The sequence below is a fragment of the Hyperoodon ampullatus genome, assembly GCF_949752795.1.
Source record: "Hyperoodon ampullatus genome assembly, chromosome: 5".
Taxonomy (NCBI): Eukaryota; Metazoa; Chordata; class Mammalia; order Artiodactyla; family Ziphiidae; genus Hyperoodon; species Hyperoodon ampullatus.
Window position 1 is genome coordinate 143,126,353 of NC_136918.1, and position 115,239 is coordinate 143,241,591.

Here is a 115,239-nt window from a genome sequence, read left to right on the forward strand (position 1 = left end):
GTGCATCACAGCTCCCTGAAAAGTGGCGTAGCCCACACGCTCTCTGCCCAGGAAAAGGGGGAGAATGCCCAGTTCAGCTCGCTGCTGTAGGAACCCCCAGGAGACCAAGTTCACCTCTCAGAGCCAGGGGGTACGTGTGACACAAAGGGGCAGCGTGGGTATGGCCCTCGTGTCCCAGATCCCATTCTTGGCTTTCTCTTGATTGCATCCTTGAAATTATTAGTAAACCTTGATTCTAGAGGCTCTCTGGTTCAGGGGAGTCTGGTCTGATCTGTGGGTCTGCTCAATTGGACGAGTTACTACACATTTCTTGGCTTACCAAAGTGGGATGACGGTAAGGGTAAGATAACATTTGTAATGGAGTTTGTTTCGAAAACCTAAAGAAAAGCCTTTTAATCCTCCCCACACGCACCTCCCTTTGCCCCGACCACTCCTGATTCTGAGCCCCAAATTCCTCCCGAGAGCCTGAGGTGGGTGGATGGCTCTGTGAGAAGTTAGTGAAACACTAGGTGTGGTAGAGGGCACAGATTGCCCACTGTCCTTTAACAGATGAAGGGCCCAGCCTGGAGGACTCACCCTGAGGACATTTACTTTGACTGAGAGCTTGTCCCTGCCTGTGGTCGCTGGGATGTAGACCCACCCCTCTAAGGTACAAGGAAGCTACAGGCCTTGGTAAAGTCTTGGAAGATACAGAAAACTCAACCAGCAGAAGTTTAACCCATAAGGATATTTGGGTTTACTTAACATGAAGTCTGGAGGTGGGTGATGCTGGGTCAAATCAGCAGCTGAGGGATATCAAGGCTCTAGTCCTCTGGCTTTTCCGCATTATCATAGAATGACTGCCTGAAGCACCGCATCACACCCTCACACCACACAGCATCCAAAGGCAGGCTGCAAGGGCCATCCAGGATGGCTAGAGGGAGCTCTCCTCTTACCAAGCAGTAAAAGCCTTTCCCCAGAGCCTTCAAGTAGATGCCTGCTTCTGCCTCATGGGCCAGAGTGGAGTCCTACCTCTAACTGAAAGAGAGGTTGGGAAAGTGAGTACTTTTTCCATTCTTTATAGAGCGGAAGTCAGGGAAGAAAGAAGGGAAGGAATGGATGTCGGGAACTGGGAAACGGGCCTGTTTTGTCATGGGGGAAAGCCCTCCTCTCTGGCACTGGGGAACGTGGGGAGAAGGCACAAGGGACACGACAAGCTGGACTCCAGAAAAAACTCCAGCCGAGACCCCCAGACAGGCCAGTGGCCACCCAAAGGGCATGACGTAGACCCAAGGACTCCCTTGCTCCACAGCCGTGGGGGCTTGGTCCCCTCTGTCCACCCAGCTCTGAGGAGAGGGACAGGAAAGTGGGAGAGGGATGGGGGTTCAGAGAAACTGGCAACTACTACCTGCAGAAGCTGCACAAGGTACCGTCACACGCTGCACTTCCAAAGGGGCCGGAGTAAACCCAGGTAGTTTATTTTTACCTCTCACTAACAGGTGAAGATTGTGAGAAAGATCAGACACGCTTCAGGTTAAAAAAAGAGAAGCCAAAATTTCTCTGCACATTCTCCCATGAAGGTCACGGCACACGCATGACACATATACTATTGCACACACACGTATGCTGCCCTGTGCGTGTGCTGGGGTCCCCATCCTGGTGTTTCCGCGTGTGCAGTGTATCTCCTGGCCCCCGGGGCCTCTGTACTTACTCGTCCTGGTGGCCAAGGGTTGCGGGTGGGGGATGGATGTGCTGGAAAATTGGGAAAAAAACTGGTCACGCAGAGGGCGGTACCTCCTTCTGGGGACCAGGTGGCTGGGGAGGGCGGGAGAGCGGGGTTCCTGGGACCCCAGAGACAAGCTCTGGGAGGAGGTGTCCAGGAGCATGCCTGGCTGAGCTGAGCTCCCTGGAGCAGGGCTGACTGCCCCGGGGGCACTTGAGGCCGCTCAGCCCAGCACTGCCCACCAGGGTGAGGCATCTGCCCAGGTCCAGGCAGGTCTGACCGGCTCCCTTCCATCTTGCCTGTGTCGGTGATAAGGGGGCACCGTGGCCTACATATCTCCCACCCCACCCCCATTTTGTTCTATTTTCCAGTTTGGAGCTCAAGAGTGGGGGGCCAGGCGGGTGGGTGTTTCCTCAAGACGTCAACCCGTGCCGTCCTCTGCAATTTTTTTTATTATTAACACTTGCAGACACTTTGTGATGGATTTGATCTCCTAAGTCAGTTTCCATCTGGGGAAAGTGAAGAAATTGCCAGGCAATTTTTATTATTACCACCATGAATACGTAAAGAATGTGAGTAAAGTTTGGTGCCTGTTTTCATGATTTGACAAGGATGTGGCTCCGAGTTGCTTCTGAGACTTTGCAACCCAATGGCCTTCTGCACTGACGCCGATGGCTGATATCCATCGAGAGAGCCTAACACAATTACAAGTCACGCTCTCCTCTGGCCCAAGATAGCCTGAGTTAATGTGTAATCCACGATGAGAACCCAGAGGTGCAAATATCACGTTCCTCTCTCAAAGGGAAAATCCTTTCTATTTTTTAAAAGAAGTACCAGCACAGAGTAACATTTATCTCTTTTAATTTTTAGGCTAATTTGGGGTACGAGGAATCAGAGCAGTCAATCCAGGCAGTGAGTTCAGGCTCAGAGGACCCCGAAACATCTGGCCAGAGATGGAGTTAAGACCCCGGCGCCGGGCTGATGCCATCCCCACCGGAAAAGCGTCTAAAATGGACACTCCTCTGCAAAGGGGAAGTGTGGGAAAGAAGAGACGTGTTAGCAAGAACAAGTATTTTCTTTCACTTTTAAATAATTACAGAGAATTTGCTTAAAAGCGTGACCGGGAACATTCTTTAGAAAACAAACATTGTCTTTATATTTTGTCATTTTTTCCACTCCCCACCCCCAAGCAAGCGATGAAGCGTGTTACCAAGGACAATGCTTCACAGATCTGTGGTTAGAGATGTGAAGAAAAGCCAGGAAAAAAATAGGGTGCCTCACCCAATGGGTCTTTCACCCCTGTGTTTCCATCCCCCAGCCCTGGATTCAGACTGATTTAGGCAAAACCACTTCTTTCTAGTCACCCCTTGGCCATGACTCTGGGTAAAAACACAGCTGGCAATTCGGAGCAGGGTCCCGTGGTCCCATGTGGTTTTTTTTTCTCACTAATTCTGGATCTTCAGACCCCACGATGTTGTCATGGCCTTACCTTCTGGAGGTTCATGAACTGCCACAGGATGGAAGCACCAGGGGACTCCAAAAATGTGGTCATCAAAGCAGCAGCCTTTATTTTTGCACTCCGTACGTGTGATACGGGGGGGACCACAATTTGCCCTTTGATGGGGTTCCATCTGACACGTCTCTGAAAGTATATGGGCCAAGAGGTGAAGGTATGTGGCAGGCTGAACCCCTCCCTGTTATTACCCACACTCCAGCTCGCTTCCTTTCCCCAATTAAATCAGCAGCCAGCGGAGCAGTTGATGTAGACCCAGGGCTCCCCATACAAGAGGAGACCCTGCCCTCATTTCCTGATGCGAAAACACTGAAACTCTGGGAAGATGCAAGGTGCCTGGGATTTGTAAACTTTGCACCTACCTAGATAATCTACTCATTTGCTCATTAATTTCAACAATTATTAAACTTTATTCACTCAATCAATAAATATCTGTGGAGCACCGCGTGTGGGTGCTAGAAACAGGAGCCGGCGCAGCAGAAATAGACAGGGATCTATTTATCCCCTCAGGGATCAAGTTCATGCCAGGCCCTGTGCTGGGTGATAGGGACCCAGAAATTAAAAATAGAGACGTTGTTGTTAAGAAGCTAACAGTCTGACAGAGGCGGAAGCTGAGCAAAGGTACAAAACGGCACAGTGCAACCAGCCGTGGGCAGGCCCAAGAGGGGAGAGTGACAACAGGCTGAACAAAGCAAGGAGGGCTTCCTGTCGGAGGAGGCTGACCAGGTGAGGACGAGGCAATGGGTGCTCCAAGCAGAGGGAGTAGCTCATTCAAAGGTGGTGGAGAGAGAGAGCAAAGTGTGTTCGAGGTGAGATGGAGAGTCGGGGTGGGGTAGTCTGGGGGAGCCAGGCTGAGGGCTGGAGTGGATGACTTCAGCCCAAGAGCAAAGGGAGCCACTCGGAAGCTTTAAGCAGAGGAGTGACGACATTGACCCAAAGTGGAGAACACTTGCGGGCGGCTAACGGCTCCAACGTGTTCTGGATGCAAGGTCGGTAGGGTCTGAACTCAGGGCCACAGTGTAGGGCTCTGAGAAGGCATACTGCTCGGACCGGGTGGTGGGCGGGTTGAGGCAGGTAGCAGAAGAGGAATCCGGAACCCCTACCCGGTCTTGGGGGGGAGGGGGATGCTTCGAAGGTTAGGGGCTGTGCTCTGCACGTGGGCTCGGCATGCTCGTGGATGAACGCCACCAGCTGGGCTCCAGAGAGAGGCCTGGCCATGTAGCCGCTCCATCCACTCCCGGACCAGACTCTGTTCCCGGGTGAAGGGGATGAGCAGCCAGGCCTTGGGAGTGTGGGTGGTAAAGAGCCTGGGAGGGAAGGAGCCGGAACGGAACAAGGAGGACCGAGATTCAGGGCAGATGTGGTCACGAGCTGGCCTTGACCTGGAGCATCTCGCTCTCAGAAAAAGGCAGTCCAACCAAAGACAGATAGATGCCTGGCCTCTCCTAGACTGAGAGGCAGGATGCTCGCATTCGGTCCCTTGTGAAGTCCAGCTGAGCATCCTAAAGCGGAGCCCGTCACTCGAGCTGGTCTTTGTGGGTTTTTGTATTGACATCTGAGGATCGCCTCCAGCTTTCTTTGAAGAAAAGGTTCTGTGGCTTTGCAAAAAGACGTGCGTCCATCTCCCACTGGCAGTGCAGACTACTGGGGACATCAAACCCCCCCAGTGTCTGGCCTCCCCGCCGTAGAGAGAAGGTGGTCATTGCCCACTCCACCGGGCAGGGTGGTGAGGAAGGTCAAGACAGGCTGTGTGTGCAGAGCTTGGACCACAGTTCTTTTGTCCTTTCTCTCCCTGCAGGATGTGAGGCAGCAGCCAGGGGGAGGGGCAGCGGGCTGCTTTGCTGGGTCACCTGACCCCCTCCCAGCTGCCCTCCTAAACGGGAACTGAAGATTTCCAAGGGTTCTGTCCTCAACAGGAGTCCATCTTGCCCACTGTTTTCTGTTGCATAACAGGACTAAATGGAAATGATTTCCAGCCAGGGCTACACTTGTAATTGGATGGAGTTTTCTAGTTTTCTGTTGTCACAGGATCTCTGACCCTGTGAGAACCATAGAGAAAGGTTGAGCCTTGGGCCACAGGGCAGGGGCCAGTGGGTGGCCAGCAGCTGGTGTGGAGAGTGGGGACCAGGGCTAGGCTGCCCAGCTTCCTGGAAGCGGACAGTGCAGTGGGCAGAGCTGGGGACTGGGGTGCCAGGGAAGATGCAGACGGACCGGGGTGCGGCCGGGTGCAGACCACCCTCCTGCATCCCCACAGGAGGTCATACCTCCTTTCAGGTCCGAGCCCCGTCCCTCCTCCTTGCCTTAGGCTGTGGGGCCTTCCTCCCCCTATCCCCTCCTCACGTGCCTGGTCCTCTGTTCCTGACATGCGAGGTCCTTGGAACGTGTCCAGAGATACATGGGAACCATCCTTTGACCTCCCTTCAAACCTCTATCAGAATCCTCATTTTGAAACCTTTGGAAAATCCTTCTCCAGCCCTCTCCCTTTAAAAGTGTATCTACCAATAATAAACAACGTTTATTCAGCACTTTGTAGCTTTTCCCAAACATCACCACACTTAATTTTGTTGACAACCCTCTAAAGCTGAAGGTTGACCCTGTTCTGCAGATAAAGGATTTGAGACACAAACCCGTCCAAAGGAAGCAATAGTGTCCTCCCTCCTTAATTCTCTCTTTGGTGACACCCATGGACTAGGCACTGATGGGACACAGGCACCAATGGGACAGGTGGTCTGGGTTCCATGGAACAGGGGGCCCAGGAGAGCCCACAGAACCTGCCAGCGGGGTTCCCAGGGGACGCCCGTCCTCAGAAGAGGGTCTTAGAGGTCTGTGTGGACCTTGAGTGGGTCCAGCCCCAGGGGGTTGGCTTGGGCATTTGGAAGAGCTATTCTTATTCCCAACATCAAAGATAGCTCTTTGAAATGTGACACTTAAGAGACCCAGAATATTCTAGCATCAGTACTGAAGAGAGATGCCGACCGAGGCCGGTACTTTCTCACCGCAGTCCCCAAAGCTTTCACGGGCCCCTCCACCCTGCTGCTATCTTCGCCTGTTCTGCTTTCCAGAATCTTTCCAGGGTCTAGAACAGCCCCTGGCACAAAACGGCACTTGGCTCAAAAGTACATTGTAAAACCATGACTCCCAGAGATGGACCCCTGCCCCGCGTGCCCACCACAGAGCAGGAACGGGGGTGTCTTACCGGCCTCGCCCTGAGCCAGGCTGCTGAGGGCCAGAGCAAAGACCATGACCAGGACGCAGGTCACCTTGGGCTCCATGGCGGCTATGATCTTCCTCCTCTGTCCAAAGGAGACCACCGTCAAGGATGAGTGTGCCTCCTGGCCCTCGATCTTATACCACAGGCTCTGTTTGCTTTTTAAAGAGGGTCAGATAACGTTTGCCTAAGGAGGGCCCCTACACCCTACAGTCCAAGTAATCTCCACTGATTAAAAGGTGTTTCCTAAACACAGCCAAGCCAAACTGACAAGTTTGTTGATAGAGAAAAATGCTATATTGCACGGTTATCTTTGTTGAGGGAGTTGAGATTCAGAAAGTCCCTCTCTTATCCTGTGGCAGTCTCCTCGGTCACGACCTGGTCCAGTGCCTGAGCTTTTCGGAGACCCTCCTGCTAAGTCAACAGTACACTCACTGGAGAGTGAGTCATAGGCGAGATGCCCATGCCAGGCACAGTGTATCAACAATGGCTCACTGGTCCCCCATGGCTATTCAGGGACGGACAGGCAGACAGGGGCAAGTGAAGCCCACTGGCCCAGCCTGGTCCTTTCCAACTGGGCATGCAACTATTTCCAATGGCTTTAAGGATCCATGTGCCTGGGCAAAATGACCTGGAAATACCAGGAACTGGACTTCAAACTTCTTCTTTTCTTCTCTCGTCTGTCTTGTCAGACTTTTCCATGGCAAATTGGTACATGAGCAAAGCACCCTTAGGTCCTTCAGCACCCTGGCCCTGTCCAGAGAGCCATGCCCTTCCTGTTGGCATGGACACTGAAAACTCACAAATGTTCAACATCCCACTTAAAGGAACTGTGAGAGCATTTTTACTTATTTACCTAAATTAATTAATTAAATTTTTTTTTTGGCTTTGCTTTTTCCTTTCCCAGTGGAGTCCTTTTCACAGTGAGGGTGTGTGTACGAGAGCTGACGTGACACTGATGAAGTAGCGGTCTCTCCCTCTAGCAGGGGCCCTGCATCTGGCGGGGGCGGGGGGCCTCCCTCTCTCAGGTCCTTGCAGTGCAGCCTCCCTGACCCTGTACCTAAAGGGCCACCTCCAACCGCAGTGTCCCAGGTCCCTCCCCTGCTCTGCAGCTCTCACTACCTTCTAAGGGACACAGTGATTTGCTTATGCTCTGTGCTTGTTATTTATTGACACCCTCGCCCCCCCAAGTAGAACGGAAGGTCCACAATGCAGGGAGATTCATCTATTTTGTGCGTTCAGGTGGGCCCGGCACCTACGACAGTGCCTTATTCAACAAATATCTGTTGAAGAATGAATGAATGAACAAATGAATGAATGTAAGAGAAATTCTTTTCTTCAGTGAAAGATTAGGTTCGGAGGAAAATGAGTCTGGCCTTGGAGAGAGAATAACTTCTCTTGGGTGACCTGGTAAGTGTGTCCTGGCAGCCCCTCTGGGAGGGGAGCAGGGTGAGAACTGGGGCCCCCACACGCTCAGTCAGGCTCACCCCCAGCCCAGCACCCTGGCTCCAGCTGCCAATCCCGAGCCGGGGTCTCCAGGAGAGGCCCGACGTGCAGGATTCATGGTGGTTTGCTACATCTTTCCCTGTGTGTGTCTGACTTTGCCCTCCCGAGTGGGTTGGGGGGGTGGACGGGGGCCCACGTCACTCTCCAGGCCGCCTCTCAGACCTGCAGAGGTGATCCCAAGACTCCTGGCCAACAACACTAACAGAAGATCACACGATGGTCTTGTTTTTAAACAATGACCATTTGGTGAAGAAGACAATGCACTGAGTTGAGTATTGGTCCACTAACGAGCTGGGTCACCTTGTACAAATATTGTAAGTCCTCTTGGGTTTCACTTTTCGTGATGGAAAATAATGTGTCCGGATCCTGAGGCAGCTGGAGCCTGATCTACTTTGCAGTCCTCTCGTGCTGCGGTTCCAAGTGGACGCCCCTGGTTTTGCATGCCCAGCAGACCTTCCTGGTTTGGGGCTAAAGTTTTCCATCTCCAGGCCTCCTCCCCACGCCCACTCCCGCTGCGTGTAGCTTGACGTGGCCTGTCCCCCGTCGACCTCCATCTCACAGTCACCCTGGTCCTGCTCGGGGGGGTGTGTCTGAGTGGGGTGGGCTGGGGTCCTCTGCCTGCCCATCCTGATCAGCTCTCTGAGCCCCTGGAGGTGGTGCTGCATCAGCTATGTCTCCAGCCCTCACATCCCCTGGCTTTTGGCCACTGTGGTGGCACCAGCAGGACATGGGAACTTGGGAGAAAGTGAACTCAGTGGGCGGAGGTTGCCTCCTGGTCCCTCCTGGCAGGGTCACCCTGGATAGGCTGTACCTCCATGTCCACCCATAGCCCCGTGGGCAGCCCTCTCCACACAGCAGTCTTCTCTGGCTCACCAAAGCTGACCCCTCTCTTCACTCCTCAGGCTGAGGGGTTCACTAGCCCCAAAGAGAGGTCAACACGCTCTCCATCTAACTTTCCTTGAATTACCCAGATTTGGAGTGACAGGCCTGCTTCCTGCAGGGCCTCTGATTGACGCAGAAATTGCTACCAGCAGTGACCCTGTTAACCGACACCGGAAATGAGACCCAAGGTTGGCTCCCAGGGCATGTCTCCTGGTTGGAGAGGTGGAAAAAGGTCCCAAACCTACCAGAGGTGATGTGGAGTGAAGTGTGAGGTAAGGTACCTGGGAGCATCTCATTTCCATGGTAACAGTCACGTGATAAAGATGGGGGTCAGTTGGCTTCTTCTGAGAGCTACACAACATTCAAGAAGGAAAGAAGGAATGGAGGAGTGAGAGCGTCCCTCTGGGAATGGGACAATGGAGAGGCTTTCCCAGCTAAGCCCCCACTGTTGCGAGGCAGTGAGGGCTGGGCTCAGGCTGGGCCAGGGTCCTGGATTTGCAGCATCAGTTAGATGTCCATCATGTCCCACTTCCTTACACCAAGGTCTTGGCCTTGGAGAGCAAAGAGTTAAACTCTGAGACATGTGGTTAGGAAGTTTGGGCAGAAAGGTGAGGCCGAAAATTTGGGATCCTGAGCAAATACCCTGACCCTTCTCCCCCAGCAGAGATGACCCCTACACCCCCATCTGAGGCCAAGCATCTCTCCTCTCCATAAATGCTTCCATTGACCATTGACCACCCAAGGGCTCACACGGGACGTGGACACAGGATGGTACCATCTCCACATCCTGCATCGCTTCCAGGTGCATGAGGGTGAAACCCCTCATGGCCCAGACACAAGCACTGGCCTGCCAGGGTGGACAGCCTGTGCCCAGGAGAGTTGCAGAGCTGCATTGGCAGGATTCTGGGGAGGACTGAGGGTAGATTTGGGGGTGTCAGACCACAGAGGATGAGGTGCCATGCTCAGAGGACTGACATCATCACACTCCCCAGGATTCGGGGCAGATGTGCTGGCCAAGCGCACAGGAGGCTATGACCGTCCTGTGAGTGGGTAACCAAGCCCTGGGCTCGAAGGTGGCCAAGAGTTCATGCAGTGGAAATGTTGGAGACCCACCTTCCACCTCCAAAACATGGCAACCTCACTACTCAAGGTGGCCCTGGGTTAGCAGCATCCCACCCCTGGGATCTCGGCAGACACGCTCCCTCCCAGGCTTCATGAAGTCAAATCTGCATTCTAGAAAGTTCCCGGGTACTTCACAGGTACGTTAGCTGAGGGAAGGTCAGTGATGCTGCAGGTGAGGGGGTCCCGGCTCAGGGAGGCTTCAGTGTTGGATGGACCTATGATATGCACCCTTCTCGGCCACCCTAGGGTCCAACATCCCTTGACTCCACCCTCAACCATCCTCCCCAGGCTCCTGCCAATGCAGTCCTGCAACTCTTTTGGGTTCTCCCATCACTCAGATGCTCAAAAATGCCCTGGTGAGGGGCCACCAGGATCTTTCACAATCCCCTCTGGGCTTCTTGAGTCTTTGTAGCCCAGAGTTGATGTGGGACCCAGAGTCCCTCACCAAGAATGGAGGCTAGGTCCCCTTGAGGAAGAGCCTTGCAGCAAAGCCACAGATACAAGTGATGAGCCTTCCCCCAAGCCTTCCCCAGAGTGATCTGAGCCATTCACTAGTACTCGTTTGCTAGGGTTTAATTGAGTCCCCCAAAAGATATTGCAGTCGTAACCCCCAGTATCTGTAAATGTGACCTTATTTGGAAATAGGATCTTTGCAGATAATCAAGTTGAGATGAGGTCATTAGGGTGGGCCCTAATCCATTCTGACTGTGCCCTTATAAAAAGAGGATATTTAGACACAGACATACACAGAAGGAATATGATGTAAAGACACACAGAGAGAACACCATCTATAGCCAAGGGAATGCCTGAGGCTGTTAGAAGCTAGGAGAGAGTCATCCTCAGAAGGAACCAACCCTGATGACACCTTGATCTCAGACTTCTAGTCTCTAGAACTGAGAGACAATAAATTTCTATTGTAAATTCAGCTTGTGGTACTTTATGATACAGTCCCAGAAACTAATACAACCAGGGTGACTACTACTGGAGAAAGAAAAATATCTAGGCTTTCTGAAGGTCATTAAATATTAACTCTGAACTGACACTAATCCTTAGAGCCCCAAATCTCCTCTGGTTCACCAAAGATGGAGCCTGTGGATTTCAGGTGCTGGTTGAAGTCTTGGTCCAAGACTTGGTCTCATTATGGGTCCAGTAAGGTGACACACACATCCCTTGGGGACCTCCTAAGGCCCAGATTAGATACACTCAGTAGCTACATTGCTCCTCTGATTTTTGGAGAGGCATATTATAGCAGAAGTCTCTCTCACCAAGACAGGGAAGAAAAACCACTATCACCATCCATCCAGGAAGGAATTACAGAAATCCATGTCACTATCAAGGATGTGAAAGATTCAGGAGTGGTCACTGCACATGCCCTTTGAGCTCACATGTTTGGCCAGCGCTCAAGCCAGGTGAGTTACAGAGAATGACTACAGAGCACACGTTCTCTGTAAGGGGCCAGGTAGTAAATATTTTAGGCTTGGTGGAACACATTTGGCCTCTATTACATGTTCTTCTTTGTTTTATTTTTGTAACCCTTAAAACATGTCGAAACCATTCTTAGTTTAAAGGTTGTATTAAAACAGGCCACATGCAGGATTTGGCCCACAGACTGACATTTGTCACATCCTTAATATAGAGTATCATAAATTTAACCAAGTGGTGATGACAATTGTTGCTGAGGCTCTGGATGAAATATCATTACTGGAGCAAATTCCCTGGCACCTGATATACAGCTACTGACCTAGAAAATGTTTGGTTTTCCCCCATTCCTTCAGAAAAAATCATCAGAAGTACTTTGCCTTTGCATGGCAAGGGCAGCAATATACCTCTACTGTGTGAGTTATATTGGGTTACACCAAGTCCCCTGCTCTCTGATATAACACATTCAGAGGGACCTTAAACATTATGCTAAACATCCCGCTGGCCCATTACACTGATGACAGGATGCTATGTTGATTGCATTTGGAAAACAGGAAGTAAGATGCCTTAGCAAAACACAGATGTGTCAGAGATTGGAACTGCAAAAGTTCAGGGACCTGGCCTATGAGTGAGGTGTTAGGAGACCCAGTACACTGGAAATATCCTCTTGAAAGAGAAAGATAATTTTCTGCAGCTTGTACCACTCACCCCCAAAATACTCATGGGATTTTGAGATAATATACACAACATTTGGACATATTGTTCTGGCTTATTTACCAAGCCACCAGTAAGTTTGCAATTTTGAGTAGAGTTAAGAGTCGTAGACTGCTCGGCAGCAGCTGGTCCAGGCTGTAATACAAGGTGCCCTGCCACTGAGCCCAGAAGTTTCTATGGCTTGTGAAATATTCATGGCAGACACAAATAGTGTACAGCACCTTTGGGAAGTCCTAATAAGTGAAACAGCACAGATCTGTCTTAGTTCTCTGTTGCCATGTGCCAAATGACCCCAAGACTTAGTGGGTTAAAGCAACAAACATTTACCGCCTTACAGTTTCTGAACTTTAGTTGTGCCATCACAGCTTTCCTGGGGCCTCTGGCTCAGGCTCTCTCACTGGCTGCAGTAGGTGTCGTGCAGGAATGAATGCAGAGCTCATGAATGCAAAAACATCAATTTTCTTTTCCCTGTCCGTATACAACTGGCCCATGTAAAAAGTGGCGATGGTGACATATAGGATCAATCCCATGAGTTTCTGCTCACTGTGGCTGATCTGAGTTATACCACTGAATTCCCATCAGAGGCTGGCACGTGAGCCTGGATACAGCATCATCACACAGCAGCAGCGGCCGGCAAGCTGGCAGCAAGTTAATTAGATAGGATTCCTTCCATTACAGACGGTCAGGGGCACATAGTTTGGGTCTGGACATGCCTTCCCTCTGAGCCTGCAGCCCCTGGCAGCACCAACCACTTGTGAATTTACAGCAAGTGTAATCCAGTGCACAGAGTACATCACAACACATTTTAGGTCAAAGAAATAGAACAATGTCCCAGCTATTCGCTGGTCTTTCCACATGCCCACCACCCAGGAGCAGCTAGCTTCATAGAATGATGGACTTATCTGCTTGGCAGCCAACAGTATATGCCTCAAACAGCAGCAAAATATGGGACCATTTCAAGCCAAGTGTGCCTGTCCAGAAACCAAGCAATAGAAGTAGGAGTGGCTTTTCTGATGACTAAAGGATGTAAGAAATTTTGCTTCCCATCCCCATGGCCATGGCCTGAGTGGGTTGGAGCGCTGTTGCCCAAGAGAGGCTGGATTCCACTTAGAAACACATTCTTGGTTCCACTGAACTGGCAGTGGAGATAGTACCCTTGACCTATTCAGGCCCCTGAACCAGCTGGCAGAGAATTATCAACTAGAAGGATTGGTCCTAATTCCTGAAGGAAACTGTAACTGCTGCACCGTGGGAACCAGGAGGACAATGCTTGTAGCCCAAGGGGGTCACTGGTAGTGCTTTCTCACTCAGGGGTCCTGGTCGATGGAAAACCAAAGCAACCCAGTAAATATAAGACCACTTAAGAACTCCTACAGATGTCCTACAGATGTCAAGATATCCTACAGATGTCAGATATCCTACAGATGTCAGTTATGCTACAGATGTCAAGATTCGGGTCACCCTACCAGGGAGAAAACCACATCCAGCTGGAATGACTGCAGATGATAACAGGACATGAAATGGGAAGGAAGCAATGACAACCTACTTTGACCTCTTGACCAACAACCAAAGCAGGTACTGTTGCAGCTATGTTTAATGTAAATTAAAGAAAATGACAATAAATACTTAACAAACTTCTGGAAGGTTTAGGGATTTCTGACCCTTGTAAAAATGAGAGAAACCATCTAAATGTATATAAATACGTAGGTAGAGAGCAAATTTGACTGTGTAAAATATTTTGAACTCTGGATATAAAAAAATTTTAACTGTGCAAAGTTTATAGTATATACAATGGACAAAAGTTTAAAAACTTTAAGATGTAAAGATCTCACACAAAATGATTTCTAAAACCCTGGAACTCCAATAATTAAAGAAGCAAAGAACATGAACACAAAGTTCTTAGAAAACAATATGCAAGTGCTTAAAAATTACAGGAAAAGTGAGAAAAATGATTAGCAATCAAAGAAATAACTTAAAACAATAACAATATTCAAACCAATCAAATCGTCAGATCTTGATTTTTTTTATCAGAAGATTCAGTGCTGCTGAATGAAGCTCAGGTGAAATGAACACCTACACCCATAGTAAGTGGAAATCGGCATCACCTCTGTGGAAATCAACATGGTATTTTGTACCAAGACTCTGAGAAAGAGCACGCTCTCTGACCAAGTAAATCTACTTTGGAGATGTCCTAAAGAAAGAATCCCAAACACAGAAAAATCACTTTTTTCCCCAAGAAAAATCATTTTGCATGAAGATGTTCATCAAAGGAAATCTTAGTAATAGTGAAAAATTATAAGCAACCCAAATGACCAGTAGTAGAGAAATCACTAACACATGTTGGTTACAGCTACATGGTGAAACATGCAACCATCACTAGTGTATTTCTATGGAATTTGTAATCACGTGGAGAATTTTCATCCTGTAGTGTTAACTCAGAAAGAACAAGACAACAAAGCTTTACAAACAACTCAGTAGAAAAAAGGAGAAAAAAGAAGATACACCAATGGGTGTCACTGTGAAAGGGTGAGTTCCATCCCTTCTCTTGGATTCTGCTTTCCTGGTCATTGAAATGTTTTTTTTGGTTTTGTTTTTTTTTTTATCTATGTATTTTATTTATTTTTGGCTGCGTTGGGTCTTCGTTGCTGCGTGCAGGCTTTTCTCTAGTTGTGGCGAGTAGGGGTTACTCTTCATTGCGGTGCAGGGGCTTCCCATTGAGGTGCGCGGGCTTCCCACTGCGGTGTCTTCTCTTGTTGCAGAACACGGGTTCTAGGTGCATGGGGTTCAGTAGTTGTGGCACGTAGGCTCAGTAGTTGTGGCCCAGTTGTGGGCTTAGTTGCTCTGCAGCATGTGGGATCCTCCCGGACCAGGGATTGAACCTGCGTCCCCTGCATTGGCAGGTGGATTCTTAATCACTGTGCCACCAGGGAAGTCCCTGAAATGTTTCTATAAGGCACATAATAAACTTTTATAATTGAAAAATACTGTATTTTTAAAAATGAAGTGTAATGGCTTTGCTCTCCCCAAAAAAGAGAAAAAGAGGGGTTTCCCTGCCACCTCCCCTCCATGGGTGAGTCATTGAGTCAGTCCTGGAGCAGGTATTTGACCTTGGAGGGGTTCCCCACTGGCCACACCCCACTGACCTGCTTCCCCCAAGACCTGCTTGCTCACACCTTCCCTAAACCTTCCCTAAAGTTAAACACAGATCTGGAGTTGGTGTGAGCTGCCCATAATCTCATAGATTTCAGCAATCCTGCTGAGCAAAGCCACACATTCCTGCCCACTGAGTCCTCGATCCACACAGAGGCCGTGCCAGTGAGGTGCAGGTTCGCCCAGGCCTCTCCACACTTTCCTCCCTGCTGAGCCCAGCAATAGCCTTCACCACCCTTCTCTGTTCAGAGAGGCAATGTCAAAGCCCAGCAATCCCTTTCACTAACCAAGGCTCCAAAAACCCACCAAGTCCTAACCATGGCCTCCAAGGAATTTAAAACTAGGAGTGAGAGACAAGGAGCCTGATACCTGATTCCTCCGCCCCAAGCCATGCCCGCCAGCCTCCCTGACTCTGCCAAGCTGCAGCTAAACATCCTACAGTCAGCTCGGCACCAGCCAGGGTTGTTCTGCCCAGCAAGTGAGCCTGGAATTCAACTGCTGATTCCTTGACTAGGTTCCACGAGCCTGGGGTAAGTGCGGACACTGTACATCCTCCCATTGATCTGCACCTCAGTCCCCAAGGTGAGGACTGGACCAGTCCCCTCCCAGTGACTCTGACTGTGTTACTTCCTCCCGCCTGCTGTCCCTGGCTGGAGTCTCATCTCCTCGGGCCTTGGTGCTGCACCTCTCCTGACCATGAGACCAAATTTCAATCCATGTCTACCCCAGACAGAGGTGTGCGGGTACATTTGTTATTTCAGGCATGAAGACCTTCCATCTGGCCGGGACTGGTGGTGAACCGTCTCCACTCCAGCAGAGGAAAGAATAAGAAGAATTACATGTAAACTACCCTTAAGTGGGGCTGCCCAAGGATGGCAGTTACTAGCCCCTGCTTTGCTCTGAGGCTGTTTCTGTGATACTGTTTCATAAGCCCCAGATTATCCTGTGGTTTAGTGATCAGTCATGATTGACCAGTAGGGAGAGTTTCATTTACTGGACAAAGGGCCTGGATTTGATCATCTCAGAAGAGCTTGACTAAACTTTATTTCAATTTTATACCTTTTGTTCATGTCTTCCCTCTACTTTTTCTAAATAGAGTTCCCGAGGACTGAGCCCTAGAATTCAGGCGAATCTGACTGCACGTCCACTGGTTGGAGTATGATGTATAAAGGATTATGATTCTTGGGCCAAGTCTTATCCCACTGGTTGTGTCCTAAACTGGTTCTCTTGTCCCTGCTGTGCAGCACCTTCTGCAAGACAGAGGTTCTGACAGCAGGTGTGGCACTGGTCAGAGGGGTGTGGAATAGGCCACCACCCAGATTTAGTTATTAGCATTCCAGCTTCGATGCAAACTTCACCCTGATGGAGATGAAACCACTTTTACCATTCAAGTTGCTACAAAAGTTTATGCAAAAACAAATGACAGAAAGAGTCCCCTGTACCACGGATCCTGTTTTCTCTTCCTAACAGCCCTAACATGTAGCCAAGGCTGGTTATGAAGGAGGACTCGGGGGCCTGGGGGTGAGGATAAGAGAATATCCTGAGCCCTGTGGTTCTTCAGTGGTGGGTGGGACCTGGACCAGGTGCCCTGACCCCACCCCTCACCCACCGCATTCCAGGATGGTCCTGCCTAGCTTCTTGGTGAAAACCAGAGGCATCTCACCAAAGCAGCCTGATGGCTCACATGCCGCGCATTACCCAAGATGTTACCACATAAAATATGAGCCAGCTTGTGCCATTCAGCATCTTCTTTACGGTGTCACCAGCAATGTGAAAATGAGTGGCTTTGGTTCTGAGCCCCACGTCAGGCTTCCCAACCTGGAGGTCCGGCAACGGGAGGAAGAATTCCCAGAGAATCAGACTTTGAAGCCTAACGGGATTTGATTGCAGGACTTCTACAGGACTGGGGGAAACAGAGACTCCACTCTTGGAGGGCACACACAAAGTAGTGTGCGCGTTAGGATCAAGGGGAAGGAGCAGTGACCCCAGGGGAGACTGAACCAGACCTATCTGCTAGTGTTGGAGGATCTCCTGCAGAGGCGGGGGTGGCTGTGGCTCACTGTGGGGACAAGGACACTGGCAGCAGAAGTTCTGGGAAGTACTCCTTGGTGTGAGCCCTTCCAGAGTCTGTCATTAGCCCTACCAAAGAGCCCAGGTGGGCTCCAGGGTTGTGTTGCCTCAGGCCAAACAACCAACAGGGAGGGAACCCAGCCCCATCCACCAACAGTCAAGCAGACTAAAGTTTTACTGAGTTCTGCTCACCAGAGCAACAGCCAGCTCTACCCACCACCAGTACCTCCCATCAGGAAACTTACACAAGCCTCTTAGATAGCCTCATCCACCAGAGGGCAGACAGCAGAAGCAAGAAGAACTACAATCCTGCAGCCTGTGGAACTAAAACCACGTTCACAGGAAGATAGATGAGATGAAAGGGCACAGAGTTATGTACCAGATGAAGGAACAAGATAAAACCCCAGAAAAACAACTAAATGAAGTGGAGATAGTCAACCTTCCAGAAAAAGAATTCAGAATAATGATAGTGAAGATGATCCAGTACCTCGGAAAAAGAATGGAGGCAAAGGTCGAGAAGATGCAATAATTGTTTAACAAAGACCTAGAAGAATTAAAGAACAAACAAACAGAGATGAACAGTACAATAACTGAAAGGAAAACTACACTAGAAGGAATCAATAGCAGAATAACTGAGGCAGAGAACGGATAAGTGACCTGGAAGACAGAATGGTGGAATTCACTGCTGTGGAACAGAATAAAGAAAAAAGAATGAAAAGAAATGCAGACAGCCTAAGATACCTCTGGGACAACATTAAAGGCAACAACATTCGCATTATAGGGGTCCCAGAAGGAGAAGAGAGAGAGAAAGGACTAGAGAAAATATTTGAAGAGATTATAGTCAAAAACTTCCCTAACATGGGAAAAGAAATAGCCACCCAAGTCCAGGAAGCGCAGCGAGTCCCATACAGGATAAACCCAAGGACAAACACGCCGAGACACATAGTAATCAAATTAGCAAAAATTAAAGAAAAAGAAAAATTATTGAAAGCATCAAGGGAAAAACGACAAATAACATACAAGGGAACTCCCATAAGATTAACAGCTGATTTCTCAGCAGAAATTCTACAAGCCAGAAGGGAGTGGCATGATATACTTAAAGTGATGAAAGGGAAGACCCTACAACCAAGATTACTCTATCCAGCAAGGATCTCATTCAGATTCGATGGAGAAATCAAAAGCTTTACAGACAAGCAAAAGCTAAGAGAATTCAGCACCACCAGACCAGGTCTACAACAAATGGTAAAGGAACTTCTCTAAGTGGGAAACACAAGAGAAGAAAAGGACTTACAAAAACAAACCCAAAACAATTAAGAAAATGGTCATAGGAACATACATATCAATAATTACCTTAAACATGAATGGATTAAATGCTCCAACCAAGAGACAAAGGCTTGCTGAATGGATGCAAAAACAAGACCCATATATATGCTGTCTACAAGAGACCCACTTCAGACCTAGGGACACATACAGACTAAAAGTGAGGGGATAGAAAAAGATATTACATGCAAATGGAAATCAAAGGAAAGCTGGAGTAACAATACTCATATCAGATAAAATAGACTTTAAAATAAAGAATGTTACAAGAGACAACGAAGGACACTACATAATGATCAAGGGATCAATCCAAGAAGAAGATATAACAATTATAAATATTTATGCACCTAACATAGGAGCACCTCAATACATAAGACAACTGCTAACAGCTATAAAACAGGAAAGTGACAGTAACAAAATAATAGTAGGGGACTTTAAAACCTCATTTACACCAATGGACAGATCAGCCAAACAGAAAATTAATAAGGAAACACGAGCTTTAAAAGACACGATAGACCGGATAGATTTAATTGATATTTATAAGACATTCCATCCAAAAGCATCAGATTACACTTTCTTCTCAAGTGCACACGGAACATTCTCCAGGATAGATCACATCTTGGGTCACAAATCAAGCCTCAGTAAATTTAAGAAAATTAAAATCATATCAAGCATCTTTTCTGACCACAACGCTATGAGATTAGAAATCAATTACAGGGAAAAAACGTAAAAAACACAAACACATGGAGGCTAAACAATACATTACTAAATAACCAAGAGATCACTGAAGAAACCAAAGAGGAAATCAAAAAATAACTAGAGGCAAATGATAATGAAAACAAGACAATCCAAAACCTATGGGGTGTGGCAAAAGCAGTTCTAAGAGGGAAGTTTATAGTTATACAAGCCTACAAGAAAACTGTCAAATAAACAATCTAACCTTACACCTAAAGTAACTAGAGAAAGAAGAACAAACAAAACCCAAAGTTAGCAGAAGGAAAGAAATCATAAAGATCAGATCAGAAATAAATGAAATAGAAACAAAGAAACAATAGCAAAGATCAATAAAACTAAAAGCTGGTTCTTTGAGAAGGTAAACAACATTGACAAACCACTAGCCAGATTCATCAAGAAAAAGAGGGAGAGGACTCAAATCAATAAAATTAGAAATGGAAAAGGAGAAGTTACAACAGACACCACAGAAATACAAAGCATCCTAAGAGACGACAACAAGCAACTCTATGCCAAAAAAATGGACAATCTGGAAGAAATGGACAAATTCTTAGAAAGGTATAAGCTCCCGAGACTGAACCAGGAAGAAACAGAATATATAAACAGACCAATCCCAAGTAATGAATTTGAAACTGTGATTAAAAATCTTGCAACAAACAAGTGCAGACCAGATGGCTTCACAGGTGAATTCTATCAAACATTTAGAGAAGAGCTAACAGTCATCGTTCTTAAACTCTCCCAAAACCAGACAAAGATGTCACAAAGAAAGAAAACTACAGGCTAATATCACTGATGAACATAGATGCAAAAATCCTCAACAAAATACTAGCAAACAGAATCCAAAGCACAGTAAAAGGATCATACAGCATGATCAAGTGGGGTTTATCCCAGGAATGCAAGGATTTTTCAATATACGCAAATCAATCAATGTGAAGATAAACCATATTAACAAACTGAAGGAGAAAAACCATATGATCATCTCAATAGATGCAGAAAAAGCTTTCAACAAAATTCAACATGCATTTATTATAAAAGCCCTCCAGAAAATAGGCATAGAGGGAACTTACCTCAACATAATAGAGGCCATATATGACAAACCCACAGCCAACATCGTTCTCAATGATGAAAAACTGAAACCATTTCCACTAAGATCAGGAACAAGACAAGGCTGCCCACTCTCACCACTCTTATTCAACATAGTTTTGGAAGTTTTAGCCACAGCAATCAGAGAAGAAAAGGAAATAAAAGGAATCCAAATCAGAAAAGAAGAAGTAAAGCTGTCACTGTTTGCAGATGACATGATACTATACATAGAGAATCCTAAAGATGCTACCAGAAAACTACTGGAGCTAATCAATGAATTTGGTAAAGTAGGAGGATACAAAATTAATGCACAGAAATCTCTTGCATTCCTATACACTAATGATGAAAAATCTGAAAGAGAAATGAAGGAAACACTCTCATTTACCATTGCAACAAAAAGAAGAAAATACCTAGGAATAAAGCTACTTAAGGAGACAAAAGACCTGTACGCAGAGAACTATAAGACACTGATGAAAGAAATGAAAGATGATACAAACAGATGGAGAGATATACCGTGTTCTTGGATTGGAAGAATCAACACTATGAAAATGACTATACTATCCAAAGCAATCTACAGATTCAGTGCAATCCCTATCAAACTAGTAGTGGCATTTTTCACATAGCTAGAACAAAAAATTTCACAATTTGTATGGAAACACAAAAGACCCCGAATAGCCAAAGCAATCTTGAGAAATAAAAGTGGAGCTGGAGGAATCAGGCTCCCTGACTTCACAGTATACTACAAAGCTACAGTAATCAAGACAGTATGGTACTGGCACAAAAACAGAAATATAGACCAACAGAACAGGATAGAAAGCCCAGAGATAAACCCACGCACATACGGCCACCTTAGTTTTGATAAAGCAGGCAAGAATGTACAGTGGAGAAAAGAAAACCTCTTCAAGAAGTGGTGCTGGGAAAACTGGACAGCTACATGTAAAAGAATGAAATTAAAACACTCCCTAACACCATACACAAAAATAAACTCAAAATGGATTAAAGCCCTAAATGTAAGGCCAGACACTATCAAACTCTTAGAGGAAAACATAGGCAGAACACTCTATGACATAAATCACAGCAAGATCCTTTTTGACCCACCTCCTAGAGAAATGGAAATAAAAACAAAAATAAACAAATGGGACCTAATGAAACTTAAAAGTTTGTGCACAGCAAAGGAAACCATAAACAAGATGAAAAGCAACCCTCAGAATGGGAGAAAATATTTTCAAAAGAAACAACTGACAAAGGATTATCTCCAAAATTTACAAGCAGCTCATGCAGCTCAATATCAAAAAACAAACAACCCAATCTAAAAATGGGCAGAAGACCTAAAGAGACATTTCTCCAATGAAGATATACAGTTTGCCAACAAACACATGAAAGGACGCTCAACATCACTAATCATTAGAGAAATGCAAATCAAAACTACAATGAGGTATCACCTCACACCAGTCAGAATGGCCATTATCAAAAAATCTACAAACAGTAAATGCTGGAGAGGGTGTGGAGAAAAGAGAACCCTCTTGCACTGTTGGTGGGAATGTAAATTGATACAGCCGCTATGGAGAACAGTATGGAGGTTCCTTAAGAAACTAAAAATAGAAATACCATACGACCCAGCAATCCCACTACTGGACATATATCCTGAGAAAACTATAATTCAAAAAGAATCATGCACTAAAATGTTCACTGCAGCTCTATTTACAATAGCCAGGACACGGAAGCAACCTAAGTGTCTATCGACAGAGGAATGGATAAAGAAGAGGTGGCACATGTATACAATGGAATATTACTCAGCCATAAAAAGAAATGAAATTGAGTTATTTGTAGTGAGGTGGATGGACCTAGAGTCTGTAATACAGAGTGAAATAAGTCATAAAGAGAAAAACAAATATGATATGCTCACACATATATATGGAATGTAAAAAAAAAAAGTGGTTCTGAAGAACCTAGGGGCAGGACAGGAATAAAGACACAGGCATAGAGAATGGACTTGAGGAGACGGGGAGGGGGAAGGGTAAGCTGGGACGAAGTGAGAGAGTGGCATGGACATATATACGCGACCAAATGTAGAATAGATAGCTAGTGGGAAGCAGCCGCATAGCACAGGGAGATCAGCTCGGTGCTTTGTGTCCACCTAGAGGGGTGGGATGGGGAGGGTGGGAGGGAGGGAGACGCAAGAGGGAGGGGATATGGGGATCTATGTATATGTATAGTTGATTCACTTTGTTATACAGCAGAAACTAACACACCATTGTAAAGCAATTATACTCCAATAAAGATGTTAAAAAACATATATATTAGCCCGATAAGAATGTTTCTGAAATCATAGTTCTTTGGGCTCCATGAACCAAGCATAACTTTAAGCAATCATTTTCATGGTTCCTTTTCTCAGCAGCCCTCTGTGTGGTTGGTGATGGACAGTGGTTAAACGGAAACCCCAGCCCCCCGCCCCTCCCGGGCGTGACTGCACCCAGAAGATAACATCCCCCCGCACAGAGGCCCATGGAGGCACTCTGGCCTCAGCCTCAGGGAAGCTGGAGACTGCAGGGGTGTCCTCACTTTTTTGCAGCTGAAGGCCTGACTCCTGCTCTGGTTGAAATGGGTACAGACTCTGGAATCTCGCCCTGGGCCCTGCCGCCCATCTGGCATCCATCCTGCCCTGTGGCCAGCACTGAGTCATGGTGGGCACCCCAGGGATGGGGACAGGAACAAGCTCTGGCTCTGGCCTGGCAGCAGGCAGCCCTCTCACAAGCCAGGAGGAAGGTGAGCTGTGGCCCCAGCGTCACAGGCCCAGCAGACAGCTATCCGTCCGGGACCTGGGAGGGAATCTGGAATTTTCCAGTGACCAGGTGGAAGGGGTGGGAGTGGGTGCCCTCCCCAGAGCCCCCCTAGTAGCCAGGCCTGGGAAGCTCCTAGGTTTCCCTAGAAGTTCTCTGAGGGCGGGTGTGATAAACAAGCAGCTGTCTGGACCCAGGGACAGTCCCCCACTCCATCCCTTCCCTTTCCTTGCCTTGTCCTCTGGGGTCTGCAGGAAATTACATTTTAATACTGTGTTGGGAACCAGTGATATTATACACATTTTAATGTACCAACCTGGGGGCCTCCTGCCTGGGGCCAGGCCCCCCAACCCGAGGCCTGAGGAGAGAATACAGGGAATCGTGCAGATGTGGCAGCTTCATCCCCACACCAGCCAATCATGGAGAAAAGGAATGTCGGCAAGAGGCCAAGGCACATGTGGGTTAGACAGCAGACCCCAGCTTTTCCTGCAAACCTCCCTCGCCGCTCTGACCCCAACAAAGAAATGAGGGCCGGTGGAAGCTTCTAGTTTGCACCTAAGATGAAAAGGAAAGAAAGGGGAAAACAGTAAAAAAAAAAAACAACAACACCCTGATATAAAAATTATGTCTTAAGAGTCCATTTCCCCGACTCTGAAAACACGATATCAATGCTTAGTGGATGGATTTTAAAGAGCATCACTGTTGTTTTCTTTTCATTCTTAAAATAAATTCTCCCTTTTGTCATTTCTTGCCCCTTAGTGATATCACTTTGACCATTTTTCTGTGAACTAGACTCTGAGTCATAATTTTTTACAGAATTTTGATCACTCTATGGCAGACCAGAATACAGTGTAGACATGTAGCAGGATTTGGTTTTCACACATCAGGCAGTTATTTTGTACTTTTAAGGGGAGAAATATGGATTTTTTAAAAATACATCACAATTTTATGTTATAAATGTTATCATTAGGTTGATTTTCACCTACTTCCATACATAATATGTGCTGGTTTATGAAACAGTGGCATTCAGGTATAGTCCATGGAGGTGGTGCATTTATTTCACAGTCATCATTCGGTCACTCCACTCGTGTCCATGAGCAGCTTCTGGGTCCTGGGCTGGATGTTGGGATGTGCAGGTGAATAAAGCACAGCCCATCCTCGAGAGCCTCAGCCTACATGAGAGACAGGTTCAGAAACAAATGAGTTTGTTGCCATATAAGTGTGCTACCATCTCTGTGTACACACACACACACACACACATACACACACACACACACACACACACCCCCCAAGTGCTACAGGAGCCCAACGAATGACCCTTCTCTACAGGTCCATGAACTTTGGGGAATATACAGACCATTTAGGAACCCAGAAGAGGCACGTGAACCAGAAGGCAGCCAATCTCCAGAAGTTGCTCCAAGCAGGTGGGACAGGCCACAGTTCTCGGTGCGGAGCTGGGCCAGACACAGAGGACGTTGTGTCGCAAGTCGCTGAGACGCAACAAGCCAGCCAGGCCTTTTCATGCTGTGGGGAAAACGTGGCCCAGCGAGTAAATAGTCTAAATTAATTGATTGGAAGCCAGTGTTGTTCACGATTCTGCAGCAGAAACTGGATTCTTCTTGGTTACCACTGGCACGTCCCTTTGCCTCCCTGGTGCTGGTGGCCAGGCCATCGGAAAATGTACCTACCGTTAGGTCAGGGCTTGGCTCCCGCACAAGTATCCCAGCCCCACTGTTGCTGTTGGGAAATTCTCACAGAGAAGCCTTTGGACATTGAGACCCGTACAGCTGCGCCCACACCTGGAACGTCTTCCACCAGCAGTGGCTGGGCTGTGGGACAGGGTGACAGGGCAGGGGATCCACAGCCATACCTTCCTGGCATCTTCCTGAATAGCCCAGGTGGTCTCTCCAGGTGAGAATTGGAGGAGATAGACTGCAGCAGATTCTTCAGCTCCCGGCCAGAGCCCTCTTATTAGAAGAGGGAGGCAACTGACAGATTTTGTGACCAATTACAGTATTCAAGTTGTTGACCAATTTTTATTTTTTTAATAAATTTATTTATTTATTTTTGGCTGTGTTGGGTCTTCATTGCTGCACGCGGGCTTTCTCTAGTTGCGGCGAGCGGGGGCTACTCTTTGTTGCGGTGCGCGGGCTTCTCATTGCGGTGGCTTCTCTTGTGGAGCACGGGCTCTAGGCGCATGGGTTTCAGTACTTGTGGTGCACGGGCTTAGTTGCTCCGCAGCATGTGGGATCTTCCCGGACCAGGGATCGAACTTGTGTCCCCTGCATTGGCAGGCAGATTCTTAACCACTGCGCCACCAGGGAAACCCCGGACCAATTTTTAATACTTTGTTTCCAAGCTTTCTATAATATTGTTAGGTCTTCTGCAATTCTTACAAACATATTTAAATACAGCCATATCAAATACTAAAGTACCAGAAAGAGAGGGAGAGAGAAAGAGACAGAGAGAGAGAGAGAGAGGGAGGGAGAGGAGCTATTTCCCAGCCACTGTCCTGGACGTCTGGGCACGGGGGGGCTCCCTTATTTACTACCTCAGGACACGGATGCTTCTTCTTCAGGTCTGAGCCATCAGGGGAGGCAGCCCACCTCATCTATGGTGTGTTCCTCTGGCTGTGGCTGGGCTGCAGGTTAGGGATGCTCCAGCCATGGCCTTCTCTCCCGGCTCCTGCCCTGGCCTGGCTGCCAGGTGTGAGGTAGGTGTCAAGTTGTTGTACCCACAGGAGAAAAGAAACAAGATGGCAAACCGCTTTACTCAAGAACCTTAAGCCAGCAAACGTCTCCATGGGAACCAAACATTTCTAGAGGACAAAGTCGATCAGGACTTTGAATCACTACTACATCTCAAATGGGTTCAAACTGGTGGCACAAAGTGCCTTTGGACTCAAATGTGAAAGAATGTAGCTTTGCAATTAGTTAATTGCTTTAATTCCTGCTGGTATGATGTGCCCCACTGGCCCGATGTGTGGTCTTGGGAAAATCTCGACACTTTCACAAGTCGGTTTCCTCATCTGCGACTGGAACTAGTGGTAATCCCTGTGTCATAGGGGTGCTGTAATGATGAAGCAAGTAAGCACAGGGAACGGGTTTAGAACAGGGTCAGGACCCAGCACACACCAAGTAACCCCCACAATTAGCATTACCCAGGACCCTTTGAAAGATGTAAGACAGCAAGTCTTTCCCAAGAAGATAGCAGAAGGAAGCCACAACAGGCTAAAGTGCATTTCTGGTGACGCCAGAGTCAAGTTTTCAAAACTGAGATCATCGCATATGAAATCTTTCAATTTTTCACAGCTTGGATCTTCAATACCTGAGATACCACTACTTTTTTTTTTAATTGAAGTATTATTTTATGTATAATGGAGTAAATTTAGTGAAGTTGTATGGGTTTATTTAAACTAACATGATTATGTGCCATGATACCATTATAGACTGAAATCTGAAGAACTTGATGATTTCTCATTCTTTTTACCTATAGAACATTATTTTGTTACTGAAGTATAGCAGACGTACAATATTATGTGAGTTTCAGGTGTACAACAGAGTGATTCGACATTTAAATATATTATGAAACGATCACTGGGATAGGTCTAGTTACCATCTGTCCCCATACAAACTTATTACCGTATTATTGACTATATTTGTGCTGTACATTACATCCCCATGCCTTATTTAGTTTACAACTGGAACTTTGGACCCGTTAATCTCCTTCACCCATTTCACCCAACCCCCACCCCCCTCCCCTCTGGCAACCACCCACGTGTTCTCTGTATCTATGAGTCTGTTTCTGTTTTGTTATGTTTGCTCATTTGTTTTGTTTTTTAGATTCCACGTGTAAGTGAAATATTTCTTTCATTTTTTGTGTTTGTCTTTCTCTGTCTGACTTATTTTACTTAGCATAATACCCTCAGGGTCCATCCATGTTGTCACAAATGGCAAGATTTCATTCTTTTTTATGGCTGAATAATATTCCATTGTATATATACACAACATCTTCTTTATCCATTCATCTGTTGATGGACGCATAAGTTGCTTCCATATCTTGGCTATTGTAAACAAAGCTGCAATGAACACAGGAGTGCATATTTTTTTTCCTGTTAGTGTTTTTGTTTTCTTTGGGTAAATACCCAGAAGCAGAATTGCTGGATCAAATGGTAGTTCTATTTTTAATTTTTTGAGGAACCTCCCTACTGTTTCCCATAGTGGCTACACCAATTTACATTCCCATCAACAGTGCACAAGGGTTCCCTTTTCTCCACAACCTCACCAACATTTATTATTTGTGTTTTTTTTCATAACAGCTATTCTGACAGGTGTGAGCTAATACCTCATGATGGTTTTGATTTGCATTTTCCTGGTGATTATTGATGTTGAACATCTTTTCATGTGTCTGTCTACCATCTCTATGTCTTCTTTGGAAAAAATGTCGATTCAGGTCCTCTGCCCACTTTTACAATTGGATTGTTTAGTTTTGGGCTATTGAGTTGTATGAGTTCTTTATATATTTTGGATATTAACCCCTTATTGGATATATCATTTGCAAATATCTTCTCCAATTCGGTAGGCAGACTTTTCGTTTTGTTGATGGTTTTGTTCACTGTGCAAAATGTTTTTTCGGATGATACAGTCCTATTTGTTTATTTTTGTTTTTCTTGCCCTTGCCTGAGGAGACAGACCCCAAAAATAATACTAATACCAACGTCAAAGAGTTTACTGCCTGTGTTTTCTTCAACAAATTTTGTGGTCTCAGGTCTTACATTTAAGTCTTTAATCCATGTTGAGTTTATTTTTGTTCATGGTGTAACAAAGTAGGCCAGTTTCATTCTTTTGCATGTAGCTGAAGAGATTGTCTTTTCCTCCATTGTATATTCTTGCCTCCTTTGGTGTAGATTAATTGCCTATATAAGTGTGGGTTTATTTCTGGGCTCTCTATCCTGTTCCATTCATCTGTGTGTCTGTTTTTGTGCCAGTACCATACTGTTTTGATGACTGAAATTTTGTAGGATAGTTTGATATCAGGAGGGTGATACCTCCGGCTTTGTTCCTCTTTCTCAAGATGCTTTGGTGAGCTACCACTGCTTTCAAAGAGAGCTGGGCAGAAACACTTAAAATAAAAATGGTCTTGTCACTTTCTGTCATGTACAGAGATCTGTGCAGTGACTACGATACAGTGAGGTGCATCCAAATAAAGTTTGTCCTTAGCTCTCCCTCCCTATCTTCCCCATCCCCTTCTCACACATGGAGGCTCCCTGGAGCCGGCCCTTCCCGGATACCTGGACCCATCTCTGATCTCTTTGAAACTCACCCATCTTTCCCATTGTCACCTCAGGCAAAGCAACGTATTCATATTCTGATGAAGTCATTTGTGATAAAGCACCACTGGACAGTGATTAGTTACCAAGTAACCTTCCTCTGTTATGTGTGTGTTATGCAGACAGCAGAAGGTGTGTGGATACCAGGAGGGGTCTCTAATCCTGCAGCTGCGTGGTACATTAATGGGCCCATACAGAGAGGTAGGGAAGCCTCTGACCTCTTAATGACTTGAGACTGTCTGCCTCAGTACCGTTGTGAGGTTTAGGTGGTCTTGACTTAGTACTTTCTTTTCTTACTCTGCTTCTGAGTGCTGTGATGTAATAGCAGGTAATTCTGATCTGCCAAAAAACCTGTTCTAACGGAAAATACAAAACCCATGATGGATATAGAAGAGATCAAATTAATTGAGCCTCTTGAATTAAGCTTACACGAGCAGTCAGGATTCATTCAGACAAGCTCGGAGTGATGAATGCGCTAAGAAAGGATACATCCTCTGGAAGCAAGGGACAATGATACATCAAGCACCAAAGGCTACAAAAAATACTAGAACTAAGCCTCAAACTATAATCTTAAGTTCCCATATGTCAAAGGAGACCCTGGTAGAAAATTGGTTAGGTTCTGGTGCCCGGATAGAAAGGTGCAGACAGCTGCATCTACACTGGCCGCGCTCCTGCAGGTCCAGGCTGCCGTGTCTTTGTTGAGGGGCTAAGGCGTGGATCGCTTTGCAGGGGAGGAAAATGTAGCACTTCAGAGGCATTCCTGCTTCTGTTCTTAGTGAAGATCAGAAAGGAGGTCCAGGGTCATTTGAGTCCAATGCCCCTCTGGCTTGTTAGAGGTGATAGAAGAAAATCGCTCTAGATGTAGAGGAACGAAAAGATGCTCCTTCTTTTGGCTCTGCTGTTAGAATCCATGGAAGGACAGGGATGTCTCCATCTTGGCAGGAACTCAAGGTGGTAACCTGCCCCTTTCTCTTCAAGTTTTCAGGTCCCTCTAGAAATGAAAACATAGGTATTATCTTTGTCAGCGCTTCAAGCCATCTCTCCAGTATTAAGATGGAGTGAGCACCTGATTGCACCCTGAGTGGAGCGTCAGCAGTTCACGATTGATGGGGACAAAGTTGGCCTCTGCTCCATGAGGACCCCAGGTAAGTGTGAAACAGCCCCCCTTCCCTGTGCCACACCTGCAACCTGCCACACCCCCGCCGCCTCCGTCATCAGCCTGAGACTTCTCCATCGTTTCCAGCTCTTAGTGTCAGTGTTCCTGTGTCTCTCTTTGCGTTGCAGCAATTTTGTTTTAAGCGTCCAGCAGAGAGAGAAAACTACTGGATGAAAATGAAGGTGATGCAGCAAGCTTTAGCATCAGCTAAAAAACGGGGTGATTCCCCTCGAGATGTGAGAGCTATTGGAAGGCCCTCACATCAAGGTTCAAAAGAAACAACTAAAAATGCAGGCCTGCTGGAAAACTCTCATGGGACGGAAGCCTCTTCTGGGTCATCCCAGAGATGTTTGAAGAGAGGCATGACTCACACAGGCCTTCAGGTGCCAGAGGCTGCCATGGCTGAGATGCTCTCCCAGGCCTCAGGGGAGCCATCCACCTATATCCAGAAGAACCTGTTTCTCGAGCTCTGGGAGGAGGAGGAGCCCTTTCTAAAGTCCTCCCACGTCCTCAGAGTGTGCCCTGGAGACCCCTGCCTCAGAATTGCCAGGGCGTCCGATCGGACCCTCTGGACCCTCCACGCCAGCGAGCAGCCAGGCGGAGAGCTCTGCACTCCCGCTTGCAGATCCATCGCTGGGCTTTGCGGGGTGGGGGCTGGGCTCAGGGAGCTGGTTACACTCACGTTCTGCCCTCATTAGCCTCGGCAGGGGGCTCATGTGGGTCCCCTCACCTCTAATATGGGAATAGTCCTAGGGCCCAACAGCCAGGGCGGTGCTGGTGGAAATGGGCTGAGATGTCAGGACCCCTCTGTCAGAACCTCCCAGACTGATTTTGGGACCTGGTCCTCCCCACCAGCTCAGGACTGGGCCGGGCTTCTTCAACCTACCCCTGCAACAAGCCTGGTCACATGGACCCTCTGACCCTGGGAGCCGTGTCGTGGAGCTGCGCCTCCGAGGCTCCCTGGGCGAATGCGGGGGGTCCTCACCTCCCTATGCCCACGTGATACCCCCACCCCCCCGGCCCACATGACCCTCACCCCTCTCAATCCTGCTCACGGGCTGTCTGCAGCCACTGCAGCAAGGAGGCTGCTCTTTCAAACGTCTGTTTTCTGAGGGGGTGAGGGATTTGGGCTGAATTTGGGGCTGAAGAGCCTTGCACAGCCCTCAGCGCTGGGCCAGGCGGTCAGCTGACAGCAAAATGAGCCCCAGCAGAAGTCTCCGGCAGGCCTATCTCCTAGCCTCGCCCTGCAGTGGGCTGGCACTATGTACCTGCAGAGGACACACAGCTATACGACAGCAGGGCTGGAATTCCAGCCAGGCCCAGTCCTGGGGCCTCAGCCCTGCTCGTAGCTCCTGATTTAAGGCAAATATTCAAGGAGGAAGAAGTGGAAATTAACACCAGGTCACTTGAGGAGTTTGGTTCTTCTTAGCCAAATGCTTTAAATTAAAAGGAGCATTTTAAAGGTCTTGATCTACCAGAACTGAAAGCAGATTACTGGTCACTGGAGGCCGGGGGACAGGGAACAGGGAGCCACTGCTTAATGAAGTCTTATTTCCAGGAAAGGAAAATATTCTGAAACTAGGTAGAGACGGCAGCAGCCCAACATCATGAATGGGCTAAATGCCCCCAGATTTTCACTTTGGAATGGTCAGTTTCAGTCTGTGTAAACTTTGCCTCAAAAAAAAAAAAAAAAAAAAAACCAACAAAAACAACAACAACAAAATACACCAAAAAAAAAAAAAAAATACAAAGTTCTTTGAAATTGGTCCAAGGCCTGACGTGGGACTCAGAGCCGGTGATCTGGTCCGCAAACATCGGCTGCGCGCCCGTGGGGTGGAAGGCCGGGCTGTCCAGGCTCTTGCTCCCTAGGTGGGTGTCTCCCCCTGTCTTCCATGCCATTGCGCTGGGGCCTGGAGTAGGCTGGGGCATTCCTTGTCCCTGGGCGTCCCATTCTTCCTCCCACCATCAGCAGGGCACCCCCTGCCCACCCTGGTCCTGCCAAGCCAGCCTCACTGACCCGTCTCCCTCCTCCAGCACCACCCCCGACAGGGAGGCCCCCCCAGGGCACAGAACCGCCCAGACCCCTCCTGACTGGGGACTCTCCATCCCACCCTGGCTCCTGGCAAGGTCCTAACTCCGCAGTGGGCATCGGGGGCCTCCAGTCCAGACCATCCCCCACCTGTGTCCACACCCACACGTGCCCACCTGACTGGTTGCCATCCCCCAGGGCTCTTCCTCGGCTGCACCTCCTCCTCTCCCCAGTTGGTGGAAGCATGTTTCCTTCACGTCCCAGCAACACTCGCCCTGTGTGTGCCCACCCGCCATGCCCACCCCGCCAGGGCCTTGTCTGTGGGATTAGCCATGCTCAGTCTAACACCCAGGAGCACAAAGTCACTGCTTGACAAATCGATAACTAATTGGTCACTTCCTGGCTCCGGACAGCAGGACTGGGGTCCCACGGAAGGGATGCTAGAGGTGGAATGACTGACGGGGACCAGCACGAGATTCCAGGGCAGGGGCAGTGCCGCACCCACCTCCATCTGCTCGTGGATCCAGTCCAGGAAGGAGGTGATGCGGGTGTAGACTCCGGGCTTGTTCACCTCGGCACAGCCAATGCCAAAGCTCGTGGCTCCCACCAGCTTCCACACCCTCCTCTCTTGACACACCAGGGGCCCCCCGCTGTCTCCCTAGATGACAAGGAAAGAGCAAAGGGCACACAACAGGTGTGTCCCTTGTCCTGGTGGCAGGATCCCCCCCTTCACTCTATCACAAAATACAGCACGAAGATGGCTCTGCATTCACCCCCCCCCCAGCCCTTCTGGCACTGACTTGCACCCCTAAGAGTGAAGTCCTCATCCTTTGGGGACGGTCCCCCTCCAGCCGTCTCCCTGCCAGATCTCGGCACCCTGAACCCACGAAGGTCAAGGCAGCTGCGGGAGAAGAGGGGTGCCCTCAGAGGGAGGGTCTGCCTGGCCAGGGGCTTTGGCTGGACCGGGCAGCGTTGGGGTCTCGCCCACTGTAGCTTTGCAGACTGGATGCACTGGGTCCCACCTGCCCTCTGCCCCTTAGGTCCCTCCCTCCCACTGCCCGGCACGCAGGCAGCGGGGAGCGTGGGGTAAACACTGACATCCGGGGCAAACGTCTTCCCACGCCCTGTAAATTTGCTTTTCAGTCAGTCACAGGCACATGCTGGTGGCGGCCTCTCCCGCAGGCTGGGTCGCCACAGCAGAGCCTCGCTTTGCTCGCAGCGTGGCCCCCAGGGGTCACCAGGGGCCCCTACCTGGCAGCTGTCCACACCGCCTTTCAGGTAGCCAGCACAGAGCATGGAGGGGGAGATGATGCCGCCGTACACGTCCCTGTGGTTGCAGATCTTGTTGGAGATCAGAGGCACGGCCGCATGGTTGAGGACCGGGGAGGCATCGCCTGGGTCAGAGCAGGGGGCGGTCCGTGTGGTGCGGGGGGCCCCCACCGGGAACTCAGGGGGCCTGCATGTGGGCGGGGAAGGCTGGAGGTGGATAGCCTTAGAGCTCTACCCCCTGGGGTGTGGGCTGGGGGACCCCGCTGCTTCATGTTAGAGCCACTCACTTCCCTAAGGTCACCAATGTGGGAGGAGGGGGGCAACTGTAGCCAACAGGGACACCCCCACCCCACCAGAGCCTGTCCTGGCCCAAGCACTTGACCTACACCAGTCTGTTTAGTTTCCAAAATAACCCAGGTGACAGCAGGGCAACTGAGGCACGTGAAGGTCCCACTCACAGCTTTGGGGTGGAACCTGGGGCTGCTCAGCAGAAACTTGTACTCCCAAAGGCATCCCCATCCCAACCCCTGGAACCAGGGACCGTGTCACCTTCTAAAAGGGACTTTGCAGATGTGATAAGACCTTGAGATGGGGACACGATGCCGGGCTCCCTGGGTGGACCTTAAGTGCAATCACAAGGGTCCTTCAAAGGGTCAGAGAAGGAGATGTGATGATAGGAGAAGCAGAGGTCAGAGGGGAGAGAGATTGGAAGATGCTGTGCTGCTGGCTTGAAGGTGGAGGTGAGGGCGGAAGCAAGAGACGCAGGGGCCCTAGAGGCTGGAACACGTGGGGACGGATGCTCCCCCAGAGACTCCGGGAGGATGGCAGCCCTCCTGACACACTGATTTCTGACTTCCGACCCCCGTAACTGTAAGGTAATACACGTGCATTGCTTTAGGCCACTACATTTGGGGTCATTTGTTACAGCAGCAACAAGAAACTAACACATCTGCTGTGGGTCAGCCTCGCCACCCACCCGAACGGATCGACACCCTCTAACTTCACCTGCTTGTAAACTGTGACCTTCATGTATTACAGGCTCACCACAGGGCACACCCGCCTCCCAGTCCTCTCATGTCTCAGTGGCTGGGGGTCTGCGCTACACCCCGACCGGGACATGTGGGCGGGGACATTACACTGGGAGCCTGGGGAGCAGGCTCACAGCCCTGCCGGTTCTAAGCACCCTGGACTCAGAACCTTGATTTCAGAACACTGACCTCCATCCTCTGTGGCCCCCCAGCCTGACGTCCAGCACATTTTCCCATCAGGAAAGTGCTCTTCGGAGTTGGGTAGACAGACGGGCTGGATCATCTCTGTTTGGAAAGGAAACAAGAGCTTTCAAGCCCGTGGCAGCTTGTGGTCTGAGAAAACCGTCTTCTCAGTGCCTACCGCTCTGGCAGCTCAAGCCGGCTCCCAGGGAAAGGCCAGGTCCCTGGTCGTTTGGAAGCTATTTGCTCAGCGTAGAGACCCCTCTCCCACCAGAGCCCTGAAACTTTAAAACAACCCTAGACCGTGGCAACATGAGGGAGTCTAGACCAGGGGTCAGCAAATTTTCTATAAAAGGCCAAATCGTTTATATTTTAGGCTTGGCAGGCCACGTGGTCTCTGTTTCAACCCTCACCTCTGCCACAGTAGCATGAAAACAGCCACAGGCAGTGGTGAACCAATGGGCCGTGGGCCAATAAAACTTTATTTACAAAAGTAGGCAAAGGTCAGATTCAGCCCATGGGCCATAGTCTGCCTGCTCTTGTTCTAGACCATGGGCACGCTGCTTTACGGACCGACACTGCGTGAATATTCCCATCCCTCCTGACATATCTGAGGCGATGAGCCTGCCTGTCCACGTGGGCTGTGTCACGGAAGCCCTTCACCAAGGACTGTCACGGGGCCTTCACGTGACTGCATTCTGAGACACGCTAAGCTTTTGGGGTAGGACAATCATGGAAAGGTAGAGAAGCGATAAGGGCACTCATTTTAATTTTTGTCAAGTGCAAGTGCTGGCACCTCTTTTTATAACCAAGGGTCATTAATCATAATTAAACAAACACCACCTTTACAATTTCTCTTTGTTTCTCTAGAAATATTTGCTTCCGAGAGTGATGCGTAGAGAATTCTGTGTGCTGTGTGATAAACACACTGTTGATTCTGCCAGGTCCAACCTACTGCTGGTCCTGAGCCAGGATTCTGCTCCAACAAGGGGCCTTGTTGATTATACTCTGCTGCTCTCTGAGCTGCTCTAATCCTTGGGAGGCAGAAGGGGGGTTTTACTTATTGAGGAGTAGGCTCATATGCTTTGTTGCATCTGCAACATCTTGGAAAGTTCTGTCCTGTGTGGCTTTTCTGGTGTTTTTGAAACCTCTGGGAGTCAGGACTTGACATTTCTGTGGAGAAACAGAGCCTCTGAACTCAGCAGCTGGTTGGGAGAGAACGTTTCTGAGTATTTCCAGGAGCTGGAGATTCCCAGTGTCTTCTAACTTGTAAAGAAAGGGCTGCAGGGAAGACGCCACCACAACCAGCTGGCTGGCCTGGGAGGCCCTCTCATTCTCAGCCAAGATTGAGACACCAGGCAGGTGGGTGGGGACCTCACCACAATAAACACGAAACAAGAAAAAGCTCTTTGTTCCCATGGGCCTGAGACCCCCTTCTACCACTCACAGGCACCAGGTGGTCTGGCCTGGGGAAGTCCCTTTAATCTCCAGGTGGTACCAGTAGAAAGAATGTAGCACAAGTGAGGGCCCCAGTGGCCCCAGCCAAACCAAGTTGACCAAAGTAGAACCACAAAGGCTCTGAAATCAAATAATCTTCAGAACCACAGCCCACAAAAGCAGGCCAGGACCTGCATAGTGAACCTGAACAGGGTGACCGTCTGCTAAAATTGAAGATGTATGTCTCCTAACACGATGGCCCATATGTCCAGAATATGACTGAAAATTTCTTATCATACCAAGAACCAGGAAAATCACAACTTTAATGCAAAGAGACGGTCGACTGAGGCCAACACGGAAATGAATCACATATTGGGATTATCTGGCAGAGATTGTAAGGCAGCCTTCATCAACATGCTTCAACAAGCCATTCAGATTCTCCTGAAACAAAGGATAGCAACAAAATGACAGAGACCCAGACGTACCGTTGAAAGTGACAGGCCCGGCCAGCTTCATGAGGGCGATGTCATTGCCCAGCCTCTTTGGCTTGTACTTGCTGTGGTAGATGATTTTTTCCACCAGATGGGAGGGGGCTGGACTGTCCAGAAGGGAAACGAGGCCCACCTGGATGGTCCATGACTTGGGGAGGTAGAGACTAAAATGAGAAAGCCCCAAGCACGTTAACCCACGGACCCCTCAGGTGTCCCGAGAGCCAGTGCCAAGGGGATGCCAGCAGACATCTCCCCCACCAAGCCCTGCAGAAGCACAGACCCACCCTATGCATTTCCTAGACAGGCCTTGCTCTTCGCACCTCTGGGCATTTGAGAAGTGAGCTGAACTTTGCTCCCTGTGAGAGTCCATCAGGGTCTGTTCTCCATCAGAAACCGAAATAGAGGGAGGTGGAAATAATGGGGACAATTGCCCCTGTGTTTGGAAGTATTTTCTGTGGTTTTCTTCCAAGCCACCCCCCTTGAGAGGGACTCAAGGTGGGGGGGTGGCTCTGGGGAGACCCCTGCCTACCCTGCACCATCCGTCTCCCTCTCGGCCACAGCATGGTCCACTGTGATGAGCTAGGGGGAGGCCTAGGGCCTTTACATTGCTGGGTTCCCTCCTGCGAGAGCTTCCTTCCTCTTCTTTCTCTCTTTTCTGTAAGAGCTGCAGGCCAGAGGTCCTTAAAATGAGCCCGGGGTCACCAGTCTCACCCAGCTGATGGAGCTGGATCCACAGTGAAGAAGGAAGGTGTCCCGCCCCGTGGACATTACTTTGTGACCATCTGGTCTGTCTTCCTGCTTTCTGGACCTGCCCTGCTGTCGACCACCCAAATCAGCCCTGTCCCAACATGGCCCGGACTGGGATGGGGGTCTGCGGAAGATGAGGACCCCCCACAGGGAGGTCAGGAGAACTCACTCATAAACACAGTGGGCAGCAGTGACGACCCACACGGGGGTGATGACGGACCCTCCGCACAAGTGGTAGCCCTGGAACTGCAGGCTGGCCTGCCAGGGCCACTGCGCCAGCAAGGACACGTTGCCACCCACGATGCGCGGGCTGGGGCCCGTCCTCAGACCGCAGACTGCAGGGGGAGAGGGAGGGGCAGGGGCGGGAGCGCAGGGTGAGGGACGTGGCGGGGGCAGGTCACCTGCGGCGTGGGACAAGCAGGGTGCTGTAGGGGTGCAGTGGGAAAAGCCCGTCAGGACACAGCGCCAGGTACGGCGCCCCCTTGCCAGGAACACAGGGTGCCTGCCCAGGCTGGGGGCGGGCACTAAGCAGCCCGTGCACACTTTTCTGGCAGGAGGGGTGGGGAAGAGAAGGTGACAGAGAGTCAGGCGATTGGAGCCACCACGGAAGGACAGGACATCGTGCGCCTTGGTCCTGTCTGCTGCTGAGAAGTCGCCCAGGGCTCTCTTCACCAACCTGGCAGATGGGGGTCACAGAGTTCCCACCTGGCCCCTGGGAGGAAGGGACGGCCAGCAGAGCGGGGAGGGGGGACAGGAGCCTGTGAGCCAGGGCTTCCTTCCGTTTCTCTTCGTTTCTGTGACTCTCACCTGAGCACTTCAAGGTAACCACGTGACCCGAGGTGCATCCCTCCCTAATGTGGAAAAAGAGCACGCTTAATGATAAATACCCGAGGCCTGTGAACTGAACACTTTTTTTTTTTTTACTTAAATCTTGGGGTAAAAGAAAAATAAACTTTACTCCCCTGCTCTTGAATACAGATTATAATTTTCGTCTATAAAAAAAAACCCCACGAGAGTGAGGTCACACAATTCATTATAAAACACGTGACTACAGTGAGGCATGGTGTGTGTGACTGGGTGTTGAGTATTTCTAGGCTTTGTATAGCTAATGATAAGAAATGCATAATGAGCTATAGTATATAAATACACACTGGTGTCATTTGCATGTCAGTTTTACCCCGATGTTCTTCACTGGCCCCTACTGGACACAGTGTCCATCGGATGGCGTGGCAGCCTCTCCTGCCACAAAGTCCTTGCAGCCTGGGACACATGCATGTCAGAGAGACCTCCCCCCCCACCTCTAGGGCTGAGATGTGATTGCCCGGGAAATGACACACACTCTCCCTTGCGTGGGTGGGTGCTCCTGTTACAATCCACCCTGGGATCCCTTTGTAGATTTCCTGCCTTTAGAGCCCCAGTCCTGTCACATGATCATGCAAGAAAAAGCTAGTGTCACCAGACTGAGGTTTTAGGACCCAAGAGATGAGCTGTCCCTGCAGATTGCATGTGGGTTCAGGAGCGATTGTCAATTACACAATAGGCTGACAGGCAGTTGTTTCCTGGAGCAGAGAACACACTCCTCTTGGGGTTTGGTCCAAGGAGTCAGGAAGAGCATATGGAACGTGGGTTCAGAAAGCCTGACGCACCTCCGTGCACCAGACAGGTGACCCCTGTAAGCTTCAGGGACCTGACTGTCATTTAAGGATACCTCGTTTTACCTTCCTTATGACTTCTTTGGGGAAACATGTAGTACAAATGGTGAACATTAAAGTACTTTGTAAAGAAAGAAGGATACGTTTCTTTCTTAATTTCTTTCTTTCTAATATTTTTTCTCCTCCCTCCCTCCTTTTCTGTCCCCAAACACATCAGCAGCGCCCACTGTGCGCACGGTGCAATGCTGCATTTACGACACGTGCACCACGGGACCCCTTTACCACCCTTCCTCCCTCTCTCTGTTGGGCTCTATCTGCCTGGTTTGGGATTAAGTTCTTGCACCCCAGCCTGGTGCGTCCACCCATCTGACCAAAGCGGCCAAATCCACACCTTGCACTTGGAGAACACAACCTCATGCACAAGTCCAGCGGATGACTGGACATAAGTGGACACAGCACCACCTGGCCGCTTACCTCACGTACACCGACTGGTGTAAAGTGGTCACTTTGTCATCTGGCAAGAGGTGATTCATGGAAACGAAGTCCTCTCGGAACTGCTCCTCGAGTGAATCCACCCTGATGGTGTCCGAACTCACATAGCTGCAAGCACAAGGGAAACGCAGACCCGATGTGTGGAATTCACTCTGCAGCCAATCTACCCGGGCTCAAGTCACAATGATACAGCTATCATACTGGGAGGGGAGTCGTTTTACACCCCCAGACCATCAATGGCTTCCTTCTGCCAACTTAGCAAGGTATTCCGGACCTGGAATAGTCTGGGGCGACCCTCTCCCCACAGCCCATCCACCCACCGCGGGCTCCAGCCACATGGGAGGGAGGACCACTTCCTGACGTAGCTGGGTGGACCCTCCCTGATGCATTCAGCTGAACTGACCTTTGCTTGGCCTGAAGCGAGCCTCAGAGGGAACAGAACACAGAATTGGGTGGAGTGTTTTCAGGTGAGCACCAAAGTGGGGATGCTGAGCGCCCCAGGTATGATAGGCTGGGGGTCGGGGGAGATAAAAAACTTTCCCAGGCTGCCCAGAGCTGGCAGGGCTCCCGTTACAGAGAGAAGAGCACGTAGACGGAGAGATTCGGGGGCACCAGGACAAGCCAGTGTTTAAAGGGTCAGGAGACAGGTCTGGAGAATGATGGAAAAGAGGGCGCAATATTTTTCACATCGGGCCTTCAAAGAGTTACGAGATGGGAGGTCGTGGGATGAACAAAAGACAGAGTCGCCGGCTTGCTTCACTCGCGAACTCACCAGCTTATCAAGCATGATTTCATCAGGTGATTGTAAACGCTGGGGGGCAGCGTGGGCAGCGTACGTGGTATACAGAGTCCAGCCAGGTTGGAGTTTTGAGAAAAATGTAATCCAGGCGGCAGCAATGACCCTCCCAGCCTCCCCAGGTATTGCTCAACCTGCCGATACGTCAGGCACCAGATGAAAGAGCCAGATGTTACCGAGATGGAGATCCTGATACAGGTGGACTGGGCTACCAGGGGGGCGGTGGGGGTGATGCAAAGGGACCCCAAAGGCTGCAACTGGGAGCCCCATAAATTGTCAAAGTCTCAGTGGTAACAACAACCATGACCACAGACTTATAGGGCGTCCCTGTGGTCCAGGCTGGCTTCGAAGCCCCAAGATCACTTGAACCTCACAGCGACCCTTTAAAGCTGGTACTATTCTTTGCCTTATTTTTGAGGCCTCCATCATGTGACGGGGCTGCTTGTGTGCTGGGATTTGGACCCAGGCAATCTGAGTTGCCAGTCTATCTTTTTTTCTTTATCCCAGACCTCTGACACAGGATGCTGTAGAGCAGAAGCGATCAAAGGAGGGCTTTCAAGAGAGCACCAGGAAGAATAAACAAGAAAGGATGCAGAAGTAAACCTTAGAACTGAAGAAACAGGGAAGAACAGAGCAAGTTCAGAGGGAAGAAAATGGACAATGTTGAGGGGACCAACTGGAAAATTGCATCCTCCAGACTTGCCCTGAGAGGGAGCAAGGAAGGGCCCTCTCAGCAGACGGCTGGGGTGCAGAGATGCCTGAGCACTGCCGGGAAGGGTTGCGGGGAGGAGAGAGGGGCTGCTGGGTCCTTCTGCAGGACAGAGGGGAGGCCAAGGATTCAGGGCAGGGAGGTGGTCCAGGAGGGAGAAGCAGTGGAGGCAGACGGGAAGAAGAAAGGATGCCCCCTAGTGACTCCAAGGAACTACCTCCTATGGAGCAGAAATGCCCAAGGGAAGCTTTCAGCCGTGAGCCGTGGTGGTGGGGTTTGTGTGTGTGTCTGTGTAATTGGTGTGTGTGTGATGCGATGTGTGTGCATGGTGTGTGTGGCATGTGTGTGATTGTGGTGTGTGATGTGGTCTGTGTGTGTGTGGTGTGTAAACTTCCTCCTCGCCTATGAGGGGTCAAGTCTACATAATTCCTGAAGGCAATTGTGTGAGTGCTTTTGCTGTTGTCGTTGGGCTTGAAGTGCAACTGATTTCTGAATCCAGGTTGTCACGGGTGAGAAGGAGGCACATCTCAGGGATACAGGGTGGAGGGCGGGTTTCACTGGCTTTGGAGAAAAGAGTTGAGAATATGATGCATCAGATTTGCAAGTCAGGGCTCCCTGCTCAGAGTGTGGAGGTTTGAATGCCCGTTTCCTTGGGCACAAACAGGGATGCCCACTTCCTGAGGAGAGCGTGGGTACCCAGAGCCTGCTGGTTTTGAACTCCAAGAGTCTAGGACAAAGAGGAGCAAGAGTGAAGAGTCCTGGGCACCCGAGGAAGACGGCAGCCACCAGGGGCCTGAAGGAGGGACCAGGGGAGGGACGGGGCCCACTCAGGGCCAAAATGTGTCGCCCCAGTGCAAAAAGTCCCATAGGCAACACAGAACGTTGAAACGTGGAGATTCCACTACAATAGTTCCTTCTTCTACCTGTTTCTTCCACCTGCTGCTAATCAACTGTTTTGAATAACTGGACATTCCCTAAATTGCTGACTTTTCAAACTTGGCTCTCTGGGGCCCCTTGGGAAGTGTGACCAAGCTGGGTGGCGTCGGGAAGCTGCCCAAAAGCTGTGGCCTGAGGAACTGGGGGCTCAGTCCTCAGCTCTGAAGCTCTTTATTGAACGTTTGCATCTAGGGTCCTGGCCTGAGACGCCCCCAAACACGCTAGGTCCCATGTGACCTTGAGCAAGTCACTTAGCGTGTTGGGACCTTGGTTAGCGCACCTGTGATGTCAGGCATCGCGGGGTCGCCATGGGGATGTCCAGGTGCCTTGTGTGTGCCCAGCTAAACGGCAGCTGTCTGCCCTCATCGGGATCACTGCTCGTGTCCTGCCCACTGCTGGACACTCTCTGAATTACCTTGGAAACCCCAGCTGGGCACAGGCGACAGTAGCGTGGTGACTCTTCCAGTCCTCAGAGCACACGGTCCTCCAGGTGGCAGCCGTGAACACCTGGAGCGCGGCGTTCTGACCGCTCACGCGGACTGGCCAATGCACAGGAAGACAGGTCGTTAGTGGCCTGAGGGGCCCTGAGACCCAGCAGAGTCTCTCTGCAGCCAGCCTAGACCCTCCCGTGCTGAGTCTGACCTGCCCCTGGTCAGTGCCCCACCCACGCAGGGCGGCCACAGTTCTTATCGTCCGGACCCCTGAGCTCTCTTGGAGTTCTCTGCTTGCTTACAGAGTCTCCCCAACCCAATTTTAGCTCCATGTAAGGACCCTCCCTTAATACCCAGCCCAGGGTCTCCTGGGGTGAATGCCAGTTGGATCCCATGACTTAACAAAGGCATTGCCTTCGACCCATTTCTCAGACAGGGAAAGTCAGGGTCGGGTTGTACTGACGTCCTCCTGCTTCTGCAGTGAAAAGACATGACCTTACCACATCGGTACTCATCTTCCCCGTCTTTGCAGTCTGACACTCCGTCGCATCTAGCCGTCAGCTCAATACACTTAAAAGACGACCGACACCTGTACTTCCCGGAGCAGTCGAAGTGGACTGGGGAAAGGAGGGAGGGGGCCGAGGAAGGGCTGCTTCAGTGCACAGCACTGACAACCGTGCACCTGCCACGCGGCCTTGAGCTTGCCCAAGTGGCATGAAAGCTGCGTTGAAACGGCACCACTCCCAGCAGCCTGTTTCCCTCAGCCCAGTTTCTGTTCCAGATTCCAGCGGGTGGGGCAGCTGCACCCCACCGTGTCTCCCTAAGTGACCTCAAGCCACAACTCAAGATGCATTTAGACTCCGGTGGCTCAAGGTCCAGAGAGAAAGTGCATGGCTGTGGCTGACTGGCTAAGCCGGCTGAGCAAGGAGCCCTGAGTGAGGACCCCTGGCCCCCAATCTACCTCCTGTCTTCTCTGACCCTGGGCGAGAAGTGAGGGAACTGTGGACCCCAAAGCCGAGCACGTGGAGAGTTAAACCGATCTGAGATCCGCCTATTTGAAGAGTAAATGCGAAATTGTTCCCTATCAGAGACCATGCAAATGACTCTCTTTCTCAAAAGCCACTTGCACCTTATTTGAAACCCAGCTTGGCCTGGCATGAATGGCCTCCTTGTCTCCTCCACCGGCTCCCACCCCCTCCTGCCTGTGGGTTCAGTTTCATCAGCTGCCTTTGGCCACTTTTAACTGGGCAGGCTCCTTGGTGACAAAACCTCCAGCACAGCCAAAGGCCCCCGCTGGGGCCCAGCTCGGCTTCACAATCCTTCAGGCAAATAAAGCTCAAATCAGCGAACCCAGAGGGTGTTTGCCTTAGTAATTAGGGCTGTGTGGCGGGCCCAGGCTGGTGTGAGGGGGGAGCCCGTGAAAGTCTAAACGCCTGAACAGGTACTTGAGAACCTACTAAATAATGGATCATACTCACTGCCCAGACCAATGGCCAGCGCTAATATCAATGCAATTATCCCGATGACAATGATGGGAAAGAACTTCAGTGGCAGCAGAGACAGGATCTGGGCAGCCACCGCGTCGGCATCTAGAAACCAAAAAGCGGGGAGAGCAAAAGGCCACGCAACAGCGAATCTGAATGAAATAAAACAAAATTTAGCTATTCATCCCCCCTGCCCTCAGTGCAGAGAATGTTCCAGTCCAAAGAGAGTTGACTTAGAGAAATGGCCGCCTACCCGGGGGGCACATTCTCTAAAAGTTGAGCCCCAAGCTCCCCAACTCCAGCCCAACTCCATCCGTCCTCGGTTAGGGGATGGTGTGATGGGTTGAATTGTGTCCCCCAAGAGACATGTGTATGTTCAAACCCTCAGAACTCAGAATATCATCTTATTTGGAAATAGTGTCTTTACAGAGGTGATCAAGTTAAATCAAGGTCATTAATGTGGGCCTTAATCTAAAATGACTGGTGTCCTTATAAAAAGGGGAAATTCAGACACAGAGACAGACACACACAGAGGGAAGATGATGTGAAGAGACGCAGGCAGAAGGCCATGTGAAGATGAAGGCAGAGATTGGGGTGATTCATCTATAAGCCAAGGAACCCATGATTTATCAGCAAACCCCAACATCTAAGGTGAGGCAAGGAAGGATTCCCCTGCAGGTGGCAGAGGGAGCAAGTCCTTGCCCTCACCTTGGTTTCAGACTTCTAGCCTCCAGAGAAAATAGATTTCTGCTGTTTTAGGCCACCGAGTTTGTGATGTTTTGGTGGCCCTAGCAAACTAATACGGAGGGGAGGTAGAACCCCAACTCCCAAGGATGTTTTCCTACAGAGGAAGGCAACATGTAAAACCCAAACAGGGTGCTTTCAGGAGAGAGAGAGCTGGGATCTCTGAGAGGGTCACCAGATGGTGTGCAGGTCATTCTCTACCAGTCCTGGGCATAGACACCGAAGGCCTTTATTCCAGACCATCTCTTGGAGGATGCTGGCAGAGCAAACAGCCTTAGAAGACAGAGATAGTGTCCTTCTCCAGAGCAAGGGACAGGTTATTATTTACTGTCTGGCTTAATAAATACCACCTCTTCCTTTGGGAGAAAGCTTGTGCAGGTCTGTTTGAAGCCCATGATAAAAGATGTGGATTCCCTCAGCTCAGGGTTCCTCAGCTGTGATGCAGACCCACTGCGTGTACAGCGTGCACCTGGGCCGCTCCACATTGCTGCTGAGGGACTTGGTGGGCAAGCGTGACCTACTCAAACAGGATGCTTGTGCCACCTGTGCTGTGCGTACACGTGTCTGACGGAAGGGCTGTGTCTTCTGCCAGCATCCGTGGGACTGGGGCAGGCTGACTTGTTAGCTTGCAAGTAGGGTAAAGCCCCAGACCCTTCCCAGTTCTTGCCTATAGAACAAGGCTGATTTGGTAGAAAAGAAGGTGTGAAGAGCTTAAGAAACCCAAAAGTGCAAGCCTCTCTGGACAACAGGAGGATTTCCACTGCAACGTTTACTCTCAGGAGAACAGGCCATTTCATGCAAATTATCTCATCAATCCTGAAAATACATCTATGCTGACGTTGTCCTCTCTTATAATTAGGAAGGTTAGAATGTAGGAAGGGAAGGAAGCTTTCCAGGCCTCACATGACGACACAGGACAGAGACTGCCTTGGCCTCTCTTCTCCTGCTCTTGGAGATGTTGGGCCGAGAGTCTCCCATGGAAGAGCCAAAAAGAGGCTCCCTGTCTGTCTTTGGAAACCCACAACTTCATCCTCTGGCTATAAAGACTGCAATTATAAAATGGTCAGTACCCTTCCCGGTTGCCCCAAACAGAAGTGAATTAGAAAACAAAAATGGAAAAAAGAAAGTGATGAAATGGGAGGAAAAGGAGAAAAGAGTAAAGAAGGGAACAGCAGGAGCAGAAAGGGAAGAATGGGGGGATAGGAGATGCACATCAGACTCTGTGCCGTGAGTGTGGAGCGGGGCAGAGGGACCACCCGCACGGTCCTTGTTTAGCCTTGGATGGAGGAGCGGGCGGCTTGTTCCAGGCTGTACTCTCAGCACCTAGAACAGCACTAGCCATTCCACAGCTCAATAAATGTTAGTAGATTGAAGGAATGGATGGATGGATGGATGGATGGATGGATGGATGGATACATGGATGGATGGATGGATGGATGGATGGATGGATGGATGGATAGATGGATGGATAGATGGATAGATGGATGGATGGATGATGGATGGATGGATGGATAGGTGGGTGGATGGATGGATGGATGGATGGATGGATGGATAGATGGATGGATGGATGGATAGATGGATGGATGGATGGATAGATAGATGGATAGATGAATGGATGGATGATGGATGGATGGATGGATAGGTGGATGGATGGATGGATGGATGGATGGATGGATGGATGGATGGATGGATAGATGGATGGATAGATGGATAGATGGATGGATGGATGGATGGATGGTTTCAGGATAGTGAACGTGGTTTTATCTCAAGGCCAGAGACCAGTTCCTTTCAGGATGACCAATTTAGAGTCAGCCAAGCAGACCCCTCCCCTCCACCTCCCCCGCCTCCGGAAGCCTGCCCCAATCAGTCACTCTCCCTACTGGAGATGCCGGCTCTCCGGTCACTTTAAAACTCAGCAGGAACCCCAGAAGGACTTCTCATCATTCTTGCTGTTCTGTATCTAAGAGTGAGGTTTAGGAAGTGAGCCCCCGTTGTAGATCCAAAGATTGTCCTTCAGTTAGCACCTTTGTATCAGCTCACATTTGCCACTGTACGGCTCCTCGGCCGCGTGCCCTGTGGTCCCACTGTGGTCCCCCTCCTCCTTGCCCTGTCTTTGAGGACATGCTTGGAATAAAAAGCAGAAGGTATAGCATCTCTTCAAAGAAGGAATGCAAATGATAAACAAGCACACACAAAAAACACCTTCAACCCCTCTGGAAACGAAAAAAACACCACAAAGTAGACATAATTACATATCACCTTTGCAATGTATTATTATTATTACTACTACTACTATTCCCACTGCAGTCCAAAGTGAAAGGAAATGGATCTCCACTTAACAGTCAATAAGAGTATAAATTGTGTAAACTTTTGGACAGTCAAATTGGAAATATGTACCAAAAAGCTAAAAAATGGATAGAATTTTTGACCTATTAATTCCACTTCTAGGAATTTATCCTAAAAAGTCATCATAGATGTACACAAATCTCTATGTAAAGGACACTTAAAAGAGTGACCTTGATAATATTGATGCACGGACATATGGAAACAGCTTAAGTGACCAACAAAAGGGAGTTGGTGAAATAACAAATGGTATAGAAATATCTAAAATGATAAAGGAGAGGTGTCAGCAACGTTTTTCTGTGAAGGACTCGATCGTAAATGTTTTAAACTTTATGGGCCATAAGGGGTCCCTGTCACGACTTCTCAACTCTGCAGCTATGGCCTGAAAGCAGCCAGACAAAGTGTGAATAAATGGATATGTCTGTGTTCCAATAAAACTTTATTTATAAAAACAGACAGTGGGCCAGATTTGGCCCAGGGACCATAGTTTGCCAACCCTTAAAGGCTATTTAATTATTTAATGTCATGGAAAGATGAACATAATATTCTTAAGTTAAAAAAAAAAGCTTCAAAATCATACAAAGAGTAGGCAGACCTCGTTTTATCACGCTTTGCTGATATTGCAGTTTTCATAAATTGAAGGTTTGTAGCAACACTGTGTAGTCAGATAAAGGCTAGCATTTTTTAGCAATGAAGTTAATTGTTTAAGTTAAAACGTAATTTTTAAATTAGGGTATGTACATTGTTTGGGGGCATAAAGTTATTGCACACTGAATAGACTATGCTATCGAATAAACTTGACTTTTATATGTATGGGGAAACTAAAAAATTAGTGTGACTCATTTTATTGCAATATTTGCTTATTGCAGTGGTCTGGAACCAAACCCAAAATAGCTCTGGGGTCTACCTTCATATTTCACTTCCAAAGAGAAATACAGATATGTTGATAGGAAAAAGGCAAGAAATAAATTATAAAGTGCTAATATGTTTATCTCTGAGTAAGAGTAAAATTGTGGGTCATCTTAAAAAAACTTTGATTAACTGTATTTTCTAAATTTCTATCATAAAAAAATGCATTGATTTATTTAAAAAGAAAAGTTTAAAAAAGTTTTTATTCCTTCCCATGACTAGGAATGAATCATGAAGAAATGATCAAAACTTAGCAGAAAAGAATATGTACAGTGCTATTCATGTTATGATTTATATTATAAAATATTAGAAACAATTATATGTCAAATGATGACAAAAATGGCTATGTAAATTACACACCTACCTGATCCTATAAAAACAGGCATTTAGAAAACCAAAAAGCACATGGAAAAATGCCTGTCTGCATCTGCACTGCCTGTGAGTGTATACTTATGGACAAGGACAGGGAGAGAATAAAGAAGATGTAAAAACTAGCTAAGTTTGGGTGGTTAAGTAACTGCAGGATGTTTTTTCTTCATTTCCACTGATGCTAATTTTTGAAAAGCGTTTGTAAATTGTGTATCTTTTCCCTTAATTGAAACCTCTTCTCCCACCTCCCATCAGTCCACATCAGTTGTCCAGGTGGTTTAAAAGGAATCGATAGTGCGGCCCCATGCCATGCTTTCTGGAACCCTAGCCAGGGGCCCCAGAGGTCCCTCTGCCCAGCCCCTGGGCTCAGTCTTCCTGACTGCAGCCGGGACCAGGGAGCCACAGCTTCCTGTGACAAGTCCTGATAGGGTCTTTGCCAAAAAGATCCTATCCAGGCAGGAAGGAGTCTGCCATTTCTCCAAGCATTTGTGACCCATTTCCAAAACCGACTTTCCTTCCTTCAGTTGCTAGGAGCAACTCCGTCACCTGCTGTTGAATTTTAATCTAGGTATCTGATACCGTTAGGGCAACCAGCTTATTTTAAGTTTTCTGGAAGGGCTGGTGACCACTGATTGTCAGGAATTCCTGGAGGCCTCAGAGATTTCCTGGCCAGGATCTGACCCCTAACTCCCAGGGGCAGTTGGAGCCTCGATTTCTGAAAACCTCCATCCAGAGAACACCAACACCTATCTCCAGGGAGTTGGCAAGAGGCTGAACAAAGTGACGGCCCCCCGAATGCCCCTTCTCTCCAGGATTCTGCAAACACGAGGAAGCGGCCTGTGGGTGTGAGGGCTCCTGGGGAGCTACTTCTCCAGGGGAACACTCAGCCACATCGATCATCTATATGGGGGAGGGGAGGCAGGGCAGAAATGATACCTGGTGCCACCTACCTGGTGCAACAGGACTTATTTTCAAATCGTCAAGGCCGAAAAGCGATCTGAAGGAGAAGGGGGCTTCGGCAGCAGGTGGGTCATTTTCCCCCATGGTGACTATTTCAGGACCTCGGAGACCAGGCTCTACCTCCACCTCCTTCGCAGGAAAGAATAGAGAGCGTTTGCATCCCTATTTATAGTTTTAGCATCAAACGAATCTTTGTCGTGTGAAATCTTTGAAATCTGACAATCCACATAAAGAGCATTCAGTGCCAATAAATCAAAACTATTTGTCCAGGGAGAACGCTTTTTTTTTGTTTCTGAGCCACAGCAGGTAACAGAGAAACGTCTAGAGTGAGCGAAACTACGAATGTAATTCTGCCAAACGTATGACTTTCCCATCATTTGTTCAACCAATCTTCAAATCAATTGAATAGCATGTCTCTAGAGATATGCCCTTTTACCATTTAGAAGTTAGTTACCATTATTTTTCAGAAGGTAACTTACTTTCAAACACTTTCTTTCTCTCTTTTGTCCCACTTAAACTCGACCCTTTTGCCTGTGCAGGTGATACACCTACCATACTATAAGAAGTCTGGATACTCACATAATGTCCGTGCCCCCAAAATGCAGATAGCACCAAGGAAGGGACGCTCACCCGCAGTATTTGGAGCTTCCCGTAAACACAACCTTTTCCTGGCTCGCACAGCCTTGACCTAATTAAGGATGAAAGTATCCTCGCCCTCTGGGTGCCCAATGACCCCCTTACCTCACAAAGGGAGGAGTGGCTGGCGACTGCGGGCTCGCCCAAAAGCTACACGAGAGATCTGTTTCCTCCAAGAGAATTCCACCTATCGCGATGCCGGACAGGTCAGAAGCCTTTGGAAGTCATTTCCAATAACTCAAAACAGGGGCAGAGGCAGGAAGGAAACAGTCCAAATGTTCCCAACTAAAGTCCAGCTCGCTCTCCGAGGAATCAGGCATGAGCACCCCAGGAAGTTGCTTCTGCAAAGTGCTAAAAGCTAGACTTTCCAAAAGTCATATAAACATGGATACTTAGATCACCCATGGTTATTTTCTCTCCATTTACTTGTAATGTTTGAAATTCAAAAGGGAACTATTAAGCCACTTAAAACAAACTCTGTCTTCGTGCTGTTTCACGTGGTCATGGGAAAATCTAAGCAAGAGTTATGCGCTAAAAATGTTTATTTCATTTCCGTTGCAAGAGTAGCTTCGAAGAATAGCTCAGGAAACTAATGATTCACATTCAGCATTTTTTACCTTGATTCTTGCTCGTAACTGCTGCTTGCTATCAGCCTGTGGCAAATTCCACAGCCTAGCTTTAGAACAAGAATAAGAATCAACAGCAAAATGCTTTCTGAAACAAGGAACCTAGGTAAGGGAGTCCCTTCCCAGCAGGTCATGGTTGGGAGGTTTCACATCCAGAAATGTTGAGAAGTCATCTTTTAAAAGCGGCTTCTCTCCCCTCCACCGCCGCCCCCCCAACTTCACTCACCATTTCTGGAGCCGCCATCATTAAAAGCAGAAATAATTTCCGTTCTCATTATAAAAGCAAGCGTGATGGTAAGCAGGCTGCCAACAGGATAGTCCAACCGGGAAATATTTCCACCAAGGCACTCAGCCTTGTCGACTCAATCATCACGCAAATGGCTTGATCACGGGCCTCTGGGTAACCCTACCTGGCAGTGACTATCAAGTAGCCACTGGTGGTTGACTGCAGAGACCAGAGAGGGGAAAATGTGGCTCGCCTTTAATTAGTTAAGTAAGGTAAGCAAACCTTTTCAGAAACTCCTCATAAGAGAGGCTTTGGGACACAGGCACTCCTTTTATTTAAAAGAACGGGCAGGTCCTGCCCAGTGCTGAGCAAGCTCACCCAGCAGGGCAGGGAAACGCTTTGGTGGGGCTTTCTAGCCCCCTGTGTGCCTGAGCTCAGGTTTAGACTTGCAGCGCTCTGCAGACAAAAGACGGGGGACCCGCAGCCAGCACTCTACAGAGACACTTTGCCCGCTCCACTCTGTAGAGTTCTCTGCGTCCCAAGAGGCTTCTGCACACAATACGGCTTAAAGATGTGTTATCAGGAAAGCACAGAGCCCTGCTGCTGTGGGCAGGGGACTGGGAGCCCCTTTGGAAGGCCAGGGTGAATGTGAGCTGGATGAGAGTCGTGCATTCACTGATTCAGCAAATATTGATGGGCCATCTGCCATGAGCCAGCCATCTAGACTCAGAGCAGATGGCAGAGGGGACAAAGCCCTCACCTGTGGTCTCAGGTGATGACAGACACTAGAAAGGGATGAGGCCGGGAGCGGTTTAGATAATGATGGGACAGTGTGGTGGAGGACGGCCTCCAGGAAGGAAGTGACGTTTTAGTAGAGCCCTTGATGATGTGATAAAGTGGGTCTTGTGAGCTTGAGACTAACCAGGACTCTTGGCCTCCTTAACCAATAGAAATTGATGAGGCCAGACAAGAAATTCAGACAAGGCTGTGTTGGGGCTCCTCGGCCGCAGGAAGGAGCAAAAGCAAGTAACAGGTTCCCCTGATTGCTCCCCGAGGGGGGTTGAGCTGTTCCTTACAGGGGGTGAGGGTAGGGGTGTGTCCAGGGGTCAGGCCAGAGGGTGACTTAGGTGGTCTGCCCACCCCTTTGGTGGTGTTGAGTGCAGGGGGCATTCGCAGTGCCCTGTTTTTGCTCCCAGCTCTTCAGAAATGGCAGTTGGGGTTTTTTGGGTTTTTTTGGTCTTTTTGTATTTTTTGAATCTTGTTGTCCAGAATTTGCCCTAACTGTGCATGCACGAAGTTATTTTCAGTCCTTTATAGTTTCTTTGCATTTTGTTTCTCTAGGAGACGTTTGTCCAGGTGCAAGTACTGCAGCAAAGTGTCCCAGGTCCCAGCCTGTCTCCAGCTAAGAGGGGAGCTTGCTCCAAGCATGGGACCATCAATGCCAAAGGCCCAGTGGAGAGGATGAGTTAGGAGTGTCGGAGAAACTCAGGAAAGCCTATGTGTCTGGAAAGGCCAATGGGCAGAGCTTGGAGAGCCCGGGCTCCTGGGAGAACTCTGGTTTGGCATCCATGTGAGGGAAAGGGTGGAGGAGCTGATGTGGTAGATCCCCGGGTGTGGTGGGGATCTACCTGTGTGCACCAAGTAGAGGGGCAGGTTTGTGTGTACAGAGAACCAGGAGGAGGCTACTGAAACCCTGGGCCACCACGACTGCGACCAGGGTGCTGGTGGTGCAGGTGGAGATCAAGGGCAGGGTTTGGGATTGATTTTGAAGGTCGTGTTGGTGGGATTGGTCAATGGCAACAGTAGCCAAAGAACTATATTCAGCCAATCGTGATTTACTTCAGTCTTGTTTTCCCACCCCCAAGCACCTGCCCACATATCTCTCAGTGTCTTTTGCATTTAACACCAGGTGTCCCTCAAGCCCATACATCCCTTCTTTACATCTGTCCTAACTACCCTCCCCAGTCCCTGAAGGAGTATTTGCTCTCAAAGACAGCGACAGGAAACTTAGAACTTAATCCTTCCTTTGCTTTCACCTGAGTGTCACAGCTGGCGCTCCCAAGTGTGGTACAGCTCTCGAAGGACAAGAGTCTAGAATGTGCTCTTTGGGTGTCCAGCACAATGGTGAGTGTATGATGGGCCTCCATGTATACGAGTTGATTGTAAACCTAGGTGGATGGACAATACTGAGTAGACATGCAGAAAACCAAAAGCAACCACGAGGTCATATTACCATGTGTTCACATGTTGGCATGTGGGTCAGATGAAGTCAAAGATTGGGACAATTCAGCAGGGGGTATTAGGGAAAGAACCCATGAAGGTAGCTAGACTTCTACCACCATAAAGTAGCTTTTCAGAAAGGTTACCTACAATTCAATTCCATCAAACTCAAAATAAAATGTTAAGGAAACAGAAATCAGCACACGTAGGGCTGGCATCTGATATTCACCAAGCTAATGTCTTCAGAGGCCTCGGTTTGAAGGTATGAGAAGGGGCATCCTCCCCCGAGGACTCCTCTAGAAGCTGTGAAGCCTTAGTAACCATCTTCACACAGCTTGAGTTACAGGTGTGGTCTGTTTCCACCTTGGTTCCTTTAGTGAGTGAAGGGAGGCTTTGGGGCTCAGCCACAGTAGAAATCGTTGATCAGGAAGCTTTAGTCTTTTCACTGTTGGCCTTTGAAGATAACTTTTCAATCTAAGAGAAAGGAATTAAGCTAGATAGGGCACTTCCTTGTTTACACGGATAAGATATTTTTTAAAAATTACATTTTAATGTGTTATAAGCACCATTGTTCAAAAAGTGGTTTACTCTTAGAGGAGAAAAGTATGTTTGAGGAGAGGCTCTATTTCAGACCCCAAATCTACTTTTTTCCCTTTGGGTAACAAGTTTTGCCTATTTTCAGACATTCAAATTTAAGGTCTATAATTCATTTGATTTTGAAATTATTTCATGTTTTGAAACCCTCAAAGGAAAAAGATATTACTTTAAAATATAATTTTTACTTTTCACATTTAAAGGTGAAATATTGAAACGTTTTCCTCTGAGGTGGACAAAAATATAAGGAGATGCACTATATAGGTATATGTCATATGTATTCAATATTTGGTGGCCAAACCAGTGCAATAAAACTGAAAGAAGAAGGAGGAGGAGGAAGAAGAAAGAAAAAAAGAAAAGGAAAAAAGATGAAAGAAAAAGAAAGGAATAAAGGAAGGAAGGGAGAATTTTTAAAAGAAAAGAATATGCACTGGTTAAAAAACAAGAAATAAAGCTAGTATTATTCATAGACAAAATTATTTTTGCACAAAGAATATCTTTAAAATTCTAAAGATAAACTTTTAGAATTAATAAGTAAGTCAAGTAAGACTTGTGGATATAAGTTGAGTGTAAAATAATGTGAAATCAATAGTATTTTGATTTATCAGCAACAGAGTAGGAACATGAAATTTTTAAAAGATATACTTTACAGTGCATCAATAATAATCAAATATCTAAGAATAATAAAACCAATATTGTAAAACCTTGTGAAAATTAAGAGGGAAACCTCACTAAAATGGAATTGGAAGGCCAGAAGTGGGAGTTCTCACAGACACACAGGTAGACATCAATTACAGGAAGAATGCTCAATTACAGACCCCAGCAGAAGGATCACCAAAAGGAAAGAATCACCAATTATGCGCCCCAACAGGAAAAGATGCACATTGCATCTCCTACAAGAAATTGACCACCCCGGTAACTCAGCCAGTGAAAAACCATCATTACCCTGAATTCTCACTTTTATCCAATGGACTTAGTTCAGAGTAAGCCCTCCCAGCTTCCCCCTTTTTACTATAAACTAATGTTCCTCTCCTTTGTTTATTAGACTTGCCTGTGGTTTTTACTGTGACTTGCTTGTCCTGAATTGCAATTCTCTGTTATTCTCGAATAAACCCATTTTTGCTGGTAAAATAACTGACTTTTATTTTTTAAGATAACAATCTGGATACAGAAACTATGTAGCAGAATTGGAAGTGCCTGGAAATTTGGCAACTTACATAAGATGGTCAAATTCCTTGAAAAACAATTTAATAAAACACATACAAGAAGAATAGTCCTGTATTGCTTAAATAAAGTAAATCCATAGTTTAAAACTTCCCCAAAAAAGAAAATTCTAGGCTCAGATGACTTCACTGATAAATCTTTTCAAATATTTAAGAAAGAAATTATACCAAACTTACAAAAACTCAGAGAATTTGGAAAGAGATAACACTCCCAACTCATCTATGAGGCCAGAATAGGGCTGACACTAGGGTGACCAACTGTCCTTGTTTTCCTGGGACTGAGAGGGTTTTCCCAGGATGGGAACTTTCAGTGCTAAGACCAAGAAAGTCACAGGTAAGTCAGAATGAGTTGATCACTGCTGATACCAAAACCTGACAAGGAAATTACAAGAAGGGAAAACAAAAGGCCAAGCTAACTTACAAATATTGATGCAAAGATTTTAAACAAAACATTAACAAATTGATTCCAGCGATATATAAAAAGGATAACATATTATAGTCAAGGAGGTTTTATCTTTGGAAAACAAGATTGATTTAACATTCAAAAGTCAATTGACGTAAGTTACCTCATTCACTGAATAAAAAAGGAAAACAATATGCTCACCTCAACAGACGCAGAAGAAGCATAAGATAAAATTTAATATCCATTAATGAAATTTGAAAACACTTCAGTAAACTAGGAGTGAAAAGGAATTTCTTTTATTTGATAAAGAGTATCTACCAAAAAGCCACTTTTATTCAACATGGCATTGGAGGTCTTTGTCAGACAATATGGCAAGAAGAGGAAATAAAGTTTATAAATATTAGAAAGTGAGGGGAAAACTGTCCTTATTTGAAGATTACATAATTGTGTACATAGAAAATCTAAAAGCATCTACCAAATATTAGAATTAATAAGTGATCTCAGGGCTTCCCTGGTGGCGCAGTGGTTGAGAGTCCGCCTGCCGATGCAGGGGACGCGGGTTCGTGCCCTGGTCCGGGAAGATCCCACATGCTGCGGAGCGGCTGGGCCAGTGAGCCATGGCTGCTGAGCCTGCGCGTCCGGAGCCTGTGCTCTGCAACGGGAGAGGCCACAACAGTGAGAGGCCCGCGTACCGCAAAAAAAAAAAAAAAAGTGATCTCAGCCAGATTATTGGATGTGATGTCAATACATAAAAATCAATTGTATTTCTATACGCTGGCAGCAAACAAATGGAAACTGAAACTATTTTTAAACCATAGCATCAAAAACATACAACATGTAGGAATAAACTTAATGACAGAAGTATAAGACACTGAAAACTACAAAGCATTACTACAAGAGATTAAATAAATAGAGAGATGTACCATACTCATGAAATGAAAGACTTAACATTGTTGAAATTGATCTATGGAGTCAACGAAATCTCCAACAAAATCTCAGCAGGCCTTTTTATTGGTGGAAATTGGCATACTGCTTTTTATTTTCCTCTGGATTCCTTCCCTTTCCTTTTTAAAAATCAATTTTATTGAGGTTTAGTTTACACACTATAAAACGCACCCATCCTAAGTGTTTAGTTCAGTCAGTCTTGAACATCTATGCACCTATATAGTCACCACGAAATCAGGAAATAGGACATTTCCATTATCCTCCCAAAACCCCTGCATACACTAGTCTTGGTCAACCACGTTATCTGCTTTCTGTTTCTATAGATTAGTTTTACCGTTTTTAGGATTTCATTTAAATAAAATCATATAGTATGCATGATCTTGTGTCTGGCTTCTTTCAGCCAACAAAATGTTCTTTTAAATTCATCCATGCTGTTGCATGAATCAGCGGTGTGTTACTTATTATTGATAAATGTTATCCCATTGATTGAATATACCATAATTTGTGTATCCATTCTCCAGTTGATGGACATTTGGATTCTTTCCAGTTTGGGTCTCTTGTGAATAAAGCCATCATGGACATTCATATACAAGTCTTACTGTGGACATACATTTTCATTTCTCTGTGACAGATTGCTAAGAATGGATTGATCATATAGCAAATGTATGTTTAACTATAAGAAACTGTCAAAATGTTTTCCAAACTGGTTGGACAATTTTGTATTCCCACCAACATTATGAGAGTTCCAGTTATTCCACAATCTTGTCAAAACTTGGTATTGTCTGTCTTTTCAATTTTAGTTCTTCTAGTAAGTGTGTTGTGGTATCACGTTGTGGTTTTAATTTACATTTCCCTGATGACTAATGATATTGAATATCTTTTCACATCCTCATTAGCCGTTCATGTATCTTCTCTTGTTAAGTGTCCATTTAGATCTTATGCCTATCTTTAAACTGGATTGTTTGTTTTCTTATTATTGATTATAGTAATGTAAATACACACAATAGATACGTATGCAATTACAGTAAGTCCCCTACATATGAACCTTCAAGTTGTGAACTGTCAAAGATGCAAACGTGCGTTCGCATGTCCAATCACGTAAGTTAGTTCACGTGTCTAGCGTACATTGTCAGGTGCGTGCATCCTCTACAAGTGGTTGTGCTTTTGTGTACTTTACTGTACAGTACTGTATAGAGTACAACAGTATAGTGTCTTTATTTCAAGCCCAGGATGCCTGGAAGCAAGGGTAAAAGCAGCGATATATAGCCGATTGTGTTAGTTGTGTCCCTAGACTAACTTTGTTGGACTTACTAACAAATTGGACTTACGAACTGGCTCTTGGAACGGAACTCGTTCGTATGTAGGGGACTTGAGGTATATTATATTATATTCTCTATATATTCTGGATATAAGTCCTTTGTCAGGTGTATATATGATGATATTCTCTCCCAGTCTGGCCCTGGCCTTTTTATTTTCTTTATGATGTCTTTTCAAGAGCAGATGTTTTCAATTTTGATGCAGTCCAATTTATGAATTTTCTTCTTGTATGATTCATGCTTTTTATGTACTAAGAAAGCTTTGCAAACTCCAACATAGCAAAAGCTTTTTCTTTTAGAAGTTTCACAGTTTTAGCTTTTACATTTAGGTTTATCATACATTTTGGGTTAATTTGGGGGCATGATGTGGAGAAAGGGTTGAGGTTCATACTTTTCCCATATCAATATGCAGTTTTCCAGCACTATTTGTTGAAAATATTACCCCTTCCCCCATGAATTACATTGATCCCTTTGTTGAGAATCAGTTTGGCTACATATGAGGGTCTTTCTGCACTCTCCAATGGCTCACGATGGCAACCTGATTTTTAAATGTATATGAAAAATCAAAGGGCCCAGAGGAGCAAGACAATTTTGAAGTAGAAGACACAAATCAGAGGCCTTAGCATTATAGTAATTAAAATAGTGTAGTGTGGGCACAAAAATGAACAAATCAAACAGGAAAACAAAATAGAGTCAGAAACAGACTAATACATATTCAGTCAACTGACTTATAATAAGCATTCTACTGCAATTCACTGGGCAGAGGATGGTCTTTTCAATGAATAAAGAAAGGTATAGGGAAATAAGTGAACTTTTACGCCTACCTCCCACCATATAGAGAATTAATTCAAGGGGATCATAGAGCTAAATATGAACCACAAACATGGTAAAGCTCCAAGAAGAAAACATAGGAGACTATCTTCATCAGTGTTGGATTAACAATGATTTCTTAAATAAGATGTAAGAAGTTCTAACCATAAAAGAAAAGATTGCTAAATTAATTTTTATTCAAATTAAGAACTTTTGAGCTTCCCTGGTGGTACAGTGGTTGAGAGTCCGCCTGCCGATGCAGGGGACACGGGTTCGTGCCCTGGTCCGGGAGGATCCCACATGCCACGGAGCGGCTGGGCCCGTGAGCCATGGCTGCTGAGCCTGCATGTCCGGAGCCTGTGCTCCGCAACGGGAGAGGCCACAGCAGTGAGAGGCCCGCGTACCGCAAAAAAAAAATTAAGAACTTTTGTTTCGCCCAAAGACATTACTAAGAGATTAAAAAAGCAAACCAGAGCCTGGAAGAAGTTACCTGTAAAGGCATCCAACAAAAGACTCATCTCTAGAGTTTCTGCAAATTGATAAGCAAGCACAAACAATCCAATTTAAAAATGGCGGACAACCAGAAGAGGCCCATCCCCAAAGAGGACATTCAGAGGGTCAGTAGCCTGTCTCGTGGTCCTCAGTGTCACTGACATTTGGGGAAATGCAAGTTAGAACCAGAGTGAGATACAAGACAGCCCCAGACTGGCTGAAAGACTGATAACATCAAGTGTGGGCAAGGCTGTAGAGCAGCAGAGACTTTCATCCACTGCTGGCAAGGGGGCAGGTGGGTACAACGGCTTTATAAAACTGCTTGGCAGTATCTAATGAAGGATGCACATGTCCTATGACCTCACTGTCCCACACCTAGACGGGTACCTAACAGAAATGCATGCATGGGGCACTCAAACACATATACAAGAATGTGTGCAGCAGCAAAACTGAAAACCCCCCAAATGTACATCAACTGAGAACTAGAGAAATGAATTATGGTGCGTTTATCTGATAGTTCACAGCAATACCGTGAACCATGGCTACACTCAATAACGTGGATAAATTTCACACTCGTAATTTTGGGCAAAAGGAATCAGACATGAAAGAGTACATGCTATATGGTTCTGTTCAGATTCCAAGATGAGCAAAATTAATATACAAGTGAGCACAGCAGCTACATTTTGGGGGAGGGAGGAGAAAACTAGGAGGCTGGGGGAATGACGCTGGGGGCCAGGGGTTTTCTGAGGTTCTGGTGATGTTCTAGAACAGGGTTTCTCAACCTTGACACTGTTGACATCTTGGTCTGGACCGTTCTTCGCTGTCATATACGCTGCAGCATTCCTGGCCTCAGCCCACTGGGTGCAGGTAGCAAACACCCCCTCCTCCAGCTGGGACAACCAAAAATGTCTCCAAACGTTGCCAGTGGTCCCTGGGGATGGGGGCCAAAATTCCCCTGGTTGAGGACCTTTGTTTTGTTGCTGGTCTTGGAAGATTAGGTTAGTGAGCTCACTTTGTGAAAATGCATTGAGCTGTACCAGTAGGATTCATCAGCTTTTCTGCATGCATATTAAACTTTAAAATTTTTTTAAATTAAAAAAAAAAGTCAATGAATAACTAAAAGAGCCAAAACTTTTAGAGCTAGCAGGGACACTAGATGCAGTGTTGCAGATAAGGAAGCTAAGATCCAGTGGCTCAGGTTAACCCCACACCGGCTTCCCCTCCCCCACCTTGCCCCCTCCCTCCCAGGCCGACTCGCTCCCCAGTACAGCCCAAGTCAGAGCCAAGGCCGATCCCATGCAGGTACTCGGTTGGACCTCTGGACCCCAAACCCCACTGTGGAAGGGGCTTGGTGGACCTTACACCCACAGTCTGCAAAGAGAATTCTGAAAACCAAGAGCTCATGCAAACAGGATATTAGCTTTTGTCAGAAAGATCAAAAAGGGCTTGAGGTTTTTCTTCTCAGCCTCAGCCTCCCCTGCCTCTCCCTCCCTGCTTTATCTGCTCACTTCAGTCAGCATCAGGAAGAGATGGCAGCGGGTGAGACTCAGATCTACGCCAAGGTTTCCAACAAGCTCAAGGGCCGCAGCACCACCTCGCTCCTGGACCCCCTCCTGGGCATGGGTTTCCCGGCACACACCGCGTGAGTACCGCCCTGCCTGGCCATGTGCCCTGGACCCTGAGCTGACCCCTCTGGGGCCACAAAACTGCAGGTGGCTCAGAGCACTTACTTCCTGTCAAGGGCTGCACCATGCAGGGCCAGAGACCGGCTCAAAATGAGGCCTTTTCTGCTTTTATAAATGACACTATCTTTGCCTTTTAAAGACAAACTCTGCTGGCTGGTGATGGAAGGACCTTGAAATTTGTGAAAATTGGAAGCAGGGTTTGGAGTGGCCTGGCTGTACCCACCTCTGTGGGCAGCTCAGTGAATCTGAGGCAGCTTTTTAGACTCGAATTTGAAAGCCCCAAAGCCGGGTGGGTCTCTGATGCTGGGACCTCTTGAAATACACAAGAATGTAGTTCTAAATATGCAGGGAAACCCCTTGTCCTTAGGCGGGGGGACTCTCTTGAATGTCTGATGATGGAGCAAAATGGTTAAGGAACTCCCCGAGCAGGGTGGACATGATTCTACTTGTCCAAGGAGAAGGGCCACACAGAGACGACTCCACCTTGAAGGTTACCCTCCGGGAGAGGACAGGGTCCCCCAGAGCAATGAGCTTGAGACCGACATCAGGTTGAAGCTTCCACAGTGTCCTTAGATCTGGTGCTTTTCACGTGTTTATTCATGTGGGAAATACATCATAAGTCCCCTTAGGTAACCTCGGATTTTGGGGGGAGCAAATTCTCCTTAGACAGATGACAAACCCTTGCCCAACTGCGTCGAATGACTGAGGCTGGACCCCTTTCCTCCCCAACCCAAATCAGGACTTTGTTGTCATGTTATGCTCATAGTAAAGCGGGGGTCTGTGAGACGGGAACAGAACCAGGCATGTGCAGGGTGCTTGCCGTGGGCCGGGCACCGTCCGTCAGGGGCAGACGGGGACACCGAGGCCAGAGAGGGCAGATTCTGGAGGGGCAGGGCTGGAACCCCACTCCCAGTAACACTCACGCTTGCAACACTCAAGCTTTATTACGTGACCGAAGCCACCATCGGAGACATACTCAAAATTCCTTCCAGTTTAAACAGCTGCGTGCTGGAGGTGGAGAAACGTGTTTTAAACGTCTCCCTTAGGCGCGAGCACCCAGGTAAGGCTCCTGTTAACCTCTCCAGGCAGCCTCATCGCCGCCAGTATCCTCTGAAATAGCAGCGTTGGGCACTGGCCATCTTGGGTGCCTGGTCAACTCCGGCTATTTCCAGGCTGAATTCCTGGATGAATTACCTTCACCAAACTCCATTCTGTCCAGTTCGGTCCCCTTCAGTTAATTTCCATTCAGTGTACATTCATCCCAGTTTCAAGGCTGAGTAAGACTTGGTTAGGCACAGGGAGCTCGCGGTCCAGTGGATCAGCTAGATGGACTCAAGTCCATTGAGATGAGGAGCGAGGTGGCCATATGTGCGGTGGGGAAGGGCAGGAGAGCTGCATGGGCATTCTGCTTGGGTGGTTTGCGGAGGGCTTCCTGGAAGAGGAACATCTGAGCTGAGCCTGGAAGACCCCGTGCCATTTCCCCCAGGGCATGTTGGCACCGGGCCTAATCTTGGCAGGGAGGCACGTGTGCAAGCCCGGGACATGGCCCTGCACAGCCGACTCAAGGGTCCAAGAGCGGGTCCACCTGGCTTGGGAGCAGGTGCGTTGGGGAGGGATGGAGATGCTGGATTCAGGTGTGGGTGGTCAGGACAGGAGCCCTTGAACTCCGTGCCAGGGTCTGGGTGGGGGGGCCAGGGAAGGAAAATGATGGGCTGAGATGCAGGGCGTCTGCGTTTCCAAAACCACAGTGATGCCACACGGAGGGCGGAGGCCTGGGCACTGCATCCCACTGTGAGGTCTGGCCTTCAGCCCCTGGGGGGGACCCCCTAAGGTCCCATGTGCTGCAGGGACACTCCTGTCTCTCTGACCTTTTCCAAAGAGCAGAAGGCAGGTTCTGAGAGCTCCTCGCGTTCTCCCTCCCCACAGGCTCAAGGCGTTGGCGGCGACTGGGAGGAAGACGGCGGCGGAGGCGTCAGACTGGTAGGTGCAGTGAGGTCTCTGCAGGGCGGGCGCTGGGAAGTGCCCAGGACACTCCAGGGGGTGGGGAGCCTCCATGCCACCCACCCAGCACCCAGGAAAAGGAATAAAGAGGCCCCAGTTAAAATGGAAAACAAAAGAGAGAGAACTTTGAACAACGTTTTCTTCACTTAAAAGTCTGACTTAATCCAAATGTGCCTGTCAGTGAAGAACAATATCCATGTGATTTGTTGAGTAAATAGGGGAGAGCCATCCTTGCTGATATGAAGGCGAGGTTGCCACTGTCTTCACCTCTGATGGGGCGAGAACTTGCAGGTGGTGCTGAATGCCCCCCAAGGCCTCGCACGTTGCCCCTCAGGGTGCCAGGTGCCTGGGGGCTGGGGGGAGCTCTGGGTTCCCGGAGGCTCAGCCAGCCCTCAGCTCTGCGGCTCTGCTAGCCTGCTGCTACGGGCCTCGGTTTCCTGCCCTGGGAATCAAACAGGACACCCTGTTCTCTAAAACTCAGTCCCGCCCGCGTGTGGCATGATGGCATCATTCTGCCTCTGGTGGGAAGTCCCCTCGTGCTCCGCCCCGGAATAGCTGCAGTGAAAATCAAACAAAAGCCCCAGGTTCCGCCAGGCTGGGGTGCCCTCCCCAGAGCAGGATGGCCGACACAGGCACCAGGTCTCTGAGGGCTCAGCGTGTCCTCAGCAGGAACCCCCTCCTCCTCCAAAAACTCTAGGCCAAGGGCAAAAATGCCAGCCCCGTACCGGACAAAGGGAAGCACCCGGGACCCTCTGGGCTAGGCTAACCCTAAAGTCAATTGCAGAATTGCAATTCAAAACCAAACCCACTGCCCTGAGGGTCGTGCTAGTGGTGACTCAGCCAGAAAGCCCAGCAGACCCACCGAAGAACAGGGAGGTGGTGGGTCCCCTAGATTCTGTGAGAGTGGGCCCAGCCGCACTCCTAATCGGGGGCGGGGCGCTGCAAATTAGGATGCCGTTAACAGCAAAAGGCGGCTTCAAGTGTTGGTGAGAATGAGGGGAAGGTGGTCTCTCACTTTCTCAGCTGCAATAGCGGTGAATATCAACACTGAAAATGTGTAGCTGCCACCCACAAGTTCATGTCCAAGTACATTCCCTGGAGAAACACAGAGGACCTAAAAAGACATGTACAAAGATCTTGATCACAGTGCTGTGAAATTTTAAAAAAAGGAAACAATTTAAATGTCCATCAATGGCATGGGTGGATGAAATATTACATATGTAGATGATGCACTTTTATACAGACCTTAGAAGGTTCATTCTGACAAACTTCCCCAGATGTATGTGTATCAATGTGGAGAGATTACAAAAACACAGGGTTGAGTAAAAATGCAAGTTGCAGAATTATTTGAACAATAGCTTATGATTTATATAAAACACACACAAGTGCTATCTGTGGATTTGTTACCTAAATGTCTAGAAGAAAACAAAGCAGATTAAGACTTGAGGTTTCCTCTAGAAAAGGGGAAGTGAGCTACAATGGAAGGGGTATAGCTTCCTCTATTGGTATTTTTTTATTAAGGAGAAGGTATTTGTGTGTATCTTATGTTTTCTCCAGTGGCTGTACCCTGATTCCTAAATTCAATATTATATCACAAGCACTTCTCTGAGTCAATCAAAAATTATTCAAATCCATAATTTCCAATGACTTCATGATAAAGTTATTACCTTTTTTTCTCATTTTTTTCCTTCTTTCCTATTATAAATAACTGTACAATAAATATGTTATATGAAGTCTTATCTATACATTTTGCTTCAGATAAATTTCTGGAAGTGGAATTATTAGTTCAAACGGAATGGGTATTTTAAGGCTATTGACACATCTTAGCCAATTGCTATACGTAAAGGTTGCAGAAATTCATCCCTAAGTCTCACTGCACCTTTGACACAATTAAGCATAACTTTTACCCTCTCAAAGACATTCTGTTAATTTGACAAGTGAGAAAATTAGTGTCTTGTGGTTGCCTCAAGTTTTTTGTTGTTTTTTTTTTTGCGGTACGCGGGCCTCTCACCGCTGTGGCCTCTCCCGTTGCGGAGCACAGGCTCCGGACGCGCAGGCTCAGCGGCCATGGCTCACGGGCCCAGCCGCTCCACGGCATGTGGGATCTTCCCGGACCGGGGCACGAACCCGTGTCCCCTGCATCGGCAGGCGGACTCTCAACCACTGAGCCACCAGGGAAGCCCCAGTTTTTTTTTTTTATTATTGGTGAGAAGGAACTTGAATTGGGGGCTCTATGTCATTTTTCCTAGGATTTTTTTCTTAGTATTTAAAATAAATTTCCGAATTGAAAGAAAGTATAGTAGCCACCTAAGTTCCGTCCAGTTCTTTGTGGCTTTGATTTTTACACTTAATTTGAAGTTGGAGATAAAATTAAAGTTGAGGTTTTTTCCACAAAATTTTCAACCCTAAGGAGATGACTGGCCCACAAAGACCACTAGAAGACCAGGTTTTGAGTGTTTCTGTCACCTTTCTCTACTTTTCTGGGTCTTTGGCCTGGGAATCAGACTAGCCAGGATCTGAGACCTGGCTGGACACTGACCTGCTCTGCGGCCACACTCAGCCTCGTGCTCGGCAAGTCCCGCCCGGGCATGGACACCTCTGCTCTGCACGGCCTGCTGTTCTGAGTTGCTGTCACCACTGTCCTGTGTCCTCCATGGGGAAAGACTCCTTTGGCCACGACGCCAGGTAAATGTCCCATTCTCTGTTGCAGGCTGCACTGCCATTGCAATGACCCTTCTCTCGACGACCCCATCCCCCAGGAGTACGCCCTTTTCCTCTGTCCCACGGGACCCCTGCTGGACAAACTTCAAGAGTTCTGGAGAGAGAGCAGGCGTCAGTGCTCAAAGAACAGAGCCCATGAGGTCTTCCCTCACATAACGCTCTGTGACTTCTTCACGGTGAGTCAGTCCAAGGAGTTTTTAATGTTCATTAATACAGCAGCTGAGTCATTTTCTGCCATAACTAGGCGGTGATGGGGCAAAATTGAGGGGTTTACTTTCACAGGGTGGTCTACGATGGTGGTGTTAGCTGGACTCTTTGTGTGAGATATCCTTTACTTTCCTCCTCATCTTCGTCTGGTCAACTTCTATTCATCCTTCAGAACCCAACTCATTTATCCCCTCCCTTTTTGAGTCTTCCCTAGCTCCCCAGACAGAGGAGGTTGCTGCCCTTTGGGCTCCCACCATCCTCCTGCTTCTAAGTCTAGTGGCACTCTTTCCCTCTTGCATGGCCATGTGTCTGGTGCAGCTCTGCATCCCTCACTGGACTGAACCGCTCAAGTGAAGGAGGATAATTCACTTACCATTGCCCCCCAGAGACCAGCACCATGCCTCAAACAGAGTGGGAGCTTCACAGATGTGTGATGGATCCACTGAAGAACGGGTTAGCCAGCCACAGATGTAGGACTTCTTCCTGCCTGGGGCACTAGCCCTCTGATTCGAAAGATGTTCAGAGAACCAGCTCCAGCTCCCAGGATGGGGTCCTGGGAAGGTGAGAAGGACCTGGCATGCTCAAAAAACAAGAGGGAGGCATGAGAATGAGAGAAAGAGGGGCAGACACCACTGTGGCTCCCGACCAGAGAAAAGTACAGAGGGCACACCCTGGCCCCACCCCGGCTCTACTGCCAGCAAACTCTAAGGGTCCCACCGGGGCCCAAGGGGCCCTCTGTTCCAGGCTCCTTTGCGCTGCACGGAAAAGGCGATGCAAACCTGTGCAGGAAGGCTTCCAGAAGATGCCCGGGAGAAGCAGCATCTTCCAAAGCCCTTGACAATCATCCTCATTTGCCCGGGCCAGTGGGGAGGGATTCCCAGGTGCTGAAACCAGGGAAATCCCAGGCAAACCAGGGTGAGTTGGTCACCCTACTTGCAGATTGATGGCATTTGTGACAGGCTCCTTCCTGGCTTGTCCTAGGGGCTCATCAGGGGAAAGAGAGGCAGTGAAGCCAGCAACAAACATGACCTTAGACATGGACACGCCTGGCCCTGACAGCGACAGCCAGAGAGCTGACTGGGGCCTCCAGCTCTTCCTCCCAGCCTGTCGAGGTGTGTCCATTTGTGCACGCATACACACATACACAGACACAGAAACACACAGCATCTCACACAGACACACAGACACACCACACACACACACCATGTCACACACACAGATATGCACACAGACACACACAGCATCACACACAGACACACCACACACAGACACACACGTCACAAACACAGATATACACACGGAGACACACACAGCATGACACACAGACACACCATACACGTAGATACACACACACACATTTCCCTTCTCTCGAGGTAGCTGCCCCCTCACGCCCACCCCACATCCCACCCTGCCCTGGTGGCTGAGTGCCCCTTTCCAACAGAAGAATGTAACAGGGATTCACTCTTTGCCTTTGATTCTGTAAAATAAGGATGCTCAGCCACCAAATAGTGCCGTCATCTACAGGTCGGTGTATAACGTGGCTCCATGCTCCCAGGTTACATGAGGCGAGTGCCCTCCAGGCACCACGTGCTTTCCAGGCCCTACGAGGACTGCAAAGACACGACAGACAGGGCTTCCCTGGTGGCGCAGTGGTTGAGAGTCCGCCTGCCGATGCAGGGGACATGGGTTCGTGCCCCGGTCCGGGAGGATCCCACATGCCGCGGAGCGGCTGGGCCCGTGAGCCATGGCCACTGAGCCTGCACGTCTGGAGCCTGTGCTCCACAACGGGAGAGGCCACAGCAGTGAGAGGCCTGCATACCGCAAAACACACACACACACACACACACACACACACACACAAAGATACGACAGACAGGGGTGCATTGAGCGTGCTCCTGGTTAGCAGGGGAGCTGAGGGTGCCCATTAGCAACGATGATACGGTCCATAACTCAGAGAATAAAGAGGGTGTGGGAAGCCCAGAGCGAGCCAGCTGCTGGGGAGATGAGGATTTGGCCAGCTCCCCGAAGGGGGGGCTCTGTCAGTGTCCCGCTGGGGTCCCACACGGGCGCGTGGAGCCTTTCTCACTGAGCAAGGAGCCCAGAGCTGTGTGGCCAGAGGGCAGGTGAGTGGGTGACAGCAGGGTTGAGGGGGAGCCTGTGAGCCAAGATCACGTCAGAGGAGACCCTGCTGGGGGCAAGGGTGGCTCGATCACTGGCCGAGTGTGTGGCCCGCTGCCGGCTCTGAAGTTCAGCGGCCGAGGGGCAGAGGCTACAACCTTCCTCAGTAGGGCAGGCTCTGAGCAGCGCGCCCTGGGGCTGCCTTGGTGTCTACAGGAAACCTGCAGGAGCCAGTAATGCGGCACTGAGCCCAGCTGTGGGCCACAGGACTGGAGGACGGGGTTCGGGATGTGATGCAGGGTTGGGTCAACTCAACATGGAGTGAGGCACATATTTAGAGGGACAAGGGATTTTTTTTTTTTTTTTTTTTTTTTTTGCGGTACGTGGGCCTCTCACCGCCATGGCCTCTCCCGTTGCGGAGCACAGGCTCCGGATGCACAGGCTCAGCGGCCACGGCTCACGGGCCCAGCCGCTCCACGGCACGTGGGATCTTCCCGGACCGGGGCACAAACCCGTGTCCCCCGCATCGGCAGGCAGACTCTCAACCACTGTGCCACCTGGGAAGCCCCTGTTGTGCGATTTTTGACCTGGGTACTCAAAGGCTATTCTATTCCAAAAAGAACTTGACCTGAATTCTATAAGAAACTGGGGACCAGCTATAGAACGGATCCATCACCCCAAACACCAGGACTAGTTAAATTATGTTACAGCATCGTGGACAGAAAAGAGGCTCCCGAGGCTGCCTGATTTTTATTAGTTAAGGTAACAGGTGACTGTCCTGTCTCTGTCCCTCAGTGCGAGGACCAGAAGGTGGAGTGTCTGTATGAAGCGCTGAAGAGAGCCGGGGATAGGACCCTGGGCGCCTTCCCCTCGGCTGTGCCTCTGGTTCTCCATTCTTCCATCAGCTACCTGGGCTTCTTCGTGAACGACAGCCCCGCAGACATCATCCATGAGTTTGCTGTGATGTTCGCCACGGAAGCTTCCATCTTAGCAGGTAGGCGGCCCCAAGCAGAAGCACACGCAGGGCCCGGTTAATAGAAAGTGGTCCCTTTGTGCCTGGGGCTGAGCTCGCCACACTCGGATGCAATGGGCAGACCCCAGGGCAGCAAGAGTGAGGCTGTTTCCCCGATGCAGCGACGGTCATCCTGCGGGCTGGCCGGGCACAGGGTTGTCTGCACCGTCACCAGGTCACTTCCACACCACCTGGCCCTTTACAGCCAGCAACTATGACATGGCCTTAACCTGAGGTTGAACAATGAGCTAGAACCTCCGTAATGGGCCAGGATGTCCTTCAAAAATGTGAGCTAGGGCTTCCCTGGTGATGCAATGGTTGAGAGTCCACCTGCCGATGCGGGGGACACGGGTTCGTGCCCCGGTCCGGGAAGAACCCACGTGCCACGGAGCGCCTGGGCCCGTGAGCCATAGCCACTGAGCCTGCGCGTCCAGAGCCTGTGCTCCGCAACGGGAGAGGCCACAACAGTGAGAGGCCCACGTACCACAAAAAAAAAAAAAAAAAAAAAAGTGAGCTAAGTCAGACAGAGAAAGACAAATATCATATGATATCACTTATACGTGGAATAAAAAAAATGGTACAGATGAACCTACTTACAAAACAGAAGTAGAGTCACAGATATAGAAAACAAACTTACGGTTACCAAGGAGGAAAGGGGTGCAAGGGAGATTGGGACTGACATAACCACACTACTATACACAAAATAGATAACTAATAAGAACCTGCTGTACAGCACAGGGAAATCTACTCAGTACTCTTTAATAACCTGTATGGGAATAGAATCTAAAAAAGAGTGGATATATGTATATGTATAACTGATTCACTTTGCTGTACAGCAGAAACTAACACAACATTGTACATCAATTATACTCCAACAAAAATTAACTAAAAACAAAAAAGAGTGAGCAAATAGAAAGACTCAGAACTAGCAGAGGGCTCTTCTCTAAGTGGGAATAGCCTTGTCTGCATCGATGTGGTTTTTCAAAACACTCAGCCGTGTTCCAGCTGCTGGGAGACTGTCCCAGGAGGGACGGTGTGTGGTCACATGATGACAGGGGATCGTAGGCTGGGGCACCTCCCCCAGCCCCACGCCCACCAGGGGCATCCCTCCTCACCAGGCCAGTGCTGTACGTAAAACACAAGTCCTAGCTGATTCATTTTAACGTTTTAGGTATGAGCGTAGTCTTGTCTCCTTGGCCTCTTGGGGGGAAAATTATCTAGACTCACTTTGAGAAGCAGTCAAATTCACTTTCCTCAGACACCAGCCCCGGTCTGGAGACAGAGGCGCCGGCTGGGGTTTAGTGGGAAGAATTCCAGACTTGACCTCAGGTGTTAATTTTCCCTCATCTCTGGTTGGTGATGTGACCTGAATCATGTCCTCTGACCCCGAGTCGTTTTCTTTCTCTGCCAATGGCTGGGGCTCTCGCCCTTTAAACAGTGCGGCGTGTTTGGGGAGCTTCCCCGTGGTCCTGGTACTCAGAGGTGCTCCGCACAGCTGTGCTTTGCTGAGTCTGAAACTCGAAGAGGCCACAGCACCCTGGTAGCAGGACCCCTCCCTGCCCCCTGCAGACATGTATGAATGCAGATGCCGGTCACATGAATAATTTCCTTAGTCCCAGATTTCCATTGGGAGGCTCGCTTGTCGAGTCTGGGATCATATTTGCTAGATAATGATAACCTTACCCCATGTCCTTGCAGATTGCCTCCTTTATGTAAGTGTGAGTTCAGGGGATGGTTCTTGAATCTCCTTGTCTCTAGAAGGACGACGGGCACGGCTCTTGTCCTGATGCAGTGTATCAGCCGCTTGCCTCCGAGCAGGCCTAGCACCTCACTTACTCCCATGCCCCCAAAAGTGGCTCTTCATGACCACTCATTTTAAAAATAGAGTGACCGAGGGCTGTGCAGGGTAAAGGGCCTGCCCGAGGTCACTGTCATGGTTTGAAAAGTGTCCCCTAAAATTCATGTCCACCAAGACCTCAGAAAAGGACCGTATTTGGAAATAGGGTCTCCACTAGATGTAATTAGTTGAGGTCACACTGGAGTACGACAGGCCCTAAGTCCGGTGACTGGGGTCCTTGTATGACAAGAAGACACAGAGACACAAAGGAGAGGCCATGTGACCACGGAGGCAGGCATTGAAGGGATGTGGCCACAAGCAAAGGAACGCTGGGGCCACAGGAGCTGGAGGAGGCCGGGAGGGACCCTCCACGGGAGCCTTCAGCAGGGGGCACTGCCCTGCAATACCTTGGTTTTGGACTTCCAGCCTCCAGATGCATGAGAACAAATTTCTGTTGTTCTAGGCCACCCAGGGTGTGGCCATTTGTGACAACAGCCCAGGAAACCAACAGAGTCCCCAAGCCAGTGGGTGGTGGATCTGGCACTAGAGTCCGGCCATGTCCTGCTCCATGCCTCCTGGGCTTCGTGCTGACCCACTCTGCACCCCGGGAAACCGGCTTTGACCTCACGTCCGTCACCCACCCTTTAGCAGGCTCCGCCCTGCCCTCCATGGCCGGCACCCTGGGCCTGACCCTGCTGGGTCGGGAGGAACCAGGCACAGCTCAGCCAGCAAGCATGTTCCTGGCCAACTCATGGTCCCCAGGGGCACGGGCCACACAGAGAAAAGGATAAGCACCCATTCAGATCAGGTGACTCGGTGATCTCTCTGATGACGATCTCAGCGGGCCTTTCCCAGGCCACGCTGACTCATCCACGGCAAGGCCGTCGCCCCACCTCGTCTGGAACACCCGAGAAAAGGAATTTCCCCGCCACCCACATGCTCTCTTGCTTCGAGCTCCTCTCCCCCGCAGCTCAGGGCCGGGAGACCTCGCCGGTTTCTCTTTTGCTACCAAAGGCTCAGATAGAGGACGGGAGACATCAATGGGGTTGCCAAGTCTGGGCTCCAGGAAGTGGGTGCACTACCCTTGACGTTTTTCAGGGGGAAGACAGATCCCGTGTGTTGCTAAGTGTTGCCCGTGAGAAAGGTAGCAGGTAACTAAGATTTACTGAAAGTTTCCCAGGGACCTTACAGTTAAGAGGCCGGTTTCCCAGGACAGCCCGTCCAATCCTCAAGTTGTTGCTGTCGAAACTGAAGCTGAGTCAGACCAAGACGGTCCCCAAAGTCAGCTGCCAAACCGGGCAGCTGGGTCTAAAGTCAGGTCTATCAGATTCCAGAGTCTGTGCAGTTCCATTCATCGCCGCCTCCCCAGAACAAAGCTGCTTTGTGACCCGGCTGAAATCGGATCCTGGCTGCTTCGGGGACGCTGCTGCCCACTGACCTGAGAGCCCTGGAATGAGGTCCAGGAGGGCTGGGGCCATGAGGGCAGAGGTCACTCAAAAAGACCAGGGCCTGGTGGCACAGTGGTTGAGAGTCCGCCTGCCGAGGCAGGGGACGCGGGTTCGCGCCCCGGTCCGGGAAGATCCCACATGCCGTGGAGCGGCTGTGCCCGTGGGCCATGGCCGCTGAGCCTGCGCATCTGGAACCTGTGCTCCGCAACGGGAGAGGCCACAACAGTGAGAGGCTCGCGTAAAAAATAAAAAAAAGACCAGGGCCTTGGCCGCTCCAAGGGCTTCCTGCTTCACCAAAGTCAGCAGAATATTAGAGGCACTGCGATGTCTGATGGAATCACATTGCTTAGGGCATTTTCTTCCAGAGACTCTGCAACTGAACAAAAAGCCATTGACTGGAGCATGAGGCCACCCGTTCAGGCCACTGTGTAACACGCACACCCCGGGGGATGAAGGAGATTTGACTCAATTGTTGGGGCAATTAGCTTGCAAATTGATGGGCCACAAACAGCCACCTCCCAAACCTGTGTCTCTATACCCTCTGCTTTCCTGCTTCTTTGTAGAATCTGCAAGTACCCAGCCACCTCCTTAACGAGGTGACCTCTGTGTGGTGGCCCGTCTGGGCCAGCTCCTTGCCCTGTCGGGGGAGCGCTGGTGTGGGGAGGGGAGTGGGCAGAGACAGGAGGTGCGTGTGTAAAGCCATTTGCACCTCCAACCCGGGCTCGTGGCCACCTCGGATGCGGAGACCCCGGGCGTGTGGTGCGGACGTCTGGGTCAAGGTGCCCCGTTTGCCTGATTTCACAGACTGCACCGTGAAGCCCTGCACCAAGCAGCTGCATCTCACCCTGGCCCACAAGTTCTATCCCCACCACCAGAGGACGCTGGAGCAGCTGGCCAGAGCCGTCCACCCCGGCCAAGGCTGCCAGTGGACGGCCGCACTCTACTCCCGGGACATGCGATTTGTACACTACCAGGTGAGCGAATGCAGGCGGACGGCTGGACTGGTATTAAAAATGGACGGTTGCAAAGATTTATGAATACATTGTGCTGCTTGCTAATTTGTTTAGATAATGATTTGAGTGAAGCCTCGGTTCAGGACTCCCTCCCCATGGGATTGATTGCTTTAGATAGAAAGCTTGTTATGCTCCTTTCAGACCCATGGAACAAGTATGAATGAATCCACCGTGTTCTGTGGTGTGGGAGAAGCTGTAAATAACCTCACTCCAAAGGGGGGTGGATGTGAACATCTGGTTATGCTTTGAGATTTTCATGAAAGAAATAAGTAAACAGAGATAAATAGGTAGATAGTAGATTGATAAAATAGGTAAATGATAGAGATAGATACATGATAGATACATAGGTAGATAGATAAATTGATAGGTAGATAAGAGGTAGATAGATAATAGATTAGATAGATAGGTGATTGATAGATACAGATAGGTAGATGATAGATAGATGATTGATATGTATAGATAGATGATAGATAGAGAGGTAATAGATAGATGATAGATAGATAAATAGATAGATAGATAGATAATAACTAGAGAGACAGATGATAGATAGATACCAAAGTTCATTTCTGAATGTATCTGAACAAGTGTATACTTCCTTTTGTCATATTCTACTGTCATCAGACAGAGGCTTGGATGTGTCTTGGAGACACAGAACCCATCCTTGCTTGAGACATGAAGACACTTTCCTCCATTCTAGACCCTGAGGGTCCTGTTCCAGTACAAACCGCAGAACGTGGATGAGCTGACACTCACTCCTGGTGACTACATCTTCGTGGACCCCACTCAGCAGGAGGAAGCCAGCGAGGGCTGGGTGATTGGGATCTCGCAGCAGACCGGCTGCCGGGGCTTCCTGCCCGAGAACTACACGGAGAGAGCTAGCGAGAGTGACACCTGGGTGAAGCACAGGTGAGCGCCCCCCTGCCTCTGCAGCCCAGACGCCTCTCTCAGACTTAGTGTCTGAGAGCGTCTTTTTGGAAACAGTGGCCATGGTGCTTGTATGCTTCTGGACAGTTCCATTGTTGGTAAAAATTGCCTTCTCCGTGCTGGCAACATTATCCCTGCAGGTATATGGTAAATATCTTGGTTGATTTGTAGTTTTCCACTGAGAACATTCAGAAAACATCAATGACTCTACAAAACTTTTCTGAGATCATACTCCCAAAAGGACTACAAAATACCACTTCCTTATTATGAGCATAACAAATTATAGAAGCACACAAGCACCGTAGAAGAGATAATTCAATTAAAGATGAGCCAGTGAAATAAATTATGATACATCCATACAATAGAATACTTGAGGCTTTTAAAAATGATCACGAGGAAGTATTTTATGTACTGATATAAAAAAATCCAAGAGGGCTTTCCTGGTGGCGCAGTGGTTGAGAGTCCGCCTGCCGATGCAGGGGACACGGGTTCGTGCCCCGGTCCGGGAAGATCCCACATGCCACGGAACGGCTGGGCCCGTGAGCCATGGCCGCTGAGCCTGCGCGTCCGGAGCCTGTGCTCTGCAACGGGAGAGGCCACAACAGTGAGAGGCCACAACAGTGAGAGGCCCACATACCGCAAAAAAAAAAAAAAAAAAAGTTAAAAAAAAAAAAAAAAAGTTAAAAAAAATCCAAGAGAGTTGCAGAACAATGTGTATAGGATAGCACTAGCTGTGGGGAACAGATGCATTAAAACATTATCATCTGTACTTATATCTGCACAATGCGTATTTATATGCACGTTGATGCATAAAAGTTCCCTGGAAGGGAAGATGTCTGTAAACTTCTAACAGTGGCTACCTGCAGGGTTGAGGGTGGGAGTTGGGAGAATGGAATAGGAATGGGAGGGAGACTTTTCGCCCTCTACCACTGCATAATTTTTAAATTTGTGAACCATAGAAATGCATTACTTATTCAAAATCTAAATTAATCAATGTTAAGTTTAAAGAAAAGAATATAAGGAAATTGGGTCAAAGGGAGAAAAAAGGGAGAGAAGTCAGACAAACGAAGGGCCAAGCTCTGTGCACACCATGCACGCTGTGGGCCCCAGGCTCCGAGCTCTCCCACACCCAGCGTGGAAAAGGATATGGCTTCCACAAAAAGATCACAGCCATCCCAGGTGTGGGTAGACCAGTCGTCCCGGAGAAGCACAGTTTTGCAGGTGTGGACATGGCCATGAGAGCTGAGAACACTTGGGCCCAGGGAGGTGGAGGGGCCAGATGACATCACGCAATCAAGGAACTGCTTGGTTCCTTTTAGAACCAGCTCAGTCCATCACCCGGTCCAGTGAACCATTTAAGGAGTAACAGGGAGAAGATGCCGGTTCCACCCCAACTGACCACCTGAGGTCCAGGTGGTGTGGGCTTCCGTCTGGTCCCTGTCCTTTAGCAAGTCCTCCAATCCTTGCTCAGGACAAGAGAGCATCACTGTCGCCAGGCAGTCGGCACACTGGATGTTTCTAGAACTATGCAGCTAAGATTCTGGAGAAAATGAGTTTGTGGCTATTGCCTCTTTCACCTTACAGTTAATCTATTAGTCACCTGTCACCAAAATAACGGTTCCAGCTTTTAAGCTGAACATTTCTGGGACTATTCCTTCTAGAAACAAGTTTCCCCTAGGAATTAATAAGTATTAACAAGAATTATAGCAAAAGAAGAGAAAACTAAGTACTGGGCTGGGCTGTGGGGTGTCTAATTGGCTGTGTTTTGGAAGCACCCCAGCTGTGCTGGGGAAGAAGACAAACTGTGACGTGTGATTATGGGTCAGAAGGACAGAGAACCAGCACTGTTGTCGGACTCAGCTGTCCTGGCTAAGTCCTTTAAAATGGCCCAACGTGTACTTTATTAAACATTCAAACTTTTACATTCAGAAAATGGCCCTAGAATGCCTGTACATGTTACTAATCGGTTGAGCAGAAATGCCATCCGATGATACTGTCCCAAGGCTACTTTAGCTGTGGGCAGACAAACCGTTGTTTATAGACAGTAGATAAATACCTCTGACAGTGTCAGCACAGAATTCACACTTGGGACGTGCAACCCAAGCAGGAGAAATTATTGGCCTTACCTCAGTGACCCATCACCAGTGCGACCATTCAGTCTTTGTGCCAATAGTTCAGGGTCTCTGGATTTACTCAGCAACAAAATGACCCCACAATATTTGCCTGTTACTTTGAAGAAAAAGATCAGAGGTGACCACTGTGATATTGATGGAGCATATTCATGAATCACAGCAGTTTTCAACCCTCCACAGACAAGAAGGTAGGTAGCATAATCTCGAACAAAGAGCCATGAACGTTAGAGCTTAGAGGACACTTTGCCTTCTTTGAGCCAAGATGAGAGTACCAACCCTGGGGCAATACACGCTTAGGAACTTTCCAAAACCACAGAGCAGGTTCCTGGCAAGCAGCTCAGACATAATAGAGACATTGTCATGGGCTGCATTGTGTCCCCCAAATTCATACGTTGATGTCTGAAGCCCCAGCACCTCACAATGTGATTGTATTTAGAGATGGGTCTTTAAAGAGGTGACTACGGTAAAATGAGATCACAGGGTGGGCCCTAATCCAATTTGTCTGGTGTCCTTATAAGAAGAGGAGATCCAGACGCAGACACACAGAGAAGGACGATCATGTGAGGACACAGGGAGAAGACGGCCGTGTACACACCAAGGAGAGAGGCCTCTGGAGGAACTAACCCCGCCCATACCTCGATCTTGGACTCAGCCCCCAGACTGTATGAGAATAAGTATCTGTTACTTAAGCTGCCCCGTCCGTGGTACCTCGCTATGGCATCCCTAGCAGACACAGTCCACACAACCCAACAGACGGCAGCTTTAAAAGCCCGTTTAGGGGGCTTCCCTGGTGGCGCAGTGGTTGAGAATCTGTCTGCCAATGCAGGGGACACGGGTTTGAGCCCTGGTCTGGGAGGATCCCACATGCCGCGGAGCAACTAGGTCCGTGAGCCACAACTACTGAGCCTGCACGTCTGGAGCCTGTGCTCCGCAGCAAGAGAGGCCGCGATAGTGAGAGGCCCGCGCACCGCGATGAAGAGTGGCCCCCGCTGGCCACAACTAGAGAAAGCCCTGGCACAGAAACGAAGACCCAACACAGCAAAAATAAATAAATAAGTTAATAAACTCCTACCCCCAACATCTTCTAAAAAAAAAAAAAAAACCTATGTGTGATTTGAAAAAAAGCCCCTTTAAAAGCCAGGGAGAATTTAAATACATCTATTTCTATGGTGTCAGTAAAGCAGTAAGTGGGTCTCTGACGTTTCAGAGAAAAACAGAAATATTAAAATGCTATGTTCTTTCCTTTCTCTTCTCATCACTAACATCCCCATCGTAATCAAGGCTGTATTTCATTTGAAAGAGTAGCAAAAAAAAAAAAATTCAATTTTTCTCTCCAACTGTAAACTTCACAGATGTTATTTATAGATAACAAGGCTTCACTATCTGCCCCCTGGGCCGGGAGCAGGGTGCGTGAGGGCCACACCTCGCCCTCAGGAAGGGGAAACCCACCAGCATTTCCTGTGTCAACATGAGACTGCAAATACTGAGAGCTTGCTCATTTGACGAGGGAGATGTCAATGGTCTGAATATGGGGGTCATGTTCTTGCCTGTTTATGACCAGTGAAAGATGTCGAATGTGCTGACATCTGACGCTGTGAGAATATGAGCTGTGTAAACCTATTTGACCTGGATCCCGCTGTTACTGACCAGGGTTCTTAGCTTCCTTAATCAATGGAAATTGATCAGAGGCCAGACAAGAAATTCAGGCACGGCTTTGTTGGGACCACTGCTGCCACATGGGGGAGTGAGAACCCACAACAGGTTCCCTTGCTTGCCTGCTCCCTGAAGGGGGGCGAGCTAGTTCCTTATATGGGGTGAGGGTAGGGTGTGTCCAGGGGTCAGGCCGAGGGGTGACTTAGGTGGTCTGCCCACCCCTTAGGTGGTGGTGTGTGCAGGGGGCATGTGCAGTGCCCTGCTTTTGCTCCCGACACCCTGTTTCTGCTCCAGGCTCTTCAAAAGTGGCAGTTGGGTTTTTCGGTCTCTTTGTATCTTTTGGGTCCAGAATTTGACCCAACTGGGCACTCACACAGTTATTTTTAGTCCTGTACAGTTTCTTTGTATTCTGTGGCTGGAGGAGAGGTGTGTCCAGGTGCAAGCCCTGCAGCAAAGGGTCCCAGGTCCCAGCAAAAGGTCCCAGGTCCCAGCCTGTCTGACCGCCAGTAGGATTTACCGCTCAAGACAGGACAGGCAACAAGATGGGAAGAGAAGGTACGACTTGCAGACAGTTTCAGAAGTGAGTTAACTACATCGAAACACCGTGTGGGCACTGAGGGTCCCAGGCGTACGGTTGTGATGGTGAAAAGCAGGTGGGCCTGAGCCTGTGGGCCCCTGAGATGCAGGAGAAAGGACGCCACTCCCAGATCAGGACCCGGTAAGGGTCTCAGGATGGAGGCCTGGGAGCCATCAGCTTTACGAGAACTGGGGGACTTGGGGCCACTGTGGGAGAGAAAGGCAAACATTTACAAATGGGCCGAATAAGTAGAAACACACCAGGTTCGTGATGGAGCAAAATGAATCCTCCCAGAGCCATTTCCAGGTTTAATGGAATTCCAGGGAAAATCCCAATGGGATCGCTTGTTGGAACTTCACTGAGTGATTGAAAAGTTTATCTGGGAGAATAAATAGGAGAGAAGAGCTGAGAACACTTTGAAAAATAAAAGTGATGAGAGGAGGTATTTACCCTACCAGATATTAAAAACATGTTATAAATTTATAATATGGTACTGGCTTGAGGGAAAGAGAAAAAATAGATCCGTGGAACAGACTAGCTAACAGAGCAGGAGACCTGGTATATTAGGAGGTTCCTATCTGATGAATGCATCAGAAATAGGAAAATAAATGGGTGTAAAATAAAAGGTATTCTGTATGACCTCACAGCACACACTGGTATCAATTTAATTCTGAGTCAAGAATTAAACAGAAAAAGAAAATCATTTTAAAATAGACGGCAGTTTAAATGACTGTATTTCTGATTTCTGGACTGGGGTGAGCTTTGAAAGCAGAGAAGCAGTGGAATGGATTTTAGGGTGACACTTAACAGATGTGTCTTTAATACTGATTATTAAATGCTTAAAATGTAAGCCTTCTGTATGTTAAAAATCATAAAGAATACTACAATTTAAAGAGCAAGATGAGAACATGCTTTTCAGAAAACAGTAATAGAGATGATGTTCCCTTACCAGTCACTCACGTGAGCTGACTGTCTGCCTCCTTCTCTTCCCCCGGAAACCGGAGGCCCAGGCATCCCTGGACACTCTGCCCACCAGTTGATTTGTGTCTGATTTTTTCATTTAACCCAGAGGCCACCTACTGCATTCCTCACTCCTATCCACCAGGACAGGTGAACGTCGGAAGAGTGCCCACCAGCTCTGGTCACCTGCAGCCTCTGGGCCCACGTGCCCTTCTCCCCACAGCACACTCCTAGCCAAGGCCACCTGTTCATGGCGCGTTGCATCCCATCCTTCCTGGGCATCCCATGCCCTCCAAGGGCATCACGCCAGCATCATCTGTCATCCCAAGGCCCTCCCCAATGGCTCCCACCAGCAAGCAAACATGCTGTTATCTTAAAAACAAAACCAAGCACAAGCTCTCTTTTTTTCCCATTTCCCTCTCTAGCTACTGTCCATTTCTCTCCTCTGATTGTATGTATCTTTTTCACTCAGGCTTGTTTGAAACTAGCCCACATGCTATAAAGCAGACCACAGGCCTCGTGAGGACAGCTTCAGTATAACTAGTCCTCCTTCTACGACCACCAGGACAGGTGTTCAGATCCCATGGGAAAGGGAACCAGAGGTGCTTGTAAATTGTTTTTAACTGGAGTTTACAAAGATGGCCTTTCGCTTTCTGAAAGGAATTTCCCCTGGGAACCTGGCCATTTCTTTCTCTTGGAGGATTTCCATGACCGTCGGCTCTTAGCTCTTCATTCTCACTCCTCCTCGGGCCCCTCCCGTTCCTCACCTCGGCACCAGCACCCACTCACCTTCTGGAGTTCTCACAGCTCTGGGGTGCCATGACCTTTGCCCTCAGTGGTCCTCAGAGCTCCCAAACGGCTGCCCACCCGGGGCACCTTTCTTGATCCCCTAGACGAGCAGCAGTGTCTTCTCCGCCTGCAACTGCTCGGGCACCGTGGTCACCCACCTGCCCACTAATGCATCTGTGCCTTTCCTGTGTGTTGCCATGGCGTTTAATGTGTCTATTCTGCTCCCTTATCCCTGTTCCCAACCACGAGCATCTTCACACCTTTGGTTATTTTAGAAGGCGATTCTTAGAGGATGATGCACTGGTTTGCTCGGGCCTCATAACAAGATACCACAGACATGGTGACTTAAACAGCAGGTGTCCCTTCTCTTGCAGCCCTGGAGGCTGGAAGTGCAAGCTCAAGTTGGTCCCTCCTGAGGCCTCTCTCCTGGGTGTGTAGATGGCCGCCTCCTCCCAGTGTCCCCACATTGTCATCCCTGTGTCCTGATCTCCTCTTCTCAAAAGGACCCAGTCAGATTGAATTAGCACCCACCCTAGTGACCTCATTTTACCTTCATCAGCTCTTTAAAGGTCTTACCTCCAAATAGGGCCCCATTCGGAGGTCCTGGGGGTCAGGACTATACATTTGAGGGCGCCCAGTTCAGTCTGTAACAGGTGGTGACGGAGAACATGAACCACCACCACTGGCTCAGGAGCTGCCATGTGCTGGCCACTGAGCCGTTTTGAACCATTGTTTCGTTTCATCCTCACGATGACCCAACCCACCCGTCGTGTCGCATGCATACTGTCCACCATGTGATGACAGGATGCTTCCCAGGGTCATCGTGACACTGATCTCTTTCCTCTCCCACAGGACGTACACCTTCAGTGTCGCCCCAGAACTGAGCTCCGGGAAGGACGGTGAAGCCAGCAGCAGGCGGAACGGGGAGCCTCAGCCTCCAGCCATGTCCCGGAGCATCAGCAGCCTGCAGTCCCTACAGGTGACAGGGCCCTGATGTCAAATGAGCCACTCACAGCCCCACTCTGTGTCAACTCCGGGTAGACTCGGCTTCTCAGGGGCAGCTTTCATTCAGACACTGCTGCCCTGAGCTTGGACCTAGGCGGGCCAGCAAGGGGCCCATCTCTCTGCTACCAGGTCCCCCTGCTCCGTCCACCCCGGGCAGAGGGTGATCCCCGCACACACGCACACACTGTGAGCCTGACCAGTGTCATCATGGCACTAGGTCACGGGGCAGGAAAGGGGCAGGGACCCAGCCCTCCTGGGGGGCCACACTCTCACCCTAACTCGGCCATCGGCCAGCTGGCTCCTTTCCCAAGAGCCCACCGGCCCCCAGAGCTTGCCTCCAGTTCAGACAAGAGCTGAGCGCAGGGCAGGGGACACTGGGACCCTGGGAGGACAATGGGTGACCTCTTTAGCTGGGCCTTTAGGGGGTGAACGGCCTGGGTGGAGGAGCTGCAGACTGGGGGCCAGAGGCCTGCCAGCCCCAAACCGATGAAAATGGGGCCCCCGCCCCAGACTCTCTGGGAATGAGGGGAGCCGGCCTGGACTGGGGCCACGGGCTCCCTGAGGCTGAGCCCCCCTTTCCAGACTGAAGGAGAGGAGGAGCCGGCTTGCAACGCTCAGCCCTGAGCTCGGCCTCTGTCTGAACGCTGGTGCTTTAAATGCACGAGAACCTGACACCCGCCCCGATAACACAACCCTCCCCCGGCCTGAGGTCACTCCATCCAGGTAGTGAGAAAGGAAAACTGGCCATAGTTTTGCTATGGTGGCCTAGTGGGCTAAAAAACGGCTCCAAAGAGGTAAGGTCCCAATTCCTACCACCTATTAGGAGGAAAATGGTCTTTGCATGTGGGACTGAGATAAGGATCTTGATGGGGAGATTATCCTGCATTATCCTGCAGGCCCTAAACCTAATCACAGGAAACAGGGGATGTGAGGCTCATAGACAAGGAGACAAGGCACTCAGGGAGAAGCCCCGTGACCTCGGGGCAGAGACTGGAGCCACACGGCCACACGTCAAGGATGCCGGGGCCACCGGGAGCCTCCCCTAGAGCCTCTGAGGGGGCTGGACCTGTGACACCTTGATGCTGGACTTCCGGCCTTCAGAACTGGAAGAGAATGAGCTTCCTTTGTTTTCAGGCCCCGCAGCTGGCGCTTTGTTGCAGCAGTCCCAGGAAAGGCATCCAGCGCCTTCTGTCAAAAGATCTGATGCAGCCCTGCTGTTGTGTGGACCCAGGGCTTAGTCCATTCCATTCCCCACGGACCTTTCACTTTCTCATAATATTCCTGATGCAAAGCTCTGCATTTCAAAGTTCAACTCCTCCGTGCTCTTCCAGGGAAGAAAATGCCCCCAATCCAAAACCTCAGCCCAAGGTAGTGATGGTGCTTTGAGACCATCAGTGAGCAGGTCCAGGTTGGCAGCACGTATGTGTCCTGTGACCTACTCGGAAGATCCGTCCTCGGCAGGGGAAATGGAATAGAAAAGGGGTCCTGGTGTCAGTGCAGGCAATCCCACAGCCATACTTCAAAATGTAAGACAGCAACAGGACTTCCCTGGCGGCACAGTGGCTGGGACTCCGTGCTCCAAATGCAGGGGGCTCAGGTTCGATCCTCGGTCAGGGAACTAGATCCCACTTGCATGCCACAACTAAGGAGCCCACGTGCCACAACTAAGAAGCCCACCTGCTGCAACTAAGACCCAGTGCAACCAAATAAATAATTTTTTTAAAAGTGTAAGACAGCAAGACGACCTTCCCCTTGGAGCTGCCGGAGGTCAGTGTTTGCATCCTGAACCAAACATCGGCGCCCTCCACCACAGTATTCACTTCACCTTGACCATGTGCCCATGTTGAAGACTCGGCCCCAAGGCCCTGAGAAACTACATATGGAGACTTTGACCGTCCCATCGGCTCACAAACGCCACATTTCATGCCCCCGTCAGAACGTAGTCAGGTCCACTGGGAAGAGCACTGTGCGTCAAGCAGCTGGAGATTCCGCATCCCCCCGGGGTGGGTGGGCCCCATGAGGGGTTGGGAGGGTCTGGCTGGGGCTGCCCATGGTGCCGGACCCAAGAGCGCTTGTGAGGCAGGTGCAGTTTGCCCGAGACCCTACTTTCTGGTGTCTGCCCTCCTCAGCAATTCCCAACCACTTTCCAACATGCGGGGACTCTGCTGGGCCCCTCCTCCTTCTTGATGAAGTTGAAGAAGTGCTGGGGGAGCAGCCAGAGGTGCAGACCCTCGAGGCCCCACCCCTGTTGGCAGAATCAATCCCAAGGGCGTGGTCAGTAGCACTGGCTACGTTTCAAATGAACGCTGTGTTTCTCAGGGTGTCTACCTGTGAAAAATACCTACATTTTCCTCTCCAGGATTTGGGGGAAACCAGAGTGTGATTCTGGGTCTGGTGATGGGAGTTCATACTGAGAAGGGCCACATCTCGTCACCTCTTCCTCACCTCACTCAATAGCAAAGATACAGGGACTTCCCTGGCGGTCCAGTGGTTAAGACTCCACACTTCCAATGCAGGGGGCAAGAGTTCGATCCCTGGTCGGGGAACTAAGATCCCGCAAGCTGCGCAGAGCAGCCGAAAGAAAAAAAATAGCAGATACAAAAATATCAGCTCTCTCATTTTCACCCCGAAGCCCACCTGCAGAGGCCAGAGATGGGGAGGGAAAGAAAGGGTCCATCTGAGGAAAAGGAGGGGTCAGGGCAAAGCAGACCTCTGGCTGCAGCTGTCTCCTGTCTGGATGCCCTCCCCCTTCTGACCGTCCCTGATGAACTTGGCCTGACCATCCCCAGTGATCTTTGCCCGTCCATCCCTGGTGACCTTGGCTCCAGGCATGACCAAGTCCCATGTCTTCCCTGGAGCCCCCCCAGCCCACCTCCTGTGGCAGGCACTGTCAGCTTTGCCCCTCGTCCTCTGCCATCTGTGACTCATCTTTCCACGTTGGTCCAGAGGCCCCAGTGAGATCTGAGGCCTCCTAAGTGGGGCACCTGTGGACGACACCTTGTGTCCCAGCATCTGGCACGCGTGCCCCCGGACGCTGACGGCACGAGTCCCCAGAGGCAGCGGGCCTGCACTGATGCGGAATTTCCCATCCTGCTCCAGAGTCGAGTCCCGCGAAAGGTCTGGGCCTGGCGCTGGGCAACACCGCCCCTGCCCCCGGGGCTGGGAGGCGAGCGCCTTCAGGGTCCCGGCCCAGCCTCAGCGCCTCCCTCGAGAGGTTCTGTGTCATCTCTGGGGCTCCCGAGGGAGGCCTGTGCCCCACACAGCTGTCCTGGTGGCTCCACGTCGGCTCCGCCCTCAGCCTCTGCAGGTCACCCACTGCTCTGGCCATCTCAGCTCTCCCTCATCCTCTCCGTCTTTTTTGCAGAAAATGTGCTCAGGCTTCCTCTCGAGGTCAACCTCTCCCTCCGACATAGCACAGCGAGGAGAAGGGCCAGCCTCAGCTCCCCTGAGGAACCCCCCAGCCACCCCGCACATAGAGGCCCCCTCCTCAAAGACCCCCCACGCCACGGCCTGGAATGCAGCCCTTGGGTTAATTCACCGAAGCACTGACCTCCCCAAGAGCAAAGGTGGACAAGCGCCCTGCAGTTGTGAGGCCCAAAGGCCATCCGAGCCCCTGCCCAAAGCAAAGGGGGAAAGCTCCAGAGAGCTCTTCTTTTTCCACGGCTGGACCCTGCTAACCTCCAGTCGATGCCTTTCTCTCCCCAAAATAAATAAAGTAAAATAAAGTGCTGTTTTCCCCTAGCACTCAGGCAAACAGAAGAACGCCAGCTATGGGAAAGAAGGACCAGCAAGAAAGGAGAAAGAAGGGTAGAGGCAGGGCTTCTCCCCTGGGTGCCCAGAGCTGAACACACGCCCTGGCACCCTGGAGAACAGGGTGAACCACATTTAAGCAGAGAACCACATATAACACACCAACACTGGGGTGCTCCCAGAGGCCCCCTCAGAAGAAAACGAGTGCCAGCAACAGAGGAGACTAGGATGGATGGATGGACGGTTAAATGATAGATAGATTAGATAGATAGATAGATAGATGATTGATAAATAGATAGTAGATAATAGATAGATTTTATAGATATAGATATAGATATACACACACGCAGATGGTCCCCAACTTACAATGGTTCGACTTACAGTTGTTTGACTTTACGATGGTGCAAAGCAATATGCATTCAGTAGAATTTTGAATACTTGAATTTTGAATTTTCCCAGACTAGTGACATGTGGTCCAATCCTCTCTCTGATGTTGGGCAGATATCAAATGATATTAAATGCATTTTTTACTTAAGATATTTTCAATTTATGATGGGTTTATTAGGATGTAACCCCATCCTACGTTGAGGAAGAATTGTACATATCTACATAGTATATACATACATCTCTTATATATAATATATATTATGTAATCTATAATATCATAATAGATAATATATTATAGTACATTATGATAGATATTATATTATAATATAGTATATTATAAGGATTATAGTTATATAACTGAATTACAATTACATATCATATTATAAAGTAATAAATGTATATATAATGATATTTAGATAGATTCAGATCATTTCTTAAGAAGTCACTATGGAAGGGTGAATATTTGTGTCCCCCACCAAATTCCTATGTTGAAATCTTGTTGATCAATGTGATGGTGTTTGGAGGTGGGGCTTAGGTCATGCAGGTGGAGCTCTCATGAAAGGGGCTAGTGACCTTATGGAAAAGACCCCAGAGAGCTCCCTTACCCTCCACTGTGTGAGGACACAGTGAGATGTTAGCCCAAAAGAGGGCCCTCACCTAACTGTGCTGGCGCCTGATCTCTGGCACCCTGAGACTTCCAGTCCCCGGAACCGTGAGACACAAATTTCTGTTGTTTATAAGCCACCCAGGGTATTTTATTACAGCAGCCTGAAGGGACCAAGACAAGGGATAAGGACTTGGAAGAGACAGAAAGTAGACAGTTGATGTGCCATGATGTGGGTCATTCATTCTACTTTCCTTTCATTTCCTGTGTGTGCTATAGTGCCCAGAAAGTTAAAAGTTGCAAGAAATTAGAGATCACCTGCAATTCCTAGCCCCTTCTCATCATAATGGTCCTGGTAAAACGGGCTGTAGCTACTGAGCAAGGAAGGAAGAGACGTGGTGTCCAGGCCACCACTGGATGAGGGAGAGAAGCTGCTGGAACAAGTCTCATACGGTGGGTGTTAACTCTCACGCGCCTTTCTTTCCACCATTCCAGGCCACCATAGTGAGGAAAAGCGTCCTGGTGGTGCGCCATGGGGAGAGAGTGGACCAGATCTTCGGGAAGTCCTGGCTGCAGCAGTGTTCCACTCCCGACGGTAGGTGCAGTCCTGGCAGAATCCAGATGCAGGAATTAGACGGAGCTAACAGATGAGATCACGTCTCAGTTTTCTTAGCCAGAGCCCCTGGGGCACCATTCTTCAGAATGACCATGCATAGACTGTTCATGTGGGATGGACACACGCTCCATCTCTCTCCACAGGCATTACATGTGTGCATGTGAGCGTGTATGCATCTGTAAGTATCTTACCTCAAACGCTTTGGGGAAGATGGAGGAATGGTTTTCAATAGTAAGCAAGTCTGCATGGACAGCCCTGTGTGTCCTGGCAGCACACACATGGCATTTGGTTAGTGGGTACGGCACTGCCTTGAGAGCAAGTCACTGTGACTACAGTCACTGACCCTCAGCTGCTGGCACATACCCCAAATTGCAATCTCACAGCTGCATCTTTCTGAGATCATCTTCCCTGCGGTGGTCGCTTCCCTACAATGTTTGGCCATGCTATACTCAACTGAAGGGCATATTTTTTAATGTATTGGGTGCTTACCCCAACTTCACCTCTCTGGATGCCAAGAACTGAGAACAGGGCTTGTAAATACAAAAGACCCACAGTCTCTGTACTGATCCACAATTGTATCACACACACCCCCTAATGGAAAATCCAGAGTGCCACTATTTCTGAGCCATGGATAATTATATAAATGAAAGTATTGAATGAACCTAGTGATAAAATCCATTCACAGTGGCTGGACTTGCTGAACCCTTGGGGATCCCTCCAGGAGCCCAACAGGCCAAGAGAGGGGGAAGTGAATAGGGGAAGCATTGGCAGATGACCTGAATGCAGAAGAAAATTCCTGAGCAAATGGCATCATGACTACACCTATCTCCAAGAACCCATAGAACTAATGCAACGTGTGTCTCTACAAAACAAGACCAAGTAGAGGCACAAAGGCTCAAGGAAGAAATAGGTGGCTCTGAAGATGCATTGACATTCAAACAAAGAATTATAAGACACTTCTTGCAATAAAACAATTACTAAAACTACAGACTGAAATGGCACACATGTCAATATGTATATGATGGTGGTGGTGGTGGTGTGAGAACTAGACCAAACAACCAACGTCAAAAAGAGTGACTGGACTTCATAAAAAGAGGGAAAAGATTTGGTCATCTACACAAAAGATCAAGTCACTTATAAGGGAAAATATTTTAAAGGCACTGGAAATTCCCAGCTTAGAGGAAACTGCTGATGGATCTTTTTACCAGGTAGGGAAGCCCTGGTAAAGCGCATTGTGACAGTCTACTTGGTCTGAATTCTGCAAGTTGCAGTGTTTGATTAATTACAATGACGGGTATTTGGGGACACTGTTGGCCTCCCCTTGCATTCCGGCGTCCCTCCTGGTTTCTGCTCACTTCTGGACGAAGGACCCACACCCTCTATGGCCCCTCACTTCCCAGCGGCGCTGGCCCAGGGCACCCCTATTGGCTCAGACTGTACTCCCGTCAGAACCCAACCACCCCCCAGGTCCTCGGCTTCTTCTGAGCTCTGCCCTCTTCCTCCCAAAATGATCACAGATAAAGCATCAGTGAGGGCAAAAGACCTCAATGGAGTAGTTTCACATTTGGGGATGACAGATGCCCTTGAGAATATGACACAAGTGACGGACCTTCGCTTTGAATGAAAAACAAATACCAGCTTTCCCTGCGGGCACACCTAACACTGGCATTTAATAAAGGTCTGTAAAGCTTACGGTTAAAACAAAGTCTCTGCCAGTGGAAATTCCAGGGAGGCAGCTTCCAGAAAAATCTTGCATGGAACCTAAAAACACAAGGCATGCAAATAGCCACCGCCTGCCTCCCCTTGGTGAACTGCTGGGAGGCTGGGGTGGCGTGTTCAGGAGCAAGTGACAGGCCAGCCATGTGACGTATGGCAGGTCTCAGGAGAGGCAGGTTGGCTGCTAGAATCTGTTGTAGCCAGGAGGTTTGGGGGCCGCTTGGGAGGATGAGAGGGCTTGGTGTGGTGTGGCGTGATTATCCATTTATCCGCAGGGATAATTGGATAATCTGAGGATGAGATCAGACCTGACCCTGTTGGCCACTACCTCTGAGCCAGGCTCCGGGCTCCAAGCATTATCTTGCTGATTCGTTCAGACAACTCTTGTTTCCCGATTTTTATTGATAAGGGAGATTAGTCAGTTGCCTCTACACACACAGCTAGTAACTGGTGGTGCCAGGATTTGCACCAGATCGTCCAATCTTTGAGCCCAAGGTCAAACTCAAAGTGAACCAAGGTGCTCTGAGCCTCTGAATGGGTGGGGGAGGGGAGGAGTCCCAGTGGAGCCCCCTGATGTCCAGTCCTGCCTCAAGCAGCTGACTAATAATACACAATGCAGGATGCTCTCCCGCCATCTGTATTCTGTCCCGTAGGCAACGGGACATCTTCAAGCTATGGGGACGGGTTGAGTTTCATCTAATTAATTAATACCAATTTGAGATTCTTATCGAGTTAAGCTAAATCAGTCTCGGTTCTGAATCAGGAAAATTGTATGAATGACTCTTCGGGGGGGCGGTTTGAGAGGACAAAGAAGGTCTCATGGTTCCTATGGCTGAAACATACGTTTTCTGTGTTTGAGGGAATGGGTGGTGAGAGTAGGACTTCCTCCTGGAATTGAATCCACATCACAGAGCATGCTCAAGAAAAAACACAGTTGACCACAGTGTAAATAATTACCGTGCTTCAAATGTGGGTCTTGATCTTAAGAGTTTAGTGGGACAAATATGCACTAACTCAGTGGAACTGAGCATCTGATACTTATTTATGCTTTAGGGAAATACTACCGGCCAGACCTGAACTTCCCTCGCAGTCTGCCCAGACGGAGCCGCGGTATCAAAGACTTTGAAAACGATCCACCTTTATCGTCCTGTGGAATTTTCCAGTCCAGAATGGCAGGTATGTTTGAGGATCATTCTAGTAGGAATAGTAACAATGGTTGTAGCAGTGATTATCACTCACGTGTATTGAGTCCTTGCTACGTGCCCTTTGAGGTCAGATCTCCCCTTTATATAAGGGCACCAGGCCTCATAATTTGCTTGTCTTAACTTGGTCACCTCTGTAAAGACCCTACATTCAAAGAAGGTCACAATGTGAGGCATGGGGTTAGGACTCCAACATATGAATTTAGGGAACAGAAATCAGCCCATCACAACATCCACGGAAACCTCACTGGTGTTGGTACCGTGCAGATTTTGTACTGAAGAGATCTCCTTCTTTCCCAAAGACCAGGTCCTCTAATTTTGCAAGAAGAAATGTGATTTACAGGCTTGTCTTTCCATGAGCCCCATGGGGCTTGAATTTCCATTACTGCAGATGACCATGAACTTGAAACAGCACCCACTTGATGCTCACAGTTCTGTGGGTCAGAAACACAAACACAGCATGGCTGAGTTCTCTGTTCAGGGTCTGAACTCTGATATCAAGCTGCTGGCTGGGCTGACTTCCCACCTGGAGCCTCCTGGAAGCAGTTCCACATTCGTTGGGCTGGTGGGAGAATTCAGTTCCTTGTGGTTGTAGGACTGAACTCCTCACTTCCTTGCCTGGTGCCAGCACAGGGCCTGCTGGATTCCTGGAGCCCACCCACGTTCCTTGCAACATGGCCCCCTCCATCTTGGAAGCCAACAATAGAGAATTTATTGCATGTCAAATCCCTGTACCTTTGTTTTTTAAAAAAAATTTTATTAAAGTGTAGTTGATTTAAAATATCATATAAGTTTCAGGTGTACAGCAAAGTGGTTCAGTTTTAGTTAGATAGATAGATAGATGTTCTTTATCAGATTCTTTTCCCTTATAGGTTATTACAAAATATTGAATCTAGTTCCCTGTGCTATGAAGAAGGACCTTGTTGGTTGTCTATTTTATACATAGTAGTGTGTATATGTTATCTGACTTCTTTTCCATGCCTGGCTGGAGAAATCTCTGCTTTTAATGGGCTCACCTGAATGGGTCTGGCCCACCTGTGATAATCTCCCTTCTGCCTTATAACATAACCTGGTCACAGGGGTGCTAGCTCACCTTATTCACAGCTTCCACCCACGCACCAGGGGATTATACAGGGTGTGTATACGGGGTGGTGGTGGGGATTCTTGGGGCCACTTAAGACCCTGCCTGCCACGGGTAGTAAGCCACCTGTTGGAGTTGCCACCATGGGTAGCTACAGTTATGAAGAGGGCACTTCTCCACCTGCTGTCTTCCAGGGGAAGCTCTGCTGGACAGTGGCATCAGGATCACCTCCATCTTCACCTCCCCAGCCCTCCGGTGTGTGCAGACAGCCAAACACATCCTGGAAGGTCAGTGAGAACTGTAGCTAGCTTCTCATGTGGCCTTGACCTCATGACTCTTCTCCTGGGGGAGAGGACAGTGAGCAGAGGTGAGACTGGTGTGGGTGACCATGAATGGCCACACAAAGTCACAAGACAGTTGTGAACCGGCCCTCGAGAACTGTTAGGAGGCACTGAGCCAGTTAGCACTTCTGGAAGGTCAGGACTGTACTTCGCCTTTGGCCTGCTTCTGCCATGTGCTTTTTACAAAGCTGGGGGTGAGGGTGTTCCCAGAGGGTTGAGAACTGCTGTGGTCCCTTCTCAAGTCCAAAATGCAGGACTCCCTGGGCAAGGGAATCGGCTCCTGGGAGCTGTTCAGCATCATCAGGAGCTGCTATGTGGGGCTTCCCTGGTGGCGCCGTGGTTGAGAGTCCACCTGCCGATGCAGGGGACACAGGTTCGAGCCCCGGTCCAGGAGGATCCCACATGCCGCAGAGCGGCTGGGCCCGTAAGCCATGGCCGCGGAGCCTGTGCGTCCGGAGCCTGTGCTCCGCAACAGGAGAGGCCACAACACTGAGAGGCCCGCGTACCGCAAAAAACAAAAAACAAAAAACAAAAAAAAAAAAGGTGCTGTGTGATGGGAAGCCAGTGGCAGACCCTTCTGAGCGAGTGTCCACCTACAGGAAGAAACAAGTTCCTGCCAGAGATGGGCAGCCTGCCCTGGAGGTCCTGGTTCCGCCCCTCCCAGTGTGGGGAAGGGGACACAAGACCTAGGTCACCATGCACGCACGGCCGGTCCTCCACAGTGATGGGACTGAGGGCAGAGCGTGTGGACACGGGTGCAGCAGGTGGGCCCATGTGGGGGAGGGGGCTTGCCTCTGCTTTCTCAGAGACACAGGAAGTCAGGTCACCAGTGAGCATGAGAAAGGGGAGCACTGGATGTTGGACATGCTTCCTGGGGAGGGGGGCCAGGACAGGGATGGGGAAGTGCAAGGTGACCACTGGGCAGCACAAAGGCCACTTGAGGTCATGGGCACGGCCTTACACGGAGACCCATCAGCTGGGCTGGGGCCACCCCCAGGCGTGGGCCAGGAGGAGCGGAAGGACCTGGGGCTATAACCACGGACTGGTTTGAGAAGTAAGTATGATGAAGCAAGAAATGGTGCGAGGTGCACGAGGGAGGGCCGTGGAGATTGAGTGGAGATTTTAAGCTGTGTAAGGTAGGGAGTTAGGGGCTGGGGGAGGCCAGTGATACCAAGAAAAGAGCTCCATGGAGTGAAATCCTGGGAGGTGGCTGGAGGGTGGAATCAGACACGAGGGACAGGAGGCTGCAGAGAAAGGAAGGCTGGGTGGAGATAGAGAAGAGGATGGCACTGAGCTTAGACGGGGTTGCAGCTGCTGGGAATGACCTACCAGATCAAGGTCAGGGAGGAAGGACATCAGTGGAGGAGGGTGACAAAGAGCAAAGAGGCTACTGCTGGACAAGCCGCCCTGCAGATAACGGCATCGTGCCTGGAGCGGTGTCAGAAAGAGGGCAGCGAGCAGACCTTCACGGGAGGAGCTGTTGAAATGATGGCGGGTCCGCCAGCCCGAGCCCCTCCCCAGCATCTCCTCCACGTAGATCAAAGAAGCTCTGACAAAGCGCCTTCCCTATTCTGCCGTGCAGCTGGGAATCCCTCCCAGGGATGGACCTGATCCTTGCACAGGACCCGTGTGGGCCCGTGGCCAATCCAGTCCTTTCCTACCTTCTCATTAACGTGCTGCTTCTTGATCCACTCGCTATGTTGTGAGGGTAGAAACCCATTTCATCACCGTCCACTTTCCACACATTTAAAACTCGGAGGTCGTCTCTGTGCATCGTCAGCCCTGCAGACGTCCTCTGTTTGTCATTTCTCAGCCGAGCGTGACAGGGGACCCTGGACTCCCCCGCACGGTTTCTCGAGAAACGCCCATGGTTTCTCCCGCTGTGGAGATTTGCACGTTCATTGCTTTGCTTCCCTGCAGCTCTGGGCTCTGGACCCATGGAGCCGAGGGCAGGTTAAAGCACAATGTCAGCTGCTAAACAAACCCGGGAGGGGCCCAGGACCCCACCGTGTTTGCTCTGTTTCCATTTGATAACTCTTAATAAATAGGACAGAAGAAAGCAAAATAGATATGAAGTCATTTTATCCCCGGATAGCTTAGGATCAATATATGTGTAATTAATTCAATAACTATAGCGATCAGATGTGAAGAAAGTAAGAAACACGCACAGATAGAGGATAAAAGGTGACAGGCTCATCCCTGATTCTCCTGTGCCCCCCACCCGCCTTTAAACCCGCCATTTAATTGAGCCTATTTTGTTTTAACCCATCCAAGAGGCTGATACTTTTCCACTAACCTAAAAAAACACTTGAATTTCCATCTGAGGCTGGCAGCCCACAGGTGAGCGGGGGTGACACCTGCAGATTGCCCGTGTCCAGCCAGGCCAGCACGTGGATGTCTCTGACGGTGACTTCCTCCAAGTCGCCAGGCCCTTTCCTAAGTGATGCTCTCAGGCTCCCTTTCCCCACCCAGCCTCCCAGCCATGGTCACAACATATGAAAAAAAAGATAAGGAATATTCTTTTGGCCATAAATGAATATAACTGAGAGCTTCAAACACATTTTTCGTGACTTTATCCCCTTTTTCTTATCATTCATGTTTCCTCATTATGAATATATCCGTTCCAATTTCTCTGACTTCTGTTATGTGGATCTCTTGCATTTAAAATAAAAGCTCCCCAAAATGTTTTCTGACAATGATCATGTCAATGTCTTTAACATGATCTCTCATTGACTTTTACTCTATATGCAGATGAGGAGGAGGAGAAAGTCAGTTTAAAGAGCATAAATTCATAAATCCTGTGTTAATCCAGAAAAGCAGGATGCCCAGCCTTCCTCATATGTCCTCAAACATGACCATCCTGTTTTCCAGAATGCTAAGCTTTATCTTACCACCATGTCGGTGAATGTCCAGATGGACCATTTCCCAAAGTGTGACCCGCAGAACAGGAAGGGGGCCCAACGCCATTTGGGACACTCTCCAGACTCTTTATTTTTTTATTTCTTTTATTTTATAGAGTATTATTTTTCTTTTTTCAATTTATTTTTTATTGAAGAATAGTTGAATGACAATGTTGTGTTAATTTCTGCTGTACAGCAAAGTGACTCAGTTATATGCATATATGTTCTTTTTCATATTCTTTTCCATTATGATTTATCACAGGATATTGATTGTAGTTCCCTGTGCTCTACAGTAGGACCTTGTTGTTTATCCAGCCTATATATAATAGTTTGCATGTGCTAATCTCAAACTCCCAGTCCATCCCTCTCCAAACTCTTTCTTCGTGTCACCTGTTGCCTGTGGACACGAGCCCCTCACAGGCTGCGGGAGAGCCCAGGAGCCCCATCAACCAGGCTTAACTCTCTTTTCTAAATGTACTTTGCAAAGGAACCCATTTCATGGGCCTGAAATACATTTGGGGGATGGATTTTATTGCCAGCATTTCCATTTAATGTCATTTTCTCCATTTCGAATAAAAATATTAAGGTCTTGTTTTTCCCCCACTCAAAAAGAGGTGGCCTTAGTTTATAGGTCTCTTACCGAAGGTATAAAAAAAATGTCAGCTTATGGAATGTGCTTTTCTGTGGCAAACATATGTACTATTTTTGGCAAAACAGATGAAGTATACTTAGATGCAAATATGATTATATGAAGTTTTGTCCAAAACAACTTCACCAGTTAGATTTTACTGAATTCATGACTTCCATTTCCAGTTTTTTAAATTTACAATAGAAAGTGGAGGGTTTTTCTCATTTAAAAAAAATCCTAGGGAAGGGCAAGTTGTGAGAGATAGAATGTTCCAGAAGGTAACTCCCATCCACCCTCTGCTTCAGCTCAGTCTGAGGTAAATGGTTACCAGGATGGCGCTTCTGTGTGACTAACAAGTTCCATGATTGCCCTCGTCTTTTCCTCAGATCATTGGACGAGCCAAGTCCTCATAGGTGCAGGCTCCTTCTTGACCCAAGGAGGAGCCAGGGTGCCGCGTGCTATGGGGCTGCATCGGGTGACCAGGATGAGCACCAGGGAGGCTGCTGCCAGTGGCACCTCCCAGATCCCAAGAGACTCTGGCCCTTCCTGATGAACAGAGGGTCATCACTCCTCTCATACCCTCCAATTGCCTGGTGGCTTTTGTCTGAGAAATAGTGTGTCTGTGCCTAATCACAGGACAATATTCAGCAAGCCAAAAAAAAAAAAAAAAAAAAAAGTCAGATTTTTTTCCAAAGGTTTGATTTAGACCTAGGAAGAGACTTATTTACAGAAAGCCAAAATAGACACCAAAGATGATAAACACTTGTATTCTGTTGAATCCAGAGCTCAAACTGGAGAAGAAAATTAAGATAAGAGTGGAGCCTGGAATCTTTGAATGGACCAAATGGGAGGCTGGCAAAACTACCCCGACCCTCATGACCCTGGAAGAGCTGAAAGAGGCGAATTTCAACGTCAGCATGGATTATAGGTGAGCCGTCTCACGTTGTCTGCTGCTGGGGTTTTCTCGTTCTTGTTAAAGAAAAATTACTCACGACACTTGTTAAAGATAATAAGGAAGGCTTTATTCAAGAGGGACCACTGCAGTGGGGGGTTGAAGAATGGGAGGAAGATCAGATTCCCCTCCGAATATAAGGCCAAGTGGGGATTCTTCCTCCCAGGAGTAGGGTGGGGCGATGGGAGATTCTTAAGAGAACAGGGTGATTCTTGCTAAATGGAACCTAAAAGGATCCTTGCTGCAGGCAGGCCAGGGAATCAGACACCTCCGGGGGTTGGAGGGGAAGCCGAGTTTGCTCGGATATCCAGAGTGGTCAGATACGGAGGTGGGCGATTCTGGCTAAACGGAGTCCACACGGTTGGATGTGAAGCCCACAGGTCAGGCCCGCTGAGAAGAGGGTCAGTCAGTCAGTCTGGCTAGAGTTCGTCAGCCAGAGAACCTGCATCTCCCTCTGCCCGTGGCTGGCTGCGCCATCACAAGCCTGTGTGCCTGGTGCTCCGTGAGTAGGCACGCTGGAGGCCCAGCGCCAGCTCTTTGCTGGTTTTGAGCACAGATCTGGAGGCTCGCTGCGGACCGCGAGCCCTGGCTAGAGGCGAGCCGTCTCCTTCCTTCTGCTCCCCTCCCCCTCCGCCAGGCCCGCCTTCCCGCTTCCCTCCCTCCTGCCCGCCGAGCGCTACGAGGATTACTTGCACAGGTGTGCGGTGAGCATGGAACAGATCGTCAGCACCCGCCCGCAGGACGGTAAGTGCCCCCATCGTCCTCGGGTACCAGCCGCCCTGGGGGTTGCGTTCTCACCTCCGGGATGGAAATGACTGATTTTTGAACGTAGGGACGCCCCAACCTCCCCTGCCCCCTTTCCCTGCCACTGGAGTGCTACATCGCTGCCTCTGCATGGACACATGCCCCCCGACCCAGGCCCTGGGGCCCCTGATTTCGGAACCAAGAGCTGATGGGACCCAGGACAGAAGGGTCAACACAGACCCCCGCACGCCCACTTCCTAGGAAACAAAAGAAACTAAGGACCGAACAGCCCAATGTTGGGTCATGTTTAAATGACAGTTCGGACAAAGCATCTGTTTAAGTTGATGGTTGAGACCACTAAAGAGATTTGAACATGGAATTTAAATCTGGAATCTGAATATGGAAGTATTTAAGAAATATGAATGCTAATTTTGTGAGGTGTGATAATAGCATGGTTGTTGTGTAAGAATGAAAAGTCCTCATTTGGAGATGCAAACCGAGGTATATCCTGTGAAATGGCGTGATGTTTGGGATATGCTTCACTAAGTGTCCATCAACCAATGAATGGATTAAGAAGATGTGGTGCCTATACACAATGGAATATTACTCAGCCATAAAAAAGAATGAAATTTTGACATTTGCAGCAACATGGATGGACTTGAAGGGCGTTATGCCAAGTGAAACTAGTCAGACAGAGAAAGACAAACACTTATATGTGGAATCTAAAAAATACAACAAACTAGTGAATATAACAAAAAAGAGGCAGACTCACAGATATTGAAAACAAAAGAGGAGTACCAGTGGGTAGAGGAAACGGGGAGGGGCGAGATAGGGGTAGGGGATTAAGAGGTACAAGCTATTAGGTATAAAATAAGCTACAAGGATATATTGTACAACATAGGGAACATAGCCAGTATTTTATAGCAACTAAATGGGGTATAACTTTTAAAAATTGTGAATCACTATATTGTACATCTTATATAATATTGTAACTTATACAGTATAATATTGTACATAAACTGTACTTCAGTAAAAATAAAATAAAAATACTTCACAGAAAAGGGCATAGGGTAGCAGACAGATGATACAAGATGGGCAAAATGTCAACAACCGTTGGAGCTCCCTGATGGGAGCACGGGGATTCATCAGACCCGCTTTTGGGGTATATGTGAAAATGTCCATTGTAAAACTTGAAAACCGAATCCTATAAGATTTAAGTTGACAAGTGCGTATTGATCATCAACAATGTGTCAGGTACCAAATAAAGCATCATGGGAAAAATCTAAGCAAAGAAGACACACGTTCTACCCTCAAAGGGTATGAACATTGTTGGAGGAAAAGGCGCAAATGTCTGGAATATTAGGAAAATATTAAATAACATGAAAAAGAGCTCAGAAGGAGTCGATAAGGGACCAACGGCCCGCTTGCCCCAGCATCGTTCTCTCCATCCCTCGTCCAAAGGAGCTCAGGGGGCCAAAGCTCTGATGACCAGGACCTCGGGGACAGCTGAGCCCCTGCCCTCCCGCCAGAGTCCCCAGTGCACCGTGGGGCACGTGCTCTGAGACCTCAACCTTGGGTGTCCAGCGCCACATGCACACCTGGCCACGAGACCGATCTATGTGACCTGTTTTGACGGATGGACACCCTGGGGAAGGTCCTTTTGGAAACCACACCTTAGTGGCCTTTGATTCATTATCAGTCTCATGTTGCTCACAATTATTGCCACAGGCCATCAGAGGACAGAATGAAATGAGGGCCTTTCCTGCACCCAGGCCCCGCCCTGGCCCACCTGTGCCCACCTGACCCAGGCTGAAATTCAGGGTCCACAGGTGACCTTCCTCCCAAGCATCTCCCTACAGTCCTGAGGGCTTCTGGAAGCAGATGCAGAACCATTGCTTCGTTACCTCTGGGGTCTACTGACCCCTGCCTGTGACACAGGTGGCCACTGCCTGCTGCAGGGATGCAGACCCATCCACCCATGGCTGTGGCAATTGGCTGAGGCACCCAGGATGCAGCACCTGAGCAGTGGAATGCGTAGGGTTTGGAAGGCAAAGGCTGGGTCAGGAGGAGGTGGAGGGCGTGAGCAGGCCAGGAAGACGAGGGGCGTGTGGGTCAGCGGACAGCAGCGGAAAGTCCAGTGGGGCTGGAGGGTAAAATCTCACACCTGGGGCTTCCCTGGTGGCGCAGTGGTTGAGAGTCCACCTGCCTTTGCAGGGGACATGGGTTCGTGCCCCGGTCCGGGAAGATCCCACATGCCGCAGAGCGGCTGGACCCGTGAGCCATGGCCGCTGAGCCTGCGCGTCCGGAGCCTGTGCTCCACAGCGGGAGAGGCCGCAACAGTAAGAGGCCCGCGTACCACAAAAAACAAAAAACAAAAAAACCTCGCACCTGCCAATCCTGCAGCACTGGTGGCCCTTCACAGGCTTTACCTGTCAGGTCCTCACCGTCCCGCGCGGTCTGAAATATCACCTCCACTGACACCATGTGACTTGGAAGCTCAGAGTGTCTAGGAGGCGCCCCTGTCCAGGTGGCCCAGCTGGAGAGCACAGTCCAGGGGTCAAACCTGCATGTCTGGCAACCTCACCATGACCTTGGAGGCCAAAGAAATGAGTGTGAAATTACTCAGAAATAACACAGGAGAAGCAGGTGGGGGCTTGGCTCTGGGTGTCACACCGGAGAATTTATAGCCACGTTAGGGGCAAATGAATAGATCGCTCTGTGACTCTCAGCTTTCCAGGGAAGCTCGGGTTCTGATTTCGTCCTCAGGCAGTGGGCTGGGTCCAGCCTTGGGGCCTCCCTGGCTCACCCGCGAGTCTAACTCCCAGCCTTGCCCGCGCCTGTCACCTTTAGGAGACTCACTCGGCCCTGGACTCTGGAGGTCTTTCTGTAAAGTGAGAGTCATCCGTGGCCCCTTTGGGACTGAGCAGCTGATCTTTCTCAAGCTCACAGACAAGGCCTGGACGAGGCCACTCAGTGCACGGTGCCATCCCATCCCTGAAGCTTGCAGGCAGGTGCAGCCACCCGAGCCCCGCACAGGATGCGACAGGCTCAGAAGAACTTCTGCACAAACGAGAGGCCAACTGCCAGTGTTATTCAGCTCTTACCAACCACGCCTCCCTCCTCCCTGGGGTCCCTCAAGGCCTCGGGGCACCACGAGCTTGTTCCGCCTGACAACTTTGCCCCCCCGCCTCCGTCTAATAAGAGGCGTTCTCTGTGCCTGCTCTGACCTTGGGGTGTTCTTTCTCCCACAGTGGGTGTCATCCTGGTCGTGGGCCATGGCTCGGCGCTGGACTCCTGCACGCGCCCACTCCTTGGGCTGCCGCCCCGGGACTGCACAGTCTTCACCCAGCTAGTGAGGAAGGTACGCACCCCGTCGTTTGTCTTTCTGCCACAGAAACAGGCAGCCCGACGATGCAGCATCACCACACGCCCCTCTCAGGACGAAGACAAGAGTCCTGACAACCCAGGGCAGCAGGGACCCCCCTGTCACCTGAGAACATGCCCGCCTGCTCTGACGCGGAGGGCAGCCTTGGGCAGGGAGCTGACGGGGAGGTTTGTCATCTTTATCATTATGGCAACTGTGGCCATTTGCTGCCAACATAATATAAAAACCAAGACAGAGAACTTTTATTATCAGGTCACATGATAATTCCTTGTCACTCCAGTAGTTGAGCACTTGGTCCAGTGGGGGGTGAGACATTTGGATAAGAAGAGAAAGGGCGGTTGCTGGGCTCACTTGCGCTGGGGACTGGGGACCTGACGGACAGAAGGGAGCCCCGCCCTCTTGCCTTTGGAGTCATCCAGCCTCGGGACACACGAGCTGGTCAAAGCTGCTGGGGTGCCTGGTGCCGGGCCGGGGCTGTATACACACATACTGAACAAGCAAGCCGGTGACGGATGTGTAGAGAAGGGAAACGGGTACTTTGGACCAACCTGTGGAGCATCACCGGGCAAAGCAGAGGTGGCTTTTATCCAGATGGCAAGGCGAATGGAGGCGGGAAACTCAGGGCTCAGACCCCGCCCCCATCCCTGCCCCCTAAATCTACTCAGGGCCCGGCTCCTGCCGACATCGCCATGTCTCCCGTCCCCGCGTACTCGGACGTGGCCGCTCCTATTCTTCCATCCCTTCCCACCCCGGGGCCCCCTGGGGGTCCTCGTCATCCACACAGACAGCAGTGCTGCACACACCAGACGCTGACTGAGATTGCATGTCAATTGCATGTTGACACGGTTCCAAAATCCCATTAGTCTTTGTGGCCAAATTCCCACCCACTCCCCTGACCCTTGGCCTCCCCTCTGGAGATGCCAGCTTTGAACTTCCAAACTCCCGCCACTTTCTTACACTGAGGATTTGGAGTCCACCCCGCCCCATCCCCAAGTTAGCTGGACTTACCAGTTAATACCAGAAATTCATCGAGGGCTTTACCAACCAAGATGGGCCTTAAAGTCAGGGGCAGCTGAAAACGGACATTCAGGAGCCCACCCCCATCACACTCATCCCCGAACCCTGCCCCCAGTCTCTACACACAGAAGGAGAGAGTGTCCCTGAGTCAACGCCAGCCCCCACTTGGATCCTGCCCCCCAGGTTGGAATTTTTGCACGTTTCTTCTAACCAAGGAATTTCCGGACATTGAAAAGAGAGGGGAAAAAAGGAAAGCAGAACATGTAAACAAACAAAGCCTTAAAAACAAAGATCTGCTCCAAACCATTTATTTTACAGGGAATTGAGGTCTAAAGTTTTGCTTTGTCCTTTCATCTTGGGTTTAAAAACACAACACCTGTATCTTTTTGTGACGCTGAATTCGAGGATGGAAGGCACTCTTGAAGCAGTGTGGGGGACAGAAGGGGTTCTCAGCCTCAACATTGTAGACATTTGGGCGGGACGAGGCTGTGCTATGGGGACTGTCCTGTGCATTGTGGGATGTTTAGCAGCATACCTGGCCTCCACTCCTGAGATGCCGTAGCACCCCCAGCTGTGACAAAGAGTAAGGTCTGCAGACATTTCCCACTGCCCATGGGAGGGGTGGGGAGTCCCCACTGAGGGCTGCTGTGTTGGATGTCAGTGCTGCGTTCAAGGCATCGTGGGTACGTCATGCCAGCCTCCAAGTCTGTTGGCTTTGGAACAAGTCTGAAATCCATGGACCTGGTATAAAATAATAATAAGTGATTTAACTCTGTTCTAGGTCCCTTCTCTGGGTATGTGCTTCTGCGAAGAAAACAAAGAGGAAGGAAAATGGGAGTTGGTGAACCCTCCCGTGAAGACGCTGACTCATGGCTCAAACTCAGCGTTTAACTGGAGTGACTGGATCCCGGGCAACTAAGAACCACCTCTGTGTTTGCATAATTCACAATGATGAAGAGGGGAAACCCTTCACAGTGGCTGTAAGATACTGTTAGTTTGAAGAGGTCATAGTCTCCCCTAATGTGACTTGTAGAAGCACAAAAGGCACTTTCAGATACCAGAGTGTTTGCCCTCTGCGGACCGTCATCCTGTGAGCTTAGCTGTGGGGATGCCACCTTGTACCATGTGCGTTGGCCATGTGGCTTGGAGGGGGATGAGGAACCATGACACTGACCCCACAGAAAATTCTACTTTACTTTATATGTTTTTATTCATCAAGTTCCCAATCGTTTTTTTCTTTTTCTGTTTCAATCACTCTTTGGCTATGTCCACATAGGCCAAAAGAGGTGGAATACTGAATTAAATTGTGCAAGAAAACCACCTACCAGATCAAAACCGGGAAACAGGCTTGGTGACCACAGACCAGGTATTAGTTTCCTGTTGCTGCTTAACAAGTAACAGCACAGTACTGATTAGAGACACAACTTTTTAAACACACACGTGTTTACTCTGGTATAGTCCTGCAGGTCAGCAGTTCTGAAATAGGCCACCAGGTTCCTTTCCTTCCGCGGCCCTGGGGAGAGTCTGCTTTCCTGCTTCTCCAGGCTTTAGAGGCGCCTGCATTCCTTGGCTCACAGCACCTTCCTCTGTCTTCAAAGGCAGCAGTGGTGCCTCTTCAGATCTCCCTGCTCCTCTGCGTACAGTCACATTGCCTTCTGCTTCTGACCTTCCTGTCTCCCTTTTGCAAATTCCCCTGGGATTACATTGAACCCACCCAATAATCCCAATAATCTAGGAATATCTCCCCATCTCAAGACCCATAACTTAATCCCACCTGCAAAGTCCTCTTTGCCATGTGATGTAACGTAGTCACAGGTCCAGGGATTAGGATGTGCACATCTCTGGGGCCACTCAGTCTTCAGCCCACCCCACCCCCAGTCCTTCCAAGCACTTCCAGCTGCTTATACAGAGGCCAGGGTGTAAGGATTTGTGACATCCCCCCTTGGCGCAGGTCTTATTCAGCTTCTCTTTTTCTCCCTTTGATCAAGTGGAGGGGGGAGGGGAGCTTTGCAAATGGAGGCAGTGTGTCCTGCCCTAACTAACAGGAAGGAAAAACCAGAGAGCCCCCAAGCCCACCAGGCACAGTGAAGTATCCAGAGATGGTGTAGCAACGGTGCTCTGACTTTGAAGAAGCTGGTCCAGGCAGTCGAGGGGGGGCCCCCAGCGGTGTCCTCTCACCCCATCTGCGCTGAAGAAAAAGAAAAAGTCCTCCAAGTGCTCAGAGGGAGGGCGCAGTCGTGGTTGGATGTGCTACACCACCACCTGGCAATCACTCTGCATTCTCTCCTGGATATCCCAGAGCCACACAGACCTTCCTAATCACGATGATGATAAAAACTTCACAAATCAAGCAAATGGGGTTTACATAGTGGTCACTGCTTTGGGGTGGTCCACAAGATGTCCGGGTTCACCCTCTCAGGGGGGGAGGCTTCGGGGTCTCACGCCCCTGGGTGATGAAGGGGGCAGACAACGACCTCCTCTTCACTGGGCTGCTGATGGGGGTTTACACGGGACGACGAGATGGGTTTGAATCTCGGAGCTTGAAGTCAAGTGTGCAAGAAACACTGTTTTCTTTATATTCTCTAATTCTTCTGACTAGCCCCCCACTTCTGCTGCAAAGATAGAAAAGCCCACTTCTGTCATTCTCGGCTTCCAGAATGACCCTCACTGTGCGGGGCGTCCTTGGGCACAGAGCTGTCCTGCGGAGGGGCAAGGATGGAGGTGCCTTTGGAAGCTTTTCATTATTTGGTGTTAAGTTTTCAACTCTATGAACTAATAAGGAACCAAAAAAGAAGAAAAGAGGGCTTCCCTGGTGGCGCAGTGGTTGAGAGTCCGCCTACCGATGCAGGGGACGCGGGTTCATGCCCCGGTCCGGGAAGATCCCACATGCCGTGGAGCAGCTGGGCCCGTGAGCCATGGCCGCTGAGCCTGCGCGTCCGGAGCCTGTGCTCCGCAACGGGAGAGGCCACAGCAGTGAGAGGCCCGTGTACCACAAAAAAAAAAAAAAAAAAGAAAGAAAGATTTCTGAGCACTCTCCTCTTTCCTCTTTGCTTTGGCTCTGCTAGTCCTCGGGTGTTTACAAGCCTAGTCTGAGCCCTGCTGACGTCATCTGGAAATAGATGTCCTGTGCCCACTGGCGCCCACCTCCGACCCCGCCCACATTATCCCTGGTTTCCTCACCTGTCAGCTTGAAAACACAAACCTGGAAAGGAGCCCTCCACCGTGTTTTGCTTGCTGCCTCCCACACGGTGGAGGTTAATGTTGTTTAATAACTTTGTGGCACAGTGATGGGGGCTTCTCCTGGCCAGTACTTGGCTCTTTTGGAAGATGAGAGGAGGCTGAAAGGGGGAGGAGGAGCTGGCCTTGGGCTGGGCTGCAAAGGAATTGAGGGGCCTGAGCTCATGCCTATGATAGAGAAGCCTTCAGCCACAGACCTGGGGCCACCCATCCCTACAAACACTGCTAAGTTTCTCTGAGAAGAAAGAGCCATCATAATTTTCCACTGAAGCAAGTCTTATTTTAGCACCAAATTTGAGATGCTTTAGGTATGAGTCATGTTGGTGAATTTTATGGGTTGAGTCATGTCCCCCCAAATTTTATGAGTTGAAGTCCTAACCCACAGCACTTCAGAATGTGACTTCTATTGGAGATGGGTCTTTAAAGAGGTGATGAAACTAAAATGAGGTCATTGGGGTGGGCCCTAATCCAAGTTGACTGGAGTCCTTATAAGAAGAGGAGACTAGGACACAGACATACAGAGGGACAATCATGTGAGGACACAGGGAGAAGAAAGCCATCTACATGCCCAGGAGACAGGCCTCAGAGGGACCAGCCCTGCCCACACCTCAATCTTGGACTTCAAACCTCCAGAGTATAAGACTAAAATAAACAACTATTTTTTGAGCCACCCAGCCTGTGGCACTTTGTCAAGGCAGCCCCAAGACTACTACAGAGCATAAAAGACATTGATACAAACACCAAAAATGGATACTTCTGAAGGACTGGTTACTGGCCAGGACATGCAGCTCAGCACAAGGCCCATAATAAATGTCACCATCAACCAAGCCTGTTTAAAGCATCCAGATCCATACAGGACCCCTCCTGACTTTTTCTGTACTTATTTTCAAACAGTTAACATAAAAATCTAACTCCCTGTGGGCAGGTCTTGTGAGGAGTAAAGGCCAGAACCTGGGTCACCTAAAGGTCCTCCCTCCCTGGCCTTGGGGAAGAACAAGGTGCGGGGACATTTGTGCTGACCCCCTCTTCCCACCCCAGTTATTTCTGGGAGCCCTCTGGGGAGCACTGGTGCTGGGGAAGGGATCTGTGGGACACTGCCCTTCTCAGCCCCCAAGTTCAAGAGCCCCTAGTGGCTTTGCCATCCTACCGTCTAGAGGAAGGCACCCACCTAGGGTCACAGCCCGCGCTCCCAGAACCTCCTACACAGAGCCAGGCTGGGGGTCTCATCCTCTCCAGGTCCCTTTTGTCACCCAGTCTCGGGGGCTCACAAAGGCCTACAAAACAGCCCTAACTGCTTCTCCCGCTCCATCAGACCCCCAGATCAGTCCAAGGAGCGTGGCAGAGGAAGTGGGGAACAGAGGCATCCCTCCAACCCACGTGCAGAGACCCTGCACCCTCTGGCCACCCATCGAAAGCCAGTTGTCAGTACTTGCAGATGCTGGGACCATAAGCCTGGAACCCCAAGAAATGGACTGAAATCCTCATACCCCAGGAAGAGAATTCAGCAACATGGCTGAGCTCATGGGTAAGTTCAAACATCAATAGCTTTCGTTTAGGGCCACATCCTTAGGAGATACGACACAGAGAATGTCCCGTTTGCATGGCCATAACAGCACAACATGAAACACCTAGGAATACACTTACAGGACTCATGAGAACTTAACATAGCACCGAGGGGCACAGAAGAAGGCTGGAATGGTTGGAAAGGCACGCCATGTTCCCCCATAGAAAGCAAGACTCAACATCACAAGGATGCCATCTCCTAAATTCATCCACAGGGTGATCACAATCAAATTCAAATCATGAAAATGACTTTTGGGGGAGAAATGAGTGTATTCTGAAGTTCATGAGGAAAAACAAACTTCCAGGAGGAATAACTAACAAAATCCAAAAGGGAGTGTTGGGATAAAGAGGGGAAGTAACCCCAACAGATATTAAACCCATTATAAAGCTACTGTAGTTAAAACAGTGTGGCAGAAGTGCTGGATTTTAGGCAGAGCAATCAGAGGTATAAATAGAAAGGCAAGAATCAGCCCTGAAATATAGGTGTTTCTGTATGTTAAACTGGGTAATGGAATGACTGGGTGGGGTGGGGGGGAGATGATTAAGTCAGTGATGTTTGGACAATAGGGTCGCCATCCGGGGAAGAGAAGGTTGGAGTCGTTCCTCACTCATTGCAAGAAAAAAATAAAAGGTTTAAATGTAAAAAGTAAAATTGTAAAAGTACTAGAAGACACCATGTGAGAACTTTTTAAAAGTATCTCAGAGTTGGGGGAAGGCCTTTGTAACCATGACACAGAAATCTGGAACTATAAAAGGAAAAATAGATAAATTCAACTAAAATATTTTTCAAATCTGCTTTAAAAAGCACCTTAAACAAAGTTTAAAAGTACAAGCTGGGAAAGTACAAAATTTAAAAGTACTACAAGCGTAACCCTACCCCCAGCCCACCCAGCCTCCTCCCTCTGCACCCCAGGGACCCCGATGCCCTTAGCCATGCTCTGCCTTGCTCTGCTGTTTGCTGTCACTTGTTTGTGTAGACATTGCTTATTTCAAAGGGTGCAACGGTGACCACGTGCCAAGTTCACCACAAGCCCAGGACCTGTGCAGGGAGTGGCACCCGGTCACCTCTGTGACAGTGATTCACCTGCAAACCTGCTCCGTTTATGTGGTCCAGGGTTTCCCAACCTCGGCACTGTTGACACTGGAGAGGGATAATTGCTTCTTGTGGGGGCTGTCCTGTGCATTGTGGGCATCCAGCAGCATCCTTGGTCTGGACCCAGTAAGATGCCAGAAGCACCCCTCCTCCCCATTATGATAACCAGAAACGTCTCTGGACATTGCCAAATGTGTCTCGGGGAGCAAAATCGCCCCAGTTGAGAACCACTGATGTATCCCCTTCCCAGAGATGCCGAAAGCCCAGTCCCCAGGTGATGACACGTGAAGTCACCCGGGCTCCCCAGGACCCACACACGTGGGCTGGTGGAACCCCTGCTGGGTACACGTGCTATTATGGAGACAAATGCCTTAACCAATAGGTCCCTATCTTGAGCTAAGCAGCTTGTGTTGCTCTGAAGGGCAGGGCTTTGTGCATTACAGAACAGAGGAAGCCCGGGGGTACCTGTGAACAGCCGTGTGAGCCTGGGGGGCTGCATGGAGGGGTGGCCAAGACCAGCAGGGGAGAGCTCTGTCAAATGGGTCTTTCTGTCCTGGTGGCCGAGACCTGGTGACAACCCAGCCTTGTTTCTAGTGTTTTAGTCCATTTGACCGAGTCCCCCAACCAAATTCTAGAACTTGAAAGTCTGTTTTTGTTTTTGTTTTTGTTTAATTTTTACTTTATATTGGAGTATAGTTGATTTAGAATGTTGTGTTAGTTTCAGGTGTACAGCAAAGTGATTCAGTTATACATATACATATATCTATTCTTTTTCAGATTCTTCTCCCCTATAGGTTGTTACAGAGTATTGAGTCCCCTGTGCTATACAGTAGATCCTCGTTGATTTATCTATTTTATACATAGTAGTTGTGTATGTTAATCCCAACCTCCTAATTTATTCCACCCCCCCACCTTTCCCCTTTGGTAACCATCAATTTGTTTCCTAAGTCTGTTTGTTTTGTAAATAAGCTCCTTTGTATCCTTTTTTTAGATTCCACCTATAAGTGATACTATATGAAAGTCTGCCATGAATGTCCAATGGCTGTAGAGTCTCCGGACACAATGCATGGTCCCAAATCAGAGTAATCTTCTCCTCAATCCCTATCCCGTACTTCCTCCCTCCCCCAGACCCCAAGGGCCAGCAGACAATGGATACACACAAAATTAATAGAATTGCAAGAAATCGTTTCCAATAATGAAGGAGACAGTAATTATTCAACGTCACCACCAGCATTGTCCAAAGGAATTAAACTGGGTTTGGGAGACCAAACTTTTTACTCATGTGACCTCGGGTACCATTTCTGTGTGTTTTGCGTGCGCCACTGTGATCTGGCTTTGGGTGACAGCATCCTACCCTCTATTCTGGAGGAAGTGTCACCCTCTTAGCAGTGAGCGCTGGGGGGCTGAGCTGGGGTGTCTGTGGCGTTTGCCAATTTCCATGATGCAAATGCTCCTCCCACCGTGGCTGATTCTGAGCCATCAACATTTTAACAGTTGATTTACAAAATGCCTGAGAATTTCAAAAGCCGCTCTCCTGAGCTGGTGTGAGCCGGCTCCAGCCCACCACTGCTCTGTGGGGAGAGGTGGACATTTTTAGTGAGAGGGGCTTCCACTGGCCTGCGGGCACCATCGCAGCCATGTGCTTCGGGCTGGTGCCCACTTCCTGCTAAAGAAAACAAGCCTCTTTCACAAAGAGGGGGAAGGGCAGGAGGAGGGGGCCACATCAGGAGAGTGAGGAGACCATGGCCCTGGGCTGGGAGGAAAGACTTGGCAGAAGAGCCGGGCCAGGGGGTATCAAGCGAGATGCTGTGTGCTGGGCTCTGGACAGACGTTTGGGTCCTAGGATCCTTCCAAGGTTGTGTCTCTTCCGGGTTCCGGGTCCAATCAGCGACTCTGGCGCCTGGACCCTGCCTGGAGGGAGCCCCACCACTTGCCTGTACCCAGTCTCCCTGTTCAACTGGGCACCACCTGCTTCCAACCCCTCTTGACCTGCTGCCACCCCCCCCACACACACACGAGGAAACCACACACTTCCTCCAAGGCAAGACAAAGCCTGCACACTCCACGCACTGCGTAAAGTCTGGGGGTGGAGATGGCAAACTACCAAGCTGAACTTGACTTTTACAGACTTCACAGACTTTACAGGATGCTCCGTCACAAAGGGTGGTAGGAACTCAGCTGTGTCGAAAGGTCTTTGCAAGTCTCCACAGAAAATTTCCAGAATCCTTAGCTTCTCATCCCTGTTAGGTTCCAAGTAAATGCCACTTCCAGCTGTTGAATACCATTTGCTTCTAAAACTGCCCCCATAAAAGCTAAGAATTAGACACACACACACATACACACACATGATCTTCTCAGTGGAGCAAAGACGTTCTTGAAGAAATCATTCCAAAAATGAAGGATCTGGAAATGTCAGATTCCTCCTTCTCCCTCTAAAAGTGTTTCTTTCAACTACTAACTCATTATCTTTCATTCTGTTCCACTCACAATAAGGTGAGAATCTGTTAGTGCAATAAGCCAAAGTGGTTTCCAAAGAAGCTACAGCACATAAATCCCAAAGGAGAAATGCTCTGAGTGAGCTGCAGGTAGTCTCTCCCCCAAAACCCTTCCCAGAAAGGCAGCCCAGCTGATTTTAGTGGTTGATTCTGGAAAGTACACGTTTTACTGCCTTCAGTGATCCTTGGACCATCTGGCTCTCCTTGCTCGGGGTGCTGACGGAAGGGCGGACCCTCTACCCTGGCTCACGTCGACATTATTAAAAACTGGGGGTCCCGGAGCTCAGTATCTGGGAAAACACAACCAGTCTTTGAGGAAAGGCAAGGAACCCTGAATAAGCCATCTATCAGCTTGCTTCTCAAACACACAGTGGGATGGGCATCACCTGGGAGTGTGTTAGAAATGCAGAGTCTCAGGCCCCTCACTCACCTGCTGGGTCAGAAGCTGCATTTTGACTCAGTCCCCAGCGGGTCTGCATGAAGTGAACGTGAAGAGGTGCTGTCTGCCTTGAAGAAAATATATTATGTCACGTGCCATGAGAAGATGAACAGGGACACAGCAGAGAAGGGAACACAGTGATGGTGACACAACATTTGTGATAGAAATGTGCCACCATCCCCACGTCCTGACCCTCTGAGGTCCCAGCTGACTACTCTAACATCTTCCTAAGTAGTCCTCTTCCTTTGTTTATTCCTTAAGATAAGTGAACCCAAAGAGGACGTGGTGCATGTACACAATGGAATACTACTCAGCCATGAAAAAGAATGAAATAATGCCATTTGCAGCAACGAGTATGGACCTGGAGATGATCATACTAAGTGAAGTAAGACAGACCGAGAAAGACAAATATCGTGTGATATCACTTATATGTGGAATCTAAAAAACGATACAAATGAACTTATTTACAGAACAGAAAGAGACTCACAGACATAGAAAACAAACGTATGGTTACCAAAGGGGAAAGGGGTGGAGGGGTAAATTAGGAGTTTAGGATTAGCAGATACACACGACTATATATAAAATAGATAAACAACAAGGACCCACTGTGTAGCACGGGGAACTATATTCAATATCTTGTAATAACCCATAATGGAAAAGAATCTGAAAAGAATATATGTATAACTGAATCACTTTGCTGTACACCTGAAACTAACACAACATTGTAAATCCACTATACTTCAATTAAAAAAAAAGAAAAGTGAACCCATATTTTACCACTAGAGGGAAAGCTTTCTTCCGCCCTTAAGACTCCTCGGAAGCCTCAGAGTTTATGTGAGATGAGCATGGGCATCATCTACATGGGCAGCTGGAGGCCCTGGAGACAGAAACTTAGACTCAGTCCCGCCCCGCAGAAGCTCCTGCCGTGCACAGGACATGCACGGGTGAGCGAGCGATGGGACATAATCGGGGCGTGCGGGGGTCTGGGGGGCCCCAAGGAGACCGCCTCACCTGATCAAGTCTGCCTTCATCTCCAGTGCCCATTCACTGTTACATAAACGTCATCCCGGTCGTGTCCTCTGGCTCTGCAGCCCAGCCCCACCGAGGAGGCCTGAGCAGCAGCGGGAAGATAGCCAACCACGAGGCTGAGAGAAAACACCGGTCACTTCATATGAGCTAGAGATGAAATGAAGCTCAAAAAGAGAGTCGGCCCCCAAATTGAACCCCGGTGAACTGAGTCCAGCTGTCCACCCCAGGGGTTATAAAGAAAGAAAAATGGACCAAGCAGTCCTTGTTCACAGCAGACTGGTTCTCAACTCAGGATGTAAACCCAACCTGGTCCTGGGCCCTGCTGGGTGGATGGACTCATCTTTCAGGAGCAGTGCAGGGGCCGGGGGCTTGGTTCTAACACCTGACAGTCTCCTGTAGAGGCTCAGGAAGAAGGACTGGAACCTGTGGGCTGGACGGGTGGATGAGCTGGGCCAGGCCTGCTCCAGGGCTGGAGCGCTCACCCTGGGCTCTCACCCTGCAACAATCCAGGCCACCAGCCACCCTGCCAGCAGGCCCAGGGGACAAGGGAGGAAAGCAGAGCCACGGCCTGGCCAGGACCTCATCTGGGGAGGACATAAATCATCTTGCCATGTCTATGCTTCTTGATTTTCCTGTTCCATCTCGCTTGTATAGAGCATGGAGCAGGACTCCGGAGCTGGGGAACCTCTGTGGACTGTTTGCAGCCATGATTGGTGTGGGTGACGTCAGAGCATGTGAAGTGGCCCAATCTGGTCATTAGGTCACTGTGGTGCAAAGGAGCTAAAAAGAGCACAAGTTTTAAGTCAGAAAACTGAGTTAAGCGCACACTTGACACTCACCTACTTTGTGACCTGGAGTCATTTAATTCTCTAAACTTCTATTTTCTCACCTAATAAATGGACATATGTTCGTACCTCCTTCATAGGATTGTTGTGAGGTGAAGCTAACCGATGTTCTTTACATAAAATATTTAGCATAATGCCTAGAACACAGTGATCTCAATTTGTGTTGGAAGCTCTGTTATTTTTTATATCGTAGCTTTGATTACCAATAAAACCATTCAGGTTTTTTTTAGATTCCCTCCTCCACTCTGGCCCTGTGAGCCTAGACGTGGAGTGTTTAAGGGTTATTTACATGGGGTATTGTGAACCGAGAGGGAAGCAGGACCTAGAACTTGAGAAAATTGATTTAAATCAATTTTTCTATGCACTTGGATTTAAAAGAATTATATACAAAAAGGTAAACTAGTAATTTGTTGTAATCAGAAAGTTAGAGCAATTTAGAAGAGAAAAGCAATTCTAAAAATGGCTCCTGAAAAGAGTCAGATGCCAAATAACAGTAGCTTCTACAGAATGCTTTTTATTTTCTTGAATCTTTTTCTATTCTTTCAGTTTATGCTTTTAACACTTTATAAGAGGATGAGTAATACCATCTCAGTATTAGTGAAAAGGTGTGGCTTCTCAAGTCAAATACCTTGTAAGTGATGGAGCCCAGGTGAGAAGAGATGGGTACAGGTTTAGAAACATTTAGATCCAGTATCAAAAGTGAAACTGGGTCCTGGAAGTAATTGCTATGGAACTTGCCTTCTCACCATGAACAATTAGAAAGCTCATCAAAAACATATGAAACAGGTTTTTTTCAGATGTTGGACAAGGGGCAGTGCAACAATTGTCCATCTTACTGCCTGAAGAGAGGGTTTCCAGGTCAGAGTACAGAGAGGGAGAACCTAGGTAAGCCCAGTAGGCTGCCTGAGTAGATGAGGAGGGGTGAGAGTTTGTAGAGACAAGGCAGCAGGGATTCACCAGTACCAGACAAGAGAGTGGCACAGAGAGAGCTCCAGGGACATGTGGATGGTAAACTTCAATTATTCAGCAGAGGACTTACTTAAATCAAATTTCTTGAGATGAAAACTATAATGACTGAGACTTAAAAACACATTGGATAGAACTGCAGAAGAAAAGATTGGTGAATATGAGCACATAACAATAAAAACTAACCAAATTGAAACAGAGAGAAAAATGACTGACAATGAAATAAACAAAACATCAGTGACTTGTAGGAAAATATTGAGCAGGCTAGTACATGAAGAACTGGAGTCCCTGAAAGGGATGGGGGAAGAAAAAATATTTTTGAAAAGCAATAGCCAAAATATTTTTAAATCTGATGAAAACTGCAAACCCACAGCCAAGAATCTCAACAAACTCCAAGCACAAGAAATATAATGAAAAGTACATGAGAAAAAATATAATCAGGTTGTTCAAAACCAGGAATTAGGAGAAATCTTAAAAGCAGAGAGAGCAAAAATATACAGAACATACAGAGACACAAATTTAAGAATAACAGCAGACTTTTTGTCAGAAACAATACAAGTAATGTGGAGCAACATCTTTAAGTACTGAAGGAAAAAACTGCCAACATAAAGTCCTATACCCAGGAAAAATGTGCATCAAAAATAAAAGTGAAATAGAAACTTTTTCAAATATAAAAATCTAAAGAAATTTATCACCAGCAAACTCACATTACAAGAAATATTAAGAAAATTCTTCATCAGAAGGAATATGATGCCAGATGGAAATCTGAATGTACACAAAGGAATAAAGAGAATCTGCAATGTTAACTGCATGGATAAGTATATAATATTTATTCTTATTGTTATTTTTAAGAGACTATGGTATATATAAACAAAAATAATAACAATGTAGGATGGGGTTTATAATATCTGTAAATTAAAATATAAGACAACAATAGCCTGGGAACAGAGAAATAGAAATAGGGTTCTTATACTACACAAGAACTGGTATACTATCACTTGAAAGCAGAGTGTGAAGAACTAAATATGTGTACTATAGACCCTAAAACAATTACTAAAAGAGAAGACAAAGATTTATATCTAATAATCCAAGAACAGAGATAAAGGGAACCATAAAAACAATCTAAAAGAAGACAAAAAGGAGGGAGAGGGTAATAAAATAACAGTTGGTATATAAACCTAGTCATATCGATGATACCATTAAATATCAGTAGTCTAAACATACCTATTAAACAGCATAGATCAACAGATAAGATAAATAATCAAGACCTAACTGTATGCTACCTACATGAAACCTCTTTTGCCTATTTTTAAAAATTATTAGAAGTAAAAGAATGGAGAAAGATATACCCTGCTAACTCTATGCAGCATAGAGCTGGAATGGCTATATTGATGTTAAACATTTGATTAAGTTCTATCATGAAATTGCAGCAATTCAGTCTCCTCTTCAGGCTCCACTTCTAATTCTACTTCTCTTGCTGTTTCCACCACATCTGCAGTTACTTCCTCCATGAGGTCTTGAACCCCTCAAAGTCATCCATGAGGGCTAGAATCAGCTTCTTCCAAACTCCTGTTAATGTTGATGCTTTGACCTCTTCCCATGAATCACAAATGTTATGAATGGCATCTAGAATGGTGAACCCTTTCCAGAAGGTTTTCGATTTACTTTGCCCAGATCCATCAGAGGAACTATCATCTATGGCACCTACAGCCTTCCGAAATGTATTTCTTAAATAATAAGACTTGAAAGCTGAAATTACTCCTTAATCCATGGACTGCAGAATGGATGTTGTGTTAGTAGTCATGAAAACAACACTAATCTCATTGTCCATCTCCATCAGAGCTCTCGGGTGACCAGGTGCCTTGTCAATGAGCAGTAATATTTTGAAAGGAATCTTTTTCTCTGAGCAGTAGGTCTCAACAGTGGGCTAAAAATATTCGGTAACCCACGTTGTAAACATGTGTGCTGTCATCCAGGTTTTGTCGTTGCATTTACAGAGCACAGGCAGAGTAGATTTAGCATAATTCTTAAGGGTCTTAGGATTTTCAGAATGTTAAGTGAGCCATGGCTTCCACTGCAAGTCACTAACTGCCTTAGCCCCTAACGAGAGAGTCAGCCTGTCCTCTGAAGATTTGAAGCCAGTCACTGACTTCTCCTCTCTAGTATGAAACTCCTAGATGGCATCTTCTTCCAGTGCAGGCTGTTTTGTCTACGCTGGAGAACAGATGTAGCCACCTTCACTACTTTCTTAGCTAGACCTTCTGGATAACTTGCTGCAGCTTCCACATCAGCACTTGCTGCTTTATCTCCTACTTGTATGTCAGGAGACGGCTTCTTCCTTAAACCTCATGAACCAACCTCTGCTGGCTTCAAACTTTTCCTCTGCAGCTCCCTCACCTCTTTTAGCCTTCACAGAATTGAAGAGAGGTTGGGCCTGGCTCTAGATTAGGCTCTGGCTTAAGGGAATATTGTGGCTGGTTTGATCTTCTCTCCAGACAAGTAAAACTTTCTCCATACTGGCAATAAAGCTGTTTCGCTTTCTCATCATTCGTGTGTTCACTGGGGCAGCACTTTTAATCTCCTCCAAGAACTTTTCCTTTGCATCCACGACTTGGCTGTTTGGTGCAAGAGATCGAGCTTTTGGTCCGTCTCGGCTTTCAACATGCCTTCCTCACGAAGCGTCATCATTTCTAGCTTTTGATTTAAAGTGAGAGACATGTGACTCTTTTTTTTTTTTTTTTTTTTCGGTACGCAGGCCTCTCACTGTTGTGGCCTCTCCCGTTGCGGAGCACAGGCTCCGGACGCACAGGCTCAGCGGCCATGGCTCACGGGCCCAGCCACTCCGCGGCACGTGGGACACTCCCAGACCGGGGCACGAACCCGCATCCCCTGCATCGGCAGCCGGACTCTCAACCACTGCGCCACCAGGGAAGCCCGACATGTGACTCTTATTTCTCTTGAACACTTAGAGGCCATTGTAGGGTTATTAAATGGCCTAATTTCAATATTGTTGTGTCTCAGGGAACAGGGAGGCCCAAAGAGAGGGAGAGACGGGACGACAGCCGGTCAGTGGAGCAGTCAGAACACACACAACATTGATCCATTTAGTTGGCCGTCTTATATGGCTGCAGCTCAGGGTGTCCCAAAACAATGGCAATAGTTATGTCAAAGATCACTGATCACTGGAATTATCACTCAGCCATAAAAAAAGAATGAAATCAGCCATTTGCAGCAACATGGATGGACCTAGAGCTTATCATACTAAGTGAAGTAAGTCAGAGAAAGACAAATATCATATGATATTGCTTATATGTGGAATCCAAAAAAATAAGATACAAATGAATTTATTTACAAAACAGAAACAGACTCCTCACGGACATACAAAACAAACTTATGGTTACCAAAGGGGAAAGGTTGGGGGAGGGATAAATTAGGAGTTTGGGCTTAGCAGATACACACTGCTATATACAAAATAGGTAACCAACAAGGACCTACTGTATAGCACAGGGAACTATACTCAATATTTTGTAATATATATATATATATATATATATATATATATATATATATGAATCACTTTGCTGTACCCCTGAAACTGACATGATATTGTAAATCAACTATACTTCATTTAAAAAAAAAAGATCACACATCACCACAACAAATATAAAAATAATGAAAAAGTTGGAAATATTGTGAGAATTACCAAAATGTGACCCAGAGACGTGAAGTGAGCAAATGCTCTTGGAAAGATGGTGCCAATAGACTTGCTTGACACAGGGTGGTCCCAAACCTTCAATCTGTAAAAAAACACAGTATCTGCAAAATGCAATAAAGCAAAACACCATAAAACAAGGTGGGCCCGTACTCAAGGAACTTGGATGTGACCTAGGTGTCAGCCCCCAGCCCACCAGGAGGCCTGAAGAGTGTACACACAGGCCAAAGCCATCCCTGTGGTCAGCCCTGCCCCTCAGCCTTTTGTGGGGACCT

The 115,239-nt window shown here is 48.7% G+C and overlaps 3 protein-coding genes across 4 annotated transcripts; 1 reads left to right on the forward strand and 2 right to left on the reverse strand.

Annotated features, from left to right (window-relative positions):
- Positions 1-1,755: 1,755 nt before the first annotated feature.
- On the reverse strand, positions 1,756-6,487 carry TFF1 (trefoil factor 1; the record flags this gene model as incomplete). The annotated part of the gene is made up of 3 exons (XM_079705303.1): positions 1,756-1,820; positions 3,192-3,344; positions 6,412-6,487. The coding sequence occupies 3 exons, from the start codon at positions 6,485-6,487 to the stop codon at positions 1,756-1,758; spliced, it is 294 nt and encodes a 97-aa protein (XP_079561429.1).
- Positions 6,488-29,500: 23,013 nt separating this feature from the next.
- Positions 29,501-48,773, reverse strand: TMPRSS3 (transmembrane serine protease 3; the record flags this gene model as incomplete). The annotated part of the gene is made up of 12 exons (XM_079705176.1): positions 29,501-29,518; positions 32,218-32,370; positions 32,964-33,106; positions 34,199-34,294; positions 36,112-36,281; positions 37,034-37,199; positions 37,672-37,715; positions 38,991-39,116; positions 41,865-41,988; positions 42,381-42,497; positions 43,359-43,469; positions 48,680-48,773. The coding sequence occupies 12 exons, from the start codon at positions 48,771-48,773 to the stop codon at positions 29,501-29,503; spliced, it is 1,362 nt and encodes a 453-aa protein (XP_079561302.1).
- Positions 48,774-59,709: 10,936 nt separating this feature from the next.
- UBASH3A (ubiquitin associated and SH3 domain containing A) lies at positions 59,710-100,504 on the forward strand (the record flags this gene model as incomplete). 2 transcript variants are annotated; one of them, XM_079704308.1, is made up of 14 exons in its annotated part: positions 59,710-59,822; positions 61,792-61,845; positions 64,577-64,763; positions 67,708-67,906; positions 72,014-72,183; positions 72,920-73,128; positions 80,110-80,236; positions 85,499-85,598; positions 88,389-88,511; positions 89,813-89,905; positions 94,271-94,415; positions 95,077-95,183; positions 98,435-98,544; positions 100,367-100,504. In XM_079704308.1, the coding sequence occupies 14 exons, from the start codon at positions 59,710-59,712 to the stop codon at positions 100,502-100,504; spliced, it is 1,875 nt and encodes a 624-aa protein (XP_079560434.1). The 2 variants fall into 2 exon arrangements, with proteins under 2 accessions (XP_079560434.1, XP_079560435.1); XM_079704309.1 differs by lacking the exons at positions 95,077-95,183; positions 98,435-98,544 and having other exon boundaries at positions 100,367-100,430.
- Positions 100,505-115,239: the final 14,735 nt, after the last annotated feature.